The 124874-nt window shown below is 48.1% G+C and overlaps 1 protein-coding gene across 1 annotated transcript; it reads left to right on the top strand.

The window, feature by feature from the left end:
- Positions 1–4323: 4323 nt before the first annotated feature.
- Positions 4324–109987, top strand: LOC138296984 (probable G-protein coupled receptor 139). The gene is made up of 2 exons (XM_069236501.1): positions 4324–4557; positions 109038–109987. The coding sequence occupies exons 1-2, from the start codon at positions 4488–4490 to the stop codon at positions 109985–109987; spliced, it is 1020 nt and encodes a 339-aa protein (XP_069092602.1). The 5' UTR covers positions 4324–4487.
- Positions 109988–124874: the final 14887 nt, after the last annotated feature.

Here is a 124874-nt window from a genome sequence, read left to right on the forward strand (position 1 = left end):
AGAAGTGGGCTTTCTGCCAGTGCTTGAAATAGAAATAAAAAGTGCAGGCACTCACTATCCCAGAGGGCCTGTTTGCTCCTGAGAAGTGCTGGTACTCCCCCATTAAAGGTACTGCATCCCCCTGACCACACAGAAATAGGTTTTCTGCAATCCACACACATCTCTTACTCAGGTGCCTCAACCCTAAAGAAATGGGTTTTGCAGCTGCAGGGTCATCAGACCAGAGTCTTTTGAATTGTGGTTCTGGGCCAGGTGACCTGTAGCCACGAGTGGATGTCTTGGGCCGCTTACTTATCGTTGAATAGACGAGAGTGTGGGTGCATCAGGGTCGATAGCATGGAAGTGTGTAAGTCGGAGTGTGTGTTTGTGTTTTACCTGCTGGTGTGCATTGGTCTTGTGTTTGCCTCTCAGTGCTGGGTTGTTGTGTTTGGTTGGTTGGCTTTGTATTGTTGTGTGTGTGTGTGCTGTGTTTGTGAGAGCTCCTAATGGGTTACTCTGGTTGTTTAAATTTCCCTGTGGCTGTTTCTGGTGGTCTTGCAGCATGTCTTGTGGGTACTTTTGGGATGGGAGAAGTGATGGATCCTGGTGCGGGCTGTGTTGGTGCTGTGGTATATTGTGTATTGTGTGTACTTGTAGGAGTGGAGAAGTGTTGGATCCTATGCGGGGCTGTGTTGGTGCTGTGGTATGTTGTGTATTGTGTGTACTTGTAGGAGTGGAGAAGTGTTGGATCCTATGTGGGGCTGTGTTGGTGCTGTGGTATATTGTGTATTGTGTGTACTTGTAGGTGTGGAGAAGTGTTGGATCCTATGTGGGGCTGTGTTGGTGCTGTGGTATATTGTGTATTGTGTGTACTTGTAGGTGTGGAGAAGTGTTGGATCCTATGTAGGGCTGTGTTGGTGCTGTGGTATTGCACATCTTGTTTGTATCTGTGGGAGGGGAGCAGTGATGGCTCCTTGTGTGGAGCTGTGTTGGTGCTGTGGTGTATCACGTCTTGTTTGTATCTATGGGAGTGGGAAAGTGTTAGGTCCTTGTGCAGGGCTGTGTTGGTGGTGTGGTACATCATGTCATGCTTGTATCTGTGGGAGTGGAGAAGTGTTAGGTCCTTGTGCAGGGTTGTGTTGGTGCTGTTCTACATCATGTCTTGTTTGTACGTGTGAGAGTGGAGAAGTGTTGTATCCTTGGGCAGGGCTGTGTTGGTGCCTTGGTACATCATGTCTTGTTTGTATGTGTGGGAGTGGATAAGTGTTATATCCCTGTGCGGGGCTGTGTTGGTGCTGTGGTACATCATGTCATGCTTGTGTCTGTGGGAGTGGAAAAGTGTTAGATCCTTGTCCAGGACTGTGTTTGGTGGTGTGGCAGATCACGTCTCGTTTGCATGTGCGGAAGTGGAGAAGTGTTACATTATTGTGCAGGCTGTGTTGGTGCTGTGGTACATCATGTCTTGGTTGTATGTGTGGGAGTGGAGAGTGTTAGATCCTTGTGCAGGGCTGTGTTGGTGCTGTGGTACATCATGTCTCGTTTGTATGTGTGGGAGTGGAGAGTGTTAGATCCTTGTGCAGGGCTGTGTTGGTGCTGTGGTACATCATGTCTCGTTTGTATGTGTGGGAGTGGAGAGTGTTAGATCCTTGTGCAGGGCTGTGTTGGTGCTGTGGTACATCATGTCTCGTTTGTATGTGTGGGAGTGGAGAGTGTTAGATCCTTGTGCAGGGCTGTGTTGGTGCTGTGGTACATCATGTCTCGTTTGTATGTGTGGGAGTGGAGAGTGTTAGATCCTTGTGCAGGGCTGTGTTGGTGCTGTGGTACATCATGTCTCGTTTGTATGTGTGGGAGTGGAGAGTGTTAGATCCTTGTGCAGGGCTGTGTTGGTGCTGTGGTACATCATGTCTCGTTTGTATGTGTGGGAGTGGAGAGTGTTAGATCCTTGTGCAGGGCTGTGTTGGTGCTGTGGTACATCATGTCTCGTTTGTATGTGTGGGAGTGGAGAGTGTTAGATCCTTGTGCAGTCTGTGTTGGTGCTGTGGTACATCATGTCTTGTTTGTACGTGTGGGAGTGGAGAAGTGTTATATCCTTGTGCAGTCTGTGTTGGTGCTGTGGTACATCATGTCTTGTTTGTACGTGTGGGATGGAGATCATTGTGTGGGGCTGTGTTTGCTGCTGTGGTACATCATGTCTTGTTTGTACGTGTGGGATGGAGATCATTGTGTGGGGCTGTGTTTGCTGCTGTGGTACATCATGTCTTGTTTGTATGTGTGGGAGTGGAGAAGTGTTGTATCCCTGTGCAGGGCTGTGCTGGTGCTGTGGTACATCATGTCTTGTTTGTACGTGTGGGAGTGGAGAAGTGTTGTATCCCTGTGCAGGGCTGTGTTGGTGCTGTGGTACATCATGTCTCGTTTGTATGTGTGGGAGTGGAGAGTGTTAGATCCTTGTGCAGGGCTGTGTTGGTGCTGTGGTACATCATGTCTCGTTTGTATGTGTGGGAGTGGAGAAGTGTTATATCCTTGTGCAGGCTGTGTTGGTGCTGTGGTACATCATGTCTCGTTTGTACGTGTGGGAGTGGAGAGTGTTAGATCCTTGTGCAGGGCTGTGTTGGTGCTGTGGTACATCATGTCTTGTTTGTATGTGTGGGAGTGGAGAGTGTTAGATCCTTGTGCAGGCTGTGTTGGTGCTGTGGTACATCATGTCTTGTTTGTATGTGTGGGAGTGGAGAGTGTTAGATCCTTGTGCAGGGCTGTGTTGGTGCTGTGGTACATCATGTCTTGTTTGTACGTGTGGGATGGAGAGTGTTAGATCCTTGTGCAGGGCTGTGTTGGTGCTGTGGTGCATCATGTCTTGTTTGTACGTGTGGGATGGAGATCATTGTGTGGGGCTGTGTTTGCTGCTGTGGTACATCATGTCTTGTTTGTATGTGTGGGAGTGGAGAAGTGTTGTATCCCTGTGCAGGGCTGTGTTGGTGCTGTGGTACATCATGTCTCGTTTGTACGTGTGGGAGTGGAGAGTGTTAGATCCTTGTGCAGGCTGTGTTGGTGCTGTGGTACATCATGTCTTGTTTGTATGTGTGGGATGGAGATCATTGTGTGGGGCTGTGTTTGCTGCTGTGGTACATCATGTTTTGTCATGTTTTCCGCTGTGCCATGTGTCTGCTTGTAGGAAGAGGTAAGAGATGTTTTTGGTGCCTGGGGACCTCACAGTTGCTACTGCGTGAGGGAAGCCTTGCACGGTTGGAGTTTCTTAGGTCACCAGTACTTAGTGGAGTTTCCTGTTGTTTCCTTAGGCCTTGGAGTAGTTTTTCTCTACCGAGAGGTAACAATTCTTCACGAGTGCTAGTAACAGTTAAAAACCCATGCACTGTTTATTTCCAGGTAACCTAAACATCTTCATCTTTGCTACTTGGAAACGAGACCGCAGTTCTTAATAATATTATTCCTATTATTTCGCAACAGTTTTAAAGGGGCTGAGAGGCCCACCCTCTTGTCCTGCCGGTACAAACCGCAGAATAAAAAGAGCTTGCGGGTGAGAGAGGTAGAACTTTGCACGCCTCAAGGGCATCCTGCTGTTGTGTGGCGTCTTAGATCTTCACATATTTCTTGTATCCTAGCCGTGACGTCACGGTGCCCTGTGCCAGCCTGGGTTTGAGAGACACCCAGGGTCAGCACCTTAGCTCCAGGGCAGACCCCTTGCAGGTACTTCACCTGTGAACTTGTGACATCCTGGCATGTGTCATCTGTGGAGCACGCCAGGACTTAAAGTTACAGACTCCAGGGGCATAGCTATCCACAGTGCAACAGGTGCAGCTGCACCGGGCCTCAGAGGCCTCCTCGTCCTAAATTATAGTTGCTCATTTCTATCAAACCCTGTGGTAGGAGGACGACTTTCCTAACTTGCGTTAGGCCCCTTGGCATCTTTACCACGGCCCTGATGGGCTCACCTCAGTAATGGCGGCAATTACTTGTAAATGATGGAGCTGCTGCCCGGGTACCCAGCGGCCTGGCAGAGTTCGCTTACACTCACACTAGATCCGCAGCCCTGCGAGGAGGGACTGTAGCCACCCCCGAGAGACCCTTACCCTGCCGAGGAACAGGTGTCTGCTTGCACTAGTGTCCTTGGGGGGGGTTTCAAGCGGTTATCTCTAGCCTCTGGGGCCCCCACATACCACCGGTGATGGTATCTCCCCAGCCTGGCCCCACCAATCCAGGGCGAGGCGGAGACACCCTGAAAGGTGATATATTGGAGGGGAGAAGGAGAGCAGTGAACAGAGGGGGGAGAGGTTCAGTGGGGAGAGGACGGTGCAGGAACTAGAGGGCAGGAGGACGGGACAGCAACGGGAGGCGGGCCGGGTGGGCGCTAGGGGCAATAGAAGAGGGAGAAACAGAGAGGGGCAGAGAGGGACTGGGGAGGTGGGATTCCGGGGGAGAGGAGCAGAGCGGACATTAGGCGCTCGACACTCTGCGCTAGAGTGGGGCACACCTTGTGGGGGCCGGTCCCGAAGATGGAGGAGCCCTGGATCCGGACCGTGCAGCGCCTCTTCTACCCCGTCATGTCAGTCTTCGGGATGCCAGGTGAGGACACCACATCCGGCCTCTGCAGCCGATGGCGCGTAGTAGCGCACCGAGGCGCCTAGAGGCCTCAGTGAGTTATGCGCCTTAAGGTACCCGGGGTGAAGGGGAGGTGTTTCAGGGTGGATGTTGGGGACCGACGGACGGACGAACAGAAGAAGAAATCTAAAATTCTGCTCTCGGTGAAATAAATTGCCTCTCGGCCCTTTCATATTTTTTTTGTAAACAAAATGATGTATTTATTTAGTATACAATTAAGGTAACTCGTTATTTGTTATTTAGTTAGTATTTTAAAATCATTTTTGTGTATTTTTAGAAGGTCATATGCGCTACCTTTCTGCCGCTTCAGGGCGCTGCAGGCTTTGATAAAGTCTTGTTCGGTTAAGGTAAGAGTCCCGTGAGCCCCAGATGGCCCCTGGCCACACTGTCCACTCGCCCCCTCTCCTGCTTACAGTCCAGCTGAAGGGTTTTCTGACCATTTGCAATGAAAACACACATAACCTCCCTGTAAGTTGCATGTGTGTGTAGATATATTGTGAAACTCAACAAGCACATGCATGGGGGGTGTTTGGGGGGGGTCAGTGTTTTGTGTGTTGTGTGTGCAGTCCGTCTACACTGTGTATGCTTTGTGTACATTTTATCTACGCTTTGTGTGTGGTTTGTGTCCGCTTTGTGTATGCTTTGTGTACACTCTTTGTATGCACTTTGTGTATGCTTTCTGTGCACTCCTTGTGTGCACTTTGTGTATGTTTTGTGTGCACTGTTTGTGTGCGCTTTGGTGTGCTTTTTGTGTACTCTTTGTGTGCACTTTGTGTATGCTTTGTGTACACTTTGTGTATGCTTTCTGTGCACTCTTTGTGTCCACCTTACGTGCACTTTGTGTGCACTCTTTGTGTATGCTTTGTGTGCACGCTCTCTATGCAGATTGTAAACACTTTGTGTGCACTTTGTGTATGCGTGGCGTGCACCCTTTGTGTGCACTTTGTGTGTGCTTTGTGTGTGCTCTTTGTGTGCACTTTGTGTGTACTTTCTGTACGCTTTGTGTGCACTGTTTGTGTGCACTTTCTGTATGCTTATTGTGCACTCTTTGTGTGCACTTTGTAGGTGCTTGGTGTGCACTCTTTGTGTGCCCTTTGTGTGCGCTCTTCGTGTGCACTTTGTGTGTGCTTTGTGTACATTCTTTGTGTGCACTGTGTGTGTGCTTTGTCTGCACTTTCTGTATGCTTTGTGTGCACTGTTTGTGTGCCCTTTGTGTGTGCTCTTTGTGTGCACTTTGTGTGTACTTTCTGTATGCTTTGTGTGCACTATTTGTGTGCACTTTGTGTATGCCTATTGTGCACTCTTTGTGTGCACTTTGTATATGCTTGGTGTGCACGGTTTGTGTGCACTTTGTGTGTGCTTTATGTGCACTTTCTGTATGCTTTGTGTGCACTGACTGTGTGCACTTTGTGTATGCTTATTGTGTACTCTTTGTGTGCACTTTGTATATGCTGTGTGCACTCTTTGTGTGCACTCTGTGTGTTCACTTTGTGTGTGCTTTGTGTGCACTTTCTGTATGCTTTGTGTGCACTATTTGTGTGCACTATGTGCATGCTTTTTGTGTACTCTTTGTGTGCACTTTGTGTATGCTTTGTGTACACTTTGTTTATGCTTTCTGTGCACTCTTTGTGTCCACCTTACGTGCACTTAGTGTGCACTCTTTGTGTATGCTTCGTGTGCACGCTCTCTATGCAGATTGTAAACACTTTGTGTGCACTCTGTGTGCACTTTGTGTATGCGTGGCGTGCACTCTTTGTGTGCACTTTGTGTGTGCTTTGTGTGTGCTCTTTGTGTGCACTTTGTGTGTACTTTCTGTACGCTTTGTGTGCACTGTTTGTGTGCACTTTCTGTATGCTTATTGTGCACTCTTTCTGTGCACTTTGTAGATGCTTGGTGTGCACTCTTTGTGTGCCCTTTGTGTGCGCTCTTCGTGTGCGCTCTTCGTGTGCTTTGTGTACATTCTTTGTGTGCACTGTGTGTGTGCTTTGTCTGCACTTTCTGTATGCTTTGTGTGCACTGTTTGTGTGCCCTTTGTGTGTGCTCTTTGTGTGCACTTTGTGTGTACTTTCTGTATACTTTGTGTGCACTATTTGTGTGCACTTTGTGTATGCCTATTGTGCACTCTTTGTGTGCACTTTGTATATGCTTGGTGTGCACGGTTTGTGTGCACTTTGTGTGTGCTTTATGTGCACTTTCTGTACGCTTTGTGTGCACTGTCTGTGTGCACTTTGTGTATGCTTATTGTGTACTCTTTGTGTGCACTTTGTATATGCTGTGTGCACTCTTTGTGTGCACTCTGTGTGTTCACTTTGTGTGTGCTTTGTGTGCACTTTCTGTATGCTTTGTGTGCACTATTTATGTGCACTATGTGCATGTTTTTTGTGCACTCTTCATGTGCACTTTGTATATGCTTGGTGTGCACTGTTTGTGTGCACTTTGTGTGTGCTCTATGTGCACTTTCTATACGCTTTGTGTGCACTGTCTGTGTGCACTTTGTGCATGCCTGTTGTGCACTCTTTGTGTGCACTTTGTATATGCTTGGTGTGCACTTTTTGTGTGCACTTTGTGTGTGCTTTATGTGCACTTTCTGTACGCTTTGTGTGCACTGTCTGTGTGCACTTTGTATATGCTTATTGTGCACTCTTTGTGTGCACTTTGTATATGCTGTGTGCACTCTTTGTGTGCACTTTGTGTGTGCTTAGTGTGCACTTTCTGTACGCTTTGTGTGCACTATTTGTGTGCACTTTGTGTATGCTTATTGTGCACTCTTCGTGTGCACTTTGTATATGCTTGGTGTGCACTGTTTGTGTGCACTTTGTGTGTGCTTTATGTGCACTTTCTGTACGCTTTGTGTGCACTGTCTGTGTGCACTTTGTGCATGCCTATTGTGCACTCTTTGTGTACACTTTGGATATGCTTGGTGTGCACTCTTTGTGTGCACTTTGTATATGCTGTGTGCACTCTTTGTGTGCACTTTGTGTGTGCTTTGTGTGTGCTTAGTGTGCACTTTCTGTATGCTTTGTGTGCACTATTTGTGTGCACTTTGTGTATGCTTATTTTGCACTCTTCGTGTGCACTTTGTATATGTTTGGTGTGCACTGTTTGTGTGCATATGTGTGTGCTTTATGTGCACTTTCTGTACGCTTTGTGTGCACTGTCTGTGTGCACTTTGTGCATGCCTATTGTGCACTCTTTGTGTACACTTTGGATATGCTTATTGTGCACTCTTTGTGTGCACTTTCTATATGCTTATTTTGCACTCTTTGTGTGCACTTTGTGCATGCCTATTGTGCACTGTTTGTGTGCACTTTGTGCGTGCTTTATGTGCACTTTCTGTACGCTTTGTGTGCACTGTCTGTGTGCACTTTGTGCATGCCTATTGTGCACTCTTTGTGTACACTTTGGATATGCTTATTGTGCACTCTTTGTGTGCACTTTGTATATGCTGTGTGCACTCTTTGTGTGCACTTTGTGTGTGCTTTGTGTGTGCTTAGTGTGCACTTTCTGCATGCTTTGTGTGCACTATTTGTGTGCACTTTGTGTATGCTTATTGTGCACTCTTCGTGTGCACTTTCTGTACGCTTTGTGTGCACTGTCTGTGTGCACTTTGTGCATGCCTATTGTGCACTCTTTGTGTACACTTTGGATATGCTTGGTGTATACTGTTTGTGTGCACTTTGAGTGCACTTTGTGTGTGCTTTGTGTGCACTTTCTGTATGCTTTGTGTGCACTCTTTGTGTGCCCTTTGTGTATGCTTTGTGTGCACTGTATGTGTGCACTTTGTGCACTCTTTGTGTGTGCTTTGTGTTCACTTTCTGTATACTTTGTGTGCACTGTTCGTGTGCACTTAGTGCACTCTTTGTTGGCGGTAACCACGATTCTTCACACTGAGGGTTGTTCAGATTCTCTCACACATTCCTGCATCCTTAGCAGGATCGGGGCTGCTGCCGATCTCAGAGCTGCTGTGTGTAAAGTGACGTAAAGTAACACAATTACAGATCTGTGTCACCATTGCTGGGCGAGGGGGGGCTGTGGGTCACGAGGCCCCGCCCCTCCCTCAACAATCCTCCTAGTCACTGCCCCCGGGGGTCCGCATCTGTGTCTGTTCCACGCGGGGTTTCCCCCCCGCAGCAGTTTTAGGGGGGAAGGGGGTGTGTGCTCGGAGCACCAGGGGTTCAGTCTGCGCTGGGAGGTTCACCCCATTACCGGGGTCAGGTGAGAGTGACCCCGGTGCTTCCCTCTGACTCAAGAGTGGGGGCTGAGGGGCACCGGGCAGTGCTTTCTTCATCGCTGAGTTCAAAATCTGACTGGGGGGGCAATAAGAAATGGTCCGGGTCCATCGCAGATAAAAGGGGGGACGGGCTCTTTACTATCCAGAGGGGGTATTAAAAGGGCACACGGTGGCTTTAAACGCTATGTAATCATTTAAGGGGCAATTATGGACAGGAATTAATTGATTTACTTGACGTAGAAAATTACCCTGACAGAAGAGATAGTTTAAAACTCGCAAAAGTTGGATATTTGGCAGCTGTGAGAAGTCCCCTGCCCCCTGTCGGCTGTAGTTGTGCCCATGAAAGGGTTGGAAGGGCATTTAATGCGACCACGACGCGGGATTAACTACTTCGTTTTATTTTCTGATTTGTATTCAGATAGCGTTGACGCTATCTGGGCTCAGCTTCGAGGCGCTAGCACTGCAGGCTGGAGGGCGTAGGGGCACCAGCAGGGTCCTCCGGCCACCGAGGCGATGCCAGCTTGGACCAGGTCTGTCCGCTTGGCAGAGATGCTTTTCCAGACCTTTGAGACAAGCAGGCCTTGGGTCACTTGCAGTGTGACTACCGACCCCCGACCTGCCTCCCACCCTACTGCGGGCGGCAGCTGGGCCGCCCTAAACTTGCCCCAGTGGTTCTGGGCCGTCCTTAGCCCATGAAATGGCTCCTAGGAACACGGTGGGCGGTGGCCCAGGGCGGCATATCGGTGTGTCACGCCGCCGCGGCGGTCCTGTCTTTAGTTATGTCACTCCTGGAGACAAGAAGCCCAAACTGTGGGTCCACCTCCAGGAATGTCAGAACAAATGTTCCTTGTGTGATGGACGTTTGGGTGGGGGGAGGGGGGGGGCTGGCAGATGTTTTTCTCTCACGGTCAAAGGGGCGGTGACCGTGTAAGGGGAAGGTCCCTGACCACTGGGAATAGCGCCTTACACCATGGTCTGAACAAAGTGGGACGTCATACGCTATTTTAGGGGTGCCCCCTTATCAACCACCTTTACAGAGGTCTTATTCCACACGCGGCGGTATTTGAAATGCGGTATTTTACACATGTGGTTTCAATGAATTAACAAGCATTGGCTTCTTGACAAAGCCTCTCCGGCTGCTGTTTGAATTATAAAGCCATCCACAGGTCAGGGGTGTGTGTGTGTGGTCGAGGGGGTGCTTTGGGGGGGTTTAGGCGTGTTGGACAGGGCCGGCTTTAGCGCTGGTGGCGGCCGGCGTGACAATTATTATTGGAGCCCCCACCCATGACCTCCTTCTCGGATTCGCTCACTACAACGGGCAAAAGTGCCCCTCATCTCTCCATAGCGCCTCTCTCACATACATTTCATTTGTTTCAAAGCGCTGGTAAAGGCTGGCTTTGCTAGTCTACTCAGCTATCCACACAAAATACAGATCTGTTCTTTGCAGCAGGCACATTAACACTGCGCTACTTTATGGCGTCAAAACGGCCGCTAGACACAACTCTGATCTCTCTCTGTAGCAGGAACATTAATTACAAAAGTTATCTTCACATTTTATTGCTGCCTGAAAGCTGGACTCACAAGGAACTCTTCAGCAGGTGCTTTAAAATTGAAAGTTAATGTTCACCACAGCACCCCCCACCCCGAGGTCAGTGCCCCATCCAGATCAATCAATCAATTAATCAACTTGTATATATACAGCAGGACTAATCATTCAAGAGGGTATCCAGGCAGGTCAGCGCCTGTGTGGCTGCACCAGTCACCCCCCCTAAAGCTGACTTTGGGGTTGGGCATGTAAACATCACTTTTGAACCATAGTCGGGGGGCAGCTGCACGGAGCTTTAAAGTTAGCACAGCCTCTTTTTAAACCATGGGTACTCGCAAGCATTTTCCTAGGGGCCAAAAAGTTTTATCTGTGATGTGAGAAAGGGCCGCATTAATGCCAGCAGGATGGTGGTTGGGGCCGGTTAGTGGTAAGGTGGTTTTAGAGGAAGTGAAGCTTATACACATTTAGTGGCTGAATTGCACATGTGCAACCAGAAAACCTGTTATTATTCCAGGCTTCCCCACATAACCAAATTGTGTGACCCTAGGCAATTCTTTTATTTCACATGCCCTCCATTTTCATCATTATCACATATAAGAGGATCTCTAAACACAACACTTCAGGATGTGCGCTGTACAAAACCTTCTTCTGTGTTTGTTTTTAATAAACTCTAATGTTGTTCATGTATCAAGGGAACCCAGGCCGCCCAAAAGAGTGCACATGACATCTCACGTACCTCTTAGTTCACTATTGGCATTGTTGTCAGTGAGGGGGTGGCAAGAATAAATGTTTTTAAATTCATTTGTAAAAACAATACATTTAAAATGTTCTGATATAATCTGATGTACTAAGGTGGAATGATTCTGCATGTTAATGAAGTATAGCTTTTGAATGCTGAATGGTCTTTATCATATTTTTACATTTTTGTTGCAAGATGTCTTCAAAAATGAAGGTGTTCCTAAAATTAAGCAGTGAAGGACAATTCAGTTACTTCCTTTCTTTAACTTCAATTATCCTTTAAATAAATGCATACCTGTTTATCTAACATCTTTTTAGGTCTCGGCTCTAGACGGTGCACATGCACTGTCTTCGAACCTAGACATGCTGTACTTATTTCTGGTCTTACAGCCCGTCCATATGCTTCCTATGTGCTGGCACCTTCGTCGCTCCATGTTTTCTTCGCCCCATTTGACAAGGGCATGCTTCCGTCATGCTTCTTCCAGTCCTTAGCCCTCCCTGAGAGCACCGGCCAAGTACTATAAAGTTATGCAGCAGCCCATTTTTAACTATTGTTTTGGGACTACTTTTTAGGGTCAAGCCCTGCTTCGCATGCGCTTGCGAATGCGTGTTGCTTGCGAGCCGCTTTAGTAGTTAGAAAAGGGCTCGAAGCCCCGTCCATGTCATGTCAGTGTCTTTCATTGGTTCGTGGGCTTGCTTTTTAAAATCTGCTTGCTTTCATTAGTGGAAGGCATGCATCCGTCATGCCTTTTCTGGTGGTTAGCCCTCCTCGAGCGCAGCAACGAAGTACTGAAAACATACGAGGCTCACTGTTTTCCATCTGGTTTGTGAACTACTTTTTATTATCTTTTTTCGCAGCGTGATCTCGCTTGGCAGAAATCGAGCGCTTTGCATGACATCGACCCTGTTACATAGTTAATTGCACTTTTGCCAGTTGCGTAGATAATTGCACTTTTGCCGATAGGTTTCACTACGAGTGAACTGTAGCAGCGCAATTGCGCTCTTTTTTTCCATTTAATGTGGCAAGAAAAATCTGGTTGGGAGTTTTACAACTGCTAATAGCTCTAACTCGTTTTCATATTGCTCTCGGGCGCTGTTGTCAAAAGAGGACAATTAACTTGTTTTTGGTCTGCTGCTTAAACAGCCCTGACCAATCAGCTCTTTTCACAATTTACTAAGTGTTCCCTCAGTGGCGGGATGAAGCAATCAGGCGTCGGGCCACTGCTATATTTTTCAACAGCTTTCTCTCTGCCCTTCCCTTCTTTCCTGTGCACAAAAGGTAAGATAGAACGGAGACTGAGGTATTTGTGCACGTTTTCTTGCAGTGCACACTACAATGCGTGATGTGATGTTTCTCCAAGACCAGCCAAGGCCTCCGTCTCGCACAGAAGCAGGGAACTATAGTTTGTGAGGAGTAAATAGATGGTGGGTGGTGCTGTTCTGTCCTGCAGAAAGCAAATGCGAGGCGCACAGTGTGTGCTCCGTGCAATTGTACGAAGCGTTAAATGCGCTATTTATGTGTCTTTGCCTCCTGCCTCTGGAAACCGTTGGCTGCAAGCGATGCCTGTTGTGACTTTTTTTTTTTATTTAGATGCCCCACGTATGTCCTGGAAAATGCTGTAAGCGCAGAAACTGCTTTTCCTGGGGCTGTTGGTCTGTGTGTGTTTGCCAGACAGGAGCTTTCCCTCTGGGATATTAAAGCTGTAATAAATATTCCGCGTAGATTGAGTTGCTAGATGTGAAAATGAGGGCTTTCCTATTACACAGGCGTGAGATGGGATGCGACCATGTGTTTGGAGCTAACACAGTGGGATTTTAATTCTAACAAGCAATGATGGAGGTTCTTAATAATTAATAATACTAACACCATACATATACGACTAGGGTGTAAAATATTACATTTGTCACAAACGTAGCCTGTTCATTCATTCTTAAAAGATATTGGCACCCTGAACCCTCAGAGTATTTTTGACAACATACGAAAAGGCAAACAAATGCATCCCGGTATTTTTAAAGTTGGTGCGCTTTTCTGAGGTGCAGGTAAGTTAACAAAACTGCTAGATCTGCTCCTGGGGTTACTAAGCGCGCTTCTTTTATTCAGCAGTTCATTTAGTTGCGTTTGAGAATGCGGCCTGCAAGACCCCAGCAGGATAGCTGAAAACATGGGGCTGGCTCAGTCACACCCCGTAAGGTCCTCTGTTGCGAATGACGTGTGTTGTAGTCAGGAAATGAAAGCTACAAGGGCCCTTGAACAAGCAGTTTATCAGCCTCCGCATCTGTCAAGCGGGGGATCGTCACATTAATCCTTCCCAAGTTTGGTATGACTGAGGAGCAGCTTTGATGTTGTCAGTTCCAAATGTATACATTTAAAAATAGCCGTGTCAGAATGCCAGCAATACAGATTGCCTATTTTTGTGGGGGTTCTCCACACATCACATGAATTTTTTATGTGGGCGTCATCATGCATCAGCTTGACTTACTTTCCTAGTTTGTGATAGTCCTATAGTTTGTAGGTTGTAAGAATTTTTGAAGAAGAAAGGCGTAAAACAGTAAAAATTTGCATTTATTACCTTCCAGTATGATCAAGAAAGTCTCGTCACAAGAAGATAAGCAAATTGTACATTTTATACTTTAAACATCCAGATGCCGTAATGTTCCTGTAGAGCATACGTAATGACTATAATTGTGTAGTTTTCAGCTAGTGCTATTTTTTTAATTTGCTTTTCAAAAACAGTATTATTTGAAGCACTACGCGCTCTATTGCAGTGTTTCCGCTCAGGCTCTGAGGTTTGCTTTGCATGGAATGCACAATATCCTGAAAAAAAGAATACAGGACATCAGAAGCATATATTTTCTAATGCTATTGATGCTGATGTACTCCTCAGGTGAATTACTTTTTTGTTAATTCTAATAAGATGTCCATCTGCATTGTGGGTTTTTCGAAAAACATTTCCAATATGTGTTCAGTTGAGAGTTTTTTAGGTCGAGCGTTAGCGTTCGACGTGTTGTATACTTATACTGTGGTACAAAGCTATTTGATTAGTTAGTTGCAGTGTCCTTCAAAAATCCTTGCTTGCTAGTGGTCAGTTCTGCCTCTTTGTCCTGCCTTTTTTCTCTTTGGTAGCAGCACAAACTACTGTCTAGTTACGCTATGTCCTGTTTATCTCTTCTGAATGGGACTTTTTCTTTCAGTATGGGCCTGTTTGTCTTACACTGTGGGTGCATAACCAGCCCCTCCTCCCCACCAGCTCCCTCTGTAAACATAAACCAACAGCAGTGGGGGCTTTTCCAGGGCCAGCTCACCCTCGCTCTTTTCTTCTTGTTATTTTCAGTCTGTGTGGCAAGAAAAGTCCAGTCAGTAATTTACAACGCTAAGAGCTCTAACTCGAGCAAACAAGAGACCATTGCATTCCAAATGCTTGTATCTATAACGCTTTCATGTGAACATGCAGTGGCCAGGGGGTGTTTTCTTAAGCGCAGTAATAAAGACGCCTGTCTTCAATCCACAGGGCATTAATGTAAGCGTAATAGTTCAAGGCTGACGGATCGACTCGCCATTATGGAAACAAGCGAGCCTGCTTCCAGTGAGGTCTGTTTAATCTACAGGGCTACATAATCATACAGTGAAGTGGTGCGGTATTTCTTGTTTATTTTTACAAGGGTTACATGTGAGAGATATGCATTCATGTGGTTGTAGTTTGTGGTGTTTTATTGCTGTGGCAACGGAGAGTCACCACCTTCATTGTTCAGTCCTGGGGCTGCAACAGAAGCCCCGCCCCTTGCCCCAGTTATACCAATAAGCAGCTGAACTGGGCGCATTCAGAGCATGTGCTCTCGGACTCTGCATACATTTCCTGCGCATCTCTCCTTTTCAATGCAACGGGTCTCGCATTTGCTCGAGTTAGAGCTATTAGCGTTGTAAACTCCTAACCAGACTTTTATTGCCACACAAATGAAAAGAGAAACAAATGCAGCGCAATCGCTCTATGTAAAATGCAGCGCGATCGCTCTATGTAAAATGCAGCGCGATCGCTCTATGTAAAATGCAGCGCAATCGCTCTATGTAAAATGCAGCGCGATCGTACTGAAATTGTAAAAGGAAAAACCGAGCACAATCGCATTTTACATAGCGTTTTACTTATTTTCATTTGTGTGGTTATGAGTTTACAAAGCTAATTGCTCTAACTCGTTTTATGCACTTTGACCCCTGTATCAGCCCATATGAAAGTGGAAAAGTCATGTGTTTTATGATTGACAACACAGAAACATGAAAGTTATCTAACTATAAGTATTATAAAAGCCACGTGTTACAAAGAGTGGAGGGATGTCTGAAAGAAAAGACCAGTTAATGAGCAACCTCATTTAGACCGCCAACCCGACGAAGCGGGGTTGAAGGAGATGGTGATTCACCCTCCCACCCCCTTCTAACAAAAAGACATTTGAACCCGCGAGCTGTGGTTAGAAGACATTCTTTTGTCTAATGACATCTGCACCGTGCTGCTCATTAGATTTGCATTAGATTGCGGCTTTGTGGGTTTTGTAAGTCTGCTTACCATGACTCAGGTAGTTTTGTAGTCAAATGGTTGAAAAAAGAAGAAGAAACAAGCATTTGCAATGCAACTGGTCTCGCATTTGCTCGAGTTAGAGCTATTAGTAAACTCCTAACCGGACTTTTCTTGCCACACAAATGAAAAGAAAAAAAAACGCAGCGCGATCCGCTGGGATTTCCATAGCGCGATCGCGCTGCATTTTTTTTTCATTTGCGTGGCAAGAAAAGTCCGGTTAGGAGTTTACAAAGCTAATAGCTCTAACTCGAGCAAATGCGAGACCCGTTGCATTGCAAATGCTTGTCTTTCTATGTGGCTTTTGAGTAAGTTACACACGCACACTCTAATATTCTTTCCCCTTGAGCTGAACACTGTACATACATATACACCGTAACACGTGTGCCATGGCAAAGAATGTTAAAATCCAAAACATAGAATGTTTTGATCACAGTTTTCGTAAAGACGTAATTTTCTAACCTATTCAAATTTAATTTCTTCAGAATTTTGTGAGAGTGTGCCATGGCTGCACCTTAGACAGATGCCACCCTAGCTGATTAATCGTCTTTGACATTAAGGAATCATAAGGTAGGGCAAGGGCTCGCTGATACTTCATGTGTGGGACCGACTTTGAGCCCTACAGCACGACAATGACAGGAGCCATGTGCTTGCATGATGGATAGCAGCATCCTTTGCTGTGCCGACAGCTTGCATGTCTCCTTATATCTTCACACTGTAGAATGGAATTAGCACGGCTGATTTAAATTAGGATGCTAAACTGCAATATTTTCATTTTTGGCTGCAGATAGAGGAAGAAGGTGGATTGATGTGCCTGAGTTAAATGCAGGGCCACTGGAATGATGTGGATAGAAAAAAACAAATTATGAGGCATGGTTGACCAATTTATGTGGCAAGAAAAGTTCAGTTATGAATTAGCCATGACAATAGCTCTAACACAAGCAAATGCGAGACCCATTGCATTGCAAATGCTTGTTTAAATGGTGACCAGTCCGCCACACATTAGGAGTGCTGCAGCTCCCTCTACAGGCTCTTATTGTTTAATTAAAAAAAAAAGGTTTTATATAGCGCAAACTCAACCCAAAGGTATTTCAGCACTTTACACGAGCACCACCTACACTACACAATGATACATTTGTATGTTTTGTAGACACCGGGAGATTAAGTGATTTCTCCACAATCACAGGATCTTGAGCCAACTTTTGTTTAAATTGTGAACAGATAACTACCTTTTTTGGCAATGGACGAGTACTTTATATGTTAACGTAAATGGTTGTGAATTCTGCTAATCTAAGAGGCTCTTAGAAGTGTAAGGGGCCCTGATCTAGAAACATAAAATAACTGAAAGCTGTTATGTTAACGCATGTCTGACGCCTGTTCCTACTGGTTGGAGCGGATTGTGTGACTGGAGCGTCTCCGCACTCTGTGCACGTGCACTCTGTTGGAAAAGTCCTCCTTGTTGCCTCCACCGAGAAGGCAGAATGGTGGTAACATTGTTCAGGCCTTCACTGCTCGTGCATTCTGTGGGATATTTTAGTTCATCCTTACACATCAGGATTTGACTGTTTGCTACTTTTGTTCTCGGAGTTTGAACTACACGACCCATGATGCCTCTAGGTTCCCCCCTCAATCTCCCATGATTCCCTGTGTTGTGCTGCTAACGCATCTGACTGCGGATCAGAAGATGCCAGGTTCATTTCCTGGCTGGCTCCGAGTGGTGCTGAACTTTTACTTTCCCTCCTTTATGAAATTTAAAATATCAGACGCATTAATTCATAGTTTACTATCGTTAAATTACTTGGATTTAGATGAGATTAGAATGTGTGTGTGGTGTGCTGCCCCTTAGAGTTCTGCTGTTCTGTCCATGGTCACTTTATCATCTGCCAGTGGCGGCCGGCAGCTTTGGGTGGGGGGCGGGCGGGGCACACACACACACACACAAACACACACACAGACTCTTTCTTTCACACACAGACACGCACGCACGCTCATCCATTAACAACACTCATTCCATTCAAACATGCACGCACCAAACATTCATTTTACAAGATCACACACATTCATTCTTTCACACACACACACGCACGCACGCACATCCATTAACAACACTCATAACACTCAAACATGCACGCGCGCACCAAACATTCAATGTAAAACATAACACACATACATACACACTTACCTTTAGCCTCCAGGTCCCAGGAGGGTTGGGACTGCTGCCTTCCCTCATTGGCTGACCTAAGAGGGAAGCAGGTCCCAGCCTCGTCACAGAGTGGGACGGGGTCAGTGAGACAGCTGACCCCACCCCACTCTGTGAGAAGTGTCACTGATTGACACTCGCCCTGGGCACTTCAGGGCTTAAACTGAAGCGCCCAGGGAGAGTGTCAATTGGTGACGCTTTCCTCGTCACCCAGGGGAGGGCCTCGAGGCACCTTTGCTGGGCCGAGGAGGTCACGCCCATAGGAGCTGTGATCTCCTCAGCCCAGCAAAGTTCAGCTCAGGCAGCCAGGAGTCTGCGCAAATCGCGCATGTCTGCTCCTGGCTGCCTGACCTGAACATGAAGAGTGTCTGTCAGGCTGACCTTTGTTCAGTCTGACAGACACTCTTCATGGGGTGGGAGGGCGTGGCCCCTCCGCCCTTAAGGACGTGCCGCCACTGTCATCTGCCGCTCCTGGTTTATCAGACAGGGACCTCTTGGCTTTAACAATGCTTGTTTAAGTCTAGTAACGATTTGAGTAAGCAGCAGCCCAGTATTGCTGTTGACCCGGGGCCGCATGTAGCCCTCGGGCCGTACTTTGCATCCTTGAAGTATCACTGCTTTTAATAAACTGCCTGTGGCCTGCAGTGTGGGGCACGGCCCGGGGCACGGGTGATGTGGTTGCAACGCTTCAGGCCAGGACAAGGGGAGCCGCATAGTTCTCTGCTCCCCGCTTCTCTTGCGGGCATTGCTTGTAAGACAGCCCTAAAGCCCCAGGGAAGAGTTTGCTCCTGGAGGGGACCGCCCGGATGAAGGACAGAAGTAGCAAGTGCAGCCCCCACAAGACCCCGACGCGTCATCAGGCGCACTGCACCCCGGGCACATCCCACTGGCATGTTTGTATTGAAAACTGTTTCAATGAGAAATTCAGATTTTACTGCACTGTGGAAAGATTAGGCCATTTTATTGAAAACTATATTTATTGAAAATGTTTTTTCAACTTGTTTATCGTTTTAACAAGATATAGAAATAAGACAGACAGTAGCCCAATCACGTTTGTTATAAATGTTAAATGGAAAGGCACCGCCTTGTTCTTGAACCTCACTCATACCTCATACAAACTCTATTGTGACCTTCATTTTTACTCTGATTCTAACTTAACCCTGAGGCAGACCTCGCCCTCGCAGTGACCTCGACTCCTAGAGCTTTATCCCCGCCCTAATCCTTACCTTATCCCCACCCCTTGTACCGGAAGAGCCCTGAACCAGAAGACCAGGGTAAAGCTCCCCCAGGCCGACAGCATTCTGCCCCCATCTTGGAGACACTGTTCTTACACCAAGTACATCTTTCCTGAATAGTCACAGGTAACAACAACTCATGTTTCTGTTGGAGTAATCTGTGGTCTAGGCGCTGGATTGAATCAGTAGCTCTACCATTTGTGCAGGCCTTGGTGGGTGCCGGGCGAGGGAGATGGGATCCCAGGACCAGGCAACAAGGCTGTGCTTAGGAGGCCTTAATACAGAAACAACTGCTTGTTCCACGTCCACGATTGAAGGCAGGGGCGAATTTAGGGCAGTGCGACTGGTGCAGCTTCACTGGGCGCTGAACTGAAGGGGGGGCATTGAGGCCACTGGGGGGGCTCTGTGTTTAGCAGTAACACAATTTAAAAGCACTTGCAGCAGAGTTCCTTGTGCGTCCAGCTTTCAGGCAGCAATCAAAATGTCAAGATAACTCTTATGATTATTGTTCCTGATAGACAGAGAAAATGGAGCTTTGTCTAGTGCCAGTTTTGACTCACCATAAAGTAGCTCAGAGGGTTAATGTGCCTGCTGCAAAGACCAGATCTGTGTTTTATGTGGATAGCTGAGTGGGTTAGTAAAGTCAGCCTTTATCAGTGCTTTAAAAAACATGAAATGTACATCAGAGAGGGGCTATGGAGAGATGAGGGGCACTTTTGCCAGGAGCTAGTGAGGGAATCCGAGGAGGAGGTCATGGTGGGGTTGGGGGGCAAAAAAGATTGTGCGACCAGGTGCCATCAACCAGCTGGCTCTGGTTGAAGGTCATCGCATCTGGCAATGAATGTGGGAGAGGATGTGGCATTAGGGACAGAGCTGCTGACCTTGGCACCAGGGAACCAGAATCGAGTCTCGGCGCCGGCTCAACATCCTGTGATTCTGGGCAACTCACCCAATCTCCCTGTGTCTACAAAAGTGAATGTGTCCTTGGGTAATGTAACTGGTGCTCATGTAAAGTGCTCCAATACCTTCAGGTCGAGTTTAAGCTATATAAAAACTACAAATATATATATATATATATATATATATATATATATATATGGCTGCTCTTCCTATACTGTACTACATTGTGGTGGCCTTTGTAGAGTGCTTTATTGCCCTCTTTCAAAGAGCACACAGCTCCTGGGACGAACATCTACTTCTACTTCATTTGTTATGCCTTCTTCGAAGAAGGTTGGTTGGAATGTGTCCTGTAAGCGTTTTTTTGGGGAGTTGTGCATGCGGTTTAGGGCGCGCCAATAACTTGCAATGTATCATTGCATGATGTGTGGAACGAATGAGTGAGAGACAAGACTCACTATGCCTAGACCCGCTCAATTTATATTTAAGGGACCAGCCAGGTCTTTAACACTTTTTTGAATATTTGGTGACTTGTGACTATCATCATCTTTATCTTCATCCTCAAAGAGGGCTCCAGAGCTTGCATGTCTATATAGAAAAAAGCTCCTGCCCAGTGATGAACTTGAGTTATTGGTTGTCACTGGGCAGAACCAGGACACATTTCTCCCCACCAGGACTCTTTCTATCGCCCTGTGGGCAGCGTACTGAAATAAAAATCACAGGAAGTCCTGATGTCTGCCTGACACTGTCCTGTCCTTTTGACCCAGAAAGATGTGTGATGAACAATCAACATTTACTTCAACACCACCCCAATAATTTAGACACCATGACCACAGAAGGAAAACTCCAATCAGGAATATTTTAGTTTAATGTTTTATTACAAACACTAGCTCAAAGTCTTGTAGACAATGTGCAATACCATGTTATAGAGATACATTACCGCTAAGGGCTGCCCAAGGCGATGAAATTAATTCATGCATAACAACATCAGTAAAACTAAACATTTGAGAAGAATGATACAGAAAGTCAATAAGAATATCTGAGACACAGAAATCACACGGTGCTCAGTTTGCACAATCATTAGTCAGTTCTATTACAGCAGAGTCAATAATCCTTGGCTGGGCACAGGTCAACACTACAGCTAACCAAATTGGGGAAATACATCTGTGGGGAGGAACACATGCGGGCAAAATACAAAAATACAAAAGCACAAAAATAATTTGGAAAAGGGTATAACTCGGGCTTCAGCACACTAGCTAAAAATAAAAATAAAATAAGCATCAGCATAGTGGTGTTTCTAACCTAACAGGACATTTTTAGGGGAAATGGCAAGTGGCAGAGAAGAAGATACCTCTCCAGGGGGTACATCATTCAGGGAATCCTCATCAGCAAAGCATTTGGTCAGCAAGGCATCTGCAAGCATCAGGAAAGTGTCTGTCTCTGACCAAGACAGGACAATGGCCGCCTGTAGGAAGTTGGCTCTGTATGTGCTATTTCAAAGTAAGGAATAGCATGCACAGAGTCCAAGGGTTCCCCTTAGAGGTAAGATAGTGGCACAAAGAGATAATACTAATGCTCTATTTTGTGGTAGTGTGGTCGAGCAGTAGGCTTATCAAAGGAGTAGTGTTAAGCATTTGTTGTACATACACACAGGCAATAAATGAGGAACACACACTCAGAGACAAATCCAGCCAATAAGTTTTGTATTAGAAAAATATCTTTTCTTAGTTTATTTTAAGAACCACAGGTTCAAATTCTACATGTAATATCTCATTTGAAAGGTATTGCAGGTAAGTACTTTAGGAACTTTGAATAATTACAGTAGCATCTATACTTTTTACATAAAACACAAATAGCTGTTTTAAAAGTGGACACAGTGCAATTTTCACAGTTCCTGGGGGAGGTAAAGTAATGTTAGTTTTAGCAGGTAAGTAAATCACCTACAGGTTTGAGATTGGGGTCCAAAGTAGCCCACCGTTGGGGGTTCAGAGCAACCCCAAAGTTATCACACCCGCAGCTCAGGGCCGGTCAGGTGCAAAGGTCAAAGAGGTGCCCAAAACACATAGGCTTCAATGGAGAGAAGGGGGTGCCCCGGTTCCAGTCTGCCAGCAGGTAAGTACCCGCGTCTTCGGTGGGCAGACCAGGGGGGTTTTGTAGGGCACCGGGGGGGGGACACGAGTCAGCACAAAAAGTACACCCTCAGCAGCGCGGGGGCGGCCGGGTGCAGTGTGTAAACACGCGTCGTGTTTTCAATAGTTTCCTATGAGAGACCAAGGGGTCTCTTCAGCGATGCAGGCAGGCAAGGGGGGGGCTCCTCGGGGTAGCCACCACCTGGGCAAGGGAGAGGGCCTCCTGGGGGTCACTCCTGCACTGGAGGTCCGATCCTTCAGGTGCTGGGGGCTGCAGGTGCAGGGTCTTTTCCAGCCGTCAGGAAATTAGAGTCAGGCAGTCGCGGTCAGGGGGAGCCTCGGGATTCCCTCTGCAGGCGTCGCTGTGTGGGCTCAGGGGGGACAACTTTGGTTACTCACGGTCTTGGAGTCGCCGGAGGGTCCTCCCTGAGGTGTTGGTTCTCCACCAGTCGAGTCGGGGTCGCCGGGTGCAGTGTTGCAAGTCTCACGCTTCTTGCGGGGATTGCAGGGGTCTTTAAATCTGCTCCTTTGAAACAAAGTTGCAGTCTTTTTGGAGCAGGGCCGCTGTCCTCGGGAGTTTCTTGTCTTTCTTGAAGCAGGGCAGTCCTCTGAGGATTCAGAAGTCGCTGGTCCTTTGGAAAGCGTCGCTGGAGCAGGTTTCTTTGGAAGGCAGGAGACAGGCCGGTAGGACTAGGGCCAAAGCAGTTGGTGTCTTCTGTTCTTCCTCTGCAGGGGTTTTTCAGCTCAGCAGTCCTCTTCTTCTTGTAGTTTCAGGAATCTAAATTCTTAGGTTCAGGGAAGCCCTTAAATACTAAATTTAAGGGCGTGTTTAGGTCTGGGGGGTTAGTAGCCAATGGCTACTAGCCCTGAGGGTGAGTACACCCTCTTTGTGCCTCCTCCCAAGGGGAGGGGGTCACATCCCTAATCCTATTGGGGGAATCCTCCATCTGCAAGATGGAGGATTTCTAAAAGTTAGAGTCACTTCAGCTCAGGACACCTTAGGGGCTGTCCTGACTGGCCAGTGACTCCTCCTTGTTGTTCTCATTATTTCCTCCGGCCTTGCCGCCAAAAGTGGGGGCCGTGGCCGGAGGGGGCGGGCAACTCCACTAGCTGGAGTGTCCTGCGGTGCTGGAACAAAGGGGTGAGCCTTTGAGGCTCACCGCCAGGTGTTACAGCTCCTGCCTGGGGGAGGTGTTAGCTTCTCCACCCAGTGCAGGCTTTGTTACTGGCCTCAGAGTGACAAAGGCACTCTCCCCATGGGGCCAGCAACATTGTCTCTAGTGTGGCAGGCTGCTGGAACCAGTCAGCCTACACAGATAGTTGGATACAATTTCAGGGGGCACCTCTAAGGTGCCCTCTGGGGTGTGTTTTACAATAAAATGTACACTGGCATCAGTGTGCATTTATTGTGCTGAGAAGTTTGATACCAAACTTCCCAGTTTTCAGTGTAGCCATTATCGTGCTGTGGAGTTCGTGTTTGACAGACTCCCAGGCCATATACTCTTATGGCTACCCTGCACTTACAATGTCTAAAGTTTGGCTTAGACACTGTAGGGGCACAGTGCTCATGCACTGGTGCCCTTACCTATGGTATAGTGCACCCTGCCTTAGGCCTGCTAGAGGGGTGTCTTATCTATACTGCATAGGCAGTGAGAGGCTGGCATGGCCCCCTGAGGGGAGTGCCATGTCGACTTACGCATTTCGTTCTCACTAGCACACACAAGCTGGTAAGCAGTGTGTCTGTGCTGAGTGAGGGGTCTCCAGGGTGGCATAAGACATGCTGCAGCCCTTAGAGACCTTCCCTGGCATCAGGGCCCTTGGTACCAGGGGTACCAGTTACAAGGGACTTATCTGGATGCCAGGGTGTGCCAATTGTGGATACAAAAGTACAGGTTAGGGAAAGAACACTGGTGCTGGGGCCTGGTTAGCAGGTCTCAGCACACTTTCAATTCAAAACATAGCATCAGCAAAGGCAAAAAGTCAGGGGGTAACCATGCCAAGGAGGCATTTCCTTACACCGCCTCTATTCTACTCTGAGCAAAATCCGAACATCCAACGCGATATTAATCGACATGAAACATTCGGATTTGTTAAAGGTGCCAGATCATACTACATTGAAGGGGCATCATTCAAATTGTATCAGTCATCAGACTTCAGGATGCGACAGTTCGTCATTTTCCCAAGTCTGTCATGGGAACATCTCCTTTCCCTGTGACTCCTGACAGGTTGAAACATTTGTGTACGATCTCAGTCCAAGTTCTTGTACTACAAAACTCCTAAGGCCAAACAGGTATGGTTCTTCTACAGTTAATCAATGGACATTTTACAAGTGGGAATGCACTTCTCATGGGAGCAAAATCTGAAAGAAGTCTTTTTATGAAAAAAGTATTGAGCACTTTTCCATGACTGCAAAATGCAAACTTTGTAGGCCTCAGTTATGCTAAAACAAGAAAATATAAAATGCAATTGATTTACTACTTGTTAATAAAACACATATAGGCCCTCATTCTGACCTTGGCGGGCGGCGGAGGCCGCCCGCCAAAGTCCCGCCGTCAGGTTACCGTTCCGCGGTCGAAAGACCGCAGCGGTAATTCTGACTTTCCCGCTGGGCTGGCGGGCGGTCGCCTTCAGACCGCCAGCCAGCCCAGCGGGAAAGAGGCTTCCACGATGAAGCCGGCTCGGAATCGAGCCGGCGGAGTGGAAGCTGTGCGACGGGTGCAGTTGCACCCGTCGCGTATTTCACTGTCTGCGCAGCAGACAGTGAAATACATGTAGGGGCCCTCTTACGGGGGCCCCTGCAATGCCCATGCCAGTGGCATGGGCACTGCAGGGGCCCCCAGGGGCCCCGCGACCCCCCCTACCGCCATCCGGATCTCGGCGGTCCGACCGCCGGGATCTGGATGGCGGTAGTGGGGGTCGGAATCCCCGCGGCGGTGCAGCAAGCTGCGCCGCCGCGGAGGATTCAATGGGGCCGCGGTACACTGGCGGGACCCCGCCAGTGGTGCCGGTCCGACCGCGGCTTTACCGCCGCGGTCGGAATCCCCATTGGAGCACCGCCGGCCTGTCGGCGGTGCTCCCGCGGTCCTCCGCCCTGGCGGTCAAAGACCGCCAGGGTCAGAATGACCCCCATAATATGCAAAGTTATAAATTCATCATTAATAATATTTCGTTAGCATAAGGAAAGCATTTCATTTAAATCGGAAAGCTTTGTTATTGCATTACATTAGGTATAACAAAGAACCGCATTTTCTCACTTGCACATATTTTCAAAGTCATTAATGTTTCATTAAACGCAAGAAATCTAAGTTTGTTTCTACATGGGCTACTAGTTTAGAGTCTAAATTATATTTTAACACCAACCTCCGAGCATGTGATTTAATAAAAAAGGCACCTGTGTCGAACTGTGAAATGCAAGCAAATTGCACATTAAAAATGTGTCAGTGCAGCTTTCTACGTTAGTTTTCTACTCTTTTATGCTTATGAACTAAAACGTGTCACAGTCTGATGACTTCAGTGACACGAGGGACAGAGGTAAAGTTTACACTTTATCACGTGAGAGGTGAGAGAACAGGTTTGGTGGAGAACTCATTTCAAAGGACCAGTTCATGGAGTAAGTATTAGGTGCACAGACTGAGAATATAAGAATCCTTGAGACAATAGGGAAGAGCTAGGCTCAGTTCTTACATCATCCGTCCAGGGTTGATTTACTAACCTAGAAGCAGATTTGTGAGTGAGCTTTAAATTACTTATGTATTAATATACCACGCCTGTAACAAATAGTTACGGTTATAGCTTCAATATAGACACTGAAGTGTGTGCAGAGCCTCTGCCCGCCTCGTGGCTTTCAGTGCACTCTTGCACATATCTTTGATGCCATCAGAACAGTCTCCTCTTGAGGACACAGGTAATAATATGGAAGCCTCAATATCTCAGTCTGTGACAGCAAGAAATTCTGCATAATTCAATGTGCATTGTTAAGTCTACTATATGTTGCATAATCTATGGATTTCCAGAAATCGTTTTTTTTACTCAAATAACTCGAGTGCTGCAGGTTAAAGACAGTGCAGCTCCTGGCACTTATAGAGCTTAACTGGTTATCTGTGATCTATTAATGCCCTTCATCAGGTATTATACAGGTCAGGATCTCTCTATATAGTATTAATATCTGTGACCTTTCAAGAAAACATCAAACCTCAGCAGTTTTTTTCATCCTGTTTAGTGAAAACCAAATTCTTCCTCATTCCTTCATACAAGAAACAACAAATTGAAGAATGGCTCTCATCAAAGAATCCAGGCGGTTTCACAGCTCAACTGACCAACAGGGCAAGCTGTTTGGCCTTCGGATTGACACCATCCTCGGCTTCAAGACCCACATCACTCAGTAGACAATGGCTCTTAAGTGTGGCTGCTTCTGAAAGTAAAGCCTTCCCCAGGGAGGCAGACTTCAACGCTGCCGGAAAATCTCTGGTCTCCTCATGCCATGCTGGATGCAGTGCCCTCCTGAAAGGACTGCGGAACCCCACCTCACCTCTCTGAACTGTCTTCTCCATGCAGCAGCCTGTCCGATCATAGGTCTTCAGACATTCAATAGGGCCACACCTGCTCTCAGAGACCTCCACCGCCCCCTCCACCTGCATTCCCTCAAGGTGTGCTGCTTTACATGTTTACCTGGTCTTCAAGATTAGACTCTGGGAGCACATGCAGCTCTCATAGCAGCAAAACTGCGGGATGATAACATTCAAGTGAGCGATGAAGATAAACAAGCAACAAACTTCCTCCTGCTGCGCCCCCCCCCCCCCACCAAGAATGTGGAACAAGGTCCTAGTCTGGATCAGATGATCTCCACCATTTTTCTGTTTAAAAAAATGGAAGCACATCTCTTTGCAAAGAACCTTGTCACTTCTTAGTATCATAGGTGCCAACATTTTAGAAGAGGTAAGTGGGAGATTCAAAAAACGAATCGGGAGAATGTCATTCCCCAGTGACGTCTATTGGAGAAGGGGAAATGTCAGCCTGGAGACAGCCAAAGCTTAAAAAATTGGGAGTCTCCAGCCTGAATCGGGTCCATTGGCATCTATGTGGTATGTCCTGATGGACCATCCCTTTCAACTGTAGAATCGGCTTCCCGTCTTGTGAGCTCCACGGTCTTGTAATCTCTGGCCCCTGCTTCTACACCTCTCCACTGCTTTGTGGTTGCGTTTGTGCTCTACAAACCTCATCCGTGCACACATGCCTCTTCCCCCGCTCTCAAAGCTCATGGAAAGTCTTACCCCACCCTGTGGAAGGCCTCCAGGAACTGGCATAATAGGCTTTATGCTAATAATACAGATAAATCCTATTAATGCCATTATAGCGTAAAAATGTGATTAAATCTGGACATTCAAAGCATGGTGCACCTCAGCTGCCAGTCATTCCCAGTGCTGCAGCTTGTCCCACCCTGGCTGCTTAGGTACATGACTCTGTAAAGCTATTACCGGGCAGGAAAAGGTGCAAAATAACCAGGCCAGGTTTAAAGAGCAAAAGGCCCCTTTCGTAGGACAGTTATGGACACCGTTAGCTTTAACATTACAAAATATTATCAAAAACCCGCCTCACTAATACACTAAAACATTTCCTGACCCCCCTCCCTTAAGCCAGCCCCCCCAACAATAAAACATTTCCCCCATCCATCATCGAAACATTTAGTCCTCTCCACCACCTTTCCTTCCATTCACTGTCCTTCCTAGTCAACTCAATGATCACCTCCCAGTATTGCCTCTGCCATGCCTACCCTGCAAGGCCCCCAGCATTTCCAGCCTGTGACGAGTTCCTCCATTTCCACCACCAGGAAAAAACCCTAACAAGGCATTTTTCCTGCTCCTCCCTTTCTGTTTCATAAAACCAGCATGTGCAAAAACTTGAACTTAGGCTGTCACCCCAACAGCCGTCAACCAAAACTCTTAGTGTAACCATTGGACAAAAACCAGCCTTAGCACCAACTTGCCTTGGCTAAAGCCTTTACTAAGCTTTCTATAATTTCTAATAAATAAAGCTCATTCCCCATGTAGGAAAGGTGAACCCCGTTCTGCCTAAAACACACAATGTCTTCCTTCCTGATGTCCCTGTGTTCTACCCATCAAAATCCCCTTGCCTTGCAAATTTCTACTAACTTTTCCCCACACCCTCTCAATAGTCAAATGCTTAAGTGCACCACACCATACCCTTTGGGGAACCAATGCAGTCCAGAATATGTGTGTGCCTGACCATGACTTACCAATCATCTCTAGATCCTGCTTCCTTTGCTTCAAAAGGCCCAAACCTGACTCTTGCACCAAATCATTCTCTTCTAGATGAAGAAGCAACACGTCTGTACACAGTTGCACCAAAATCAAATTAGACAAAAATGGAAGTAATTGGCCCCATTTTACTCCTCCCAACCCCACCATTGGATGTTAAGAAGAAAACCCAGGTTCTTTCCACAGGGCCTCCTTCCCACTTGCTTAGCCGCCCACTAATGAAGGAATGTCCCACAATCCAAATTAACAGGACAACCATAGCCGGGCCCACCATACAAATTGAAAAGAAAACATACAGAATGTGATATCACATACCGTCCAATTTTCTGATGTATCAGACAACAATCCAAAGACCACCTGCCCAATCGTCTTACCTCTCTTAACGAGAAACCAAACCTGGCTATTTCCGAGGCTGCACCAATCTTAAAAAATGGGTACCAAACTCCGCTGGGTCATCTCCCAACACCCGTAGCATCTTCCTCATTACTGCCATAACCTGCCCTGCCATCAACCTAGAATCTTCCTTGTGACCCCCTTGACCCTACAGACAACCCCAAACCATGCCATGCTTCCACTGGGCACCCTGGACCTACAATCTTGTGATAAACAATTAACGCTCTCTTCCCGACCTGATCTGTCTTTGATTTTGCCAAAAAGATCTTCACTGTTTCACCCTTGGCCACCACATGTTCCACCTTCAATCCACACTGCTTACTTGTTCCTAAAAGCTCAGAAGTCCTGAAAGCTTCAAAAAACAGCCAGACCATACAAAGCCTGAACAACAATGCTTCAAACATAGAGTAACATACTCCTCCCAAACCTTTAATCATTAATACTAGTTTCTTTATTGATATCTGTCCCTGATATACTGTCCCCCCTTTAAATTCTTCGACCAACCTTACAAAATCCTCCTACCCAACTAACCTGATAAAGGTTCGTAATCCCAAAATAATTTTCTATGGAAGCAAATACCAGCCTATTTTCATGCAGTCATGGGAGCGGACACTCTTCTGTTAATATTATGCATGATAAGTGTCACTACATCCTCTTGCCTATCTACCAAGCCTCTCTCATCCTGTGCCCTACACCGAGCACCTCTGCTCAAAAATGACTCCCATGCATGCTTATAGGCAATCCGTATGCTCACTGCAAAGGAATACTCTACCAGTTTGATGATCCTTACTCCGCCAAATCCAAAACCTCTTGCTGTACATGGGTCTTCTGCATTTCTGCTCCGGGCACCAAACCACAGAACCACTGTGAATGAGACAAAGCATCTGCAATGTTATTGTCTACACCTGGCTCTGAATATAATGTTATACATCAAGCAGCATACATGAATCTCTGCAAAATCCTCAACATTCTCTTATCTTTTGCCCTTTGGCCATTCACCAGGTCCACCACTCTACTGTTGTCCACACAAAAAGTGACTGTCTTGTTTGCCAGCTGTTTTCCCCATAACGCCTAAGTGACCATGTAAGGAAATGGCTCCTTACATGTACAAGAGAAACTTGTTCAGACAATTGTTATTCAGGCACAATTGTTGTTTAGACAGTAGTTGTTCAGTACTTAGTTGTAGAGACTTTTTAGTTGTTTGGCAGTAGTGGTTCAGGCAAGTAGTGGTTTAGACCTAGTTGTTCAGGATGTTTCCCAAGATATCCACTCCTTAAGAACAGGTACTTTAATTGGAGTAAAAGCCTTTGTTCCCAGCTGGGTAGAACCCTCTTCCCCTGCCCTGACCCCCTCCATTGATGTTACTTTGCTCCCCAAATCATTGCAGCCCAGCATGTCTCCCTCTGCATTTTGCACGCTTGTACTTGGATTTACAGGGGTTCTTAGGGTAACATCACTTGTTGAAACTTCAGCATGCCTGTGGGTACGTGTTCTGGCCTCTGCCCCAGTTCCACCCCCCCTTCGATGATCCCAATCCCAAAAATGCCCGTACTTCACTGCCAGACCACTGGCAGTATGCAGGGTTTGGGGTGGCCTCTGGGGATATATCCATTGTACCCACAATTTGTTATTCACCTCCCCCATGGCTTATCCGGCTTTAGGACAATCCTAGCCCTAAACTCTTCATCGTAATGTAACCTCTCGAAACCCCCAAATTCCATATAAGCTTTGCGAATAGTATCCATGTACTTGAACATTGAGACAGATCATTCTGCATATTTCTCACAATGAACACTGGCATAAACAAAAAAAATACTGATGTCCATGTGCCAATTGTAGCTGAAACCCGTGGTCTCTTTGCCTGTTCCCGAGCTTTTTTTCTCGAACCCTTTTTCGGCTGTATTTCCCTGTGCAGTAATTTATATACAAGCACAAACTCCCCTTTCCAATTCTTCTCTTTCATTGCATTAGATAAATGCGTCCCCAGCGGCATAGGGAGTCCCATGTAGGGTAAGTGTTTAAAACCATCCGTTTTGCTGTTCTCATCTGTCTCCATTGCTTTCTTACCTGTTTACAGTTTACTGTCCCCTTTTCCCGTTTTGCTTCCCAGTTCACTCCCCTCAACCCCAGTCTGATCTTCTTTGTCCTTGACAACCGTCTCTTGTGCACTTACCATAATGACCAGTGCTTCGGTACTCACACCTTTTTCCTCTGTGTTTGTCCCCATCCCTATATCCACTAGCACTGCTTTTTTTTTATTTGCCCCAATCCCAAGCACCCCACCACTTTGTCTCACCTGGTCTTTGCCTTGACCACTCTCTGGTCATCTTCCTACGATTGTTTGTTTTTCTCTGTTGCTTCCTACTCCCCCTGTGCTTGTCTGCAGACGGCAGTTCCAACCCCACCTGGAATACATTACTGGTGCAAGATACATTAGTAGACTCCCCGGCCCCCCTTTTTTCTCTAGCATCTCCACCCTAGAATCCAGCCAGCGGGGGATTTTCCCCTCTTCAAGTTCCTCTTCCTCCTCATCATATTCTGGTTTGCATTCACTTACTCTCAGGTTCCCACATCCACTCATATCAGGCCTTTTCCCATCCCCTACCCCATCTAAATTCTCCAATCAATATTTCATAGATCAGGTGTCTTCACCACTAGTTGATCTCCTTCCCCCATTGTCAGGATGGATGCGCCAAACAGTTCCCTCTCTTCGGTCTGGGTGGTCCTGGTCCCCCCACATCTGGCTGGGTCTGGCTCACCACAGTTGCAGTTATCCTGCAGTATTCTCCCATCGGTGCCATGCAGGTCTCCCTAACCTGCGGCATCTGTGGTCCTGGACCCTACCCTACGTACCCAACACTCCTCCTGACTGTTGGCCACCTGGTCCTCCACCCACACCCATCTACCTGTGTGTGCCTGGGCTTGATGTGGGGCTGTACTCTGTGTAATTCTTCCCTAAAATTCCCCTGCATGGCAGAGTTCTGTCTACTTTGCACACTCCGGGCTGGTACCTGGACACTGTAATGTCCCCCATAAGGCGCTACCGCTGCCATCATCAGTGAAACTCCCTACTGTGTGTTTGAGGTGTCTCCCCACCCTCTACTGATTTAAACGCTGCTGCTTTAATGTGAAATGCATTACCATGCCCAAGATGCAGCCTTTTCCCCCTCAGCCCTACTTCTGTGTCTTCAAACCTGTGGGCAGTAGCGCTTGTGCCGCTCACATGCAAGTGTTCTGATGCCTCCTGCTTTTGTTTGTTTTCTGCCAAGTGAGTGCTTGTGCTGCTACCGTGCAACCACTCTGCTGTCCTCTGTTGTCACCACACTGTGCGTGGACGGGGCCAGTGCTGCTCGTGCCTTCGCCGATGCCGCCGTGCACCGACTGAATGTTTTTCCGTGGTACCACGCAGACCCACCCAGCTTCTCCCCGCTGCGCTTCCAGCACCCTGCACTTCCAGCATCCTGCACTTCCTGGGTAAGTCCTGAAGCCTCACCACTGCGCGGCGTAGACATAGACACATTCTCTGCCTCAAATTTAATGCACATGCTGCTCTTTTTTTGAATGGTTTTTGGTGGCGAACACGCCAACGGCGCTGCTGTGACGCCGCTTGTGCAGAATGTTTGGGCCTAGCGAGACCTACCCACACCTGGGCAACACTCCAGGGTGTATTAGGTCTTCCCTCCCAGCATTGCATAGCACAGTGAGTGCTTCCCGAACGGCAGATGCTTTATCTGCCATTATTAGATTTAAGGAGGCTGTGAAAGATGTCTCCTCAACGAGGCCTAACAGTGGGTGACAAAGTTCCTAGCACCTACCTCCAGGAACACATTGACACTAACGTGGCCACACCTTAAGTGACAAGGGACCCTAACTGTCACCTAAACCCCGCCCTCAGCACATCTACCCAATTATACCCCGTTGGCCTGGAATGCACCACCCACCTGAAGAACCCTAGGGGGAGGGGACATTGTTTGGGTGCCACCCCTGGAACCCACATTGTGCCCCTTAACTGCCTCAATCCTCCCAGCCAGAACTACACCCAAAACATTGCGTCTTATATATCAACCAGGGTATATGAAAGGTGTCATAGTTCCTACATGACAAGCTGCTGATGTATATACTGTCTCGGCTTATACTCCTATGGCCATGATTTTCCTATTAAAATTCACATTTATATTTCCGGTGTTGCCCTCAAAACCCTGAGGACTCTGCCTGTAAATCTAGGCTCCTCCACTAGCTCCAGACAGGAACCAATTGCTGATATTTGTCTTCCTATGTCCCCCAGTGATTGCCAGAGCCCCTGGAATAATGCAGTATTGGATGAACTCATTTTGCAGTAGTGTTTGCTAAAGTTTGCAGCAATGGAGAGAAAAAAGTGTGTGTTTAGGAAAGCAATTTACAATGCAGGTAAAGATACAATACCTCTACTTCCCTTGTCCTCGAACCAGTCCTAACCAAATGAGTTATTGCCAACTCCAAGGCAAGAAACAAAACAGCAACCCCTTCCTAGCCCCACCCATCCTCCAGCTGAGGCATATAAACCACATACCTTATCTTAGCACTTCCTCTTTGTGCTTTCTGTCTTCGTCGGGACTTGCAGAAGACGCTGAGGTGGCTGCCGGGCTTGTCACTTCCACCTTGTTGCAGGATATTCCCCTGTGCAGGGCTCAGGGGAACATTGGAACCTTTGAGGGAGCCTCTTGTGATGTCCTACAGGCAGGTAGGAATTCACCCTGGAGGCGGGGCAGCAATGGGCCATCCTGCTCTTTCCTGGGTCCCCACAGGGGGCCGGGGAGTGCGTCATTGCCAAACGGAGAAGTGAGGATACCCGGTCTTGGCGTCCCATTCCAATTCACGGTGTGTTGACCGCCTCTGTTTGTCCCCATGTGGGTAACTTGGTTTGTTGGAGTTCCACTGGTGGGCAACATTCAGTGTGCGTGTACGTTGTAGCCATGGCATGTTTGGAGTGGCCCAGTTCTTGGACTGATAGTATGCGGGGCACTGAGTTGGAGTTGACCTCAGTGCGCGTGCACGAGTATTGAACACATTTCTGCATTCTTTTGCGCAGAGGCTGTTGCTACATTGTTAGGGTGAATAGTTCTCAGCTGTTAGTGCATTCATGCATGCACACACTCTGCATAAATGAGTGGAGTGCTGACCACCTATGCCTGACTTTCTGGTGCACATTTGGTGGCGTGTCCTGTTCTGTGAAGATGGGCAAACATGCGGCTAAACGGGCATTGCTCCTCGTCTTCACGGGGTTCTTCCTTTGCTTCACGGTTGCTGTCTCCTTCTCCTCCTCCTTCCAAGAAGAAGCGGTTGGAAAAGGAGGATAAATTGAGGCAGATTATTGTGGAGCCTTTAGGTCTGATTTGTATCTTAGCGAAATTGGTCCCGCTGTCACTTTTCCACCGGAGAATCTGACCGCCGACGAGGCAGTCCTCCTGCTCTATTTAGATGCTGGCGGGCCCATCGCCAAGTCTGTCGCGGACCCACCATCACCGCTAGAATTCTTCACCCGTGTCAACGGTGCCAAAGGCAAAAGAGACTGGTGGTGATACCTCAGATACTTTTACCACCGGGCCAACCACAATGTACCTTGCCGCCAACGTAACTGTGAGTAGAAAACCTCCACAGGCATACAATCCTGTATCTTACCTTTTTCGACCTTTTCACTCCCCTTGCCGCCATGAACCAATCGTACAAGTGCTTCATTTGCAATCCTGTTGTCACTGGAATCGAAGGTAAGTGTCTTTTTTACCTGTTACTATCAGAATTATCTGTTTACATTAGCTCTGGACTTGGGCAGTTTGAATTCATACTTACAAGAAATAGTATAATAACGTGCAATGCATATGTGTGCAATGTGGTAGTGTAAGAAACTAAAAATAAAAGCACATGTATATTTGTTTTACATTTACAAATTTGGTCCAAGCTGCCTTCATGTCAATTGATACTTGTCAGGTCAAAATGTGTCCATACAGGTGTGTTTAATCCTTTTTCCTAAACTATCAAATCAGATACATATGCATTACACATTAATGTAACAACATAAATTAAATTACATTTTGAAATTGCACTAGACAAGGCAAAAGGTTGTTTTGCAATATTAATGTTACTTCTAAACTTAAAACATCTCATATATATATTGTCACATTGCCCCTTGTCTAATGCATTTTCTGTACATCATTACATTTGATTTCCCTATAAACTTTGTCAATTTATAATGCATATGTGTTTATCTTCAACATGTATCCTTTGAAAATAAACTCACCAGTATTAAAAAAAACATGTTTAATTTTGGTGTAAGTGTCCATTATCATGATGAAGTTTTGCACAAAAATTACAATGTACGTTATAAATGTTCATCACTAATGCATGAACTGTACATATATGTTATTTAAAATACCTTTGTTTGATCACTGTCATAATTGAAAATAAGTTTAGGTTAGTCACCTTTCCATAATTCAAATTGTTACTAATAAAAGACTTGTAAAGAATAAATAATGTCAGGAAAAACTGTTTGAAAAGGAAAATACCGTATTTTTTTAATGCGATAACTTCTCCCAAACCTTTTTTTAATGGCAAAGAAAATATTTACAAATAACTGACGCATAGCATCCAATTTGGGCCTGAACCTCCTAATCATACTGTCAAGAGGGAACCTCCTAAGGAAGGGGCATCTAGTGGGCACTTAGCAAGCACCTCAAGTTACCGAACCGCGAATTGGATTTGATACATACCAAAATGCAGTTTTTGCGATCGCAAAACTGTTTGATACATCTTGCCCCATATCTTCATGGTATAATAGATGGGGGTTTGGATCTGTTATCTTCACTACAACAAAATACATTTAGACAGACAAACAAGCAAATACAAGAAATTATCAATGAAGAACGACACACATATTGACCACACATATTGCCCCGTAGTAAAAAGACTGGTGGCACGATCATGCTACTAACTTGATTATGACAATAGGTTTAACAAAATAAAATTTGGATTTTTGTGTTTTAAAAAGGTGAAAAACACATTATCAGCAGCTAACTTAAGAAGAAAAACAACATTTATGTTCAGTGAGACAGTCAAGCCCACTTCACCAGGGATTCTTGTCAAGCCTTCAGGATGTCGGATCTACAGGACCTTCTCCTCCCAGGGAAATAGTGATAATGCGGGACTGTGAGAACCCCCACCAGTCCACTGGGCCTCCAGGTGACGCTCGGAGGCCAGGGCAATCTCCTCTGCAGGTTATTTCTCCCCTTCTTAATTCCTAATATGTGTGCAGATTGTTTGCTAAATCATTCACTCTGTCAACTATCTTGTACTACATTTGCCTTTCCTGAGACAGGGTGGTATTTTGTACTTGGGCTCCAAACAATTGTGGCTCTACTCTAATGATTTCTTCCACCTTCACTGGCAATTCTCCCCCTGTAAAATGGGGATTTCTCCTCTCTGCAATTATGAGGAAATAAAATTGAATGTGATGGAGGACCCACAAGTTAAGGGGAAAAAAACAACTTAGAAATTAACAGAGGGAAAAAAAGGGAAATAACCTAACTTCTGTTTGGCAAATTCAGCAGCAAAATTGTGTTGTGCAGTGGAATGGCAAAGGATCATTGTCTAAAATGGAGTGTATTTTATGATGTGGTATGCAGGTGTTCACAATTAGCCAATGAACATCAGGTGTGTACTGCTAGCATCCCTCCAATGCAGCAGACATGGTACAGTGTTGAGCGGGTCCAGCGACGGACTCCTGCCAGCAGAACGATGAAATCTAAATCTGCTCATCCCAATCCCGCCATCCTGACGGCGACAGAGTACTATTACTCAGCACAGGAGTCTGCTGCGTTGGCAGAGGGAAGCTCCTTAGGCGACGGACTACACTCTGTCAATGTGTTGGAGGTTAAGCCACCATCTATCCAAATCGGAACTCCGTCAGGTTGCACTGCACACGGGACAGGCCGGTGCACAAGAGGCAAATGGCAGCATTCTTTCACTGGCTACAACACTGGCCTTAATTCAGGCCAGGGCCGTAGGCAGGGAAAGCTGCCAGTCCTGTTGTGCATCATCCTGCCCCAGGTGCACTGCACATAGGACAGGCCGGTGCACAAGAGGCCTCAAACAGCAGCTTTCACTGCCTGAATCCATGCCAGGGTCATAGGCAGTGAAAGCTGCTGTTTCAGTCCTCGTTTGTGCACCAGTGTGCACAAACAATGACCAAGAGAAGAGGAGGGGAGAGTAGAGGACATACCTGGGTCTTCCCGGGGGGTCCTCCTCTTCAGCGGCTGCCGCCCTCTGCTACGGTGCGCTGCAGCCCAGTTATGGGCTGCACAGCACACGCACAGACTATCTGCGCTTGCACTGTGCAGCCCAGCTGGGATGTAGCGCGCACCAGGTAAGCTCCACTCTGCTGGCGGGGCTAACAGAGTTTTTTGGACAACTCCGCACTCCAAGCAGAGCGCAGCGTTCCAAAAACTCCATTAGCTCCGCCAGCGGAGCAGAGCACACTGCACACTCCTAGTGGGTAGACCATCAATGGAAGAGGAAAATATTCTGAAGGATGTGGCTGATAAGAAAGTGGATTCTTCTGTGAAGAAGGCTTATGCTGGAGTGCATCTGGCATTGCGTGCTGGAGTATATAGTGCCTATGTGGCACAATCTTTATTAACAGACTTTGAGACCCTTTTCAAGAAGGTGGGCAGAGTCCTGACCTCTTGGAGTCTATTGAGAGACAGTTGGAGTTCTTGCCGAATATTGCCTTTGACTTAGTGAGGGTGGCCGCTTTTTCGTGTGGAGCTTCAATTGCTGCCAGGAGGAATTAATTTTTTAAGTGTTAAAATGCTGATGCCACTTAGCGATCCATGGCATTAGATATGCCCTTTACGGGGACTCGCCTGTTTTGTCGTGAACTGCAGGAAAAGTTACATAAAGATTTCAAGGAAAGGTAGCGTTCTTTATCCTTTCAGAAACAGCAACGTGCTACGCATTCCTTTTTTGTGTCCTCCTCCAAGTCCTTTTGTCAGCATTCTCGCAGGCAGCCTCCCTCTTCGGGGAGTCAGACGTTTCTGCCTTTGTCAGTATGTTTGACTGTGCCTACTGGGTTCCTGCTAACCAGGACCTCAGTAGTTTTGCTCTCTCCTCTAATTTGTAGATTTTTCTTCCCACAATTGGCATACGGGTCCCCCCCATGTAAGTCCATAGTATATGGTACCTAGGTACAAAAGGCATTGGGGTTCCAGGGGATCCCTATGGGCAGCAGCAGTTATTCTGCCACCCATAGGGAGCCCATGCAAAGGGTTCTGCAGGCCTGCCATTGCAGCCTGCGTGCAACGGGTGCACACACCCATTTTCACTACAGGTCACTGCACCAGGTCACTGTAAGTCACCCCTATGGCAGGCCCTCTCAGCCCAGAGGGCAGGGTGCAGGTACCTGTGTGTGAGGGCATTAGCAGAGGTGCCCACACCAACTCCAAATCCACTTTTCTGGACTTTGTGAGTGTGGGGATGCCATTTTACACGTGTACTGGACATAGGTCACTACCTATGTCCAGCTACATAATGATAACTCCAAACCTGGGCATGTTTGGTATCAAACATGTCAGAATCATACCCCTATACTGTTGCAAGTATTGGAAATATGATCCCATGCACTCTGGGGGCTCCTTAGAGGATCCCCTGCCTTGCTACTACTAGTCTTACAGGGTTTTCCGGGCAGTCCAGCTGCTGCCATCCCTCAGACAGGTTTCTGCTCTCCTGCTGCTTGATCTGATCAAGCCCAGGAAGGCAGAACAAAGGATTTCCTTTGGGAGAGGGAGGTAACACCCTCTCCCTCTGGAAATAGGCGTGACTGGCATGGGAGGGTTAGCCTCCCCAAGCCACTGGTTTTGCTTTGAATGGCACATTTGTGCCCTCCAAGCATAAACCAGTCCACACCGGTTCAGGGACCACCAGTCCCTGCTCTGGCGTGAAATTGGACAATGGAAAGGGAAGTGACCACTCCCCTGTCCATCACCACCCCAGGGGTAGTGCCCAGAGCTCCTCCAGAGGGTCCTGGTTTCTGCCATCTTGTTTCCAAGGCTGGCAAAGAACTCTGGGAGCATCTGAGTAGCCAGGCCGGGCAGGTGACGTCAGAGCCCCTTCCTGGTAGGTGCTTACAAGGTCAGGTGACCAATTCCCCTTTCAGGGCTATTTAGGCTCTCTCTCTTGGGTTCGCTTGCAAGATTCCAGCAGGACTCCTCTGCTTCGATTTCTGGCCTCTGGAACTACGACTGGAACCTCCAGGACCCAACAAGCTGCTTCCAAGAAGAAAGGACTCTTCAGCAACATTGTTTCCAGGGCTCCTGCCAGCTTTGCAACATTTCCCTTGTCGTGCATCCTCAGAAGACTGCAACTTGCCAGCCTGCACAAGAAGAAGAAGGAATCTCTCTTCGAGTGAAGGAGTCACTTCCCTGCAACCGCAGGCACCTAGCGACAACCAGCTGCGTGGATCTCCTCTCTTGCTGAGCTGCGTAGATCCTGCATAATGGCTGGTGGTCCGAGTAGTCCTCTTGGTCCTCTCTGCCAGCTATCCAACTTTGGTGGAGGTAAACCCTTGCCTTCCCATGCAAGACAGTACCCCCGTACACCGCGCCTCTTGCAGCAGCCATGGCTTGTTTGCATCTCCTCCAAGGGATCATCAGACAACATGTAGCTCCAGCCCCCAGCACTCCATCCTGCAAAGCACAGCCTCCTGCATGGTTCTCCTGCGGCATGGGATTCACTTTTGTAGTTCTGCGTGGGGTCCTTCTGAGACTCATGTGTCCCCGTCCTGTGGGACTCCTGTGGGTGCTGCCTCTGCTTCTGTGGGCTCTTTGCGATGCTGAAGGTACCCTGTAATTCCTCCCCCTCTGTGAGTTTGCCCTTGCCAAGGCTGTTGGTAAAATTCCTGCACCGACACCCATCTGCAATCTTCCTTCCAGCGTGGGGCTTCATCTGCATCCATCAGGAACTCTTCTCCGGCTCCAAGGCTGCAGTGCTGACCTGTTCTTCATCACAGTTGACCAACTCCTGCATCCACAGCTGGGTGGTTAAGAGCTCCTTCTTCTCCTGGACTCCACTGTGTCTCTTGGTCTTGGTCTCCTCTCTCCACAGGCGTTCAGTCTTCTCTGGGTGTCTTCTTTTGCTTCTTTTCCTCCTTTTGGGTGGTTTGGGGAAAATCCAGTGTTTTCCTCCTGCATTCCTGGTCACTGGGGGGGGGGGGGGGGTTACTGTGTTACTTACCTTTGTGGTTTTCTGACACCCTCAGCTCCCCTCTACACATTTTACGTACCTAGGTGGGGGCACCTTGTTCACATTCCATTTTTTTTGTATATGGTTTGTGTTCCCCCTAGGGGCACTATTAGTTATTGCTATTTGTTTTCTGACCTTTTCTGTGTCTGTATATTTATGGGGGTCATTACGACCTCGGCGGTCTTTTCAAAAGACCGCTGAGGCCGCGGGAGATAGAATACCGCCATTGCCGGCGGTATTTCTGTCTCCCTATTATGACATTTCCGCTGGGCCAGCAGACGGTAACAGTGTTACCGTCCACTGGCCCAGCGGAAATGTCACATCAACATTGCAGCCAGCTCGTAATAGAGCCGGTGGCAATGCTGATGTGCAGCGGGTGCAATAGCACCCGTCGCGCATTTCACTGCCTGAAATTCGGACAGTGAAATGCGCGACGGGGCTATGCCTGGGGGCCCCTGCAATGCCCATGCCAAGTGCATGGGCAGTGCAGGGGCCCCCAGGGCCACCCCAAGTCCCCTTATCGCCGGCCTTTCCATGGCGGTGTGTACCACCATGGACAGGCCGGCGGTCGGGGACTGGCACCGCTGCCCTGGGGATTATGACCGCCAGGCGGAATCCTGGCGGGAAAGTGGAGGGGCCGGCGGTATGGCCGTGGCAATTCCGCCACAGTCATAATTGCTAATGGAACACCGCCAGCCTGTTGGCGGTGTTACCGCCAACATACCGCTGGCCGCCAGGGTCGTAATGACCCCCTTAGTGTATTATTTACTGCCTAAGGGTGGGTTCCTTGTCTAGTATTTTGTGGTGATTTGTTCCAAAAATAAAGTACCTTAATTATTTTACAACTGAGTGTTTTCTTTCATGTTTGTAAGTGCTGTGTGGGTACAGTGGCATTGCATGAGCTTTTCATGTCTCCTAGATAAATAAGCCTTGGCTGCTCATCCACAGCTACCTCTAGAGAGCCTGGCTTCTAGACACTGCCTACACTTTACAAAGAGAGGATACCTGGACCGGGTATAAGGTGTAAGTACCATAGGTGCCCACCACACACCAGGCCAGCTTCCTACAAGATGTATTTTTAAATTGTGAGTTCAGAGACCTCAAATTCTAAATCACTGCTCCCAATGAGAAACTGCACTTAAAAGTTATTTAAAGGCAGTCCCCATGATAACCTATGAGAGAGATAGGCCTTGCAATAGTAAAAAACTAATTTGGCAGTATTTCACTATCAGGACATGTAAAACACCTCAGTACATTTCCTACCTTTAACATACAGTGCACCCTCCCCATGGGACTATCTAGGGCCTACCTTAGGGGTGACTTATATGTAAAAAAAGGAAAGGTTGGGCCTGGTAAGTGGGTTCACTTGCCAGTTCGAGTTTGCAGTTTATAACTCACAGACAGACACTGCACTGGCAGGTCTGAGCCTTGTTTACAGGGCTACTTATGTGGGTGGCACAATCATAGCTGCAAACCCTCTAGTAGCATTTGATTTACAGGTCCTGAGTACCTCTAGTACACTCTACTAGGGACTTACTAGTAAATCAAATTTACCAATCATGGAAAAGCCAATTAGAGTTACAATTTATACAGACAGCCCTCGTCGTTTAGCACTGGTCAGCAGTGTTAAAGTACCCAGAATACAAAAACCAGCAAAAACAATGTCCAGCACAAAGTCAAAAACACAGGAAGCAGAGACAAAAAGATTGGGGAAACCACGCCAAGGATGCCAGGTCTAACATGTGTCTCCGCAGCTGAAAGTGGGGATAACTACCCAAACTCATGAGAGTTCTCATCACTAAGGCGGAAGAATCTGGACAGACCATCAGACTGGCGTATTCTGTACCAGGGCAGGGTTCCACCATAAAGTCCATTCCCTGTAGGGAAATGGACCACCTCAACAGTTTTGGGTTCTCACCCCTCATCTGCATTAACCATCTAGGGATCCCGTGGTCTGTTTGAACCCAGAAGTGAGCCTCAAACAAGTAGGGCCTCAGCTTCTTCAGTGCCCAGACCACAGCAAAAGCTTCTTGCTCAGTTGCACTCCACCTCTGTTCCCAGGGAAGTGACCTCCTACTAATGAAGGCTACAGGCTGGTCTAGGCCCTTTTTGTTTAGCTGCACTACAACTGCCCCCACACCATGCTCTGAAGTGGCAATCTGCACAACAAATTCCTTAGAGAAGTCAGGAGTCTCCAGCATGGGTGACTTGCACATGGCTGCCTTCAGGACATCAAAAGCGGCCTGGCAAGCCTCAGTCCAGATCACCTTCTTGGGCTGCTTTTTGGAGGTCAGGTTTGTCAAGGGAGCTACAATGGTGCTGTACCCCTTGACAAATCTCTTGTAGTAGCCAGTGAGACCTAGAAAGGTTCTCACCTCTGTCTGGGTCTTGAGGGCCCTCCAAGCCAGAATAGTGTACATTTTTGGATGCAGGGGTGCCACCTGGCTACTCCCAACTTGATGTCCCAGGTAAACCACAGATCCCTGTCCTATTTGCCACTTACTTGTCTTAATAGTGAGGCCTGCCTTCTACAGGGCCTTCCACACTTCACAGAGGTGTTGCAGGTGTTCTTCACAACTGGAGCTGGACACTGCAATGTAATCCAGGTAGGCGGCGCTAAAATCCTCCAGCCCAGCCAACACCTGATTGACCAATCTCTGAAATGTGAAAGGTGGCAGGTGCACTGCACGTGGTGGCGTTCGTGCTGATGTTTCAGCGTGGGACAAACACCCAGCGCTAAAAATCTGCGTGAACAATCCGCCGCTTGCAGAACTCAACGTAGCGTGGTGAAGGTTTTTGGTCAATTTGCGGAGTTCCGCATAGCAGAACTCCACGAACTTCGCCTAGGCCTAATAAACAATCCCCAACAAGTGTACATTATGTTCCTGTCACACGTAAGTAAGAAAGAGACATGATGTTAATACCTACGTACATCACTGATCATGATGCCGATAATGACGCCTTCACAGAGTGGCACTGATAATGCAAATAAAAAAATGTCTATTACTATAAACAATGGTAACCATCTTCAAAAAATAAATAAATAAATAAATGGACTAAAACAGAGCAAGATAAGTAACTTAAAAGTCACTAGGTGACGGGGGCACAGGCCTGCAAGCCAAAGGGCTAAGCTAAACTCCTGAGTCCCAATAAAAACTAAATTGGATTCACCACACTGGGCAACTTGGTGAATTACTAAAATGGCTAAGTAGCCCTGTAAATGTAATTTTATTCACTGAGTCTACTTGTCAGGTTAAAAATGTAGTGGGTATCATAAGATGCAATGGTCAATGATAGATATGTATGGAAAACAAGGTCAACATTTTTCTTGCCTCAATTTAGTCAGTAATGATCAAGTGGCAATTCGTCAGGACCAATATGGCCCTAATCTACACAATGTATGGAATCTTAAAGGTATCCAATCCCCGTTAACCTTTCTATAGTGTGATGGTACCTCCACAAAGGTCTTTATGAAGGACCAGCTGACCTGTAAAAGTAAAAACTAAGAGATCACTTAGGCCACCTACTTATCATTGAAGCGATGGTATTGGTGCAACAGGCATCTCAAACGTGCAGCATGCTGCTACCAATCATAAGTGCCTCTAGTACCGCAAATTTAAAACAACACTCAACATTTAAGAAAAGTGACACACAAAGTGTGACAACAAACATAAAGATTTCAAACACTATGTTGCAGAGGGTGGATTTTTAGCTTTTCTGCCTCCTCTTTGTCGAGCATAGCGGATGCTGAATTAGCATCCTGTAAAAGAGACAGTAGAAAAGGTCATAAAGTGAGTACAAGGCACGGGACTCACTAAAAGCCCGCTATCATGCAAAGCCCAAGTTTATACTCACAAGATCCTCCTGTAGACTCCATTAATCAACCTACCCCAGCCCTCCCTCCTCAGGAGTGGAGAGGCTGCCCAGACAGGCGGAATTTAAGCCCGAGTTAATGACCCATGGGTGTTATCGTTGTACCTTAGCACGACTAGTTCGCCAACTGGTAAAAATGTGTCCCCCATGTTGGGTGATTTACAAAAATCCTGAGGTGAAGACAGAGAGAAAATTGGTCTTGGTGGATCATTGCGGACCACAAGGTTTTATTGAGAAATTTTTGACCACATAGGTACAACCCCCAGGAGGGTGGGATGTTTGTCAGAATTCCCAACGTGTAAGCGGAAATGCCGCATGCCCACCAGAGATAAGTATCGGCGTCATCTTGGACTGGTGCAAGTTCTACCCACTCTTTTTTTTATACACCCCATGACAAATGATGTGTATGCCCAGTATAAGCGTTATTTTCACGAAATCCAAAACAGACCCGGGGGCCAAGAAAAAATGAGTGTGGTAGGGCCCTCCCAAAGATTGCTAAAAATCAATTTATTTTTGTTGTCTCGTGGTGGAGCTCACCATGGAAAGTGTGGGCGCTATCTTGGAATGATGTACTAGTGACTAAAGTGAGGGTTATGAATGTAAGTGATTGCAGGACCCGACGGGAAGTGACAAGACGATAAAGCACCCCCGGGGGGATTCAACATGTGTGGCCCGATGCCATAAAATGTAAAGGAAGGAGGTAAAAATACCCAATTTTTAGAGTAGGCCCTATGATAAAATGTAAAAATACCCCATTTTAGAGCAGTCCCTAAAATGATAAAATGGAAAAATATATAATTTTAGAGCAGACACTATGATAAAATGTAAAGGAAGGAGGTAAAAATACCCTGTGTATCTCCCAGTATGGGACATACTCCAGGCTGTGGGAGAAGCACTGTGGCTATGCAAATGTGGCACTGTGCCTACTCCCTGAAGACCTGCAGATCCTCTTATGTGGCCAATATGAGGTTCTAGTGGCAAAACTTGCCCTGAATGCCTCAGTCCATTGACTAGATTAGGAATGGGTACTGAGATAAATCCATTAACTAGTCCATATGTGCATTGTGCATCATTGTCAATGTGTGTCTTTGACTCATGACACTGAGTACTCCTTACTCCCACAGCTCTGTTGTCACCGTCACATAAGTCATATTTGTTTAGTACAGGCGTATTGCACAAATGACAAACCCACAGTGCAGATAGTGGGTAGATTTCTGGGAGGCCATGGCTTGTGACTCAGTAGCTTGGTTACATAGTATAAATTTAACCAAACATACATTTGCATGTTGGATGCCATCTCTGTAGGTTTGCAACATATGTTCAAAAGTGTGTTCTGTGATACAGGTACATACCACAGAAACCCGCCCTGAAGTGGGATGCGTCTGCATTTGGTAGGCCACATGTCCACACATGCACAGGGAAGAGACTTTCCCTTTCCCACCTTGCCAGTCCTTTCATTGTCACTCAAGTGTAAGGGTGAAGTCTGTACTATGGTAGTTGCCTCTAGGGACTGTATGTTGCAGAGGGTAAATGTGTTTGTCCAGTCAGGCCTAAGGAGTATACCCTCCAGAAGCCACATTGGTGCGTAATGTTTCCCTGTGGCTCACATCACAGTACATGTTCTTGAGTCTGGGCTATCCGATTACAGTAGGCTTGCTTATTCATTGTTGGCCATGAGCAGGGTAGTGGGTTAGTCTGCAGATGACTCCAAAAGTGTGTTGCCATGTCCCTGTACTTATCCGCATGTGGGCTTTTCACTTGTGGTGTGTTGACAAATTGCCCATTTTGTGCTTGGTGTTTCTGACGTGTGACACAACCATTTGTACTAAAACTTATATTTGTAATCTTTTGATTTGCCTCTTGCATCCCTACACGTCAATGCCCATCAGAATAAGGGTATTTGGAGAGCCATCGCCCGGAAGGTGTGCCCACTGTTGGAAATGGTGGGGGGACCTGAAACGTGAGGCCTGGAAGATTACAGAGGTCCAGCTGGGGCTGTCCTTATGTGGGTGGAGTGCCTCTCAAACCCTGCCCCCCCCCCCTCAGTGGCCTGCATTCTGGTGGTGGCCTACCCACAGCTTGATGGGCGTTTGAGGGGGGTGCAGCAGGTACAAGGGGGTGAGTCCTGTTCATATTCCTGCCTGTTACATTGTAACATTGATGTGTTAGAGTCTGCCATCTCCCCCTGGAGATTGGAGATGGGCCATATGTCACACATAAGATGAGTAATTGCTTTTGTAGGTATGGTAGTTGGTGCATACTGATGTGCCTTGCCCATTAGCCCAGGGACCTAGGATACAACTGAGCACAGTCCACAAAAAAGGTGTTCCCCAGGGACAATACATGGCTGTGTACAGTGATCAATCAAGTAATGTTGGTTGTTGTAGTGGTTCTGAATTATGTGCAATCGACCACTACTCTTCAGTGTGATAAGCCAAAGGGAAAAAAGTGATGGATCACTAGCCTCAGCCATATGAATGCTCAAGTGAGTAAATTAGCATCTGCCCCCCAGAGGCCACTTGTCTTCAGTGTGTGATGAGTGCTGATGCCTCACTACTATCTGTCATGTGAAGGTGACCATCATACATGTGACAGACCATACATTGTTCTTTGGGTGCAGCTACAGATCAATAATTTCCCTTGGTAAATGGGGAAAGTCCATTGATATGATTTGTGTGACATCACTTTTGCAAATATTCCTTGTCCCTACATGTTAGCATGTGTACCTTTCACTTTTGACTCAATGTGTACATTGCTGTTTCATGCATGGTCTACCTGTGTTCATGGGATAATTTCTGTATTCCCTCACATATATGTACATGCCAACCTGTGTTTGATTTGGACATATGTAATGGGGCTACAGTTCATGTGGTGCCACACACAGGACTGTGTCACCATTGATTGTTGGCTCACGCATACCCTCACCTGTCATTGCATGTCATTTGACATGTAAAACCGCAGTTGCAATGAGGCACATGACATTTAGGACTAGAGTTTTTACACACAATGTTCATTTCCATGCCATTGATGTGGCATCATGTAGCAAAGTGCTTTGCACATGTGAAATGGGGAAGGTTCATTACCCGACTGTTGGCATGCGCCATGGAGTGACTTGCAGTTATGTGGAATCATATGTGGGTGGCTACAACCATTAGTCTACGAACATATGGGTTTGCGGGACCAAAATGGAGACAGTGATGTATATGGCCATTAGGCAACATGCTGAGGGCCTTCTACATCATTGTAAAGGGTGCCCTAGAGTAGAGGTGATTTTTCTGGGGCTCGTTGTGTTGTGGATTTTAGAGACCTATCTCATGACAATGTGCACATTTTGTCTACTGTGTATATTCCATGCCAAATATGTACTATATCTGAGCAACATTAAGACTAACTTCATGACTCCATTAGGACAATTTACACATGGGGTGAGGTGTGCATTGTCAATTTGTTTCCAGTGTTGCATGGGTACTTTCATGGTCACCTTCTTCAGGTTACTGTACTGCTGTCAACAACATGACAGCATTTTGGATCATTATTTCTGATTGTTGTGGTATTGTGTATATGACAAATAGATGTATGCATGACCTTGTGTGGGATCTGTGGGAATAAACTTGGTATTAGCCTACTATTGTATGGCAACAGGTAATTGAGGTATGCCCCATGAGTTAAACCACTGAAGGTAATGAGGTGTCCTACTTGTTCAATGGTTACTGTGTTGCACAATTTCACCTATGCTATTGGAGTTGTCTGAGATTCTGATTTTCCTGGGGGCAACTGACGTCATGGGGCATGCATACATATGGTGTGGTTCATGTGGGAGACACTTTGATGTAGTTTGTTGCTGGGGACTACTTGACGTCATGGTAATGTTTGCTGATCACAGCTGTTGTTCAAGTGTGATCAGGAAGATTTGGTGACCCTATTTCTCTTTATATTTTCAGCATTATCCCAGGCAAGCGAAGGAGACAGGGTGGAACCAATTGGGCGAGCATCTGGCCTGGGTACCTCCAGTCATGACACCATCAAGACGGGGGACCCAGTGGCCCGCAGGGTGAGATGATTGCCAAAGGAGGACACAGGATCGACATTGGTCCGCTGGAGGTAGAATCTGAAGATGACAATCAGGACCTGCTCCTGTGCCAGCCTTGTCCACCACCCCCAGTTCTATTGCTACCTTTCCTGTTGTTCCCCAACCAGTTGGCTGTGCCCGCTCACCCAAGAGGGTGGGCATCTCTTTTGTCCCAGGCATCTGACCCCCAGCCCCTGTTGCCCCTACTGCCCTGAGGGAGGAGACTGTTGACCTACTGAGGAGTATCTCTGTGGGGCAGACTGCTATCGTGAATCCCATCCAGGGTTTGGCAAGCCAACTTCAGCAGAAAAATGCATACCTGGAAGGCATTCATAGTGACATGTCTGGCCTATGGAGATCTTCTCAGGCTCCAGCCTTCTCACTGATGGCAGCCATCCACCCCCGCAATCCTCCCCCCCACCACCTCCCTCTTCCCAATCCAAATTTCCCATTCCCCTACCTCTCCCAAGCACACAGACCCAACCGCACCCACCCACCACAACACACACAAGCAGCACTCGTAGACACAAGCACCACAAGACACTGTGGCATGCAGGCACTCAATAGTCACAAACAGACACCACAACAGCCACCATTTCCACAGACACCGCCACCACCCCCACCGACACACACACCATAACCACCATACCCACAGACATCACAACAACAGCCAGTTACGCATCCACCACACTCACCATACACCCAGACAACATCTCACAACCCATAGGCCACACACGTCAGACACCATAGCCCCAGACACCACCACAACACCCACAGACACAACCACCACGTCCACCATACCCACAGACACTACCACACCACACATGGACACATCCACAACATTCACCATACCCACAGACACCACCCCAACAGACACATAAACATCTACCACTCCCACATCACCCAGCAGCTCCACCTCATAGCCCCAAGACACACAAATGCCCAGACTCACATATGCAACAGACACCACCCAAACACAAGCATATATCACACACGTACACACCCAAGGCATCAAAACCCACAGACAAGAGCACCACTCGCTCAACCTCCAAATCCCAACCCCTTCTGATGACCCTACCCATTTTCCTAAGGAGAGTTTCTTTTTGACCATGCCCTTTTCCCTGTTACCTCCATTTCCCCTCCCAAACAAATGAGGCCCCCACCCACATCCCAACACATCCATTCCACATCAAAGTCCTCCCCTGTCACACCAGCTCCCCTAGAAGCACCCATACCCCTCTCCCCCAAGAAGAAGCCCACCCCTTCAAAGGAAAAGCCCCCCCCCTTTCAAACCTCAACCCACCCTTGCCAAATCCGACCCTACCCCATCCAAGCATGATCCCTGAGCTTGCCTACTTGATGCCTGTTAGAAATGGGGTTTTTGGTTGGCAGTCAGGTTGCCCTCTGTCCAAGCAAGAACCCTCACTCTAGTCAGGGTAAGTCACACACAATCCAAAATTAGCCTGTGCCCACCCTCTGGTAGCTTGGCACGAGCAGTCAGGCTTAACGTAGAAGGCAATGTGTAAAGCATTTGTGCAATAAATCATACAATACCATAATATAACACCACAAAAATACATCACACAGTGTTTAGAAAAATATATAATATTTATCTGGTTATTTGCAGGTCAAAACGATTAAAGATGTAATATGAATTTGTAAAGATATCACTGAAAAGTGATATAAAGGGGGTGATTCTAACATTGGTGGGCGGCGGAGGCCGCCCGCCAATGTTCCGCCAACAGAACACCGCTCCGCAGTCAGAAGACCGCCGCGGTGATTCTGAGTTTCCCCCTGGGCTGGTGGGCGACCGCCAAAAGGCCGCCCGCCAGCCCAGGGGGAAACAGCCTTCCCACGAGGACGCCGGCTCAGAATTGAGCCGGCGTAGTGGGAAGGTGCGACGGGTGCAGTTGCACCCGTCGCGTATTTCAGTGTCTGCTTTGCAGACACTGAAATACTTTGTTGGGCCCTCTTACGGGGGCCCCTGCAGTGCCCATGCCATTGGCGGGGAGACCCGCCAGGAACAGGATGGCGGTAGGGGGTGTCAGAATCCCCATGGCGGCGGAGCGCGCTCCGCCGCCATGGAGGATTCTGTAGGGCAGCGGTAAACCGGCGGGAGACCGCCGGTTTACCCTTTCTGGCTGCAGCTGAACCGCCGCGGTCAGAATGCCCTTAGGAGCACCGCCAGCCTGTTGGCGGTGCTCCCGTGGTCGGTTACCCTGGCGGTCAGCGACCGCCAGGGTCAGAATGACCCTCAAAGTGTCTTACGTCTTTAAAAAGCAAACAAAGGGGGTGATTCTAACATTGGCGGGCGGCGGAGGCCGCCCGCCAATGTTCCGCCAACAGAACACCGCTCCGCGGTCAGAAGACCGCCGCGGTGATTCTGAGTTTCCCCCTGGGCTGGCGGGCGACCGCCAAAAGGCCACACGCCAGCCCAGGGGGAAACAGCCTTCCCACGAGGACGCCGGCTCAGAATTGAGCCGGCGTAGTGGGAAGGTGCGACGGGTGCAGTTGCACCCGTCGCGTATTTCAGTGTCTGCTTTGCAGACACTGAAATACTTTGTGGGGCCCTCTTACGGGGGCCCCTGCAGTGCCCATGCCATTGGCATGGGCACTGCAGGGGCCCCCAGGGGCCCGCGGCACCCCATACCGCCATCCTGTTCCTGGCGGGAGACCCGCCAGGAACAGGATGGCGGTAGGGGGTGTCAGAATCCCCATGGCGGCGGAGCGCGCTCCGCCGCCATGGAGGATTCTGTAGGGCAGCGGTAAACCGGCGGGAGACCGCCGGTTTACCCTTTCTGGCCGCAGCTGAACCGCCGCGGTCAGAATGCCCTTAGGAGCACCGCCAGCCTGTTGGCGGTGCTCCCGTGGTCGGTGCCAGGGTCAGAATGACCCTCAAAGTCTCTTTCAAGCTCAAAGTACCTGGTTTCTGGTGGAAAATCTCCCCAAAGGGCAGCAGAAGAAGAGATGCGTGGAAAAATGGTGTGTGCGTCGATTTCTCCCCAGCACACACGGACTTGCATCGTTATTTTTCACGCGGGGCAGTCGTGCGTCGTTTTCCGGCACGCGGACAGTCTCTTTCTATGGATAGCGGGGATTACCAGATGTCCCGGGTCTGTGCGTGGATTCTCCTGCTTGTTTTCCGGCTGCGCGTCGTTCCGCGGGGCAGTGTGTCAAAAGTTTGCTCTCACAGCAGGCGTCGCGTCGATTTCTCCTTGGAAGTCGGGCGGCATTGTCCTTGCGAGTCCGTGCGTCGAAGTTCCGGTCGTCCGGTCGTCCCGAAGGCGTCATGTCGATCAGCGTCGGTGTGCAGCGTTTTTCTCACCACGGAACAAGCTGTGCGTTGACGCACGGAGCGTCCAAGTGAAAAAGAGAAGTCTTTTTGGTCCTGAGACTTCAGGGAACAGGAGGCAAGCTCTATCCAAGTCTTTGGAGAGCACTTTTACAGCCAGACAAGAGTTCAGCAAGGCAGCAGGCCAACAGCAAGGCAGCAGTCCTTCTTAGAAAAGCAGACAGGTGAGTCCTTTAAGCAGCCAGGCAGTTCAGCAAGGCAGCAGGCCAACAGCAAGGCAGCAGTCCTTTGTAGAAAAGCAGACAGGTGAGTCCTTGGAGCAGCCAAGCAGTTCTTCTTGGCAGGATGTAGTTTCTGGTTCAGGTTTCGTCTCCAGCGAGTGTCTGATGAGGTAGGGCAGAGGCCCTGTTTTATACTAAGTTGTGCCTTTGAAGTGGGGGTGACTTCATAGAGTGTCTAAGAAATGCACCAAGCCCCCTTTCAGTTCAATCCTGTCTGCCAGAGTCCCAGTAGGGGGTGTGGCAGTCCTTTGTGTGAGGGCAGGCCCTCCACCCTCCCAGCCCAGGAAGACCCATTCAAAATGCAGATGTATGCAAGTGAGGCTGAGTACCCTGTGTTTGGGGTGTGTCTGAGTGAATGCACAAGGAGCTGTCAACTAAACCTAGCCAGACGTGGATTGAAGGGCACAGAAAGATTTAAGTGCAAAGAAATGCTCACTTTCTAAAAGTGGCATTTCTAGAATAGTAATATTAAATCCGACTTCACCAGTCAGCAGGATTTTGTATTACCATTCTGGCCATACTAAATATGACCTTCCTGCTCCTTTCAGATCAGCAGCTGCCACTTCAACAATGTATGAGGGCAGCCCCAATGTTAGCCTATGAAGGGAGCAGGCCTCACAGTAGTGTAAAAACGAATTTAGGAGTTTTACACTACCAGGACATATAACTACACAGGTACATGTCCTGCCTTTTACCCACACAGCACCCTGCTCTAGGGGTTACCTAGGGCACACATTAGGGGTGACTTATATGTAGAAAAAGGGGAGTTCTAGGCTTGGCAAGTACTTTTAAAGGCCAAGTCGAAGTGGCAGTGAAACTGCACACACAGGCCTTGCAATGGCAGGCCTGAGACAAGGTTAAGGGGCTACTGAAGTGGGTGGCACAACCAGTGCTGCAGGCCCACTAGTAGCATTTAATCTACATGCCCTAGGCACATGTAGTGCACTCTACTAGGGACTTACAAGTAAATTAAATAGCCAATCGTGGATAAACCAATCAATAGTACAATTTACACAGAGAGCATATGCACTTTAGCACGGGTTAGCAGTGGTAAAGTGCCCAGAGGTCAAAAGCCAACAACAACAGGTCAGAAAAAATAGGAGGAAGGAGGCAAAAAGTTTGGGGATGACCCTGTCAAAAAGCCAGGTACAACAATGCCCCTACATAATTTAATGTTAATGAACCCAAGTTGTTTTTGTTTTGGGTGCACATTTGTCCTGCCATTACCTTTCTACCTTTTTGTTGTTCTTGAGTGACTCGTGTTGTATGCCTACTGTTGTGTGTGTTTTACCCTGATTGCTGATTCATTTGCTGGTGTTTGCAAAATCTGACTTTGTGGGTGGTGCTGTGTCACCCAAAACAAGGGTAGATGTTCACTGTATGGATATGTGGGTCACAATCCAAATGGGGTGTCTTTACATTGTGTTATGTTTGCTATGGTAAGTATTTAATCTTAGGTTGGGTAAAATTTCCCATAGGGTGTTAGTTTTGTCCCCCTGATATGGATTGGACATTCGTCTCATGTGTGGAAGGTAGAGTTTTACTTGTCCCCACATGGAGGGTGTTCAGTTGTGCTACCTTCCTTTACATTTTACTAAGCATGGGTCCATTTTGATGTGTGTACCTTGCAGCTACTTCACCTGGATCCATGGCCCATGCTGTTGCTAGTGTATTTGCCTCCTTGAATTGCATTTACACATTTTGCACATAGGCATGTACATGTAGGGCCAGTTCCTGTGCTAATGGTGTTTTGGGGCATGTGCAGATTGAAATGTTTCCCAGGGCAGCATCCTTCCAGGAGTGCTCCTGATGCCCCCATCCCTATTGTGCAGGTATGGTTTGCATTATGAGCTTTGGATATTTGTCCTATTGACCTTCCACTGTGTTGCAATGTGGGTGATGTGTGGATCCATTACAGGGATGTTTTATGGGAGGGGTATTTGTGTAACATGACACATCCATACATATCTGCCATCAATCTGATGGCAGTCCATGGCATGTGAGCAATGTGAGGGTGTCTGTTGAATTGGTATATGTGATGTTGATGTACTGTTAATATTGTGTGACACAATGTTCTGTACACTTCACTGTCCCTGTGCCTAAGATATGCAGACATGTGTTTTTGTGAATTGCCTCACTGCAGTGTCAGTGACCTGTCCAAAGAGAGCCTTTAATGGCTGTGAATGTGTCATTCTTTGTGGATGACTCCGACCTGGGGCACAATGACAAGTGTACTTGGTGCACATAGAATGAGCCCCAAATCATGTGGATGATGGCACGACGATCTGTTGTTGAGCTTAATGACACGGGTAGGTGTATGTTCTTGCCGCCAGTTGCATCCATGGCAGCATGGATTTTGGGCTCTATCGATGAGCAGCAGCAGTGGCAGGACGTGTAACACTGCCTGCAGGTGAGGTGCTTACTTTATACTCCGTTTCTGCCTGCTGGGACGTGGAGGTTGGACCGTGACGGTCACATTGGCAGTGAGCAACATCATGATGTGTCCAGCAGAAACACTGGCTCAGTCAGCCTGATTGGTCTTTCTTGCCCACACAGCGGCCTGTACTCCCTGGTTTGTACTCCAGCACTTGCTAAGACGCGTTATGTATGCGTATTATGACAATACGTTTTAGTGCCAGCACTCCAGCACTCCTCTTGTGTGGACACAACTTTTCTATCTAACTTGGCTCCGATTAGGGCCAAGTGTTCTCTGTCGTCTCTCTCCTTCTTCATGTCGGCATACTTACCAAGATGCCGATTTGGAATTTTATGATGGCGGATGGTTTTCATAACCACCGCTATGGACTTACAATGAAGGGGAAAAAGGATTAGTCCTTCCTCCATTTCCATTTACTACATAAAGATGGATTTCAAAACCGTTCGGCTGTTTGATGCCGGTACCACAGGGCTGGATTACTCGGTGTAACGATGATGGACAGGATATAAAGGTAATTCACCAAGTTAGGGAGATAATGACATGTAGAACTCATATGTCTACATACTTTAAGTTATTTTCTAAATTTTCTTTGTTCTGTTACTCTAAACTACATGGGGAGAGTCTATTGGACTCACCTCCGTAATTGAATGTTCATTAAAATACTTTCTACTTTCGTTTGATTTGTTACAGATACTATACATTTTGGATCTCTGACCAACTCTTGACAATATAGGTTGCTTTTGTGACCATAAACACCCAATAAATACCAAACTATTCACTTTATTGAAGACTAATAAGTACAGGTTGGTGGATGATTGGTTCGACTAATTAGTATAGGTCCGAATTGATTTATTGGATATGGGACTTTGATGGTTTTATTTTACAGACTTGCTGTGGTTTCGCAAGAAATGTGGAAATCCCAATTTGAATAGAATTTAACAAACTTAAAAAGAATAAGGTACATATAGGGGGTCATTCTGACCCTGGCGGCCGGTGACCGCCAGGGTCACCGACCACGGGAGCACCGACAACAGGCTGGCGGTGCTCCCTCGAGCATTCTGACCGCGGCGGTCCCGCCGCGGTCAGAAACGGAAAGTCGGCGGTCTCCCGCCGACTTTCCGCTGCTCGGGAGAATCCTCCATGGCGGCGGAGCGCGCGGGTCTCCCGCCAGGAACAGGATGGCGGTAGGGGGTGCTGCGGGGCCCCTGGGGGCCCCTGCAGTGCCCATGCCAATGGCATGGGCACTGCAGGGGCCCCCGTAAGAGGGCCCCACAAAGTATTTCAGTGTCTGCAAAGCAGACACTGAAATACGCGACGGGTGCAACTGCACCCGTCGCACCCCTGCAACTCCGACGGCTTAATTCTGAGCCGGCGTCCTCGTTGCAGGGGCATTTCCGCTGGGCCGGCGGGCGCTCTTTTGGAGAGCGCCCGCCGGCCCAGCGGAAATGTATGAATGGCCGCTGCGGTCTTTTGACCGCGGTGCGGTCATTTGTCGGCGGGACCTTGGCGGACGGCCTCCGCCGTCCGCCAAGGTCTGAATGACCCCCATAGTTCTAATACTTTTTTGTCAGTGTGCTAACCTGGGTTTTTGAACACGCATGAAAAATCATTGACTATTTTTTAACTCTGGTCTTTTGTGGCACCTTTCACAATTTTCCCCTTTTGATAATGATTACTATTAATTTGCATGAGGGTATTGTGTCCATTGGCTCACTTTTTTGTCACTTCTGGTTTCGTACTTGGTCTTTAATAGTATTGACACTGACTGGGGTCACCTAGAAGGATGGTTGTTGTTTGTCTCAAATGTTATCTATATTTTGGTGATTGTTGTGGCATCATGGTATATTTTAATTACTTGCATACTTTTATTCTGTGGAATGACACTTACAGTGTCACTACTATGTTGTTGTATTGTGGTATTTGTTGAATGTTGTGGTGGTAATAAGTCGAACAACCAGTGGGAAAACAGGTTGTAACAAGTGACTGTATCATTTGTCTTGTCAGCCTTGATAAAGTCCTTCAGAGGACGAAACACGTGTCGGCTGAATTTGGTTGAATTTCAAGATCAATTCTTTCATTTGGATGGAAAGGAAAAAGATGAAATGTTTTACTTTTGACTCGAATATGCAATGTGTGAGAAAACACTGCTAAGTTTTTATGTGTAACACCAGTTTTGTACAGTATTAGCTTTGTTATAATTTTTTGTATGTTATTTCATGGACTTGTGTTATATTTGTATTATGTATATTAAATTTGCTAATGGAATAATACATTCTTTATAATTATCACTTGTCATATTGATGCCACATCTGCTTTACATTATGTTTGTTGCTTAAACTCTCTAAATTGTTTAAACTCTCTAAATTTAAGGATCCATGAACAGAATTGAGAATTTATGAACTTTGCTCGTGTGTGCTCCATTCCCATCTTAAATATAAAATTTTGATTACATTTAAGTTAAAGATTCACCCAGTTGTTAAATAAATAAAATAATATCTTACTGATCATGCAGCATGATAACCCCCTGGCGGGCCTGTTATTAGTTAGTTGAGCATCAGGGCCACATTTGGACTTGGTCATATTTATATTTTTTTTGTGACACCCTCCCTCGTTGTGCCTCATTCAACAGCACTCTCTTATTCCACCCATCTAACAAGGTCCCGTTTCCCTTTTTCTACACTTGATGCTCTGGTGGCCTTCGAATTTAGTGTTACCTGGCTCTAATCTAGTGTCAGAGCAAGATCTATAAATCTAATCATGACCCTAAATTTGGCCGGGTATGGGTATAGTCCTAGAAAACACACCATCGGGGAACGTGAAATATTGTAGTGGTAAACATTGTTAACAAAGTCAATAATTTCTGTCCAATGCACTGAGAAGGCGGTGCAATCCCATTCCACGTAAAAAGAATTCTGCCCTCACTTTCCTCCACCTAGAACATGCTATACAGGCAGTGCTCTCGAATTTATTAATTTTAATAAATAAAGTGTAAAGTAAGTGTACATCTCCCATGTTAATGCGATATTCCCTGGCTCAGTGCATGACGCTTACATCCTGCGGAATAGCAGCATTCCTTATGTGATGGGGCAACTCCAGAGGCACTGTGTGTGGCTATTAGGTGAGCACCTGGAAGCTAGTCAGTGGGAATGGTTGTCTGGGTCTGGGGATATCCCTACAGGTTAGTGTGTGTCTAAAAGTTGACCCTCGCCATTTGCAGTTGACTCTGGTTACCCCAACCTGTCATGGCTACTGACCCCAGTGAGGAATCCCAGGACAAGGGCAGAGGAACGGTACAATGAGGCCCATGGGCGAACTTGGAGGATTATAGAGCGGACCTTCGGCCTCCTGAAGGCCAAGTCCAGGTGCCTCCATATGACAGGTGGATCCCTATTCTACTCACCAAAGAAGGTGTGCCAGATCACCGTGGCCTGCTGTATGCTTCACAACTTAGCTTTGCGACGACAGGTGCCTTTTCTGCAGGAGGATGGTCCAGATGGAGGTGTTGTGGAAGCTGTGGAGCCTGTGGACAGTGAAGATGAGTAAGCAGAATAGGAGGATATCGACAACAGGAACTCAGTGATCCTGCAATACTTCCAGTGAGACACAGGTAAGAATACAAACCTGCCTACTACATGTACTTTAACACTACTACCTCTCTACTGTGTGTCGTTTTCACCCAGTGTATGGTCACTGAGTTGTCACTTTCCTTTACGATTTCACAGATGTGGGTCCCACTGTGTGACATCTGCTTTGTTTCCTCATGGACTAGAGCTGTGTGACATAGGTATGTTGACATTACAATTGTAAGAGCATTATGACACTGTAATTGCTAATACACTATTTGGAAATCACAGACAGACTCCAGATTGTTTTGTGCTTTAAGGGTGTTTATTTAAGTGCTCAATATTGGAGGGTGCTGTAAAATGGTGAGGGTTGATGGTGGAGGAATGTCCATGGCAGAGTCCTGTCTATTAGTTTCACAGGTACATTGCCCAAATGGGCATAGAAAGTGGAGCTCGGGCAGTTTGAGGATGGACAGGGTGACAAGGTGGGCCAGAAGGATGACAATCAGGGTGGTCTCATTTCTTGGCGGGGGTCTTGGCATCGTTCTCTGTCTTTGTCCTGGATCTCAGGGACCGTTTTCTGGGTGGTTCTCCCTCTGCAGGGGGTGGGGTGCTGGTGTGGTGGTCCTGTGGCGGTGCCTCCTGTCCACTAGCGCCGGCGGAGGTGGTGGGCAGTTCATCATCCAGGCTAGTGGCAGGGGCCCCTTGTTGTGCCACAGTGTCCCTTCTGGTGTTGAGGACTTCCTTCAGCACCCCTACGATGGGGCCCAGTGTGGAATTGATGGATCTGAGTTCCTCCCTGAAGCCCAAATACTGTTCCTCCTGCAACCGCTGGGTCTCCTGAAACTTGGCCAGTACCGTTGCCATCGTCTCCTGGGAATGGTGGTAGGCGCCAAGGTGTTGGAGAGGGCCTCGTGGAGAGTGGGTTCCCTGGGCCTGTCCTCCCCATGTCGCACAGCAGCCCTACCAGTTCCCCTGTGTTCATGGGCCTCAGTCCCCTGGACCGTGTGCCCACTGTCACTGCCCCCAGGTCCCTGTTGTTGTTGGGGTGGTGGGTTAGCCTGGGTTCCCTGTAGTGGTGGACACACTGCTGATTGATGTGTCCTGGGGACAGAGGTAAGGGCCCGCTGGATGGGTGCTGTGCTGGTGTTTCCAGAGGAGGAAGCTCTGTGGTGGCCTGTGACTGTGTCCCGAGGTCCCAGATAAGCCGGGCTGGTCATTTAGATCCAGTTGGACAGAGCTGCTGTCATCACTGTGGGCCTCTTCTGTTGGTGGTGTGGACATGTGTGGACCCTCCTGTCCGGTGACGTTAGGTAGGGGTCCTGCAGGGGTATAAAAGGATGTTTATTGCATCTGTGTGTGCCATGGTGTGCAATGGGTGGGTGACCGTGTACCCCAGTGCTTGCATTCCTGTGTGAGACCTTGTGTGATGGTGGTTTAGGGGGGTGTATGGGTATGTGCAGTGGCCATGCTTTGGTGATGGGTGTCCATGCTTTGTTGTTGCATGCAGGGCTTGGTGTTGGGATGTGTGGTTTGTGATATTGGGACATTTGTGAGGAGTTGGAGTGATGGGGGTGAGGGCGAGGGTGGGGGTATGTGATGGCATGCAGGTAGGGTGGGGATGTAATAGTTAAGATTTGACTTACCAGAGTCCATTCCTCCATCTACTCCTGCGAGGCCCTCAGGATGCAGAATCACCAAGACTTGCTCCTCCCATGTTTTTAGTTGTGGGGGAGCAGGTGGGAGTCTGCCGCCAGTCTGCTGAACCGCAAGGTGGTGTCTTGAGACCACAGAACGCACCTTCCCCCGTAGGCCGTTCCACCTCTTCCTGATGTCATCCCTATTTCTTGGGTGCTGTCCCACTGCGTTAACCCTGTCCACGATTCTTCGCCATAGCTCCATCTTCCTAACTATGGAGGTGTGCTGCACCTGTGATCCGAATAGCTGTGTCTCTACCCGGACAATTTCCTCCACCATGACCCTGAGCTTCTCCTCAGAGAACCAGGGGTATCTTTGCTGTGCCATGGGGTGGTGTGGGTGATGTGTGGGGTGGTGTGTGTAGTGATAAGTGGGGTGATATTTAGTGGTGTGTTGTGTGAGGTGCATGGAAGTTATGTGGGTGATGGTATTGTGTGCCTGTGGATGCTTGGTAGTAGTTTGTAGTGTCTCTCTCTGGCCTCCTTTCGGTATTTTGGTCGTAGGGGTTTGTGGGTGATGTGGGTGTGTGTTTTATATTGTAATGGGTGTGTGGGAGTGGTGTGTGTATGTGTATCAGGTGTGTGTATTTCGATTTGTCCAATGTGGCAGTGTTTTGTAAATGTGTGTGTATTTTGAGCACGGCGGTGTGTACTGCCAATGGAATACCGCGGTTTAAAGACCGCCGCGTGGATTCGTGGGTCGTGATAGTGTGGGCGTATTTCTGTTGGCGTGACGCTGGAGGTTTTGTTTTCGCCATTTTATCACTGACCTTTGGTGTGGCGGACTTGTGTGGGTGTCTGAATTTTGGTGGATTCCGAGCTGTGGGTCGTAATAGCTGTGGCAAAATTCCACGGCCGCGGCGGTGTGTTGGCGGTCTTCTGCACGGCGGTAAGCGGCTTTTATCGCCAATGTTGTAATGAGGGCCTATATGTCAATACCTCTTGCTAATGAGGGGACCATCCACCTGTTGCACCCCAGTCAATAATTTTCTTCCATGTGGTCCTACTATAAAATAAACGAGTTATGACTTCCAAACTATATATGGAGAACTATAGTAAGCCCAATTAGCCCTGATGAATGCATCTGATGATTAGCAGCTTTATGACAAAACATTTCAGCCCAGGCAGCCAGGAGTCTGCACAAATCGTGCATGGCTCACTCCTGGCTGTCTGACCTGAAAATGAAGAGTGTCTGTCAGGCTGACCTTTGTTCAGCCTGACAGTCACTCTTCATGAGGGGCAAAAGGTGGGGGGGCGTGGCCCCTCCGCCCTAAAGGACAGCCCGCCACTGCTGAAACCTTGGCAGCTACGCATGTGCAGCAGTTTACTTAAGCCGGAGAGATACTGCCCAGCCGACACTGCATACAGGTCTATTGTACAGATACCCTGCAGAACATTCATCTTTCCTAGCAAGAATGTTGTACCCTGATCTCTTAAGAAGGTGAAAAGTTTGAAATGAAAGGTGAGCAGTGGATTGAAGCAACAAAAACAAAAAAATTATGAAAAAATTGCTTTTACCTGAAAATAAAACATTTTAGAAATAATATGACTCTTCAGAGTTATAAAGAAAGAACAAGATAAATAAAGAACATGTTAGGCTAAATCATAGAGAATCAATGTTTTGGTTACAGAGAACGGCAAAACAATCCAGAGATGCATTCCGATGTGGTCTAGGGTCCTGGGGATGGTCCATAGGTGTGTCTGTTACAAGAGCAGTGGTAATAAGGGGAAACAGAAGGAGAAAGGTATTCGGTGAATGAGTTTGGGCAGAGGCAGTGAGAGTTGCTTCTGTGGTGTGGGTTCCCCCGTTTTGTATGAAATGCAGTAAAACGTTATGCCAGTGCTTTCGGGGCAGCGACAAGGGGCAATGGGTCTCCCATTAGGAACGTGATAGCAAAGCCATAAAAATAAAAAAAATAAAAAAAAGGCAAGGCTGTGTAGACAGCAGAAGGAACAAGGGAAACAGATTGCAGAATGGCGAGTATGAAGAAGGGGGAGACTGGACCTCTGGAGGCTGGGGCGGCAGAATTAATAAATCAATGCTTGTTGTACAGCACGGCTAATCACCCATTATGGTCTCTTGGCTCTGGGGGGGAGGTGGTTGTGCAGTTCATTCGAAGAGCCAGGACTTGAGGCAGTGAGGGGGGTTGCCTGAGATGTAGCGGTAGAGAGTTCCAAGTCTGCGCAGCGAAGGAGGAGAAGGATCTTCCTCCGACTGAGGTCTTACGGATCCTTGGGACAGTGGCCAGGGCCAGGTGAGCAGAGCGGAGATGTCTGGTGGGTGCATAGAAGGAGAGGCGGTGGTTGAGGTATGCAAGTCTGATGTGGAGGGCCTTGTATGCGTGCGTGAGGAGCTTGAATCTGGTTCTTTTGTTGATCGGGAGGCGGGTCAGGTCAGGAGCGGGCGTCTGGCTAATTGGAGAACGGCAGGAAGGTGAGCACTTCCAGGTGAGGTAAAGTAGAGTCAGACCAGATTGATCATACCCGCAACTCTTTTCATTACAGCAGGGCTTTCCATTGCTGAAAGGTTTGTTCATGGCTCCTCCTGGTTTCCTTGCTTGTGCTTTCCCTGTTTGTTTCCTCCAAGTCTGTTGGTGTTCTGCATGTGTGTGAACTGCTGGTGCTCCCGAGTCTGGGGGGAGTTCCTTGAACACTCTGGGGTCATCAACTGCCCATTACTGGAGCATCAAGTAAACAATTCACCACCAAGCTTGAATATTTGTGGCGATATATTTTAATATATATTGGTGGTCATTACGACCCTGGCGGATTACGTCCGCCAGGGCCGCGGGACGCGGTGGCACCGCCGACAGGCCGGTGGTGCCCCGCGGGGCATTCTGACCGCGGCGGCTTAGCCGCGGTCAGAGAAGGGAAACCGGCGGTCTCCCGCCGGTTTCCCGCTGCCCCCAAGGAATCCTCCAAGCCGGCGCAGCTTGCTGCGCCGGCTTGGGGATTCCGACTCCCCCTCCCGCCATCCAGTTCCTGGCGGTTCTCCCGCCGGGAACCGGATGGCGGGAGGGGGAGTCGCGGGGCCCCTGGGGGCCCCTGCAGTGCCCATGCCAATGGCATGGGCACTGCAGGGGCCCCCGTAAGAGGGCCCCAAAATGTATTTCACTGTCTGCCTTGCAGACAGTGAAATACGCGACGGGTGCAACAGCACCCGTCGCACCTTCCCACTCCGCCGGCTCGATTACGAGCGGGCATCCTCGTGGGAAGGGAGTTTTTCCCTGGGCTGGCGGGCGGTCTTTTGGCGACCGCCCGCCAGCCCAGGGAAAAACTTAGAATACCCTCCGCGGTCTTTCGACCGCGGAGCGGTATTTCGGAGGGGGGAACTCTGGCGGGCGGCCTCCGCCGCCCGTCAGGGTCAGAATGACCCCCATTGTCTGTTGTCCAGAGCGCGGTGGAACCAACTCCAGTCTGTCTCTCTCTCCTTCCCAGCCCCATTACGGCGAGTGACCTAGGGGTGAGAGTGAACCCAGTGGTTACCATGTCTATCTTCCCGCCTTCTTGTGCATACTAATTCCCACACTTATCGACAAACTCACTCACTCATCCATCCATGTATACCCCCACACCATGCATCTCAGCATCGAAGTAACAACCCTCAATCATGCATTCATCCATGTATCCTTTATCACAAATACATGTATTGATCACCCACTCATTCCTCATCCACATCTGGCTGCATGTGGAGCTGCATGCATGTAGCCTCTCATCACGTGTGTGAATCGCTGAAAACAATACTTATGTTGGTCTCTTGTGCTTCAGTGTCTGCAGGTGTGTTTTGTGTGCTCACAGGTGGGCGCAGCAGTGCCTGTTTGTGGACGGATGCCTGGTGGTGTCAGGCACCGAATGTGAACATGGATATGTGCTGCGTGTTTGCCTGGGTATCTGCATATTTCTTGGTATGTGTGTGTAAGACTGCTTGAAGGTGTACTTTGTTTCTGTACAAGTGACTGTATGTCTGCTGGTTTCTCTGGATTTTTGCCAGTTGACCTGTGTATGTTTAGGCATGCACGTAGGTCTTTTACACTCTACTACAAGTGTGCATGGATGTATCTTGTGTGTGTGGAAGGATCCACGCCAAACCTCTCATCACAGCTTGAATATTTCAGCAACTATTTACAAGAATAAACAGGCCCCTTCCTGCCTACACTTGCCTAGCCCGAGAGGTCTAATAATTTGCAGGAAACAAATCTAGAACTATCAGAAAAGACAGAATCATTCTTTCAAGCATACACCATACTCAGAATAATGCAAAATTATCCAATCACTTATGAATCAATCTTACATTTGGAAACCTACATGCCATTCAAAAGGAATTAGTCCAGCAGTTCCAGTATGTGATGCCACATATGCATAAAGGAACCTGGAGAGAGACCAGCAGCACAAGTGTTCATCCTCAACCCCATCGGTCCATGGGTTTGAGCCTTACGAGAGGCGGCACAAACCCAGGGTGACGCATGGCAAAGAAACCTTGACCCTAGGAGCCAATGGAAACCCGCGCATATTGCACTTATTTCCTGTCCTTGGAAGATAAAAGAGCACGTGCACTCTCAGCCTTACTTGGCAGCGCTTGAAGCATAAATGACCCCACCCCATCTCATGTGGCTGAAGCAGAGACCAGACAGACATCTCTGTGAAGGACAGCTCTGTGACTTGATGTGTGCGTGGCCCCGCTTGCTCTGCCCCGGCTTCGTGGACCCAGTAGTGGGCGGGATAAAACACTGGACCTGGCCCTACTCTGGCCTCTACGTAGGTGGCGGAGCTTCGCTGCCCTGCCAGCCTTGTGCGTTCCGGAGCTTGCTGCAATCCTGCCTCTGCTGAGGCGCAGCTGCTTGGGATACAGGTCTTCTGTTACTGAGGCGCAGCTGCTTGGGATACAAGCCTGCCTCTGCAGAGGTGCAGGTGCATGGGATACAAGCCTGCCTCTGCAGAGGTGCAGATGCATGGGATACAAGCCTCTGCAGAGGTGCTTGGTATACAATCCTGCCTCTGCAGAGGTGCAGGTGCATGGGATACAAGCCTGCCTCTGCAGAGGTGCAGCTGCTTGGGATACAATCCTGCCTCTGCAGAGGTGCAGCTGTTTGGGATACAAGCCTGCCTCTGCAGAGGTGCAGGTGCTTGGGATACAATCCTGCCTCTGCAGAGGTGCAGCTGCTTGGGGTACAATCCTGCCTCTGCAGAGGTGCAGCTGCTTGGGGTACAATCCTGCCTCTGCAGAGGTGCAGGTGCATGGGATACAAGGCTGCCTCTGCAGAGGTGCAGGTGCATGAGATACAAGCCTCTGCAGAGGTGCAGGTGCATGGGATACAAGCCTGCCTCTGCAGAGGTGCAGCTGCATGGGATACAAGCCTCTGCAGAGGTGCAGGTGCATGGGATACAAGCCTGCCTGTGCAGAGGTGCAGGTGCATGGGATGCAAGCCTCTGCAGAGGTGCAGGTGCATGGGATACAAGCCTGCCTCTGCAGAGGTGCAGCTGCATGGGATACAAGCCTCTGCAGAGGTGCAGGTGCTTGGGATACAATCCTGCCTCTGCAGAGGTGCAGGTGCATGGGATACAAGCCCGCCTCTACAGAGGTGCAGGTGCTTGGGATACAAGCCTGCCTCTGCAGAGGTGCAGGTGCATGGGATACAAGCCTGCCTCTGCAGAGGTGCAGGTGCATGGGATACAAGCCTCTGCAGAGGTGCAGGTGCATGGGATACAAGCCTGCCTCTGCAGAGGTGCAGCTGCATGGGATACAAGCCTCTGCAGAGGTGCAGGTGCTTGGGATACAATCCTGCCTCTGCAGAGGTGCAGGTGCATGGGATAAAAGCCCGCCTTTACAGAGGTGCAGGTGCATGGGATACAACCCTGTTTCTGCAGAGGTGCAGGTGCATGGGATACAAGCCTGCCTCTGCAGAGGTGCAGGTGCATGGGATACAAGCCTGCCTCTGCAGAGGTGCAGGTGCATGGGATACAAGCCTCTGCAGAGGTGCAGGTGCATGGGATACAAGCCCGCCTCTACAGAGGTGCAGGTGCATGGGGTACAACCCTGTTTCTGCAGAGGTGCAGGTGCATGGGATACAAGCTTGCCTCTGCAGAGATGCAGCTGCTTGGGATACAGAGGTGCAGCTGCATGGGATACAACCCTGTTTCTGCAGAGGTTCAGGTGCATGGGATACAAGCCTGCCTCTGCAGAGGTGCAGGTGGATGGGATACAAGCTTGCCTCTGCAGAGATGCAGCTGCTTGGGATACAGAGGTGCAGGTGCATGGGATACAAGCCTGCCTCTGCAGAGGTGCAGATGCATGGAATACAAGCCTCTGCAGAGGTGCTTGGTATACAATCCTGCCTCTGCAGAGGTGCAGGTGCATGGGATACAAGCCTGCCTCTGCAGAGGTGCAGCTGCTTGGGATACAATCCTGCCTCTGCAGAGGTGCAGCTGTTTGGGATACAAGCCTGCCTCTGCAGAGGTGCAGGTGCTTGGGATACAATCCTGCCTCTGCAGAGGTGCAGCTGCTTGGGGTACAATCCTGCCTCTGCAGAGGTGCAGCTGCTTGGGGTACAATCCTGCCTCTGCAGAGGTGCAGGTGCATGGGATACAAGGCTGCCTCTGCAGAGGTGCAGGTGCATGAGATACAAGCCTCTGCAGAGGTGCAGGTGCATGGGATACAAGCCTGCCTCTGCAGAGGTGCAGCTGCATGGGATACAAGCCTCTGCAGAGGTGCAGGTGCATGGGATACAAGCCTGCCTGTGCAGAGGTGCAGGTGCATGGGATGCAAGCCTCTGCAGAGGTGCAGGTGCATGGGATACAAGCCTGCCTCTGCAGAGGTGCAGCTGCATGGGATACAAGCCTCTGCAGAGGTGCAGGTGCTTGGGATACAATCCTGCCTCTGCAGAGGTGCAGGTGCATGGGATACAAGCCCGCCTCTACAGAGGTGCAGGTGCTTGGGATACAAGCCTGCCTCTGCAGAGGTGCAGGTGCATGGGATACAAGCCTGCCTCTGCAGAGGTGCAGGTGCATGGGATACAAGCCTCTGCAGAGGTGCAGGTGCATGGGATACAAGCCTGCCTCTGCAGAGGTGCAGCTGCATGGGATACAAGCCTCTGCAGAGGTGCAGGTGCTTGGGATACAATCCTGCCTCTGCAGAGGTGCAGGTGCATGGGATAAAAGCCCGCCTTTACAGAGGTGCAGGTGCATGGGATACAACCCTGTTTCTGCAGAGGTGCAGGTGCATGGGATACAAGCCTGCCTCTGCAGAGGTGCAGGTGCATGGGATACAAGCCTGCCTCTGCAGAGGTGCAGGTGCATGGGATACAAGCCTCTGCAGAGGTGCAGGTGCATGGGATACAAGCCCGCCTCTACAGAGGTGCAGGTGCATGGGGTACAACCCTGTTTCTGCAGAGGTGCAGGTGCATGGGATACAAGCTTGCCTCTGCAGAGATGCAGCTGCTTGGGATACAGAGGTGCAGCTGCATGGGATACAACCCTGTTTCTGCAGAGGTTCAGGTGCATGGGATACAAGCCTGCCTCTGCAGAGGTGCAGGTGGATGGGATACAAGCTTGCCTCTGCAGAGATGCAGCTGCTTGGGATACAGAGGTGCAGGTGCATGGGATACAAGCCTGCCTCTGCAGAGGTTCAGGTGCATGGGATACAACCCTGTTTCTGCAGAGGTTCAGGTGCATGGGATACAAGCTTGCCTCTGCAGAGGTGCAGCTGCATCGGATACAAGCCTGCCTCTGCAGAAGTGTAGCTGTTTGGGATTCCTTCCTCAGGGTCCTGTCACTGTGACCCAAAACTGATGCACTTCTAGAGCTTGCTGCAGTCCTGACCTGGCATTGGGGTTGAAACTTGCCAACGCTTCCGCCTGAAGTCCCTCCATGGTGCACAAATACAAAGAGGAGGAAAGATGCTGAAACAAGCTCTTAAACACACAGGAGAAAAGAAATGTCCTGCCTCCCTTGAAAACTCCTTAACAATTATACAGACAGACGCCCCGATTCTGAGTTTCATGGTACGGACTTGGAGCACACTCTGCTCCCATAATTGCCAGTCCTGTGTGTTAACACCCCGCCAGTACCGTGCAATTACAAGTCAGAGCTCATGGACCCGGAAACACCAGTACGCACTTTTACCAGATGTAAAATCACACTGAAGTCCTGGTTCTTGGCTCTTATGTTGTCATTTGCTGCCTGCTCTGAGCAGGGACTTCTGTGCATGGTCAGGGTGGCTGGGGGAGAGGACTGGTATTTTTGGCCCATGAAAGCAGGCCCGGTGTTAGCACACCCACACCTGCCAAAGTCGGCTGCGGGGACAACAGGGCAGTCAGGTTCAGACAGAATCGAACTGCGCACAGGAAGTTCCGGCTGGCTTGTAATTGGTGCTTAAAAGGTGTAAGTCCACTTCATGTTGGAGAACATTTGGGCCCATATTTATACTTTTTGACGCTAAACTGCGCTAACGCAGTTTAGCGTCCAAAAGTTTAGCGCCGGCTAACGCCATTCTGAAGCGCCATGCGGGCGCCGTATTTATTGAATGGCGTTAGCCGGTGCTAGCAGACCGGCGCTGCCTGGTGTGCGCGAAAAAAAATCACGTACACCAGGCAGCGCCGGCGTAGGGGAAAATGGCGTTAGGGCGTCTTAAAATGGGGCAAGTCAGGTTGAGGCAAAAAAATCGCCTCAACCCGATTTGCGCCATTTTTTACGAAGCCCAGGCGCCATTTACATGACTCCTGTCTTAGTAAAGACAGGAGTCATGCCCCCTTGCCCAATGGCCATGCCCAGGGGACTTCTGTCCCCTGGGCATGGTCATTGGGCATTGTGGCATGTAGGGGGGCACAAATCAGGCCCCCCTATGCCACAAAAAAATATAAAAAAAAAAAAAAATTATACTTACCTGAACTTACCTGAATGTCCCTGGGATGGGTCCCTCCATCCTTGGGGGTCCTCCTGGGGTGGGCAAGGGTGGCAGGGGGGGTCCCTGGGGGCAGGGGAGGGCACCTATGGGCTCATTTTGAGCCCACAGGTCCCTTAACGCCTGCCCTGACCCAGGCGTTAAAAAGAGGCGCAAATGCGGGGTTTTTTGCCCCGCCCACTCCCGGGCGTGATTTTTGCCCGGGAGTATAAATACAACGCATTTGCGTCGCAGTCATTTTTTTAGACGGGAACGCCTACCTTGCATCTCATTAACGCAAGGAAGGCGTTCACGCAAAAAAATGACGCTCATTCCTCATACTTTGGCGCTAGATGCGTCTAACGCCAAAGTATAAATATGGCGTTAGTTTTGCGCCGATTTTGCGTCGAAAAAAACGACGCAAATTCGGCGCAAACGGAGTATAAATATGCCCCTTACTGTATTTGAGATTCTTTCACCCCAGCAATTTAGTTGTTGATTGTATTTGACAATATATTCAAGTTTACAGTGGCATTCTGTAGGAGGCTGGACTGGCTTGTAGTGAGTACAAAGGGGTACTTACACCTTGCACCAGGCCCAGGTATCCCTTATTAGTGTATAGGGTGTCTAGCAGCTTAGGCTGATAGATAATGGTAGCTTAGCAGAGCAGCTTAGGCTGAACTAGGAGACGTGTGAAGCTACTACAGTACCACTAGTGTCACTTGCACAATATCATAAGAAAACACAATACACAGATATACTAAAAATAAAGGTACTTTATTTTTATGACAATATGCCAAAGTATCTCAGTGAGTACCCTCAGTATGAGGATAGCAATTATACACAAGTTATATGTACACAATACTAAAAATATGCAGTATAGTCTTAGAAAACAGTGCAAACAATGTATAGTTACAATAGGATGCAATGGGGACACATAGGGATAGGGGCAACACAAACCATATACTCCAAAAGTGGAATGTGAACCACGAATGGCCCACAAACCTATGTGACTTTGTAGAGGGTCGCTGGGACTATTAGAAAATAGTAAGGGTTAGAAAAATAGCCCACCCCAAGACCCTGAAAAGTGAGTGCAAAGTGCACTGAAGTTCCCCAAAGGACACAGAAGTCGTGATAGGGGAATAATGCAGGAAAGACACAAACCAGCAATGCAACAACGATGGATTTCCAATCTAGGGTACCTGTGGAACAAGGGGACCAAGTCCAAAAGTCACAAGCAAGTCGGAGATGGGCAGATGCCCAGGAAATGCCAGCTGTGGGTGCAAAGAAGCTTCTACTGGACAGAAGAAGCTGAGGTTTCTGCAGGAACGAAAAGGGCTAGAGACTTCCCCTTTGGTGGACGGATCCCACTCGCCGTGGAGAGTCATGCAGAAGTGTTTTCCCGCCGAAAGACCGCCAACAAGCCTTGCTAGCTGCAAATCGTGCGGTAAGCGTTTTGGATGCTGCTATGGACCAGGATGTCGCAAATTGCGTCAGGAAAGAGAGGAGACGTCGAGCAAGACAAGGAGCCCTCTCAGCAGCAGGTAGCACCCAGAGAAGTGCCAGAAACAGGCACTACGAGGATGCGTGAAACGGTGCTCGCCGAAGTTGCACAAAGGAGTCCCACGTCGCCGGAGACCAACTTAGAAAGTCGTGCAATGCAGGTTAGAGTGCCGTGGACCCAGGCTTGGCTGTGCACAAAGGATTTTCTGCCGGAAGTGCACGAAAGCCGGATTAGTTGCAAAAGACGCGGTTTCCAACAATGCAGTCTGGCGTGGGGAGGCAAGGACTTACCTCCACCAAACTTGGACTGAAGAGTCACTGGACTGTGGGAGTCACTTGGACAGAGTTGCTGGATTCAAGGGACCTCGCTCGTCGTGCTGAGAGGAGACCCAAGGGACAGGTAATGCAGCTTCTTGGTGCCTGCGGTAGCAGGGGGAAGATTCCGTCGACCCACTGGAGATTTCTTCGGAGCTTCTAGTGCAGAGAGGAGGCAGACTACCCCCACAGCATGCACCACCAGGAAAACAGTCGAGAAGGCGGCAGGATCAGCGTTACAGAGTTGCAGTAGTCGTCTTTGCTACTATGTTGCAGTTTTGCAGGCTTCCAGCGCGGTCAGCAGTCGATTCCTTGGCAGAAGGTGAAGAGACAGATGCAGAGGAACTCTGATGAGCTCTTGCATTCGTTATCTAAAGTTTCCCCAGAGACAGAGACCCTAAATAGCCAGAAAAGAGGGTTTGGCTACCTAGGAGAGAGGATAGGCTAGCAACACCTGAAGGAGCCTATCAGAAGGAGTCTCTGACGTCACCTGGTGGCACTGGCCACTCAGAGCAGTCCAGTGTGCCAGCAGCACCTCTGTTTCCAAGATGGCAGAGGTCTGGAGCACACTGGAGGAGCTCTGGACACCTCCCAGGGGAGGTGCAGGTCAGGGGAGTGGTCACTCCCCTTTCCTTTGTCCAGTTTCGCGCCAGAGCAGGGCTAAGGGGTCCCCTGAACCGGTGTAGACTGGCTTATGCAGAATTGGGCACAAATGTGCCCAAGAAAGCATTTCCAGAGGCTGGGGGAGGCTACTCCTCCCCTGCCTTCACACCATTTTCCAAAGGGAGAGGGTGTAACACCCTCTCTCAGAGGAAGTCCTTTGTTCTGCCATCCTGGGACAAGCCTGGCTTGACCCCAGGGGGGCAGAAACCTGTCTGAGGGGTTGGCAGCAGCAGCAGCTGCAGTGAAACCCCAGAAAAGGCAGTTTGGCAGTACCCGGGTCTGAGCTACAGACCCGTGGGATCATGGGATTGTACCAACAATGCCAGGATGGCATAGAGGGGGCAATTCCATGATCTTAGACATGTTACATGGCCATATTCGGAGTTACCATTGTGAAGCTACACATAGGTAGTGACCTATGTGTAGTGCACGCATGTAATGGTGTCCCCGCACTCACAAAGTCCGGGGAATTGGCCCTGAACAATGTGGGGGCACCTTGGCTAGTGCCAGGGTGCCCACACACTAAGTAACTTTGCACCTAACCTTTACCAGGTAAAGGTTAGACATATAGGTGACTTATAAGTTACATAAGTGCAGTGAAAATGGCTGTGAAATAATGTGGGCATTATTTCACTCAGGCTGCAGTGGCAGGCCTGTGTAATAATTGTAAGAGCTCCCTATGGGTGGCAAAAGAAATGCTGCAGCCCATAGGGATCTCCTGGAACCCCAATACCCTGGGTACCTCAGTACCATATACTAGGGAATCATAAGGGTGTTCCAGTATGCCAATGTAAATTGGTAAAATTGGTCACTAGCCTGTTAGTGACAATTTGGAAAGAAATGAGAGAGCATAACCACTGAGGTTCTGGATAGCAGAGCCTCGGTGAGACAGTTAGTCACTACACAGGTAACACAGTCAGGCGCTCTTATGAGCACTGGGGCCCTGGCTGGCAGGGTCCCATTGACACATACAACTAAAACAACATATATACAGTGAAAAATGGGGGTAACATGCCAGGCAGGATGGTACTTTCCTAAGTACTTTCCTACACAACCCCCCCCCAAACGAAGGACAATAAGACTAATCATTCCCAGATGGGTCTTCATTGTCTAAGTGGAAATATCTGGAGAGTCCATCTGCATTGGAGTGGGTACTCCCAGGTCTATGTTCCACTGTATAGTCCATTCCCTGTAGGGATATGGACCACCTCAACAATTTAGGATTTTCACCTTTCATTTGTTTTAGCCAAAGTAGAGGTTTGTGGTCTGTCTGAACAATGAAGTGAGTGCCAAACAGGCATGGCCTCAACTTCTTCAGTGCCCAGACCACAGCAAAGGCCTCCCTCTCAATGGCAGACCAATGGTAGGTCAACCTCCTACTAATAAAAGCAACAGGTTGATCCTGGCCCTCAGAATTAAGTGGTGATAGGACTGCCCCTACTCCTAATTCAGATGCATCAGTTTGGACATAGAATTTTTTAGAGTAACAAGGGCTTTTCAGGACAGGTGCAGAGCACATGGCCTGCTTTAGCTCCTCAAAAGCTTTCTGACAGTTTGCTGTCCATAATACCTTTTTAGGCATTTTCTTGGATGTGAGGTCATTAAGAGGGGCTGCAATGGAGCCATAGTTCTTAATGAACCTCCTGTAATACCCAGTGAGGCCTAGGAAGGCTCTCACCTGAGTCTGAATAGTAGGAGGAACCCAATCAATAATTGTTTGGATTTTCCCCTGAAGTGGTGCAATCTGTTCCCCACCAACAAGGTGTCCCAGATAAACCACCTTACCCTGCCCTATCTGGCACTTTGAAGCCTTGATAGTGAGGCCGGCCTTTTGCAGGGCCTCCAAAACTTTCCATAGGTGGACCAGGTGATCATCCCAACTGGAGCTAAAGACAGCTATATCGTCCAAATATGCTGCACTGAAAGCTTCTAGCCCTTGCAGGACTGTGTTCACCAACCTCTGAAAAGTGGCAGGTGCATTTTTCAATCCAAAAGGCATTACTGTAAATTGGTAATGTCCTCCAATGGTTGAAAATGCAGTTTTAGCTTTAGCATCTTCTGATAATTTGATCTGCCAATACCCTGCAGTCAAATCAAAAGTGCTTAGATACTTGGCAGATGCCAGTGTATCTATGAGCTCATCTGCCCTGGGTATAGGGTGAGTGTCAGTTTTGGTTACTTGGTTGAGACCTCTGTAATCTACACAAAACCGCATTTCCTTCTTTCCATCTTTGAAATGAGGTTTTGGTACCAGTACCACAGGAGAAGCCCATGGACTGTCAGAGTGCTCAACCACTCCTAGTTCCAACATTTTCTGGACCTCTTGCTTTATGCAGTCTCTGACATGGTCAGGCTGCCTATAGATCTTACTTTTGACAGGCAAGCTGTCTCCAGTATCTATAGTGTGCTCACACCAAGAAGTGGTACCTGGCACAGTAGAGAAGAGTTCAGAGAATTGATCTAGGAGATTTATGCAGTGGTCTTTCTGCTCAGCAGTAAGACAATCTGCAAGTACAACACCTTCCACTAGAGCATCTTGTTCTGTGGAAGAGAAGAGATCAGGTAGAGGATCACTGTCTTCTTCCTGTCCATCATCAGTTGCCATGAGCAGGGTGAGATCAGCCCTGTCATAGTAGGGTTTCAGGCGATTGACATGGAGCACCCTAAGGGGACTCCTGGCAGTGCCTAAGTCAACTAAATAGGTGACTTCACCCTTTTTCTCCACAATTGTGTGGGGTCCACTCCATTTATCTTGGAGTGCTCTTAGAGCCACAGGCTCTAAGACCCACACTTTCTGTCCTGGTTGGTACTGAACCAAAACAGCCTTCTGATCATGCCATTGCTTCTGGAGCTGTTGGCTGGCCTGAAGGTTTTTACTGGCCTTTTTCATGTACTCAGCCATCCTTGATCTGAGGCCAAGTACATAATCCACAATATCTTGTTTTGGAGCTTTTAAAGGTTGTTCCCAACCCTCCTTGACAAGTGTGAGTGGACCCCTAACAGGGTGTCCAAAAAGAAGTTCAAAGGGGCTGAAGCCCACTCCTTTCTGGGGTACCTCCCTGTAGGCAAAAAGGAGGCATGGCAACAGGATATCCCATCTCCTGCGGAGTTTTTCAGGGAGACCCATAATCATGCCTTTGAGAGTTTTGTTAAATCTCTCTACCAGTCCATTTGTTTGTGGATGATAGGGTGTAGTGAACTTGTACGTTACACCACACTCCTTCCACATGGCCTTTAAATAAGCAGACATGAAATTGCTTCCTCTGTCTGATACTACCTCTTTTGGGAAGCCCACCCTGGAAAATATTCCCAGGAGGGCCTTTGCCACTGCAGGAGCTGTAGTGGTCCTAAGAGGAATAGCTTCAGGGTATCTTGTGGCATGGTCCACTACCACCAAGATAAACCTATTGCCTGAAGCAGTAGGAGGGTCAAGGGGGCCAACTATGTCAACCCCTACCCTTTCAAAGGGAACCCCAACCACAGGCAGTGGAATAAGGGGTGCCTTTGGGGTGCCACCTGTTTTGCCACTGGCTTGACAGGTTTCACAGGACTTACAAAACTCTTTTGTGTCCTCAGACATTCTAGGCCAATGAAACAAGGGAACAAGCCTGTCCCATGTTTTCATTTGTCCTAGATGCCCAGCTAGGGGAATGTCGTGAGCCAGTGTTAGGAGGAACTTTCTGTACTCCTGAGGAATCACTAATCTCCTGGCAGCTCCAGGTTTAGGATCCCTTGCCTCAGTGTACAAGAGGTTGTGTTCCCAGTAGACTCTGTGAGAGTCACTGACATCCCCTTTAGCCTGTTTGACAGCTTGCTGTCTCAGACCCTCTAATGTGGGACAGGTTTGCTGTGCCACACTCAGCTCCTCTCTGGCAGGCCCCCCTTCACCCAAAAGCTCAGCAGTGTCTGCTTCAAGCTCCTCTGGTGTAGGTTCTGCACAGGGAGGGAATTCTTCTTCCTCAGAAGTAGAATCCACTGTAGAGGGAGGGATAGTAGGAAGTGCTTTACTTCTACTAGCCCTAGCTTTAGGGAGCACTTGGTCCATTGTTCCAGGATCCAAGTTTCCCTGTCCTTTTTGCTTTTTGGCCTGAGCCCTGGTTAAAGCAAAAATATGCCCTGGGATGCCCAGCATTGCTGCATGGGCCTCCAACTCCACCTCTGACCAAGCTGATGTCTCCAAATCATTTCCTAGTAGACAGTCTACAGGTAAATTTGTGGCTACCACAACTTTCTTTGGACCAGTAACCCCCCCCCCCCCAGTTGAGATTTACAACAGCCATGGGGTGGCTAAGTGTGTTGTTGTGAGCATTGGTTACTTGGTACTGGTGACCAAGTAGGTGTTGTTCAGGGTGGACCAGTTTCTCTATGACCATAGTCACACTGGCACCAGTGTCCCTGTAGGCCTGAACCTCAACACCATTTATTGAAACTGTCTGCCTGTACTTATCCATTGTAAGGGGACAAGCAGCCAGTGTGGCAAGGCCAATGCCACTAGGTGTGACAGAAACTGTCTTGGGAGTGACTACCCCAGTTTCTACTATGGACCCATAAGTGAACCCAACTACACCCTTAACTTGACTGTTGCCAACAGTCCCACCACTAGTACCACTACTGCTAGGGGCACTAGAGCTTGATGTATTAGTGGTGGTAGGCTCAGGGGGTTTACCTGGACAGGACTTATCCCCTGGCCTATGGCCTTTGTTTTTACACACAAAGCACCAAGGCTTTTTAATGTGTGTGGGTTGAGAAGAAGAAGAAGAATTTGTTTTATCCCCACCCCCTGAAGAGTGTTTAAGATTTGAAGTGGGATCTTTGGTTTTACCCTTATCCCCATGCTTATCTTGAGATTTTTCACCATCTTTCTTCTTATTGCGATCTTTGTCACCCCCTGTATGAACTTTTCTGTTCACCCTTGTTCTGACCCATTTGTCTGCCTTCTTTCCCAATTCTTGGGGAGAGGTCAGATCAGAGTCTACCAGGTACTGGTGCAACAAATCAGACACACAATTATTAAGAATATGCTCTCTCAGGATCAAGTTATACAGGCTGTCATAATCAGTAACTTTACTGCCCTGTAACCACCCCTCCAAGGCCTTCACTGAATGGTCAACAAAATCAACCCAGTCTTGTGAAGACTCCTTTTTGGTCTCTCTGAACTTTATCCTGTATTGTTCAATGGTTAAGCCATAACCATCCAGGAGTGCATTCTTAAGAACTGTAAAATTATTGGCATCACTTTCTTTCACAGTAAGGAGCCTATCCCTACCTTTTCCACTAAATGATAGCCATAGGATAGCAGCCCACTGCCTTTGAGGGACATCCTGTACAACACAGGCCCTCTCAAGTGCAGCAAACCACTTGTTAATGTCATCCCCCTCCTTGTAAGGGGGAACTATCTTGTGCAGATTCCTTGAATCATGCTCTCTTGCAGGATGACTATGGGGAATACTGCTGCTGCCACCATGGGTTTCTAAACCCAACCTCTGTCTCTCCTTCTCTACTTCTAAGGATTGTCTATCTAAATCCAGCTGTTGCTGTTTAAGCTTCAGTCTGGATTGCTCTACTCTCAATCTATTGAGCTCCCTTTCTAACATTCTGTCATCAGGGTGGGTGGGAGGGACATTCCTAGACACAGAAGTATGGTGAGAATGGACAGAAGGAGACCTGTCCCTTACAGAAGGCACCCTAACAGCTTGGCTAACAGTGTAATGTGAGAGCACACCATCTGTATGGTGTGATTCAACATCTGTACCAACTATGCTAGACTGTCTAGTAATGGGCAGGCTCGGAAGTTTCTTTCCTGAATCTTTTCCTGGGGGAGTCCCTGGATCAGATTGGGAACCATTAGCTACTTTTTCAACAGATGGGGCACTTTTAGCCTTCTCTTGTTCTCTAAGCATGTTAAGTAACAATTCCAAGGAAGGATTCTTCCCTACACTCAAACCTCTCTCTATGCAGAGACTCCTTGCTCCTTTCCAGCTAAGGTGATCATATGCAATATTGGACAGATCAACATTTTGGCCTGTGCCAGACATTTTTTAGAGAGAGTTAAAGTGATAGAAAAAGAGAAAAAAGTTTTCAGAACTTTTAGAAAGACAGAAAAAAAACTTTTTAAACTTTTTTGAACTTTTTAGAAAGTTTAGATGTACTTTTCAGCACTTAGAAAAGAGTGAAAAGAGGAAATGCAAAACTTTTTAGCACTGTGTACACACACACTGAACTTGTTTTGTATATTTTTCTCTTATGAAAAGTACAATGACAAGAGTGGTAAGTAGTCTCAAAGCACTTATCCCACCGCTGCACAACCAATGTAGGAGGCTGGACTGGCTTGTAGTGAGTACCAAGGGGTACTTACACCTTGCACCAGGCCCAGGTATCCCTTATTAGTGTATAGGGTGTCTAGCAGCTTAGGCTGTTAGATAATGGTAGCTTAGCAGAGCAGCTTAGGCTGAACTAGGAGACGTGTGAAGCTACTACAGTACCACTAGTGTCATTTGCACAATATCATAAGAAAACACAATACACAGATATACTAAAAATAAAGGTACTTTATTTTTATGACAATATGCCAAAGTATCTCAGTGAGTACCCTCAGTATGAGGATAGCAATTATACACAAGTTATATTTACACAATACTAAAAATATGCAGTATAGTCTTAGAAAACAGTGCAAACAATGTATAGTTACAATAGGATGCAATGGGGACACATAGGGATAGGGGCAACACAAACCATATACTCCAAAAGTGGAATGTGAACCAAAAATGGACCCCAAACCTATGTGACCTTGTAGAGGGTTGCTGGGACTATTAGAAAATAGTAAGGGTTAGAAAAATAGCCCACCCCAAGACCCTGAAAAGTGAGTGCAAAGTGCACTGAAGTTCCCCAAAGGACACAGAAGTCGTGATAGGGGAATAATGCAGGAAAGACACAAACCAGCAATGCAACAACGATGGCTTTCCAATCTAGGGTACCTGTGGAACAAGGGGACCAAGTCCAAAAGTCACAAGCAAGTCGGAGATGGGCAGATGCCCAGGAAATGCCAGCTGTGGGTGCAAAGAAGCTTCTACTGGACAGAAGAAGCTGAGGTTTCTGCAGGAACGAAAAGGGCTAGAGACTTCCCCTTTGGTGGACGGATCCCTCTCGCCGTGGAGAGTCGTGCAGAAGTGTTTTCCTGCCGAAAGACTGCCAACAAGCCTTGCTAGCTGCAAATCGTGCGGTAAACGTTTTTGGATGCTGCTATGGCCCAGGAGGGACCAGGATGTCGCAAATTGCGTCAGGAGAGAGAGAGGACGTCGAGCAAGACAAGGAGCCCTCTTAGCAGCAGGTAGCACCTGGAGAAGTGCCAGAAACAGGCACTACGAGGATGCGTGAAACGGTGCTCGCCAAAGTTGCACAAAGGAGTCCCACGTCGCCGGAGACCAACTTAGAAAGTCGTGCAATGCAGGTTAGAGTGCCGTGGGCCCAGGCTTGGCTGTGCACAAAGGATTTCCGCCGGAAGTGCACGGAAGCCGGAGTAGTTGCAAAAGACGCGTTTTCCAACAATGCAGTCTGGCGTGGGGAGGCAAGGACTTACCTCCACCAAACTTGGACTGAAGAGTCACTGGACTGTGGGAGTCACTTGGACAGAGTTGCTGGATTCAAGGGACCTCGCTCGTCATGCTGAGAGGAGACCCAAGGGACCGGTAATGCAGCTTTTTGGTGCCTGCGGTAGCAGGGGGAAGATTCTGTCGACCCACGGGAGATTTCTTCGGAGCTTCTAGTGCAGAGAGGAGGCAGACTACCCCCACAGCATGCACCACCAGGAAAACAGTCGAGAAGGCGGCAGGATCAGCGTTACAGAGTTGCAGTAGTCGTCTTTGCTACTATGTTGCAGTTTTGCAGGCTTCCAGCGCGGTCAGCAGTCGATTCCTTGTCAGAAGGTGAAGAGGCAGATGCAGAGGAACTCTGATGAGCTCTTGCATTCGTTATCTAAAGTTTCCCCAGAGACAGAGACCCTAAATAGCCAGAAAACGGGTTTGGCTACCTAGGAGAGAGGATAAGCTAGCAACACCTGAAGGAGCCTATCAGAAGGAGTCTCTGACATCACCTGGTGGCACTGGCCACTCAGAGCAGTCCAGTGTGCCAGCAGCACCTCTGTTTCCAAGATGGCAGAGGTCTGGAGCACACTGGAGGAGCTCTGGACACCTCCTAGGGGAGGTGCAGGTTAGGAGAGTGGTCACTCCCCTTTCCTTTGTCCAGTTTCGCGCCAGAGCAGGGCTAAGGGGTCCCCTGAACCGGTGTAGACTGGCTTATGCAGAATTGGGCACAAATGTGCCGAAGAAAGCATTTCCAGAGGCTGGGGGAGGCTACTCCTCCCCTGCCTTCACACCATTTTCCAAAGGGAGAGGGTGTAACACCCTCTCTCAGAGGAAGTCCTTTGTTCTGCCATCCTGGGACAAGCCTGGCTTGACCCCAGGAGGGCAGAAACCTGTCTGAGGGGTTGGCAGCAGCAGCAGCTGCAGTGAAACCCCAGAAAAGGCAGTTCGGCAGTACCCGGGTCTGAGCTACAGACCCGTGGGATCATGAGATTGTACCAACAATGCCAGGATGGCATAGAGGGGGCAATTCCATGATCTTAGACATGTTACATGGCCATATTCGGAGTTACCATTGTGAAGCTACACATAGGTAGTGACCTATGTGTAGTGCACGCATGTAATGGTGTCCCCGCACTCACAAAGTCCGGGGAATTGGCCCTGAACAATGTGGGGGCACCTTGGCTAGTGCCAGGGTGCCCACACACTAAGTAACTTTGCACCTAACCTTTACCAGGTAAAGGTTAGACATATAGGTGACTTATAAGTTACATAAGTGCAGTGAAAATGGCTGTGAAATAATGTGGGCATTATTTCACTCAGGCTGCAGTGGCAGGCCTGTGTAATAATTGTCAGAGCTCCCTATGGGTGGCAAAAGAAATGCTGCAGCCCATAGGGATCTCCTGGAACCCCAATACCCTGGGTACCTCAGTACCATATACTAGGGAATTATAAGGGTGTTCCAGTATGCCAATGTAAATTGGTAAAATTGGTCACTAGCCTGTTAGTGGCAATTTGGAAAGAAATGAGAGAGCATAACCACTGAGGTTCTGGATAGCAGAGCCTCAGTGAGACAGTTAGTCACTACACAGGTAACACAGTCAGGCACACTTATGAGCACTGGGGCCCTGGCTGGCAGGGTCCCAGTGACACATACAACTAAAACAACATATATACAGTGAAAAATGGGGGTAACATGCCAAGCAAGATGGTACTTTCCTACACATTCTCTGTCCCCCCTCCTTCTTGGGCTATCTTACACACAGCTGTGCATCTTACATCAGTTATCTGTGGGGTGTCTCAGGAGGGAGGGTTCCTTCCTTTCCTTGCAAGTACTCTAGAACTGGATCTTCAGCATTTGCCAAGGCTTAGAATAGAATATTTAACCTCCCCGGGTGGCATGGCCTCATTATGATTTCTTAAGCTAATACAATTCCAAGATATTCAGGAAGAGCCTTTGTTCTTGTCTCCTTGGTAAAACAGTGACCCTCCCCACTCATAAATGGTTAACAACTTTTGCAAATAGTTATTAGTAACAACAGCATGATTTTGAGGTTGGTGAGGGGGGCAGGAAAGTATGGTTTGTGAACACAATGAACAAGGGGCTCAGTAAGGTTGGGTCAGCCACTATTATTTATAGGGCATATCTCAGCTGTTCCTCATCTAATTGTGTGCCTACGGTGTTGCATAGCAACATTTCGCAACACCATAGTGTAGACAATCTTCATCATTTCACGCTTGGGTCTGAATGTGTAATTTTGTATCAAGATCTGGGGCCAGATGTAGGAAACTGTTTGCGACTCGCAAACGGCAAAATTTGCCGTTTGCGAGTCGCAAAACGCAGTTTCCTATGCAGAAATGCATTTTGCGAGTCGGAACCGACTCACAAAATGCATTTCCGACTCGCAAATAGGAAGGGGTGTTCCCTTCCTATTTGCGACTCGCAGTGGGATGCAATACCATTTGCGACCGCGTACCTTGCGACCTTCCAGTTTGTGACTGGACCCAAAAATATTTTTTCAGGGCAGGGAGTGGTCCAAGGGACCACTCCCTGCCCTGAAAAAATACCGAAACTAAAGATTTCGTTTTTTTTTTAAGTGCAGCTCGTTTTCCTGTAAGGAAAACGGGCTACACTTAAAAAAAAAAAAACTGCTTTATTTAAAAGCAGTCACGAACATGGAGGTCTGCTGACGACAGCAGGCCTCCATGTTTGCGAGTGCCTATACTCACTATGGGGCCGCAATTTGCGACCCACCTCATGAATATTCATGAGGTGGGTCATTGCGACCCCATAGCGAGTCGCAGTCGGTGTCTGAGACACCGTACTGCATACCAAATTGCGAGTTGCAATTTGCGAGTCGGATGGACTCGCAAATTGCAACTCGCAATTTGGTTTGTTGCTACATCTGGCCCCTGATGTGGTGGGTGAAGATGCAGCTCCCCAGGTAATCAAACTATTTAACTGTTCATTCTGTACAGAAAGCATACATGTTATATTAGAGTGGAATTTGGACAGATATAAGCTGGATGGACATTAAGTCAGTTACTTTCCAATGGGTTATTGGATTTACTTTGACACCTTGAACTGTTCCATTCTTTATATCTTTTGGCCACAATAAATGGGGAGATATTTCAATGCTTTTAGCACCTCTCTTTGTTGCAGTGATATCTGCCCTGAAGCTAAGCATTTGTGAGGATCTAAGGACTGTAAATTTAATAAACTTAACACGGGGCCCAAGCCACTCCTTAATGATATAATCATATTGTGTTTTCATTTCTACTGATTAGATACCATTTGATGGAACTATTGTACTGCAGCAAAATTATTTTAAGATACCTTAGATCACAGAATATATCGAACCTATGCTTTGTGATTATGCTCCGTGTGATGCCTTTTCTTGCATCCTGTGGCATTCAAGACCCATTTTAGCAACACAAAAGGATGATGGATGGAGTGCTGAACAGTGCAAACACACAACCCCAGTCACAGATCTGGGTTTAATCCATCATTCTTTTGCTCACCATGCCACCCCAGTTTGGACCTAGCCATATGCATATCAGTCTTGACCCTGTTCCTCATGAGAACAGTCCAGCCCAAACTGCCAGGCCAGGTGCTCCCTGGACCGGAAACAAGCATCCTGGGACCAGTTTCAGGGTATCACCCTTCATTAGCCAAGCTAGCTTGAATCCAGTGGCACAGTGAGCACGCGACCCACGTCTGGGCATACCCTTCCCACTTCGGGCACCTTTAGCAACAAAAAAGATGACGGACAGAGTGCTGAACAATGAAAACACCCGCCCCCAGTCACAGATCTGGGTTTAATCCATCATTCTTTTGATCACCATGCCACCATAGTCTGGACCCAGCCATATGCAAATCAGTCTTGCCCCTGTTCCTCATGGGAACAGTCCAGCCCGAACTGCCAGGCCAGGTCCTCTCTGGACCAGAAACAAGCATACTGGGACCAGTTTCAGGGAATCACCCTTCATCTGCCAGGCTAGCTTGAATCCAGTGGCACAGTGTTATTTCCCCCCTGCTGTCTCAGTGCCACAGTACTTATGTTCTCCAATTGGATAACCAAGTCACTTCTTGAAACTCACAGCATGTGTTGTTACGCAGTCAAGGCTTACTCCAAGAGATGTAGAGGATTAGAAAGTGAGATTCAGTATGATACTGTAAAAATACTCTGTAAAATTAGTGCCCAGTCAGTGCCTTGCTTTAGGAAATAAATTAACTATATATATTTTCCAAGTTAGATACTATGAAAATTACAGATAGGATAAACAATGAAAACATAAAGGCGCTATCCCATTCTGGAGCAGGCTCACAACCTCAAATGTTTACACAGCATTTTAGGGCTAGATTTGGTTGTATGTCATGGGTCCAAAATAGTATGGAATAAGTAAGGAGAACCAAAATATCGTTAAGGTAATTGTATATAGGTAAATATAGATTTACTCTTCTTATTTCCACATCTATGGACCATAAAAAGATGTGTATTGTCAAATTACAGAAAAGTGAATTTAAATATAATCATCCTATAGTTACTATTTATACTTACTTTCACTGTATTTTGGTTCATGACATTTGGGCCATGATACTTTGTTCCCATATTTTGTACTCAACATTCTAGTGGAATACGCCAGACTCGTGATGACAGGAGCCCTGTGGCCATTCTTGTACTGTGCGGCGAGGTTTGGGGCTACTTGGGAGTCCTTAGGATGCTCAGGGCCTTTTGCTTCAAGGAAAGCTAAACTCTAACAAAAGTGTCTGTACTGTGAGCAAGGAATACAGATGTGGAGACCCGGGATCTAACTCAAGTAGTGGACAAACCTCGGGTACCATTCAGATACTTTAAAAACAGCTTATGCCCAGAATCAAATGTGTTGCCCCTACAAATGTATAAGCTAACACCGAACCGCCCCCAAACAGCTAGGACCCTCATTGGATCAAAGTCACTGGTGCTCTTCCAGGTGTTTCAGGTGGTGATTTGCTGATGACCCAGTGTCACAGATGTCTGGTAATGGACACAGTCTCAAGTCCAAAGTTACTGAAGTCTAGGGCCCATATTTATACTTTTTTAGCGCTGCATTTGCGTCATTTTTTGACGCAAAAGCGGCGCAAACTTGCAAAACACAATTGTATTTTGTAAGTTTGCACCGTTTTTGCGTCAAAAAGCGGCGCAAATGCAGTGCTAAAAAAGTATAAATATGGGCCCAGTTGAGGACCTAACAGTTATTCCTGTATTTTGGTGGGCTAAGATGGAATGATGAGCCAGTACCTGTTTGGTTGGTCCTATTTAAGTAGAAAAAGAAACTGATTCAAGAGGCGTAATCACAAATACGCAAGCATGGAAAAAGAAGAGGTAATTCCAGCACACAGTGGAGGGCAAATACTCATTATTAGATTATTTTTCACAGTTATGTTATTTACTTTACTTGAATACATATGCAAGTATACATCGGCATTCTACCCTTCTCCTTCTGGTGTTATCTTACAGCTGTGTATCTAACATTAGATGTCAGTGAAACCAATTTGTTAGGGCGGTATCTCAGAATCTACCAGTCCCAGTGTAGTTTTTTGGTGACGGAGTCACCCACATGCCCAGGTGCACTGACTATAGCACTGATCCAGTCAGGGCCAACCGGGATCATGCTATGGACCAACCATAGCTTCAACCAGCAATCTATTCAGAACCCCAAATAGTAGAAAGGTGATTCAGGTAATTCTGAAATCAGGGTAACCTAATCCACCGAGGAGAAACTGACTTCATGAAGAAGTGTGAAGTCACTCTGGAGCTGAGTAAGAGAAATTCAAGCACCAAATAGGCATGGGATGGGTCTGTGGCAGTGTAGGCTCACCCTTCATGATGTCTGAAAGGATGAAACAGCTCCTTGACACAGATACTGCTTCTCTTGAGTCTTGTCTCCTTTGGGCAGATGGATTTTGGTGACATCATGGCTACTGGGCACTCTCTGTCTGTCAACTTAACCACACCCATCTCTTCCATTTCATTTGGCCTACTTTAAGTCTGCACTTGGTTCAAGTTAGCCCCTCCTGGCAGGCACAGTCCAGCTCCCTAGCAAGGCAGGGAGTTTCTCCTTCCAGCTACAGCAAAAAAGGCTCTTCAGGCTTCTCTAATATAGGCTTAGCCATGTGGAGTTCCTTTCTTTTTCGTCCTGCTGCTATATTTGTAAGCAGGCCCTCTTGCAGTCCAAACAACAAAGAAACTACCAAGTTCCAATGGAAAGTCTGGTATTTTTAGTTATTTAGTTTGAGGTTTTAGAATGAGGAATTCATTAACTTTGCCTTCTAAACCACTCTTAATTATCAAATAAATCTGAAGCTAAAATTGACAGAACGTTGTTGTCACATATAGGCATCTACAGAAGAGGATAATGGCCACCTGAAGATCTACATTAACAAATATACAGTTAGTGTGTTTAATGATACTCTAACTCACCATCTGTTTCTCCTTGAGTTTTTGGTTAAAAGAAAATAAGAGGGAGTTTACAATATAGATTATTGAACAACATTACCATGAATGTGGGTGCACCCTACACCGCGGTTCAACGACACTTGGATAAATCACTACAAACTTCAGAAAACACACAGGATACAAATGACAAACCACTTTCAGAGAAAAAACAAACATTGAAGGAGTACTAAACTATGACTTTAAATTAAGTAATCTGGCCTTCCACCCTTTTATAAATGACATATTAAGGGGTGTTGTAGAGTTTCACTGATTGTATAATGTATACTATGTATTCAGACTCAACTAATAATATATTCAACACGAACAGATGGGTTTGGAGAGATAGTGTTCATACAGACTTTCGGACATACTTCTAATAGTGTCAGGGCCAAATACTTACTGTGGAACTTCTAGGATTTGTTTTGAGTACTTTACAATGTACATAAGTATCCTGAAACTGAAAGATCAAGCTGCTGTGGATTGGCCTGCTTCAAAAATAGCTACAATATCTAAATCTTTCTTTTGCAGCATTTACCAACTTTTTAGATGAAAATGTGGCAATTATTTCTACTAGATTGATGAGGGAATGTAATGGGCGCTGTGAATAGAGTGAGTCTTACCAAATCAGTTCTTGCATGCAAGTCCAACATGAGGTATGCTTCTGCTTCCAGAAGGTTTAACCTCTCAGCTGCAAACAGGCACAATTGAGACAATATTTGCATTGTCCTCAGGGCATAAAGTAATTGCAGTCATGTGCGTCTAACTGGCCAGGTGATAGACCCTTTGTCAGACATAGGCCCACATTACGCTCTCGGCGGGGTCGGCGCTGATGGTCGACAGAAGACCGCCAGCATGCAGAACCACCCCCCCCCGCCCGGCCACATTATGAACTTCCAGCTGGGCGGGTGTTTCCACCCGCCGTCCCAGTTGGAAACTGAGCCTGAACATTGGCAATGTGTCAGTGCGGCGGGTGCAGCAGCACCCGTCGCACATTTCACTGCCCATAAATCGGGCAGTGAAATGCACGACGGGGCTGTGCATGGGGGCCCCTGCACTGCCCATGCCAAGGGTATGGGCAGTGCAGGGGCCTCCGGGGGGGCCAGAGTCACTCATTCTACATCACCAGGTAAAGGCTGCTGGAATCAGACTCATAACGCTGCCCTGTCGGATCTGAAACTCCACCTCCGCCAGGCTGCCTGGTGGCGGGAGCCTGGCGGTGGAGGTGTTTCATCCGTGGCGGCTCTGCCACATTTGTTATATGGCGGTGTGGACCGCCATGCCATTAGCGGAAACTACCGCCACCTTTGGCATAACGGTCCAGACCGCCATGTACGTAATGACCACGCTAGTGTTTATTTACTTTTTTGATGATGAAACCTATTTTTAACTACTTTTGTGTAAAGTTAGAAATGCTTCAGCAATTTACTAAAGGGTTGCTATGGTTTGAAATTTGTAAGGATGACTCAACCACTTCCAACCCATGCTCTAGGTACTTCATGGATGCTACACATAGTCCACTGATGACCCCTAGCTGAGACTTTAAGAAGTAGTCAGGGAGGCAAGTAAAGCTCTTATCTTGTGAGGACAGTACAATTTGGAATGTCCATGTGTCTCCCTTGGTATGTGGAATGCATGAAGAGCTGAGCTGGAAAAAGACCATTGATATTTTAGGAGTGTGTGTGTAGACAACAAAAGACTCAGGGGGGCATTCCAAGTATGGCGGTAACTTTTCGCCACGCCGCTGCGTTCTTTTGACCACCGCCATATAAAGAGTTAGGCGGTGAACCCAACGCAACACAGACAACTCACCTCCAGCAAAGCCACCGCCGATGAGCAGCATCTGGCGGCGGAAGCCAACTTCATGCTGGCGGAAGCCAATGTCCTACCCACCATATTCCGAGTCACGACACTGCCAGGATATCTGGTGCGGGCTGGCCACTATGAAAAACCTGGCAAAGACAGAAAGTACAAAAGGAGACACACACCTCCAGGCACAGAGACACCTCCGCGGCCGCCATTGCAAACAAACTGCTAGTCTTCCCAGCGTTGTATCTCGCCATACACCTTCAGGGACACCGACAATGATGAAGACGACAACCGTAAGTACGCCTAGCACAGAAGGGAGGAAATGGCAGTAATACATTCCCACACATAACACACATTCCTCACACAGACAGCTAAGGCCACACACAGGCACACACAATATACGTCAATGCCAGGTACCCAATACACACACAAAGCCAAACAGATCTGTGCCAAACATACAGCACAACGCACACCAACACCACCAACACACCCCATAGCCACACAACGACAACTAGACCACAAACACCTCAACACAGTCATAGACAGGCACGTTGTGTGACACCACACATACACACACACCTTGAACTGAATGTAGCAATGACACACAATCAATAGCAGTGAACACACATCCAAACGATGACACCGGTGAATCCACACATGCAGCACCATACACATGGAAGCACACACCATCCCATACAATACCACAAGCAAGTAATCACACACATCACAACATCCCCATGGCCCAAACCATCTACCCAGCGCATGCAACAACACAGACACAATCCATACACAGACCTCACACACTGTTGCACACAGATGTCACACCACCAAGTAGAAGAAAGCCAGGAAAAACAACTCATCTTGCCAACCACAGCAATGTGGGCAGATGTAATTGGAACCAGAAAAATGTCAAAATAAATATATACATAATCTGCCAAATGGGAAGTCCAACCTGCATTAATGCAGAAATGCACCAAGTCCATATATATGTATGGCCCCAACTTGAGTCCTGACAGCAAATAGGCCTCCACGTCATAGGGGCATCAGTGGGACAGGCAGATGGCTCAGCGGCGTGGGGGTGGTAGGGGAGGCTTGGATGTGTAAGGGGCACGTTTCGGTTTGGGCTTGGGAGGGGTGACTTTGGCACTGGGAGGGTGGATTTCTTGCTGGGTGGAGGAGCAGGGGAAACACCAGAGGGGGCACCCGAGGAATGGGAGGTGGAAGGGCCTGAGAGAGGCAGGGGGACACAGCGTTTACAGGGAACACGGGGTGAGAGAGGAATAGGGAAGAGGTTAAGGGCATCAATGAAAACTTACTTAGGTACAAAGGAGGGTCACATGATTAAGGGTTGGAAGTGGAGGTAGAGGGAGTACTTGTCTGAGGTGTTGGTGTGCTGTGCGGGGATGCTGGTGTGTGCAATGTGCGTATGTGTGTGGTGGTTGAATGTTGGGTGGGTGAGTGGGTGTGTGTGTGTGTGTGCATTCATTGGGAGGAGGGGGCAGAGATGCAGGGAGAGGGAATGGGAGATGTGTGAGTGAATGTTGCAGTGGTGTGTGCAAGTGAGGTGGATGTGTGTCTGTGAGTCTGCTGTTGTGGTAATTTAGGGTATGACAGGAATGCTAGCAGGACCAGTGTGTGATGATGCAGTGCTGGAATGTGTGAGTGGAGATGTGACTGCAAGGGAGGAAGTGGTGGGGGAAATGTATGTTGTTGTGTCTGCTGATGTGTGTTGTGTGTGTGAATGCCTTTGTTGACATTTGTGATGCCTATGACTGTCTTTGCACACCTTGTCTGTTGTAGTGGGTGTATGCTGGTATGTAGGTTGTGTGCTTTGGAGGGGTGTAGGGAGAGGGGTTGTGGTTTGGGAACAGGTAGCTGGAGGGTGGACGGAAGATGGAGGGACACTGGCTGCTGCCAAATGAGGAGGCCAGAGACTGAAACGATCTCTGTAGGCCAGACAAGGCACCGTGAATGCCTTCCAGAAATGGATTGAACTGCTGCATCTGGGATGCCAGTCCCTGGCTAGCATTCACTATTGTTGTCTGGCCCACAGAGATGGACCTCAGGAGGTCAATAGCCTCCTCATTGAGGGCAGCAGGGCTGACTGAGGCAGGGTGAGAGGTGCCTGCGCCGAAGAAGACGCCACCCCTCCTGGGTTAGCGGGCATGGGCAACTTGATGGGGTGCTACAGGGAGGGCGGCGCTGGTTAGGGGGTGGCGGACAAGGATGGTGCTTTGGTGGTCCCAGATGGGTTCACCACCACCAGGGAGCTGCCATCAGAGGAGGAATCTGTATCAGATGTGTTAGTACCTCCAGTCTCCCCGTGGTGCTCCCCTCGCCCTCTGTCCCACTGGTCCCCTGGGATTCACTGGTGTCCGCCTCCTGGGTCCTGTGGGCTGCTGCATCCCCACTCGCCGGTGCCCTTCCTCCTTCGCCAGATGATGGTAATGCACACATAGACAGAGGTGGGGAGAGAGAAGGAGGGTGGGAGAAACAGAAAGGAAGGAAATGATGTTAACCCACACATCCAATTCACATACAAACCATACAGATTACAGCCCCTGCCAGGGAAACAAGAGACAATTTAGCAATCATTTTCTATTGAGTCATGCAAGCGATACCCAAACTCACCTCATCCCTGCAGCCTAAACATCTGAATGAAGACCACTACATGGCTATCAACTGCCTAAATGACTTATCAAACCAACCAGCCCAGGCGCATACCCATCCTCATGTCATCCATTATGGGATGATACAAATCTGAGCACAGAGGGACTGAGAACACTAACCAACTGACAGGAATCTGTGGCGTGCATGTGGTACAGAGGTCCATTAATGTAGCAAGTGAAGCAATTGCAATGTTTATGTAACATGCCTGTAATTACCCATATACAGTGCCTAAATTACCACTTTGTACTACAATAGTACACGCAGAGATGGAGGATGCAGCCAGTGACATGATACCATACTTGAGCGACCCATAACTACAGGTGAACGTGTGTCACAGTACCACCACTTCTTTTCCTGCATGGCTCAACATAGCTAACGTCACACACTCCTACATGATGGGTGTGACAACCAGGACTATACAATCCCTAAATCACATCTAACCTCGTAAATTCTAAGTCCAGTGAGGGTCACAGTACACAACCATGCAGTAGTCACCTGACAGTCAACATTTACCCCCTTGTGGCTGCTGTACTGCCTTCAAGCGCCCATCCAACTCTGGGTAGGTCACCGCCAGTATGCGGGCCATTAGGGGGGTCAGGGTCCGACGGACACCCCTCCCACGTCGGGAGGCCATCCCCAGCTGGGCCTCCATGGTCTTCTGGGCCCAGCGCCTCAGGTCCTCCCACTGCTTCCAGCAGTGGGTGCTCCACCGGCTATGGACCACCAGGGTCCGCACTTCCTTGGCAATAGCTCTCCTTAACCCTTTTTTCTGGTGGGCGCTGACCTGCATGGGAAACATTCCGAAAATGGGGGACAAGATGTTAATTACAACAATACAGCAGTAACCTTTGGTGACACACAACAAACAAGGACCATGCACACTGCCAATATCCCACACATATCCTGTGCATGCTAAACACCTTATCAGTCATGACATGTCTATGTGCACACACATACATCATCAAACACCACCCGACATGTGGGACAAAGGACGTTGTACTGACCTGTTGCCCTGTAGCACCGTACAACCACCCATACAGGGGTAAGACCCCTTCCACCAGTTTCTCCAGTTCCTCTGTGGTAAAGGTTAGGGCCCTATCCCCTGCAGTGCATGACATCATTGCTCCAAGAGACAGGACACAGCAGCACACGAAGTGGAGGTCTGTCTTGCCCGAAAGCCAGGAGTCAAGTGAGCTGGCCCATACAAAATGGCGGTTACGACCGCAGCGGTCATGACCATCACTGCCAGCGGTGATCTTCATTGGTCCCAGTCTCCCATAGACATCAATGTTAACCAATGGGGAGTTGCACAGCGGTTCAGACCGCCTTAAGCTATGACAACTTCCGCAGGTGGAACAAGGTCACTTCCAGCTGTACAATGCATGCCGGACAGACAGATGCTATATTAGTCTGTACCATGACTTTCCTGGGTTCACACTGCGTAATTACCTGCATGTCATCACAAACAGATACATCAGGTCACACATTGTGGATAATGACACATGTAGTGAATGTCTGGTGACATCACCACACTTGTCACTACAGTTGTCAGCATATATGATCAGTTTAGTGGAACACATGGGAGGTGTATGTGTACACGTTCTGTATACGTCCATTGCCACAGGGATCATGTGCCATCGTCTGGTTAGAAATGGAGTGTGGAGTAATGTGTCTTCCTACAACATGACAGCCAACTTGCATGAATAACACTCTGTGACTGTCGTATGTCATACTTGGTGCCCTACATTGTGAGAGGTTTCCAGATTGTTGTTTGTGTACCCGCACAGATATCGCCACAATGGAGTGACAAGGAATGCACCAGTTTACCGGTCACTCATGGATCTTGATATCATGGAAGAGCACCACATGATCCTGACCTAACAACTGAACCGTTTGTGCATCAGGGAATTGGTCGCCCAGTTTAAACCAGACCTCCTGCCGGGTTTTAGAAATCCCCATGCCATTCCTCCAACAGCCCAGGTGTTGTCAGTCCTGCATTTTCTGGGGAGTGGCTCTTTTCAGGTTACAGTGGGAATGGCAGCACGGTTTTCACAGCCCCAGTTCAGTAAGATGTTACAGGATGTGCTGAATGCTCTACTCAAGCATGTGCACAGGTACATTATGTTCCTACAACCTCCAGAAATGCCCACTGTAAAAGCAGCCCTCTGCAACATATCAAATGTCCCACATGTAATTGGGGCCATTGATGGGACTCACATTGCCTTGGTGTAGGAAGTTGGCTCAAAGTGAGAGATAGTGTGCAGAGAGTCCAAGGGTTCCCCTTAGAGGTTGATAGTAGCAACATTAGATAATATTAATGCTCTATTTTGTGGTAGTGTGGTGAAGCAGTAGGTTTATCAGATGGTAGTGTTAAGCATTTGTTGTACACACACAGGCAATAAATGAGGAACACACACTCAAAGTCTGAACTCCTGGCCATTAGTTTTTATGTAGAAAAATACCTTTTCTTAATTTATTTTAGAACCACAAGATTCAAGATTTGAGGTAAGTACATAAAATGCAAGGAACTTCACACAGGTAGTTAGTACACTTTGATTTAAAACAGCAGTACACACAGTTTAGGTTAAAATGGCAATAAGCTATTTTAAAAGTGGACACTGCAAAAATGAACAGTTCCTGGGGGAGGTAAGTTTGGTTAAGTTTCTCAGGTAAGTAAAGCACTTACACAGTCAGTCTCCTGGGCACAGGCAGCCCACCTTTGGGGGTTCAAGGCAACCCCAAAGCCACCGCATCAGCAACACAGGGCCGGTCAGGTGCAGAGGTCAAAGGAGGGCCCAAAACACATAGGCGCCTATGAAGAACAGGGGTGCTCCGGTCCAAGTCTGCTTACAGGTAAGTACCTGCGTCCTCGAGGAGCAGACCAGGGGGATTTGGAGAGCACTGGGGTGGGGACACACAAGCCCACAAAACACACCCTCAGCGACACAAGGGCAGCCGGGTGCAGTGGACAAAGTAGGCAACAGGTTTGCTATTGAAAGCAATGGAGGGACCTGGGGGTCATTTAGGCGATGCAGGCAGGGCACAGGGGGGCTTCTTGGGCCAGCCACCATCTGGCCTAGGATGAGGGCCGCCTGCCGGTGACTCCTGCACTGGTAGGTGGTTCCTCTCGGTCCTGGGGGCTGCTGGTGCAGTGCTTGGTCCAGGCATCGGGTTCCTTTGTTACCAGGCAGTCGCGGTCATGGGGAGCCTCTGGATCCTCTGGATCCTCTATGCAGGCGTCACTGTGGGGGTGCAGGGAGGTCGACTCAGGGTGTCAATGTCGTAGGAGTCACCTGGGAGTCCTCTCTGCAGTGTTGGTTCTCCTGAACTCGAACCGGGGGCATAGGGTGCAGAGTGTGAAGTCTCATGATTCGGACGGGAAGGGAGAGTCTCTTTAAAAGTTGCTTCTTTGTTGCAGGTTCTGAACAGTGCCACTGTTCTCCGGAGTTTCTTGGTCCTTTAGGTTCAGGGCAGTCCTCTGAGTCCTCAGATGTCGCTGGTCCCCATCGGATGCGTCGCTGTGCATGTTCTTTGAGTCTGGAGACAGGCCGGTAGGGCTGGGGCCAAGTCAGTTGGTGTCTCCTTCATCTCTGTGGCACTTTCAGGTCAGGTCAGCAGTCCTTCTTTCTTCAGGTTGCAGTCATCTGATTTCCTGGGTTCAGGGTCACCCTTAAATACTACATTTAGGGGTGTGTTTAGGTCTGGGGGGCAGTAGCCAATGGCTACTGTCCTTGAGGGTGGCTACACCCTCTTTGTGCCTTCTCCATGAGGGGAGGGGGGCACATCCGTATTCCTATTGGGGGGATCCTCCAAACTCAAAATGGAGGATTTCTAAAGACAGGGGTCACCTCAGCTCAGGTTACCTTAGGGGCTGTCCTGACTGGTAGGTGACTCCTCCTTGTTTTTCTCATTATCTCCTCCAGCCTTACCACCAAAAGTGGGGGCTGTGGCTGGAGGGGCAGGCATCTCCAATAGCTGGGATGCCCTGGGGTGCTGTAACAAAAGACATGAGCCTTTGAGGCTCACTGCCAGGTGTTACAGTTCCTGCAGGGGGAGGTGAGAAGCACCTCCACCCAGTACAGGCTTTGTTCCTGGCCACAGAGTGACAAAGGCACTCACCCCATGTGGCCAGAAACTCGTCTGGTTGTGGCAGGCAAGCAGAAACTGGTCACCCTAGCACTAGTAGTCGGACTGGTATTCAGGGGGCATCTCTAAGATGCCCCCTGGGTGTATTTTATAATAAATCTCACACTGGCATCAATGTGCATTTATTGTGCTGAGAAGGTTGATATCAAACTTCCCAGATTTCAGTGTAGCCATTACAGACTCCCAGACCATATACCTTTTATGGCTACCCTGCACTTACAATGTCTAAGGTTTTGCTTAGACACTGTAGGGTCATAGTGCTCATGCAACTATGCCCTCATCTGTGGTATAGTGCACCCTGCCTTAGGGCTGTAAGGCCTGCTAGGGGGTCGACTTACCTATGCCACAGGTAGTGAGGGGTGGGCATGGCACCCTGAGGGGAGTGCCATGTCAACCTAGTCATTTTCTCCCCACCAGCACACACAAGCTGTGAGGCAGTGTGCATGTGCTGGGTGAGGGGGCCCCGGGGTGGCATAATACATGCTGCAGCCCTTAGAGACCTTCCCTGTCCATAGGGCCCTTGGTACCAGGGGTGCCATTTACAAGGGACTTATCTGTGTGCCAGGGCGGTTCCAATTGTGGGAACAAAGGTACATTTTAGGGAAAGAACACTGGTGCTGGGGCCTGGTTAGCAGGGTCCCAGTGCACTTTCAATCATAACTGGCATCACCAAAAGGCAAAATGTTTGGGGGTAACCATGCCAAGGAAGGCATTTCTTTATACTTGATACTTCAGAGGATCAATGAACAGGTCTGTAGAAACCGGAAGAGTACATATTCGCTCAATGTACAAGTGGTGTGTCTTGCAGATGAGTACATAACACATGTGAACGCCAAATTCCCATGATCAGTGCATGATTCCTACGTCCTAAGGAACAGCAGTCTCCCTGCAATGATATCACAGCTACAGGGAGAAAGGGCCTGGCTCATACGTATGTGTACTGCCCTCCATGGCAGACGTCTGTATTCCTCATAACACAGTCAGCACTCTGCCCAACATTGTTACCTATGGTCATGTTCCCTTTTCCATACAGGTGACTCCGGATACCCCAACCTGCCCTGGCTCCTGACACCTTTGAGACATCCAACTACAGGAGGGGAGAACAGGTACAATGAGGCACATGGCCGGACGACGCGAGTGATTGAGCGGACTTTTGGTTTCTTGAAAGCTAGATTCCGTTACCTTCATGTGTCTGGTGGTACCCTATTGTACCGACCAGGGAAAGTCTGCAAGATCAGTTTTGCATGCCACATGCTTCATAATCTGGCTCTCAGAAGGCACATCCCACTGTTGGAGGAGGGGAACATTGATGATGGAGCAGTGTTTGGGGCCGGTGACTCTGATGCTGAGGAGGAGGCAGACAAGGATGAGGCACATGACAACAGGACTGACCTGATTTGTCACTACTTTCAGTGATGTACAGGTATGTGTGAATTGTATGTCATCTGCACAAGGAAGGTGTATTGCTGAAGCCAGTCTCTGAGCAGTATTTGAATGTATCAAGGTGTGTGTGGGGACTACAGCCTTCCATTTTGGTTTCCGAACTTGAAGGGTAGTTGACTTACCATGAGGGGTAGTGGTAATGCACTGCTGCTAAGTACGTGTGGAATGATGGTGCCATTGCGGTACAGCCTTATAGTTGTACCAAAGGTTTAAGGCCCTCAGGCCGCCTGTTTGGGGATACGTTAGGGGGACTTATCAATCTTGTCCTGCTGTGTAGGCATGTCGTGCTGCATTGTCAGCTGCTGTGTGGCAAGTACCTGTTCCTAAATACTCAGGGAGGTGAACAAAAGAGGATGTTACTTAGGTTACAACCTTCCTGTCCCACACACCTGTGTGAGTGCCTGTGCAGGCCCTTACATCTGTGGTATCATAGCTGCTGGGCCAGTTATCCTGTGTATGTGTTCAAATGCTGTGGATGTATGTCTTTGTTCACATGCCTTACAACTTAGTGCCTGATTCCATTTCATTTTCTCTCTTCAGGTCACATCTCTGTCTGCAAGATGATTTCTGTATTGTCTGTTGCCATAGTTGACACTGGATATCATTACAATTTGGATTTACTTACACACCTGCCTGAGTGTCCCACACCATCTGTCACTTCAGCATTGTTGTGATGCGGACATGTGTATATATTTGCTGCTTGGAAACAGGATTTCCACTACATACAATGAAGAGACGTGCACCATGACTTGTGTGAATTTGTGTTTATTAAGTGTATGACATCACAGTCCAGAGGAGTGGGGTAATGGTGTGGGTGCTGATCATAGTTGGTGGTACAGCTGTTTGTCTCACAGGTCCCGTATCCATTTGCCCGGTATGCTGTGTACTTGGTATTGGACAGCCAACAGGGTGTAACAGTGGCCCACAAGGGTGACAGTTCAGAAGAAGGATCATTTCCTGGTGGGGGGATTGGTCTGGGCCTCAGGTCCTTCAGGATGTCTGGATGGGCGGCCTCTTCTGCGGGGGGTCCCTCAGCTGCAGGGGTGCTGGTGGCCTGTGGGTCTTCCTGCTGTGCCTCAATACCAGTAGCAGGTGCTCATGTTGTTGGCAGTGGTGTTGCCTGACTACTGGATGGGACCTGCTGTTGGATTGAGGATGTCCGCAGGATGTTGTTCAATTCCTTGAACTCCCCTAATATGGAGACCATGGTGGCATTGAGTGCCTGCCACTGCTGCATGGCCTCCTGGTGGTATTCCCCCTGCTTCCTTTGTGTGTCCTGCAATGTGGCGAGTATCTGGCCCATCTTGTCCCGGGTTTGCTGGTAGGCTCCCAGGACTCTGGAGACGGCCTACTGGCAAGTCGTGTCCTGTACCAGCTCCGTCCCTTGGCCCATGATTGCCCTCCCACTGGCCCTTGCCCCCTGTGCCTGTGCCCCTGATGCAGTGTGCCCCCTCCCACTGACACCAGGACTGTCATTGGCTTCGGTTTGACTCCTGTCCAAAAATTTTATGAATTATGCGAGTGTTAAATGAATATTGATAATATGAATATGAATAGCATGAAGGGTACTAATACTACCATTACTGCCTATACTAATAATTATTATTATAATATATATAATAGTACCAGTAATAATACTAATAATAATAAATATTACTATTAGTGTTATTGTTATTATTATCCTTATTATCATAATAATAATCATCACAATCAATAAAATATTATAATTATTATTACAATTATTATTCATAGCCCTGGCTAACTGCATGCCCATGCCAGCTCCTCGCTTGAAGGACTACAGTACCCATGATTCTTTGCAAGAGGCACTCAGATGCTACCTAGGGACAGCAGATTTTGAGACACACTGAAGCACCCACATGTGCTGGATACTGCAGAGGAGGCCGCGAAAGCAGTGAGCATGAGGAGGTGCCCACTGTGACCTGCCGCTGAAGACCACCTGAGTTTGCAGTGTATGATGAACACACTGCATTAGAAGCTTTGCTGCTGAGGAGAGAGAGTGGCCCTATCACCAGGTTGGCTCATGCTCCTCTCACTCTGATAGATTTACCTTTGGTAAAGAACTTGTGATAAAGCTGAGTGTTTCTTGCTAGGAGGCCGCAGCAGGGCACTGACCAAGCAAACAATGCACAAGGGAGCAGCTTCACCACACACATTGGAGGTATCATGCAGCATCTCAGCACTTGTAAATATCAACACATCATTCACCCTTGAGCTGCGAGGTTAGGTCAAGGATTCTCAATGCACATCTTAAGCAATAATTCCACCCAACCTTGCTTTGTTAGGGTTTTTATTACACAGTGTGAGCTGCATTTAATATGAATCTACTGAAGCCAGAACAAGACACAGAAGCATGCCATGACCTTCATTTGACCTTAGTTTGTGAAAAGCAAAGATACATCAACATGAAATGATGACTTTACAATCAGTTCTATTTGTGTTAGCAGTATTCTGGCCTGGAGTGCACTACTTTATGTCCATTTGTCACAGAGCCTGCTTCCTTCACTTCCCTGCCTACCTCCTCTTCCTCCAAAGCTCTGCCACCGACTTCCTGTGAACATTGTTCAGGGCTCAGTGCCAGAGCTCAGAGGACAAGGAATCATGCCCCCTCCAGCCTTGGCAAGCTGCCACCCTGACACTAATGTGGTTATTTTAAAGAACAGAACATCATTTGGAACACCTGGAGGATGTCTTACTTTACCACAACCTCAGTCCCACCTTCGGCTGACTCGTGATATTAATCACATTAGGTTTACTTGTAAACATGGAATGCATCCCTGTACATTAACTGCTTTGGTATTGTATCAATCAATCAGTCAATCAATCAAACATTTGTAAAGTGCGCTACTCACCTGCTAGGGTCTCAAGGCCCTGATAAGTGGGGAGAAAGAGATTGCTACTGCTCAAACAACCAGGTCTTGAGGTGTTTCCTGAAGGTCAGGAGGTCCTGGGTCTGTCGTAGGTGGACGAGGAAGGAGTTCCAGGTCTTGGTGGTGAGGTGGGAAAAGGATCTGCTGCCGGCTGTAGCCCGGTGGATGCGAGGGATGGTGACGAGGGAGAGGTTGGCGGAGCAGGGTTGGCGGTTGGGACTGTGGAAGGTGAGTCGTTAGTTGAGGTAGGCAGGGCCAGCACTGTGGAGAGCTTTGTGGGCATGGATGAGGAGTTTGAAGGTGATCCTCTTGTTGACGGGGAGCCAGTGTAGGTCTCTGAGGTGGGCTGAGATGTGGTTGCGGAGTGGGATGTTGAGGATGAGGCATTGCGGAGGCATTCTGTATATATTGCAGTTTTATATGGAGCTTGGCCGTGGGTCTGGCGTAGAGAGCGTTGCCGTAGTCCAGTCTGCTGCTGACGAGGGTGTGGGTGACCGCCCTGGTTCCAGTGGGGATCCATCTGAAGATCTTGCGGAGCATACGGAGGGTGTTGAAGCAGGAAGATGTGACGGCGTTGACTTGCTGGGTCATGGTGAGCAATGAGTCTAGGATGAAACCTAGATTGCATGCGTGGTTGGTGGGCGGCAGTGCGGTTCCTAGGTGGCTGGCAACCAGGAGTCGTCCCATGCAGAGCGGTTGGAGCCGAGCATGAGGATCTCTGTCTTATCTGAGTTCAGTTGGTAGGTTGGTTTTTGCGGTGGGGGGGGGGTCCTTGGTGAGTGAGAGGATCAGCTGGGTGTCGTTGGCGTAGGAGACAATGTTGAGGGTATGGCAGTGGTTCCCAAACTTTTTCGATCCCCGGCTCCTTTGACCTATTGGCCGTGTTGGCCACGGCTCCCCGTTATGTTACTTTTTTTTGGCGTGTGGGGGGACGTAATCCCAGCCTCAGGAGTACTACCATTTTTAGCCTGGAAAATAATTGGGATGAAACTGATGAGGGCATTAGAGAGCTTTAGAAGAGCACCAGATGACACTACATAGGGTCAGACTTTATTTTTAAATAGGCACTGATGAGATTAAGTAATTTGCACAGAATCAAAGGATGGTAGCTGACGCCAGGACTCCAGCCTCGTTCCCCAGTTCCAAAGTCAACAGCTCTAACTGCTAGGCCACATCTCTTCCTTTGACAAAACTGGTGAAAGGATGTAACCCATCTGGCGGCTGCTTCTGACATCTCCTTCCTGTGCTAGAATGGGTCAGTTATTATTTTTCAGTTTTTCTTGGATATTCTCTTTTTTTCTCAGACACCTTCATACATTATGGCCCATATTTATACTTTTTTAGCGCCGCATTTGCGTCATTTTTTGACGCAAAAGCAGCGCAAACTTGCAAAATACAATTGTATTATATAAGTTTGCGCCGCTTTTGCGTCAAAAAGCGGCGCAAATGCGGCACTAAAAAAGCATATATATGGGCCTATGACTTTCTGGTATCCGTCTTGCTTTGTCAGCGCCAGAGAAATGAACTCTGGTTTCATTGTTCCCACATTCAAATTTGTCACAGAGGCTGGGCGCTCTGGAGTCTCATGTCTGTCTCTATTTACCTGTTCCTACACTATTTACAGTTTGTCTTCTTTATTCTCTCGTTCAGGTTGCTGGAAATCATTTATTGGAAACTATTTTTGTTCTTTTGTCATAGGGATATTATTAATGGTACTTTGGCGCCCTCTGCTGGTCACAGTAATTAATGCAGGGTGTTCTGTTTATAATACCGTGATGAAAGCTACCGATTCAAAGCACCTCCGAGTGGTTTCCAAACTGTGTGCGGCGCCCCTGGCTAGTTTTGACGGCGCACCAGGGAGCCGCAGCGCACAGATTGGGAACCACTGGGTTATGGGATCTGACGATGTTGGCGAGCGGTGTCATGTAGATGTTAAAAAGGGTTGGGCTGAGGGACAATCCTTTGGGAACGCCGCAGATGTTCTTGGTGGCTTCAGAAAGGAAGGGAGGGAAACGGACTCTCTGGGTTCTGCCGGAGCGGAAGGATGTGATCCAGTCCAGGGCCTTGTGGTGGATCCCTGTGTTGTAGAGGCGAGTGCGGAGGGTGTGATGACAGACGGTGTCGAAGGCAGCCGAAAGGTCCAGGAGGATGAGGGCAGCGGTTTCACCTTTGTCGAGCATGGTCCTGATGTCTTCGGTTGTGGCGATGACGGCGGTCTTGGTGCTGTGGTTCCTACGGAATCCGGATTGGGAGCTGTCCAGCGTGTTGTTGCCCTCCAGGAAGCGGGTCAGTTGGCCGTTGACGATCTTCTCAATGACCTTCACCAGGAAGGAAAGGAGGGAGATGGGCCGGTAGTTCTTGAGATCTCCGGGGTATGCTTTGCTTTTCTTTAGCAGGGCGTTGATTTCGGCGTGCTTCCAACTCTCCGGGAAGGTGGCGATCTCGAAGGAACTGTTGACGATCATACGGAGTTGGGGGGGATGATGGGGCTTGCTTTGTTGAAGACATGCTGGGGGCAGGGGTCGGAGGGTGATCCGGAGTGGATGGTGCTCATGGTTTTGATGGTGTCCTCGTTGTTAATGTGGGTCCAGGAGAGCAGGAGGTTGGTGTGGCTGGGTGCGTTGGGGTTAGTGGTGGCCGTGGTGGTCTTGGGGCTCAAGGAGTTGAAGCTGTCGTGGATGTCCGTGATCTTGCGGGGGAAAAAGGTGGTGAGGGAGTTGCAGAGGTCTTGTGAACGAGGGGGGTCGATGGAGCAGGACCTGGGGTTGGCGAGTTCCTTGACGATGCTGAAGAGCTCTTTGCTGTTGTGAGCATTGTTGTCGATGCAATCCTTGCAGAAGGATCTCTTGGTGGTCTGAATGAGCTGGTGGTGCTTGCAGATGCCTATCTTGAGGGCGGTGTGGTTGCTCTCAGTTTGTTTGAGGCACCACTTCTTCTCGATTTTTCGACACTCCCGCTTGGAGGCCTGAAAGTCGGCGGTGAACGAGATGGCCTTAGTGCTGGTGCGGTTGTTTGAGGGTTTCCTGATTGGGGCAAGGGTGTTGGCGCAGTCGTCTATCCATTGTCTGGGGTTGAGGGCGGCTGTGTTGGGGTCGGTGGTGATGGGCGGTGAGGCACAGGTGAAGGTGGAGATCAGCTGGTCTTTAGTGATCTTGTTCCAGCTGCGGCATGGGATCTGTTGTGGGTGGTGGTGAGTGGCGGGTTTCTGGAAGGTGAAGTGGACGCAGTGGTGGTCGGTCCAGTGGAGTTCGGTGGTATGGCTGAAGGTGACGTGGCTGCTTGCGGAGAAGATGGGTTGAGCGTGTGCCCGGCGGAGTGGGTGGGCGTCGTGACAAGTTGTTTGAGACCGAGGTTGGTGAGGTTGTCGATCAGGGTGGTGGAGTTGTCGTCGTTGGCATTCTCGAGGTGAAAATTCAAGTCGCTGAGGAGAATGTAGTCTGTAGAGGCAAGGGCCTGGGTGCTGATTATGTCGGCGATGGAGTCACTGAACTGTTGCCGGGGGCCCTGTAGATGAGGGTTCCTCTGAGGGTGGTGTTGGCGTTGATGTCAATCTGGAAATGCAGGTGTTCGGCGGCGTCAAGGGTGTCATCGGTGGTGGTCGAGATTCTGACGGTGTTCTTGTTGACTATGGCGATCACTCCTCCGAGTCTGTTGGTGCGGTCTCTGCGGGTGATCTTATAGCCTTCAGGGATGGCTATGGCGATGTCGGATTCTGTGGAGGGGTTCATCCAAGTTTCCGTGAGGAAGGCGACGTCTGGGGAAGATGAGGTGAGTAAGTCCCAGAGTTCAACGGCGTGCTTGTGGACGGAGCGGGTGTTGAGGAGGATGCAGCTGAGGTGGTTGTGTGTGGTTCTGGCGTGATGCTTGGTGGCTTGGGGGCAGGTGAAGCTGCAGTTCCGACATGTGAAGGGTCCGTGGGTGAGCCTCGGGGTGGCCATGGAAGCAGGCGGCGGAGCGGCCCGTGTTGAGGTTGCAGAGTTTGTTGGCATTGTAGCAGCATCGGGCGGCGTGGGGAATGCGTGGGCCAGGGGGTCTGGCGCTGGGTGCGGAAGAGCACAGACTGGCTTGCCTCTGGCACGCCAGGGGTGCAGCCACGCAGCGGCCGCCATTAAGAAGGGGAGGTGGGAGGGAGGAGCAGCTGGGAGGCGGGAGCAGTGGGCGAATGGGGGCACAAGGGGGGCAGGGCTGCAGGGACACAGCGGCGGGAAGGGTAAAAAGAACGTCTTAGAAGAGCCGATAACGTGTGGAAAGTGAGCGCAAGGCAAAAAAGAGGAAAAGAGGATAAAAAACTAGGAAAAACACAGAAAATGGCACAAAAGAAAGACAGATACTAGACAAACACACAATACTTACGGAAACCCACTAGACAGCAGGGATGAGGCGCAGGCGGGTGCCTGCGGGTGGTGGAGGGCCTCAAACTCGCAGCGAGGGTGGGGTAGAGGGCACGGGCACAGTCTGGTGGAGCTGCGCAGCGTGTGCACTGAGCTCTGACCTTAAAAACAGGTCAGGGGTCACTCTGTGCACCACGCAGTGGCCGGCATTAAGAAGGGGAGGTGGGAGGGAGGAGCAGCCGGGAGGCGGGAGCGGTGGGGAATGGGGGTATGAGGAGGGCGGGGCTGCAGGGACGCAGCGGCAGAAAGGGTGAAAAGAATGGCTTAGAAAAGCCGAAAACGGGCGGAAAGCGAGCGCAAGGCAAAAAAGAGGAAAAGAGGCTAAAAAACGAGGTAAAACACAGAAAATCGCACAAAATAAAGACAGATACTAGACAAACACACAATACTTACAGAAACCCACTAGACACCAGGGATGAGGCACAGGCGGGTGCCTGCGGGTGGTGGAGGGCCTCGAACTCACAGCAGCAGCGAAGGCAGGGTAGAGGGCACGGGCGCAGTCTGGTCGAGCTGCGCGTCATTTGGAGCGAGCTCTGACCTTAAAAACAGGTCAGGGGTATTTATTTATGTATCTAGTTTTATACTTGTATAAAGCAGCATGAACAAGGCATCATGCATGCCATGACCTTGATTGCATTTTTGTTTGTAAAAAGCAAAGATATAGATTCAGTTCTATTTTTGTTAACAGTATCCTGGCCTGGTTTTCTGTCCAATTGTCACAGAGCCGACTTCCTTCACTCCCTGCCTAGTCCCCCTTTCTCCAATGGTCCTGTCTCTGACTTCCTGTGAACATTGTTCAGAGCTCAGTGCCAGAGCTCACAGGACAAGGACATGACATTAGGTTTACATGTAAACATGGAATTCATTTCTGTTCATTAACTGCTTTTGCTGTGCTGCTGTATTTAGTTTTGTATCCATTTCTGTAGCTGTGTGAAGTGTGAACAAAGCACCATAAGGCATCAGTGCCCTCTGCAGTGGTGCTAGTGAAGGCCATTATACACACACAAACATATGGATCTCAAATTCCAGTCAGAGAAAGGGAGTTTCTTGAATGTCTATTGTTCAATGTCAGTAAAGGAGGAAAACATTGAATGTTCAAATTTCAGAAATTTAGAACATTCAGAGACTAAGAAGTGAATGGAAATCACTAGAGCCTCAAAGGGAAACTTATTATTTTTATAATAACAAAAGAACATGTAAAAAAGAAGCTACAGTTTGGAGTTTGGAAGTTGTAATTGCCAAAATAGGTGGGGAAGAGCTATCAAAGACAGCTCTGCTACATTGGTCTAGGAATTAAGGAGAATTGAGTTACTGATCACCTGGAAGGTACACAGTGGAAACCTGGGACAAACAAAGTGGCAAGGTTTCTGTATCCAGAACAAATATAAACAAAGCAAGGCGAGTGTCAGGACTTGAAACCAGGGATTTGTTGAAATGTTGCCATAAAACTTGCCATTGGCCAATTGAAAAACACTTTATCACACAGTAGCTTAGTACTAATTGAATGTTTCTTTTGCTGATTCAAGCCCCTGTGCTGCAGTCCTGCAGCACACCTGCTTGCACTCTGCAAATGCTTGTTGTTTCCGGTCCAGGTTGTTCTGAGTGTCAGTAAGGGTTGTTGTGGTCCAGTTACCAATAATATCCCTTTTAACCTTTCTCTACTGTCTGATCCTTCGCATCAGCATCACCAGCGCAGAGGAGGCTCAGGAAGGACTGGAAGTCTACCAGAATAACCATGGTTGACGAAGCAATCCTTTATACCATCTGTGGTCCCTTTCGATGAAGCGATGACACTGCCCTGCTAGATAGATCTTCAACAACACAACTAGCACAGAGTTTCTTTGCAAAAGTAAAGTGAAGCCCATAATCTTATGAGACCAGTCTAAGAGACCCGAAGAGTTTTCGGCTAGGAGAACTAGCCTGTATGTTCCAATATAAGAACCCCTGAAGCATGTCTAAGTATATGTTAGGGATAAATGACTCTGGAAGTGGTCCTACCACCCTACGGTGCAGTTTACTTATCTACAACACCTTAGACCTATGTATTTGTATTTGTCAGCATTTGCATAGGGACTAATCTTTATACATATTATTCACCATACAACTAGACCAATATGTCCAGCCATTGTGCTACATCAGAGGTGATCGGAAAGAGTGTCCAGCTCTGCATCTGTCCAGAGGATGATGAATGAGCCATTGTCATAAAGAAGCTGTTGCAAGAGACCACTGATTTTCACAGTGCTCAAAGCATTTAATTGAGATAACTAGCATCTTTGCAAGTCTTTGGTAGTCTCCATCCTTCTACAAGCCGGCTGGATATAGACACAAGGAACAGATTCTCAAAATGTTTGAAATCTGATATGGGATGCTCTGCAAGCCCTGGGAGTTCAGCTCACATCTCATTGCATTATTATACATGTGATAAGCCTTTTAACAGTGAGAAAAATAAATACCAAGGGGCAGATTTAAGAAAATTGGTGCTGCACCCAGACCAATAGTTTTCTTGCGCCCCTTAGCGCCCCCCTCCAGCCACCATGTGTGCGCCATATTTAAAATACGCACAAGGTAGGGGGCAATAGCTTCCACATTTTTGACGCTATTGATGTACTGTTCAGGGTTGGAGCCAAAATCCTGGCACTAACCCTGATTAGAACATTGGAATGCTGGGGGCTCGAGTGAAAACAATGGAGTGCTGCGAGCTTTTACTGGCCGGTAAAAGCCCACAGCGCCAACATTCCAATGTTCGCTTTGTTCACAGCAACAGCTGTGAACAAAGCCTCACGGAGCCCGAGGGGATTGAAATCCCCTCGGGCTCCGTGAACATTTTATTTTTTTAATAGAACATTCTGCCCTGAGTGGCAGAATGTTCTAATAGCCGTAGAACCCGCCGTAGCGGGCTCTACCGGCTATTAAAGTCCCTCTCCCTTGTTAAATGCCCGAGCCGAAGGCTCAGGCATTTAACGCGGGGAGCGGGCCTAAGGCTATAACATTACATAGGGACCCACTGTAACCAATGGTGCACTCCCTTTTAACGCCTGTTCTGAGCAGGAATTAAAAATGTCACAAAAAATGGCGCAAAGAAGTCTTTTAGATTACTTTGCACCATTTTATCAGCCCCCCTAATGGGGGAACACCCCCTTGCTTACATTATGCCTGGTGCAGGCATAATGTGGTGCAAGGGGTTACAAAGTAGCACAATGCAAGCATTGTGCCACTTTGTAAATCAGGTGCAACGATTTTAAACTCATTGAGCCATATTAGCGTTAAAAAAAATGATGCTAGGCTGGCGCAAGGAGGCACTAGGCCCTCCTAAATCTGGGCCCAAGTCTTGAAATACAATACAAAGTGATTTCATCTGTATCGACTCACTCCCGAATTGCTGTAGGACTTTTTGTTCGAAACTTCATTGTGGCATCAAAAACGGTGTCCTCCTGACTCCAGCTTCTGCTTTTTGTCTCATTATGTATTTATTTCCTGCCAAGCGGGCTCTGATCCCAGACCATCTGGAATGTGCTCCACAAGCTTTCTTCCTCTGCTTCCCCATGTGAGTCTTTGTGCCAACTGGATGAGTACCCAGTGGTACCTCAGCCATATACGGGGCAGTTACTGCCTCCCCACCAGGGTATGAGAAGACTAACTCATTGCAGTTCAAGCATCTATCCCTGCACACTGGCAAAGGAGCACCCTGTACCTTGTGGTAACACTCGATTAGACCCCCATATCTGGGGCACATCTCCTTCTTCTGGGTTGCTTATGGTGGGTGGCCGCTCCAGTGTGGTTTGTGGCCTAGATCTGGTGTCTATACAATTTGGATGGTGGTCAGTGGCACTATAATGTGCATGAGAGGATGTAGGAAACTGGTTTAAATCCCGCTCTCAAATTCCTTGTAATATGACACAAACCAATTAAAATTAAATTGAAGGCAATGTGTAAAGGTTTTAAGCAGTGCATACACAGTAGAAATAGGTCACACAGACCACAATGAAATCGCACAACCAATTTTAAAGCAAAGAGAAATGTTTTATGAGTAAAATTAGACCAAAATTACAAAAATCTAATACCGGGAATGGGAGATATGAATTTTAAAAAATGTAAGTGAAAACAGTGCTAAAAAGCACCAACACAAAGTTATAATCCAAAAAGGGACTTTCTCACTTTTTCAAAGAAAAAGTTGCCTCCATGTGGGACCAATGTGAAATGGTAGCTACTCCTTGGGAACTGCTAGTCAGATACCCGCTGTAGGTTGCTCTAGCTAAGGCTCTAGAGCTTTTGAGGTGTTTGCTTGAAAATGTTTCATAGTCCCAAAGCAGAAAAGGACTGTTGTTTTTTCAGAAATACTGGATCCTTTTGGGGGGATGAATATGAAATGTAATCAGACGCCGTGGAACTGTCAGTTGGGTTCTTTTCATAACAAGTCCCTTGGCTCTGAAGATTTGCAGCAAAGGTTTTCAAAAGTTTCTAACCACATGAGTACACTTCTAAACACCCCAAGGACTCCTGAGGAGGAACCTAAAGACTGTCAGGTTGACATACAGCGGACACCAGTGACGTCTAGTTCAAGTTCCAGTTGCCACTTGTCACCTGCTAGGAACTGGAGGGAAATGTCTCCTACAGCCACACGGGAGGTCAGGCAGCTGACCCTTGGAGACCAATGCTTTGTCCTGGGTACAGGTCCAGCCTTCGAAGAACTCCTTGCCGGTCCCAAATAGCAGGTACAATCCTCTTCTGTTCTTCTGCATGTCTAGAAAGTGTACATTAAATGCTATTAGTGGATCTGCAGCACTCAATGTACCACCCAATAAAGTACCACTTAAAAAACTTATCTCAGACCTGCCAGTGAAGCTTTAGTGCAGTTTTAAGCTATAATTTCCACCTGGCAGAAATAGCCTTTTGCCAATCCGAATCCTTCCTTTTGCTTCATATAAGTCACACCCAAAGCAGGCCGTAACCACTTGTATGGCAGGGTTCATGGTATTTAAAAAGTGTAACATTTATAGTTAAGTTTTCATGTCCTAGAGTGAAAAACTCCTAAAGTCGTTTTTCAATGTTACAAGGCTGTCTACCCCATAGACCAACATTGAGTTACCTTAGTACACTTAATAAGTGATAACTTTTGTTTGGGGAGAGATAGACAATTGGTTCTTCCACATAATTAAATTGTTCTTTAAAATACACTTTCATGGTAAAGTCTGATTTTAAGTTACTATTCTGATATGCCTTTCGGACAGTGTCCAGAATCAAAAAACTGTGAATGGCTCTCCTATGGTGTCTTGTGTATTACAGACATGAAAACAAAAGGGTGTTGGGTGTGGGACAGGGTGTTGCTCATCTGAGGATGTCCTGAGGGCAGTGCACAGCCCTTCATTAGCTTCGAAGACCTTGGCCATCCCCTTCATGACTTCTAAGGACTGCCTGCCCTGCCTCTGAAAAATGCAGCTCACAACTAGGCCTACTTGCCTTTTGTTACCCCAGACCATTAGAGTCGAAAGCAGGGAAGGGTTAAGGTTAGACAAAGGGGGCATCTCCTAGCCATATAATGGCACCGGTGATAAAAGTGGCACCTTCAGATCTTCTTAGCAGAACATTCCTGCATCTGTGGAAGATTCAGAAGGACTGTCCTTCAGTCTAAAGAAGGAAGACTGGACCTACTTGCCTTGAGCCCAGGATCCTCAGAAGTGACTCTGTCTGAGGTACAGGGACACAGGCTTCCAGAGGCCTTCCCTGCAACTACCCAGCTGACCAGCACAATTGGACCTGCCTGAGCCCTGCGGTTGGCGTAATCTATAGTGAGTCCTAGTCCCCAGGAGATCCCCCTGAGGTCCTGGATCCTTGTATGGCATCTTACTCTACTCCGTCTGCTGCAAAACGGAGTTAAAGGTAAAAATCAAGAAGAGTGGGGATATGCACAAGTAGGCTGCTTGAGTCAGCTAGAATCACAACGTCTCTCCCTAAGCAAAGTTCTGATGGTGAATGGGTCGTCGCACCAACAGAGACCACTTGCATCTGCCACCAATGCGAAGCTCTAGTGCTGACCTGCTCCCTGCGCCAACTACAGCCTCCTTTCCGCTTCTGTCAAAGCAAAGCCCCGGAGCTGAGGCTCCTTGTGTGGCCCTGGACTTTGAGAAGGTAAACTCTTCACTGGAATGAACCTAGTCCCTGTATCCAACCCACACTCAGTTTGAACTTGTGACTTTGGCTCGGTCCAGCGTGACCAGATAGCTGTGTGTTGCACTTTGTGCTTTTTGGCGCTATTTTAACCTAAGACTTGAAAAACTCATAACTCTACTTCTACTTATTGTATTCTTGTCATTTTGGTGTCATGTTATTTGCTAAGGTTTGTTCTAGTATTCTAAATTAGCTTGTGTTTTTATTGTATCATATTCTCACTTTATTACTGTTTAAGTGCTGCATAAATACTTTACACATTACCTCTAAGTTAAGCCTGACTGCTTTTTATGCCAAGCTACCAGATAGTTAAACACACATTTATTTAGTGACTTTTGTGGTTCATCCTGACAAGGATTGTATTTCTAATTTGAATGGGGCTTCAACCCAATCAACCACTATCCCAATTTCATACAGTGATTGTCCCAAGTTATATCAATACTTGTATGTCACCTGTGCCTTCACATTGTTATCAGTACACCTCACATGGACATGGCTGACTGGCTGTCTTACTGTAGTATGTATCGGGGATTTCCTGATTCAGATGGGATTCGAAAGTCCTCAGATGTGTTACAAGGAAAAAATGATCCAAAAGAAACATTACACTCCTTTGCTGGAATTATTGTGCAGGAAGCACGCCCTGTGCAACATGACTTATTAGGCATGTCCCTTAGCGACCTAGCGTACAAAGGCCCTGGACCCACACATACATTTGGTTGTCACTGTACCAAACACCAAAAAAAAGTATACTTTATAGAAAGGTAATGATTTTGTAATTGCTATTTATTACACTACTTTTATATGCTTAATTAATTGTTTTTTCCATTTCTCAATCAGCTAGCATAGTAACGATAGCCGTCTTTTGGAAGGGAAAGCTGGACCTTTCCAAATCCATCATCTTTTACCTTGTGGCACTGGCCGTAGCCAACTTCCTCTTGATTCTTGTGGTCACAGTCTTCAGGGACATCTTCTACTTTTATGTCAACATCTCATTGTGGTGGCCACGGCCTTCCTGTGGGGTCAGCAACTGGATCTACTTCACATGTGTGTACTCCCTCACTTGGCTCACCGTGGCTTTCACCTTTGACCGGTATGTCATTGTGTGCTGCAGTAAACTGAAGCTTGTGTACTGCACTGCCAAGACCACGCAGCGGGTAATACTTTGCGTCTACACCGGCGCCTTTCTCATGGCTATGCCCACATTTTTTATCTACGTGCCAGTCCCAACGGTGGGGCCCAATGGGACGTCCAAGGACATCTGCACCATCCGAAAAGACCTGAATAAGATCCCCATCTTGTCCGTCTACGACCACTTCCAAACAACTGTCTGGATTGTGATCCCACTTGTTTCACTAATGCTCACCAATGGCCTGACTGTGTGGAACATTGTCATTACAACAAGGGTCCGCCAGGGGTTAAAGAGTGCAGTAGCCACTAAAAGACAGGATGACCCTGAGATGGCCCGACGCAGGAGGTCCATCATGCTCCTTGCTTTGATTACCATCTCTTTCCTAGGCCATTGGCTCCCAAAGATGATCATCAAAGTGGTGGAGAGGCTTACCTACCCTCCAGTCAACCGATACAATTTCTACCACCCTGTGAATGTGGTCAGGATGCTCGCCAACATGCTGATCGTCCTCAGCTCCTTCAGCAACATGTGCATTTATGCCCTAACTATTGAAAAGTTCAGGAAGGAGCTGATACGGGGAGCCAAGTCTGTCATTTCTGCTGTCTGCAAACCACCTCAACCCCCATCATTAAAAAATGTAGAGATTTTTACTACCTAAGCAGGCAATGTGATGGTGACTGTGGGTACAATTGGCTGAAGGTGGTCTGCAGGTAGAACCAGTTGGTCATGCAGAATTGAGCAGAGAGTGTGCTGTAGGGCGTTGCTCATCACACACACTACCTTTCATAGTTTTACAAGTACTTAGGGCCTGATTTAGAGTTTGACAGACAAATGTGACGGATATCCTTTCCACCATATTATGATTCCCTTAGGATATAATGGGATCATAATAAGGCGGACGGGATATCCATCAAGTTTGGGATGGAGTAACCCCATCTGCCAAAATTAATCAGGCCCTTAGTCCTTCATGAAACACTGTGTGCTTTGACAACGGTTCTCCAAATGATGGGCATGAGATAGAGAAATAACCTTCAACAATTCTTCACGGGATGCAGAAGGATACCCAAGATTGGGTGAGAATGGCTTGCATTTACATGTCATAAACCGGATGTGAAATTTTCAGAACATATATGAAATGGCAGTAGGCCACTACTCATCTAGAGGTCACAATTCTATTTGTTGTTGGAAATTTCTTTACATCTTTCAAGAAAGCCAATCCCATACGTTTAGTGCAGCCAAGCATACATGTTGTGGGCTATGAGACATGAATAGTCTTTTAATACTTGGTTATCAACATGCATGATGCACCTGAGTTAAAATGCATACCAAAAGTTTTCTGGGCAAGCAAATAACAGTCCCTGATTCATAGAACAAGTATCATCAGCTATTAACACTCCCCGATGGTACTTGCGGCCAAAGAAAATCCACACACAAGGCAGATGTCCTCAGTGAACATGCTGTCTGAGGTGAAGGATAAAGAATGCAATATCCTCAAAGTTTGGGTCATACAACATTTGTACATCTAAACATTAGTGGCACCTGAAAACACAAACAATTAATTTCTACTACTTTAACATTTAACATAACTTGTATATTTAAAGAGCAGTGGTACTACTGTGTCAATGAATGTGGCAGTACTACTTCACAGCACAGAAATCTTACCTGTTAGGAACAGTTCACAGCTGGTGCGATTATTGCACCTTTAAATGAGGAAAAACACATAAAACATTTCAATAGGTTCAATCTCCATCACCAAATACAATATTGCAATTGCAGGACTCGTATGACAGGGATAGTCCCTACCTTCTCTAAGTCAAACCACTAATGGTAAAAATGCTAATATAAGGGTGAAACTAGGTGTGGAAACTTCCAACCAGGAGAAGATGTTTGTCCCGAAAAAAATGTTTTCTAAAAAAAAAGGTGAAAAAAGTGAAGGTACATTTGCACATTAACCCTCAGCATAAAGTGCAATATTGTTTTGATTGAAAAATAGGAGGGTTCAGGATTAGGTGTATACTGAAAAATACGTGATGTCTACAGCTTTTGGCACCAAGTCATAGGATTTTTAAGAATCAAAAAACATTAGAAATGTATTACAAGTTTAAACTTGCACAACTTCTCTGTGTTTTAGGATCTAGAGCTGACTAAATATCCCTTCTGATAGATTCAATAGAAAAATGAGAAGAGGAAACCGTAAAGTATTTGTAAAAGTAAACATTAACACATACATATGCTGCTGAATATATTTAAAAGAGAAAAATGCATTAATCTCAAATAAAAGCAAATAAGGATGAACAAGTAGGCTATAAGTGTGGATACAAAAGAGAGAGTTAAAAGAAAATAAAAATAGAAAATATAGATACTGATGAGCATATTAAAAAAAAAAACATGAATCCCAAATAAAAGTGTATGAGAATGAAAAAGCAGGCTAGAAGTGTGGATACAAAAGAGAGAGGTTAAAGAAGATATATATATATATTTATACTGCTGAACATATTTAAAAGAGAAAAATGCCTACATTCCCAATAAAAGCAAATAAGGAAGAAAAAGCAGGCTAGAAGTTTGGATACAAAAAAAGACAGTTTAAAGGAAAGATAGAAGGTGTTGGAAGAGATAGGAAGGAAATTGAGCGGCCTTACATCATTTGTGAGCAACAGTAATGCCAGACAGCTGATGTGCAAGATGTTTACCTGTGCCTTCAAAGAAGGTGCAGAGTAGGAAGTCTTGACTTGGAAGCACACTGCTGTGATGGGATTGTGTGGCGACTGGTACAGACAAGCCGGCGACTCTGTTGGCACGTGGGCATGGTGAGGATCCATAGACTGCTGGCCCACGGCTGTACGTAGTAGGAGGAAGACTGTGCTTGAGCCTGAATGTGAAGAAGGGATACCACCCAAGGTGGTGTGTAGGTGGAGGCTCCTATGGGGAGGATCATGGTCTCAGTTCATGCACAAGAGACACAGTGCTACAAAATGGTCATGGTTTGTGTTGGCAGGAATGTAGGAATATATGTCTGGTGCCCCAACTACATCCTTCTGTTTGTTCTACAAAGAGAATACCATTTTGATCTAGAGGGGCAACAAGTGATATTCACATTTGTCGATCTTGTGGCTCTGTAGGAACTGTTTCCACTAAGTATGATTGGCTGAGCCTGTATGAGAGTATGTTTAAGCTACAGTGGTTGTGTTCAACACAAATAAAGAATGTTCCAACTTTTAACACTACACTAATATGTAAATGGGAACTACAATCCAGTGCAAATGTTAAAACCTGTAAAGATATAGTTAAAAAAGGAAGAAGAAAATGTTCATCCACAATAAAGGGTCCTTTAAGTCAAAAAGGCGATGTGGTGCTCTCATTACTACAAAATAGTCAACTGTATTCACTGAATCTCGTGCTACCTGTATATACTGGAAAAAGCATCCCTGATCATATTGCTTCAACAAGAGTCCAAGATTTCACTCCATTACGACATTCAAAGCTGGCACTTAGATCCCTTAGTGGCCGCACTTTCACTGTGAAATGAGCCATTATACTCACTGCATTGTCAGACAATACCTGAAGCAGAAAGAACTGGCTCACTATGTCCTCAGTAAGCCTAGGGAGAAGGAAGATAAAGCCACAACAAGGGACAGAAGACCATGCTACCCCATAAGCAAATAAACAAAGTGCTGGAGGTCCTTTATCAGCCCACATTTGTACAGGATGTCTCAGACTAGTGTCTTATTTGCTATGATCATGGCTAGAGGCAGACAACCACTATGGCATGAGCCAACATTCAGCATTCTCCCAGAGTTTATGGGTTTGAGAGATAATCTTGTGAATGAAGTTGAACATCACTCATGCAAGCTAACTACAAGATACCGTGTTTTTCAGTATCTTCACATGTTTTTAGATGAGTTGTTTCTTTTTATCCATGTTTCTATCTTTTCTGGTGCCCACGTTCCACATGTAACTTTAGATGACAGGCCATCTATTCTCCCAATGGCTGGCAGATGTGTCAATTGGGGTATGAGCTGTCTCCTTCGTAGCATGAGTTGTCCACAAGGACACCCCTGTGTTCTTGAAAATCTCTAAGTCTCCTAAGGTTCCATCTTATCCCTCATCATCTTCTGTGGAGCCCCTTTGGGTCCTATTCACCCAAAACAGCATCAGAATTCACCAATACTCCGATGAAAAACAACTCTACTTGAGTCTATTCTAGACATCGAATGCCTCAAATGCTGCCTACGTTTCATCCATACCTGGATTCCCAGCACCTTTCTAAAAATCATCCCAGCCAGGCCAGAATGAATTCATGTTATTTTTCAATAACAACATGCAAGATGTAGTGCAACTGGACTCAATGACATGAATCTTGACAGCTTTAACCCCCAGCTTTCACTCAACGCCAAGTCACTTGGATTCACCCTCAACATGATTTTCAACCTAAGGGAACACATTGCCAAGAAAGCAAAGATGGTCTGATACCTGCTCTCTCTCCTAAATACTTGGAAACCATTCCTCTCAGAACGTGACTCAGAACTGCTGTTCAAGCCCTTATACTCCTGCTTCTGAATGGTGACAGAGCTCTCCTGCATGGCCTCCTACAATGGCCCTCTTGATGGACATATACAAACTGTAGCATGTGTCACCCTGGACCTGAATAAATATGACGACACCACACCTATCCTGATGACAGTTCACCAACTCCTCTTGCCTCAAAACCAGCTGCATGATTTAGAAAGCCAACACCTTAACATACGGCTGTTAAGATCACAATGTCTTGTGGCTCTCAGTATACCTACAGTCAGGACACCATCAGACTTGAGACAAAGTAGAGCAATAAAAATGTAAAAACAATGCAACAGACCTCCATCTATGTACCAGGATCTGGAACAACATCCCTGTATCCGCCAGGAATGCCTCAAGCCTGCTACAAATTCAGGAAGTTGAAGATAGACCTCTTTAAAGAACACTGTGGCCCTCATTATAACCTTGACGGTAAAAGCCGCCTACTGCCGTGCTGATGGCCGCCAACATACCGTGACCGCAGCGGTGTACCGCTACGGGGATTATGACCCACACAGAGAAATCTGCCACTATACAGACACCCACACAAGTCCGCCAGCCCAAAGGTCAGTGATAAACTGGCGGTACCAAAACCCACACCGTCACGCCAATAGAAATATGCCCACAGTATCAGGACCCACGAATCACCGTGGCGGTCTTTCAACCGCGGTAAACCATTGGCGGTACACACCACTGCGCTCAAAATACACACACACTAACAAAACTACGCCACATTGGACAATTCAAAATACACACACCTGACACACAAACACCACACCCACACACCCAATCCAATATAAAACACACACCCACATTACCCACAACCCTTTCAACGAAAAAAAGATTGCTAACTGAGAGAGAGACAAGCCAGGAGCACCCACTCAAGCTGAGCCACAGAACACCATCACCCATACACCATCCACGCACCTCACACCACACACCCTCACACATACCACTCACACCACATCCATGGCACCCCAAAGACACCCCAGGTTTTCAGAGGAGGAGCTAAGGGTCATGTTGGAGGAAATCATTCGGGTAGAGCCACAGCTATTCGGATCACAGGTGCAGCAGATGTCCATTGCTAGGAAGATGGAGCTATGGCAGAGAGTCTTGGACAGGGTCAACGCCGTGGGACAGCACCCCAGGACAAGGGATGACATCAGGAAAAGGTAGAACAACCTACGGGGGAAGGTGCGTTCCATGGTTGCCAGACACCAGGTAGCCGTACAGAGGACTTGCGGTGGACCCCCACAACTAACAACATGGGAGGAGCAAGTCTTGGCAATAATGCATCCTGAGGGCCTCGCAGGAGTAGCAGGAGGACTGGACTCTGGTAAGTCAAATCTTTACTATCATATCCCCCACCCTACCTGCATGCCATCACAAACTCCTACCCCTACCCTCACCCCCATCACTCCACCACCACACATATACCCCACTATCACAACCCACCCATCCCAAAACCAAGCCCTGCATGCCGCACCAATGCATGGACACCCATCACAGACCTGCATGGACACAAATCACTAAAGCATGCACATTAGAAAGAATCACCTAGCCCACAAAATCACCACTGACACAAGGCAAAGCAGACAGGGCAATCACAAACATACAGGGAAACACACCCATGCACAAGATGGCACACGCAGATACAATAACACTGCATTTACATCCCTACAGGACCCCCACTTAACGTCACTGGAGAGGAGGTGCCACCACCATCCAGTCCCCCCCCCCCCCAGAAGAGGCCCACAGTGATGACAGCAGCTCTGCACGCCTGGATCAGATGACCAACCTGGCCCATCAGGGACCTCTGGACAGTCGGTTACCCTGCCACAGTACCATACCAGCACAGAGCCTCCCCCCTCGGAAAACACCAGCACAGCACCCACCCAGCGGGCCCATACCTCTGTCCCCAGGACACGTCAATCAGCAGTGTGTCCACCACTACAAGGACCCCAGGCAACCCCGCAAACACAGGACGATCAGGAACCTGGGGTCAGTGGCAGTGGGCACAGGGTTCAAGGGACAGAGGCACAGGACAACAGGGACACTGGGAGGACTGTTGTGATAGGGGGAGGACAGGCCCAGGGAACCCACTCTCCACGAGGCACTTGCAGGGATCCTGGGAGCATACCAACATTCTCAGGAGACCTTGGGCCAGATACTGTACAAGTTGCAGGAGACCCAGCGGCTGCAGGAGGGACAGTACCTGGGGTTCAGGGAGGACCTCAAACACATCCACACCATCCTGGTCACCATTGCAGGGGTGCTGGTTGACATGGCCAACACCATGAGGGAGGCAGTGGCACACCAACGGGCCCCTGACACTAGCCACACCGATGAACAGCCCTCCACCTCCGCCGGCGCTAGTGGACAGGAGGCCCCGCCACAGGACCAACAGGCCACCAGCACCCCTCCCCGCAGAAGGAGAACCACCCCACAAACGGTCACTGTGATCCAGGCAGAAGACAGAGAACATTGCCAAGACCCCTGCCAGGAAATAAGACTCTCCTGATTGTCATACTTCTGTCCCTTTCTGTTACCCTGTCCACCTTGAACTGCGATTGCTCCCTTCCTATGCCCCATTGGACAATGCACCTGTGATACCAATAGGCTGGACTCTACCCTGGACTTTCCTCCATTATCAACCCAGCCCATTGCAATACCCCCTCCACTTATTTGCACATAAATAAACACCCTTGGAACTAATACAAATATGGAGTCTGTCAATTGATTCAAATATGTATACGTTTAACAAGCTGTAAACATTGCAATTCAACTGTACAGTCATGTATACATAGGTATGACCTGCAGTGGGCAGTAGGGAACACACCAGGAGCCAGAGTGGGGCACAGAGATCTGAAAATAGAGATTCCAAAGGGTATAGTAAGTGGGCATACAATATGGAAAATCAGGCTGACATGTACAATGTCCAACACAAAACAGCAATGGAAAGTGAAGTTACAGTGTCTTATCTGTGTGTCACTGGAAGTACTGTTGATTGAGTTATCTTCTGTTGTCCACATCTTCTGCCTCTGCCTCCTCTTCTTCACTATCCACAGGCTCCACCGCTGCCACAAGACCCTCTCCAGGCTCATCTTCCTGCAGAAAAGGCACCTGGCGTCTCAAGGCCAGGTTGTGCAACATGCAACATGCAACGATGATCTGGCACACCTTCTTGGGTGAGTAGTACAGGGATCCACCTGTCAGATGGAGGCACCGGAACCTGGCCTTCAGGAAGCCAAAGGTTCTTTCAATGATCCTCCTTGTTCGCCCATGTGCCTCATTGTAACGTTCCTCTGCCCTTGTCCTGGCATTCCTCACTGGGGTCAGGAGCCATGAGAGGTTGGGGTAACCAGAGTCACCTGCAAATATTTGAGGGATACCTGTTAGACATACACTCACTCTTAGGGACAACCCCACACCCATATACCTACATCAACTGTGTGGGGACCATGGTCTCACCTATTAGCCACACCCTGTGCCTCTGTAGTTGAGACATCACATATGGAATGCTGCTATTCCTCAAGATGAAGGCATCATGCACAGAGCCAAGATACTTGCCATTCATATTGGAGATGTACTGGTCCGTCAAACACACCATCTGCACATTCAGAGAGTGATAGCTTTTTCTATTCCTGAACACCTGTTCATTCCTCCGGGGGGGACGAATGCTACATGTGTACCATCAATGGCACCAATGATGTTGGGGATATGTCCCAGGGCATAGAAGTCAGCTTTCACTGTTGCCAAATCCTCCACCTGTGGGAATACGATGTAGCTGCACATGTGTTTCAGTAGGGCAGACAACACTCTGGTCAACATGTTTGAGAACATAGGCTGTGACATCCCTGATGCCATGGCCACTGTCGCTTGGAAGGAACCACTTGCCAGGAAATGGAGCACTGACAGGCCCTGCACTAGAGGGGGGATACCTGTGAGCTGGCGGATAGCTGAAATCAGGTCTGGCTCCAATTGGGCACACAGTTCTTGGATTGTGGCCCTATCAAGTCTGTAGGTCAGGATAATGTGTCTGTCCTCCATTGTCGCCAGGTCCACCAGGGGTCTGTACACTGGAGGATGTCTCCATCTCATATTCATCCTCAGCAGTTGAAGTCTAGGGAGAAAAACGGTGAGCAGAGGGTCATATTCACACATATATTGAATTAATGATGCACCAGTATGTGAAGTTGAGAGTCAGTTGATGTGCCAATGTCTGCTGTGACGCAGTTAGGTGCCATGGCCTGTGCCCCCCTGCAATGGCAGCTGCCTGACCTCTCTGGAGAGACAAGTGGAAATGAGGTAATTCCGCTGGCGTTGTGCGCCGTAGCGGTCGGCGGTCGACCAACTTCGCATTGGTTAACATTAGGCCCTATGGGTTCCAGGAGCCAATGGCGATGTATGCCGGCGGTGACTTGCTACCTGTCCTTCAACAGGAGAGGACCTACACTGCAAGTGCTTCTGTGACCTGTGTCTAGAAGCGACAATGGCTCATGTGTCTGGGAGAGGGGCCCAGCCTTCACTTCGGAGGAGTTGGAGAGACTGTTGGATGGGGTCCTACCCCAGTCCAATTTACTCTATGGTCCTCCAGACAAACAGGTGAGTACACTGTGAGCATGATGCGTGGGCCATGAATGTATGGAATGCTGTGTGTCAGCCTCATGTAGGGGGGTCTGAGGGCTCCTGGGCAGAGTGCTGCATGTATGGTGGTCAATGTATGTGGGTAAGGGGATGGGAGGGATATGGTGGGCCATGAGTATGACAGTCCGTACGGTATGACTAATCCCTTTTCTGCTGTATGTTTCCTGCAGGTCATCGCTCATCAAAAAAGGGTATTTGGCGTGCCATCGCCAAGGAGGTGCAGACCCTGGGGGTCATTGACAGGCAGAGCACCTGTAGGAAGTTGGCTCTGTATGTGCTATTTCAAAGTAAGGAATAGCATGCACAGAGTCCAAGGGTTCCCCTTAGAGGTAAAATAGTGGTAAAAAGAGATAATACTAATGCTCTATTTTGTGGTAGTGTGGTCGAGCAGTAGGCTTATCCAAGGAGTAGTGTTAAGCATTTGTTGTACATACACATAGACAATAAATGAGGTACACACACTCAGAGACAAATCCAGCCAATGGGTTTTGTTATAGAAAAATATCTTTTCTTAGTTTATTTTAAGAACCACAGGTTCAAATTTAACATGTAATATCTTGTTTGAAAGGTATTGCAGGTAAGTATATTAGGAACTTTGAATCATTTCAATTGCATGTATACTTTTCAAGTTATTCACAAATAGCTATTTCAAAAGTGGACACAGTGCAATTTTCACAGTTCCTGGGGGAGGTAAGTTTTTGTTAGTTTTACCAGGTAAGTAAGACACTTACAGGGTTCAGTTCTTGGTCCAAGGTAGCCCACCGTTGGGGGTTCAGAGCAACCCCAAAGTCACCACACCAGCAGCTCAGGGCCGGTCAGGTGCAGAGTTCAAAGTAGTGCCCAAAACGCATAGGCTAGAATGGAGAGAAGGGGGTGCCCCGGTTCCGGTCTGCTTGCAGGTAAGTACCCGCGTCTTCGGAGGGCAGACCAGGGGGGTTTTGTAGGGCACCGGGGGGGACACAAGCCCACACAGAAATTTCACCCTCAGCAGCGCGGGGGCGGCCGGGTGCAGTGTAGAAACAAGCGTCGGGTTTGCAATGTTAGTCTATGAGAGATCAACGGATCTCTTCAGCGCTGCAGGCAGGCAAGGGGGGGCTTCCTCGGGGAAACCTCCACTTGGGCAAGGGAGAGGGACTCCTGGGGGTCACTTCTCCAGTGAAAGTCCGGTCCTTCAGGTCCTGGGGGCTGCGGGTGCAGGGTCTCTCCCAGGCGTCGGGACTTTGGATTCAAAGAGTCGCGGTCAGGGGAAGCCTCGGGATTCCCTCTGCAGGCGGCGCTGTGGGGGCTCAGGGGGGACAGGTTTTGGTACTCACAGTATCAGAGTAGTCCTGGGGTCCCTCCTGAGGTGTTGGATCTCCACCAGCCGAGTAGGGGTCGCCGGGTGCAGTGTTGCAAGTCTCACGCTTCTTGCGGGGAGCTTGCAGGGTTCTTTCAAGGCTGCTGGAAACAAAGTTGCAGCCTTTCTTGGAGCAGGTCCGCTGTCCTCGGGAGTTTCTTGTCTTTTCGAAGCAGGGGCAGTCCTCAGAGGATGTCGAGGTCGCTGGTCCCTTTGGAAGGCGTCGCTGGAGCAGGATCTTTGGAAGGCAGGAGACAGGCCGGTGAGTTTCTGGAGCCAAGGCAGTTGTCGTCTTCTGGTCTTCCTCTGCAGGGGTTTTCAGCTAGGCAGTCCTTCTTCTTGTAGTTGCAGGAATCTAATTTTCTAGGGTTCAGGGTAGCCCTTAAATACTAAATTTAAGGGCGTGTTTAGGTCTGGGGGGTTAGTAGCCAATGGCTACTAGCCCTGAGGGTGGGTACACCCTCTTTGTGCCTCCTCCCAAGGGGAGGGGGTCACAATCCTAACCCTATTGGGGGAATCCTCCATCTGCAAGATGGAGGATTTCTAAAAGTCAGAGTCACCTCAGCTCAGGACACCTTAGGGGCTGTCCTGACTGGCCAGTGACTCCTCCTGGTTGCTTTCTTTGTTCCCTCCAGCCTTGCCGCCAAAAGTGGGGGCCGTGGCCGGAGGGGGCGGGCAACTCCACTAAGCTGGAGTGCCCTGCTGGGCTGTGACAAAGGGGTGAGCCTTTGAGGCTCACCGCCAGGTGTCACAGCTCCTGCCTGGGGGAGGTGTTAGCATCTCCACCCAGTGCAGGCTTTGTTACTGGCCTCAGAGTGACAAAGGCACTCTCCCCATGGGGCCAGCAACATGTCTCTGGTGTGGCAGGCTGCTGGAACTAGTCAGCCTACACAGACAGTCGGTTAAGTTTCAGGGGGCACCTCTAAGGTGCCCTCTGTGGTGTATTTTACAATAAAATGTACACTGGCATCAGTGTGCATTTATTGTGCTGAGAAGTTTGATACCAAACTTCCCAGTTTTCAGTGTAGCCATTATGGTGCTGTGGAGTTCGTGTTTGACAGACTCCCAGACCATATACTCTTATGGCTACCCTGCACTTACAATGTCTAAGGTTTTGTTTAGACACTGTAGGGGTACCATGCTCATGCACTGGCACCCTCACCTATGGTATAGTGCACCCTGCCTTAGGGCTGTAAGGCCTGCTAGAGGGGTGTCTTACCTATACTGCATAGGCAGTGAGAGGCTGGCATGGCACCCTGAGGGGAGTGCCATGTCGACTTACTCGTTTTGTCCTCACTAGCACACACAAGCTGGCAAGCAGTGTGTCTGTGCTGAGTGAGAGGTCTCCAGGGTGGCATAAGACATGCTGCAGCCCTTAGAGACCTTCCTTGGCATCAGGGCCCTTGGTACTAGAAGTACCAGTTACAAGGGACTTATCTGGATGCCAGGGTCTGCCAATTGTGGATACAAAAGTACAGGTTAGGGAAAGAACACTGGTGCTGGGGCCTGGTTAGCAGGCCTCAGCACACTTTCAATTGTAAACATAGCATCAGCAAAGGCAAAAAGTCAGGGGGCAACCATGCCAAGGAGGCATTTCCTTACACAACCCCCCCCCAAACGAAAGAGGATGAGACTAACCTTTCCCAAGAGAGTCTTCATTTTCTAAGTGGAAGAACCTGGAAAGGCCATCTGCATTGGCATGGGCAGTCCCAGGTCTGTGTTCCACTATAAAGTCCATTCCCTGTAGGGAGATGGACCACCTCAACAGTTTAGGATTTTCACCTTTCATTTGCATCAGCCATTTGAGAGGTCTGTGGTCAGTTTGAACTAGGAAGTGAGTCCCAAAGAGGTATGGTCTCAGCTTCTTCAGGGACCAAACCACAGCAAAGGCCTCCCTCTCAATGGCACTCCAACGCTGCTCCCTGGGGAGTAACCTCCTGCTAATGAAAGCAACAGGCTGGTCAAGGCCATCATCATTTGTTTGGGACAAAACTGCCCCTATCCCATGTTCAGAGGCATCAGTCTGCACAATGAACTGCTTAGAATAATCTGGAGCTTTTAGAACTGGTGCTGAGCACATTGCTTGTTTCAGGGTGTCAAAGGCCTGTTGGCATTCCACAGTCCAGTTCACTTTCTTGGGCATTTTCTTGGAGGTGAGTTCAGTGAGGGCTGTCACAATGGATCCATATCCCTTCACAAACCTCCTGTAATACCCAGTCAAGCCAAGGAATGCCCTGACTTGAGTCTGGGTTTTTGGAGCTACCCAGTCCAGAATAGTCTGGATCTTGGGTTGGAGTGGCTGAACTTGGCCTCCACCTACAAGGTGGCCTAAGTAAACCACAGTTCCCTGCCCTATCTGGCATTTGGATGCCTTGATAGAGAGGCCTGCAGATTGCAGAGCCTTCAAAACCTTCTTCAGGTGGACCAGGTGATCCTGCCAGGTGGAGCTAAAGACAGCAATATCATCAAGATAAGCTGTGCTAAAGGACTCCAAGCCAGCAAGGACTTGATTCACCAACCTTTGGAAGGTGGCAGGGGCATTCTTTAAACCAAAGGGCATAACAGTAAACTGATAATGCCCATCAGGTGTGGAGAATGCTGTTTTCTCTTTTGCTCCAGGTGCCATTTTTATTTGCCAGTACCCTGCTGTCAAGTCAAAGGTACTCAAGAATTTGGCAGCACCTAATTTATCTATAAGCTCATCAGCTCTAGGAATTGGATGAGCATCTGTCTTGGTGACAGAATTGAGCCCCCTCTAGTCCACACAAAACCTCATCTCTTTCTTTCCATCTTTGGTGTGAGGTTTGGGGACTAAGACCACTGGGCTAGCCCAGGGGCTGTCAGAGCGCTCAATTACTCCCAATTCCAGCATCTTGTGGACTTCCACCTTGATGCTTTCCTTAACATGGTCAGATTGTCTAAAGATTTTGTTCTTGACAGGCATGCTGTCTCCTGTGTCCACATCATGGGTACACAGGTGTGTCTGACCAGGGGTTAAGGAGAAGAGTTCAGGAAACTGTTGTAGGACTCTCCTACAATCAGCTTGCTGTTGGCCAGAGAGGGTGTCTGAGTAGATCACTCCATCTACTGAGCCATCTTTTGGGTCTGATGACAGAAGATCAGGGAGAGGTTCACTCTCTGCCTCCTGATCCTCATCTGTTACCATCAACAGATTCACATCAGCCCTGTCATGGAAGAGTTTAAGGCGGTTCACATGGATCACCCTCTTGGGGCTCCTGCTTGTGCCCAGGTCCCCCAGGTAGGTGACCTGACTCTTCCTTTCTAGCACTGGGTAAGGGCCACTCCATTTGTCCTGGAGTGCCCTGGGAGCCACAGGCTCCAGAACCCAGACTTTCTGCCCTGGTTGGAACTCAACCAGTGCAGCCTTTTGGTCATACCAAAACTTCTGGAGCTGTTGGCTGGCCTCAAGGTTTTTGGTTGCCTTTTCCATGTACTCTGCCATTCTAGAGCGAAGGGCAAGTACATAGTCCACTATGTCTTGTTTAGGCTCATGGAGAGGTCTCTCCCAGCCTTCTTTAACAAGAGCAAGTGGTCCCCTTACAGGATGACCAAACAGAAGTTCAAAGGGTGAGAATCCTACTACCTTCTGTGGCACCTCTCTGTAAGCGAAAAGCAGACATGGCAAGAGGACATCCCATCTCCTTTTGAGTTTTTCTGGGAGCCCCATGATCATGCCTTTTAATGTCTTGTTGAATCTCTCAACCAAGCCATTAGTTTGTGGATGGTAAGGTGTAGTGAATTTGTAAGTCACTCCACACTCATTCCACATGTGTTTTAGGTATGCTGACATGAAGTTGGTACCTCTGTCAGACACCACCTCCTTAGGGAAACCCACTCTGGTAAAGATACCAATGAGGGCCTTGGCTACTGCAGGGGCAGTAGTCGACCTAAGGGGAATAGCTTCAGGATACCTGGTAGCATGATCCACTACTACCAGGATATACATATTTCCTGAGGCTGTGGGAGGTTCCAGTGGACCAACTATGTCCACACCCACTCTTTCAAAGGGGACCCCCACCACTGGAAGTGGAATGAGGGGGGCCTTTGGGTGCCCACCTGTCTTACCACTGGCTTGACAGGTGGGGCAGGAGAGGCAAAACTCCTTAACCATGTTGGACATATTGGGCCAGTAGAAGTGGTTGACTAGCCTCTCCCACGTCTTGGTTTGTCCCAAATGTCCAGCAAGGGGAATGTCATGGGCCAATGTTAGGATGAACTCTCTGCACAGCTGAGGCACTACCACTCTCCTAGTGGCTCCAGGTTTGGGGTCTCTGGCCTCAGTGTACAGGAGTCCATCTTCCCAATAGACCCTATGTGTTCCATTTTTCTTGCCCTTGGACTCTTCAGCAGCTTGCTGCCTAAGGCCTTCAAGAGAGGGACAGGTTTCTTGTCCCTTACACAGCTCCTCCCTTGAGGGTCCCCCTGGGCCTAAGAGCTCAACCTGATAAGGTTCAAGCTCCAAAGGCTCAGTTCCCTCAGAGGGCAGAACTTCTTCCTGAGAAGAGAGGTTCCCTTTCTTTTGCTGTGTTGCAGTTGGTTTCCCAACTGACTTTCCTGTTCTCTTGGTAGGCTGGGCCATTCTTCCAGACTCCAGCTCTACTTGTTCACCCTGTGCCTTGCACTGTGCTCTTGTTTTCACACACACCAGTTCAGGGATACCCAGCATTGCTGCATGGGTTTTTAGTTCTACCTCAGCCCATGCTGAGGACTCCAGGTCATTTCCAAGCAGACAGTCCACTGGGATATTTGAGGAGACCACCACCTGTTTCAGGCCATTGACCCCTCCCCATTCTAAAGTAACCATTGCCATGGGATGTACTTTTCTCTGATTGTCAGCGTTGGTGACTGTGTAAGTTTTTCCAGTCAGGTATTGGCCAGGGGAAACCAGTTTCTCTGTCACCATGGTGACACTGGCACCTGTATCCCTCAGGCCCTCTATTCTAGTCCCATTAATTAAGAGTTGCTGTCTGTATTTTTGCATGTTAGGCGG

The sequence above is a fragment of the Pleurodeles waltl genome, chromosome 5, assembly GCF_031143425.1.
Source record: "Pleurodeles waltl isolate 20211129_DDA chromosome 5, aPleWal1.hap1.20221129, whole genome shotgun sequence".
Classification (NCBI taxonomy): Eukaryota; Metazoa; Chordata; class Amphibia; order Caudata; family Salamandridae; genus Pleurodeles; species Pleurodeles waltl.

Bases quoted from the DNA above. Each gene is read 5' to 3' on its own strand.
- LOC138296984 (XM_069236501.1), top strand. From the start codon at position 4,488: ATGGAGGAGCCCTGGATCCGGACCGTGCAGCGCCTCTTCTACCCCGTC. The intron at 4,558-109,037 runs GTGAGGACACCA...TTTCTCAATCAG, and splicing joins GTCAGTCTTCGGGATGCCAG to CTAGCATAGTAACGATAGCC.